We start from the raw sequence: 144179 nt of genomic DNA, 5'->3' as shown, positions 1-144179 counted from the left end.
GGTGACACCTGTGCCAGTGTTCTGATTAGCCTGGGAACTGCTCTGAGAACTACTTAACGAGCGCAGCTGGCTCTATTATGACATCACAGCCCCCATTCAAGTCTATGGGGGAAAAATACACTTTTAATTACAAATATCTCAAAAAGTATAAACTTCTCAAAAATGAAAAACGGATAGGACGGTAAAGCCTTGGAAGATCTACGGAACGGTGTTTGAACCAAATTTGTACGTTAAGCGGTTTGGGCTGAATAGCGCGCACAAAAAGGTAAAAAGAAAAATAATAATAAGAAGAAGTTTTCGGATTTCAATAGAGGGGATGCATCCCCTCTAATAAAGATATTACGAAATACTGTACATCTCATGATGATTAGTTATTCACCATCATTTGCAAATTGGTAATGACGGTTAAAAGTGATTAGGGGAGAGGCGAGAGACACGTATGGAGCACAGCTGAAGACGCACTGTCACGAGATATAAGCAACTCCTCTGCAGGATAAATGTTGTTTTATTCAGTCATTTGAGCAACATTAGGGTAAGTGTTGCTTTTTCCAGCCTATGTTTTCGATGGTAACCCATTGTCAGTCAATAGTGAAAGTAACTGCATATAACTGTCTTGTCGTTGACTAACTCCTTGGTGAAGTTAGTTTCACTTTGCCAATGAGTTCAAATAATAGACGAGTGCATATGCGTGAGGGCTATGCTAGGTTTTAGTAAAGCATGGTTTAAGAATGACTATTCCATACGGTCTCGCAAGCAGCCTCCTTTAAATGCGCCGTTGAATGCCAAAATACCGATGGATTTATTTGACATATCTCGCGTTGCGCTGTTAAAGGGAATGACAGATGTCATTCTCATTGGTTTAAAATGATGTTACGCCCCAAACACACCCATATGACTGATTAAAAGACCTAGGAACACCTTGTTACGCCATGCGCTCCACTTTTGATAACGAAACCCCTCCCAATGTGAACTGGACATCCTACTAAATTTGAATAGACTTTTGACGAGTGACGATGCACTTTAGAATGTCATGATAGGGCCCTATAGCACTTTTCCTCTGTTGCACGCATGCTATTTGTTTTTTTAGCACTGACTTTGCAAATAACGATGTCTACAGACACAGTAGAGTATGTTGCATGATTTAATGAAAGTATGATGTATTGCGACATCAGAAGCAAGTCAAATTTGTAGTTTCTTATGTTTCATTCCATCAAACTACAGATCCGCTACCCGATCTGGCAAACTTACATGGTGCGGTTATAGCCGATAGAGGGCCGCGAAGCGAATACAAAAGTTCTGTTCACCTTGTTACGAGTTGATGAAACGATTTTGGAAACATTAAGGTACAAAAACTCTTTGGTGTTGCTTTAACCAGGCTATCCTCTGATCATTTGCAAAATTGGAATGAAATTAGCCACTAGTGCAGTACCCGTTCAAACATGACATTCCTGAAGAAAACCCGTAGCCAAATTACATGCCCACAGGTATGCCTGCTTTAAAAAATATGATGATAGGGAAACATCATTCCAGCAAAGCTTTCAATAATGAATACTGAATATTATAATATATTAGCTTATAATTAATGTGGCCTCTAATAAATGTGTAAAAAATTAGGCATGGCTGCATGGGACATTTCTACAGATCAGAATGACATAAGCCTAACAACTGTTTTGAGCTAAGGCTAAATGTGTATTAAGCTTACTGAATAACTTCCTAATACTGAAGACAAACCATTTTGTGGAATGATGCATCATTGTTTGAAATGTGACACAAAAACAGTCTTTAGCATAAGTGACGTCGCTCAGTCTGCCACTTGTTGTCTAGCTATGTGGCATTACCTAGCGTTCATGGGCTTCATTCCGCGTCATTCACGTCACGTAATGTGTGAGTCAGAGGACGGAAACTGGGACTAGATTTTGCAAACAGAGTTGCCCAGTTAGGGGCTCGTCATCACTTTTGTCGTCACGTTGTAGTTCTTTTGTAGTCCATGTGGCCTTTCATGTCCAACAGTTTTAATGTGAACTTGGGAATTTGCCGTTTTTGTCAATTGAAAGCTGCATATCTTTCTTTCACAAGCATCTTACACTATATTTTAAGCAAATACAGTTGTTTGTTTAGGATTAGTGAGTGTATGTTTTAACCTTTGTTGTGGCATCCGTGTTTGTCACACTTTCTGACGGCAAAGCACATGAACACTAGCCTGGAAAATCCAGACCCTCATAATCTAGAAAGATTAAGGGCAAAAAGAGCAATGTAATGGCCCAACTCGAGGGGCGGCAACAAGCATGCATTTAAAAATCTCACTGAACGCAATGGGATAACACTAGACCATGTTTACTCTGAATGATTTCGGACTTTGACGCAATCGGATAACACTACGACCAATGTGTACTGTCCTCCAACGTTGCAGCGCTGTCTTCATCAGTTTAGCTGGTTCCCCGGAATGCAAGGGGAAAAAGTCAAAGTCAAAGTCAAAGTCAAAGTCAGCTTTATTGTCAATTTCTTCACATGTTCCAGACATACAAAGAGATCGAAATTACGTTTCTCACTATCCCACGGTGGAGACAAGACATATTTTACCAATTTTAAGTCCACAGACAAACATAACATTCAAGTAAACAAAAAAGTAAGTAAATAAGTAAATAAGAGGGCACATATGATGAAAAAATAAGAGCAGCAAAATTTGGTTGAAATTGTGCATAGACAGTCAATAAAATAAAATACTAGTGCAAAGTCAGGCCAATAAGAGGCTGAGGTAGTTCTGTTTGACCTAAGTAAGAAATAAAGTGGCATAGTGGTGCAAGTTATGTAAGAGCAGCAGAAGTGTTGTGTTTCCAGGACAACAACAACAAGTTGCAAAGTGTACAAGTGTGCAAGTGGAGTGGTGCAGGCGGCCATTGTGGGTCCAATGTCCAGGATGTTATGTAGCTGAGGGTGGAGGGGGGAGAGGAGGGAGAGAGTTCAGCATCCTAACAGCTTGGTGTATGAAGCTGTTGGTGAGTCTGGTAGTGCGGGAGCGCAGGCTTCTGTACCTCTTCCCAGAGGGCAGTAGATCAAACAGATTGTGAGCGGGGTGACTTGCATCACTCACAATTTTGGTCGCCTTGCGGGTGAGGTGGGTGGTGTAAATGTCCTTCAGGGAGGGGAGTGAAGCACCAATAATCCTTCCAGCTGTGTTCACTATGCGCTGCAGGGCTTTCCTGTTGTATTCAGTGCAGCTTCCGCCCCACACAGTGATACAGCTGGAGAGGATGCTCTCAATGGTGCCTCGGTAGAATGTGGTCATGATGGCTGGTGGAGCACTTGCTCGCCTGAGTTTCCGCAGGAAGTACAGGCGGCGCTGAGCTCTCTTCGCCAGTGATGCTGTGTTGGTGGTCCAGGAGAGGTCTTCACTGATGTGCACCCCCAGGAATTTGGTGCTGCTCGCTCTCTCCACCACAGCACCGTCGATGGTCAGTGGCAGGTGTTGGGTGTGACCTCTCCGGAAGTCAACAACAATCTCTTTGGTCTTGCTGACGTTCAGCAGGAGGTTGTTGTCCCTGCACCACGTGGTCAGATGGTCGACCTCCAACCTGTATTGAGTCTCGTCGCCCTTGGTGATGAGACCCACCAGAGTTGTGTCGTCAGCAAATTTCACTATGTGATTGTTGCTGTAGGTTGCAGTGCAGTCATGCGTCAGCAGGGTGAAGAGCAGCGGACTGAGCACGCAGCCTTGGGGGGCCCCTGTGCTCAGTGTGATGCTGCTTGAGGTATTGTTGCCAACACGTACTACTTGAGGCCTCTGACAGAGGAAGTCCAGTAGCCAGTTGCAGAGGTAGGTACTGAGTCCCAGTTTGTCAAGTTTGCAGATGAGTTGTTGTGGTATTATGGTGTTGAATGCAGAACTGAAGTCTATAAACAGCAATCTCACATATGAGTCTCTTTTTTCCAGGTGGGTGAGGGCTGGGTGGAGGGCAGAGCAGATTGCATCCTCTGTAGACCGTTTGGCTCGGTATGCAAACTGGAAGGGGTCCAGGGTGGGGGGGAGAATGGATTTGATATGTGACATGACAAGCCGCTCAAAGCACTTCATGATGATGGGTGTCAGTGCCACAGGGCGGTAGTCATTGAAGCAGGATGGAGCAGTTTTCTTCGGCACAGGTATGATGGTGGCAGCTTTGAAACAAGATGGGACGATGGCTTGCTTCAGGGAAGTGTTAAAGATGTCTGTGAAGACATCCTTAAGCTCCCCTGCGCAGTCCTTCAGCGCACGACCAGGGATGTTGTCTGGACCTGTTGCCTTACGGGTGTTGATAGCAGCAAGTGTCCTCTTCACGCTGTCGGCAGAGAGGCACAGGGGCTGCTCATGTAGAGGGGGATGGGTCTTCTGTGGGCAGGTGCTGTTTTGTGCTTCAAAGCGAGCAAAGAAGCGGTTCAGGTTGTTGAGCAGAGGGATGTTGCTCTCGCAGCTCTGTGGCGTGGGCTTGTAGTCCGTGAGGGCCTGAATGCCCTGCCATAGGCTTTGTGCGTTCCTGCTGTCTTTGAAGTGGGTGGTTATCTTGTGAGTGTATTCCTTTTTTGCTTCCTTGATGCCACGGGACAGGTTGGCTCTCGCTGTTCTCATGCCAGTTTCATCCCCAGCTCTGTAGGCTTTGTCTCTGGCCCTCAGCAGCCTGAGGACATCCCCTGTCAGCCATGGCTTCCAGTTAGCCCGAGTGATGATGTCTTTTGTGTGGGTCACATCATCGATGCACTTGGTGATGTAAGAGGTTACAGTGTCTGTATACTCCTCTATGTCTGTCTGGTTGTTGTAAGTGGCTGCCTGCTTAAACATTTCCCAGTCTGTTGTGTCAAAGCAGTCTTGAAGAGCATCGGAGGCTCCCTCAGGCCACACTTTTACCTGCTTGCGAACCGGTTTGTTCACTTTTACCCTTTGTCTGTATGCGGGCATTAGCATAACAGTGATATGGTCTGAAAGTCCAATGTGGGGGAGGGGGGTGGCTTTGTATGCTCCTTTGTGTGTAGTGTAGACCTGGTCCAGGATGTTATCTCCTCTTGTTGGAAAATCAACATGCTGGTGTAGCTTTGGAAGTACAGTTTTAAGGTTAGCATGGTTAAAATCTCCAGTGAAGATGGTGAAACCGTCTGGGTGTGCCGTCTGTTGTTCACTGACAGCCTGGTACAGTTCACTAAGAGCCGCGTTCTTATCGTTGTTGTTGTTGGTAGGCGGGATGTATACTGCGACTAGCAGAATCGCAGTAATTTCCCTTGGCAGGTAAAAAGGACGGCACTTTATGATCATAAACTCTGCCAGTGGTGAGCAGTGTTTGCATACTACTACAGTGTCCCGGCACCATTCTTCACGGATGTAAACACAGATTCCTCCTCCTCGTGATTTACCTCCCTTTACAATGGCCCGGTCTGCTCGATAGCATGCTAGCTGCTCCAGTTGTACAGCAGAGTCCGGAATGTTGTCATTTAACCAAGTCTCAGTGAAGACGAGCACACAGCAGTTACTTACTGTCCGGTTCGTTGATCTCAGCAGTCGTATGTGATCCATTTTGTTGTCCAGTGATCGTACATTTGCCAGGAGAATGGATGGTATGGCTGGGCGAGTTGGGCTGGCCGCTAGCCTGGCCCGGACGCCTCCGCATTCATCATAACGTGCATCATTGCTCTTTGTCAGAGTGTCTCGCAGAGACAATTCCATTGTGCTCCCGCAAGAACTCTGGATTTCCAGGGTACATGAACACTTGCTGTCGGAAAAACAAAGTAGCCTTGGTGGCGGTCCTTGTCATTCCGAAGTGCCCTGAATGCACCATTAGCCTATCGCTCGTTTCAATTTGGGACCTTGCAGTCGGAATTGTCATTTGTTTAGTCAAAGTCTCAAGTCCAAAGTAGCCTGGGCTATTCAAAGCGTCAGTTTATTGCACATACTTTTATTTTGAGTGGTCACTACATACCCGTGTTAATTTTATGCAATCAAACTGCATACAGGGAGTCTTTATTGTTGAGGTCAGACATGATAATCATTCAAACACTGCGACTGACTATCATCAAAGTGAGACCTAGCCACACAATAGACATGGGGTGGAGCTCCCCTGAAACTGGTCCCCTTGGAAACCCCTGCAGCGGTAAACGTCCTACGTAAGTAAGCATATTGTAACAAACTGCAAGGTTGTCTTAAAATGGTTTTTATTGGTTTCGCACCAAAACACACAAACATTACATTGGTGTCAGAAGTGGGATGCCGACCCCTACTGGACAGGAGGAGAAAGCTGCGACCGATACCCCGGCGATGATGAGTTTCCTGCCAAGGCGGCTCTTCGACAGCTGCCTGCCTGAACCAGCCTGCAGCGTGACCGTAACGAAGAAACCCGCCCCCGGCCACAGGTGGAGACGAACCGGGCTGATGGCAGCATTCCGCCACTGGAACCCGCTCCACACGGGAGCGATGGAAACCGGCCGGTCCCCGGTGCGACGGCGGCAAAAGGGCGCTCCAACGCCAAATTGCCCCGCTACAATGGTGAGAGGCCGCTGGCGACATACCTGGTGCAAGTCCGGCTGGCAGCCGAGTTGAATGGCTGGTCGGCGGAAAGAACTGGCGTACAGGTGGCGTTGGCTCTGGAGGGGGAAGCGCTACAAGTATTAGAAGACCTGCCACCAGCAGAGCAAGCAAGCTGGACTGGAACGGCGACACAAGGACGAGAGACTGGGCAAGTTCGCGGCTGACCTGCAGCTGTATGCCCAGCGGGGCTACCCAACGTACAGCCAGAGTCTACATGAAGAGATGGCACTGGAAGCGTTCGTGCGAGGCATCCACCCGGAGCGGCTGAGAGAACACCTTCGCCTGAGCGCCCCCAGCTCGCTGGCCGTGGCGCTCGCGGAGGCCGAACGGGTGGAAAACATCTTCCACACAACGGAGTCGAGGCATTGCGTACGCCAGACATCGATGGAAGAACACGGGGAGGAGTTGGAGACGACGTGACAGACCACAGCACAGCCACCACAACGCCGCCCACGCCAGTGGAAGAGGCCGGCCAGCGGATGCTAACGGTGTGGCGAGCCTGGGCACATCGCGAGGTACTGTCCCGCCCCAGCACCCCTCACGCGCGTGCCCCAAACTAGAGGGAGGTGGCACGGCGGGAGGGATGCCACCTTCAAGTTTCACTACCTCCCTGGCTATGGACTGCATACGGCTGGGCCTGCTCAGCCAAACCAGAGGACTCTATGTGGACTGTGCGCTAGACGGGACTTGGTGTCGCGCCTTGATCGATACTGGCTCCACCATCTCACTGGTGCGCCCCGGTCTCTTACCCGGCACACTGGTAGCCAGACCCAGGCTGGAAAGAGACTAACACGCTAACAACTACACAACATGGTAAACGCAAATACAACTACTATAACCGAAATCAACCAACGCTACATAACCCCCTCCTGAGCCAACGACGTCCCTTGCAATGACAGCTCAGCTCACCGCTTGCGGTTGCGTCGGTGTCAGTCCCAATGCTTAGCCCAAGTGACCGGAAAGCTTCTGGCTTCAAATGGAGAGTCCAAGGGGGCCGGAGCTTCTCTGTAGACATAGGATCCCCAGGCTGTCGGTGGCCCGCTCTTGGCCACTCTGACCCCCAGGCAATCAGTCTTTGGAGCCACTCCCGCAGAAAGGCCCGGCACTCTCCAACGATAACCCCTCCCGACTGGAAGGGCTCTCGGCTGCCTCTGTCACGTCAGTTCTCCCCCGAACAAGCACCAGAACCGGCCAGACGTGGGTCGTGGTGACGCTTGGGCCCTCGATCTCCCCGCCGTGCAGCTGCGCTACCTCAAACAGCAGCAAACAGTCACACTGCAAGCCGGACCCCCGGATACGCTGGAACCCCTGGACGTTCGGTAGCCCCTTCTGGCTACTGTGACAGCTCGTGGCCGTTGCCACCTGTCCACAGTGTGCCGATCTCCAGGCGGTCAGCAGTCCACGACGAGGACCCTCCTCGCGCAGCCCTCTCGTAGAACTTTTTTCGGCTGTCTCTCGAGCACAACGATGCTCCACTGTGGCGGGAAATGGAGACCCCGACCCTCATAGCTGGCTCGGGACACACAGGAACTCACACACAAAACATGAAAAACATTGCGCAGACTTGTGTCGAACGTGCACACTTCAAACTCCAAACAGTCCACAAAACGATAGCTCCCACGGCTCTATAAGTCGACGTTGCCCTCTCAGCCACTAGCTGGAGCACCGCAAGCTCCCGAACTAGCAGCTATGACTCCATCACACTCTCGACCGGCAGCTGACGCTCTGGAAGTTCTTCCGTAGCTGGCGGTGGAAACCCGGCCGCTGTGGTCGTGCTCCGAGGCCGTCAGAGAGCTCACGCTCTCTATAGATGAGATCGTCAGATGACGGCAGCATCGACATCAGCGTCGAGCCGGGAACTTCTCGCCAGCCGCGGACACCTCCACGACATCAGCCGGGGCCGCTTCCTCCAGCGCTGGCAGCTCTCGTCGGCTATGCAGGGCTGGTCCCGCTGGTCGCCTGCACAGATCCCGCGCCGGGCCGGAAGGTCCTCCATCCTCCGCAGTGGCGAGCTCAGCGAGCTGGCTAGTCCTTAAAAGGACCATTGGATCATTTGCTGAGAATCGCCGCCATCTTGCTGGTCTGGTCTTCGGCCTTCTTCTCCATCTTGATCTGGCGTGGATCTTCTCGCCCCGGGAAGGGCCCCATCCCACTTCTGACACCAATGTAGCGATCTCACCTTCAGACATGAATCACCTTTGGCCAGGACAGCCATTTATTGGAACAGGCAGACTCAGACACAATCGTATAACTCCATAGGGCAACACAGGGGTAGTCTCAGCCGCACACAGAACACACAATAAGGGTTTACCACACACATCAACACAGGGATAAACACATGAGGTACAACCAAAGAGACTAACACGCTAACAACTACACAACATGGTAAACGCAAATACAACTACTATAACCGACATTACACATTATAGCATTCACTCGCACTGCACTCTGGGAGACACTCATTCAACATCAGACATGTACATCCACCGACGCTACAATATTTTGAAATATGCATTCAAAAATCTTCAAAATTGAGATTGTACACCTATGAAATCTTAGGTCAGTCTGACAAACAGTCAGCGAGATATGTGTGCCACAGACATTAGGACAAACAGTCAGCGAGATATGTGTGCCACAGACATTAGGACACACAGACAGACACACAGACGCTTCTTGCTTTATCTTAGACATTCTTGCTTAGACATTCACCAGCTAGTTCTTTAGCCTACATTATTAAACAATAAATAATCTACTCATAATTGAGCTATCTGGTTTTGTATTCAGCAGTGAAAATGTTTTAGATTTGTGAACAGAGAATGAATAATGATTTAAATTATATTATTGCATCCATTTGAACAGTTGCGAAGTTATGAAAGTTATGAAAATAGGTGAAATGTTTTTGTTGGATGTAAGGAACTAAGTCCTATGACTGACCAAAGGATGTATACCCTGTTAATGATCAAATAAACATTACATTTCAATACATTAAAAAGGAAAAATACTTGTAATTCTGAATACTTAAGTATTTTTAAAAGCAAGTACTTCTGTACTTCAATCTGACTAAGCAACTTTCACTTGTATTGGAATATTTGACATTTGAGAATTCCGGTGTGATATTGACCTAACGTGTGTTGAAACGAGTGTGAACGTATGTCTCATAGCCCATCTCGGCTTGTCCCCTGCACTCCGAAATCTGGCGCTAGTTAGCCGATGCTACCAACAGCTTTTCCAATGTGGGTGCCTCGGGCACTTTAAGTAAAGGAATTGTGTACTTTGTCCACCTCTGGTTTTATCTAAGTATATTATCATCCCTCCTCTACCTGATTGTTGTTGTCAACAAAAGAAAAGACATTGTGTACTGATTTTTTCATCCTACAAAATGCTTTCATTCTGTCTTATGGTGTGATTTTGAACAAAAGAAGGCATTTTACTTATTCGTATGCAGGCTAGTTGAACAACAACCTGTGAGTAAGCAAAGTAAAGTTATTGTAACTATGCTTTGTGTAGATCATGATTAAAACAGTTCTGCACCGGATTCTAACTCACAAAATGGGCATGAGAAGCGGGCATTCAAGGAAGTTAAAACTTATTAGATGTAGGTACTGCTTCTAGCATTATTTAACGTGTCAGGGAGTGAGATATGTGTTGCCGACTGTATAGCCTAGGCCTCATTCAGTGCTTAATTTAGTGCAGGAGATCTATATTAATTACCTGTTAATTTCATCAACCAGTGAGTTGTCTCCTAGCTCATTTAAACAGTGAAAGAGGTTGATGATCCGTTCTGATGAGATGTCTTCCTTCCTGATCTTCTCTTTAATGTATTGGACTATTTTGTTGATGCTCTCTTCTCTGACACACAAATCTGGCAGCAACACATGCAGGGAGGAGCGGATTCCAGGTTTCAACATTGGAGCCAGGCCGAGGAGGAAGCGCACAAAAAGATCAAATTGTCCATTCTCGCTGTGCAGGGCCTTTTCAACAGCAGAGCTGAAAAGGTCAAACGTGGAGTGTCTGAGTCCCCAGCTGATCTTCTCCATCAATGTCTTGACTAGGTGGTTACTTGTCCTTTGAGACTTTTCATGAAGAAAATAAAGAGCTGCCAAGAATTCCTGCACACTTAGGTGCACAAAGCTGAATATTTTCTCTCCAGTTGCAGCACTGTCAACGCTGAATATCTGTGTACAAACTCCAGCCTGTAATGCTCCCGAAATTGCATCAATATCACACTTTTGCAGGTCCTTCTCATAGAATATCAGGGTGCCTTGCTCCAGATGTTCGAATGCCAATTTCCCAAGCAGAACCAAGAACTTCCCTTTTTCTTCAGCATTCATCTGCCCATCAAAGAATTTGTCATTCATTCTCCTAATTTGAGAGACATTATACAGTGTGTACATTTCAGTCAACGTTATGGCAGCTTTTCCTTTGCTCTCATCTCGCAGTATTTCATATTGCACACTCGCTATGATACGGCAGAATACTGGTATGTGACACATGATGTGGAGGCTTCTGTTCTTTTTGATATGATCAGTGAGACACTTGGCCTTTTCTATATCCTTGATGTTCTTCTGAAAGAACTTGATTATCTGGTTATCATTGAATCCTCGCACCTCTGTCATCAAGTTGAAACACTCATCTGGGATCAGACTGGCTGCTGCTGGTCTGGTTGTAACCCAGATGAGTGCAGAGGACAGAAGCTTACCTTTAATCAGACTTGTTATGAGAATTTCCACTGTTGATTCTTTGTCAGGTTCAGAGATCCACTCCTTAAAGTCCAGCTCGAGTGTGCTTTCATCAAAACCGTCAAAGATGAAGAGAATTTTGCATTCAAAAAATTCAGGGAAATTTTTCAAACCTTTGACGTCAGGGTAGAATGACAAAAGAAGACCCAAAAGGTTGAAACATTTTTCTTTCTTCAAGTTCAGCTCTCGAAATAAAAAAACAAAAACAAAGTCTATGTCTTGATTTGACTTGTCCTCAGCCCAGTCCATGACAAACTTCTTCACTGCTACAGTTTTCCCCGCACCAGCAATTCCCAAAGTCAAGACTCTTGTGCCTGAGTTGGCTGTGAACATGTCTGCCAGCTTGACTTGTTCATCTTCAGAGCTTGGTCTAGCCCCAATTTGTCTCATGTCAATTGTTGCCACTTCGTGTTCAGTGTTGACTCCTCCAGTGCGGCCCTCTACAACATGCAGCTCAGTGTACATGTCTTGTAGACTGCAAACTCCAGACTCTTGATGGATTACAGCACAGTTTTTTCTTATATGCTCTTGAAGCTTCAGTTTTAGTGATACTTTTGTAACTCGCTGTGCTGCATTTTTGTGAAGACACAAGAAAAAAAAAAGAATATAGTGATATAAACATCTGACTGTAAACTTTCATCTTAGGATATACAACCCAAATCAGAAAAAGTGCAAAAAAAAAGAATGTAACAATCTGCAAATCTCGTAAACTCATATTTACCTGCGAAAAGGACACAAAGAACATATTAATTATTATGCCGGTCATGTTAATTTATTGAATTTGAATATCAACAACATGTATTTGTATTGGCATGTATAAGTCCCATTTTTTTTCTGATATGGGCTTGCTGTTTTCATCATCATCATCATCATCAATGCTACATGAATTAGAACTTAGTTCATTCTTCTTTGTACATTATTACAATCCAATGTTTCATACACACAAATACACACACACACACACACACACACATTGGGTGACCATTTGACCCAATGGTGAAACAGCTGACAAGGTCATTACCTCCTCCTTGTTGAGGCTCAGGCACTGCTGGGCTCACAGCTGAACTCTGAAGATCTTCCACCAGAGGAGGGTCATGAGACCGGTCTTGGGCCCCGGCTCCTTTCTTCTCCAGCATGTCCATGAGGGTCTGGTTCTGTTCTTGGGCCGTTGATTTGCTCTGTACCTGTTCACTCTCTAGATGAGAGAGGACACTGCAACACTTCGGGACGATCAGTGGCCCAGAAACGCCTCCTCCACCCAAGGCTGCGGTTTGCTCCATCCCCCTAGAGTAAGCTGGGGCATCCACATTGATCCCTCCACCTCCTTCAGCCAGACCTGGGGAATATTGCTCACCTCTCACTAAGAGAAGGGTGATGGAGGGATAGAGAAAGAAATACAGAGGAGAGAAAGAGCAGACAAAGACATGTGAGAGATGATGGAAGGGGGTAAGAGAGGGAGAGGCAGAGAGATGAACGAAAGGGCTGAATGGAAAAAAGTGACAAAAAGAAAAATGTACAAGGAAAGATACTTAGTGAAAGAGAAATCAGAAACAGACAGAAAGAGGGAATGATTTAGAGAGAAGAGATGTGAGAAATAAAATGAAACAGAAATAGTCAATGACAAAGTAAACAGAGAGAAGTGAAGGAAAAGAACACGAGAGAAATAAACAATAAACAAACAATAAATATATTTTTTTTCCCATATGCACAAAATGGAGCTTCATCATAGACTGTAAGCTACACACTTACATTTTGTTAGATCCCTCTCCAAGTCCATGGCCAGCTGGTTGTGCTTTATCTTCTGCAAGATGGTCACCATGATGCCCCCAGCTTCCATGCTGTACACCTGCACCATCAAGTCCACAACATCGTATCTGTCGGCATTTTCCAGCTGATTCCATGTGATTTGCCTCTTATCCAGCAGATAGTGCTTAAACCCCTTAAAATCGGCCACTTTGAGGTTGCTGAGGGTGTTCCTCAGCGTTTCCTTCAAGTCTGCGGCCATTGTGGTGTCCGGTTTATATTTGAAATCACCAGCCATTTATACTATTATTTATAAAGAGAGAAAAAAAATGTTTAAATGACATGTAACTTTGATCTGATTTTGGAAGAACCACACTGCTCAAAAGCAATAAAATAACAGTCAAGTACATAGACTGACAGCATGAGCTTTGCATTGAGGAACTACATGAAAGAAAGGTGACGTTTGGCAACGTTTAGTTTGTGGAGAGTTTCTGAGGTTTCATTTGCCCTTACAGTTTTTCTGATTGATTAAACACATTTTTTGTATGCAAAATCTAACACACCTTGCTTAACTCTTCACACCATCGTAAAAACTGTGTTTTCGTATCAAAGAGTAAACACAAGCCATCACAATAAGCACACAATGTGCCAACTACACACTGATGGTATAGAAAACACATCTGGCTTTTGCTTTCTCTGTGCACAAGGTAGGCCATGTCAGATTGAGGTCATACTTTTGTCATAGTTCTGTAAACATACAGGGATCCAAACTTAAATTATTGGTGTTTATTTACACCCATCAAAACAAACACAAGTGTGTTTTTCCAAGTGAAAACACAACATATTATAATATGTCTCTATAGTCCAAGGTACCAGGGAAAATATATTCTGGAATGCCGTATCCAGGCCTGACATGATGCCTGGTCAATATCCCCATATGTACTGATTTTTTGCCTGTAAAAGGGCTATTTCTTACTCTTCTTACCCTTCCTCTTCCCCCTCCTCGTCCTCCTCTTGCTTCTCCTTGTCCTCTTCCTGTATGTTCACCTCCTTGTCATCCTCTCCCTCTCACTTTTTCACCTCCACATCCTCTTCCTCCTCCTCTTCCTCCTACTTCTTCACCTCCATATCCTATTCTTTGGCCTCCTCTAATTCTTACTCTTCTCACTCTTCCTGCTCCCTCCATTGTGCCCATTGTACATTACCTGTGGCTTATAGTGCTTAGACTGATTACAAAGTGAACTCTAATTATCTAAAACAGTTATTTGCTAACTACGAACTTACAATTACAAACTTACAGGCAGACAGTACTTTGACTAGACTAAACAGAGAGATAATCTGACAAAGGACAGAGAAACAGGGGGGTAGAAATACACAGACCAATTAACAGAAAGACAGAGGACTGGACGAGACCAACGAGACAATAAGGTGTGTAAGCAGAAACGGAGGGGAAACTAACAAGACAGGAAGCACAGACCAAATAAGGAGATGGGGTGGAGACAAAGACAGGTGACAGGCAGGTAAACATAAAGCACATGGGGAACCAGGTAAACACAGCACACACAGGTGTTACGGGCTTGCCCGTTGCTGCCTCCTGCTGGGCAGTTCTTTCTCGTTTGTGTCGCAGGTTGGGAGTTGTGCAGGTGTCCCGGTCAAAACTTGATTGACCTGCACCTATATAGGGCTACCCCGCAGGGGCAGGGGTCCCTCTCTCCACACGCCACTGTTGTTGTGATTATTATGACCGCCGCTAGCGAAGCGGTCATATAGGGATTGTCAAAGTTTCAGTAGGATTAAAGGAAAACCAAATATTCATCATAATAATAATTTGGCTGCATTTCCAGTATTGGCGTCACATAGTCGTTTGTCCACTAGATGGCGCATCGTTGCAGTGAGACGTAATTTTGTTGGAAGTTAATCTAAAGTGGGTTGGAAAGACACTAGCTTCCTACAAGGACAAGACTGTACAGTAGCCTAGTTTGCCGCAGAGAACGTCTAAGGGTAGGATGATTTCTGCATGACATGTAATTCCCATTTCCTCTTGAAGCCGAAATAAATCTGAGAATGTTTATCGGACATGCTTGTTTTTTTTACTGCAGGTAGGCTATGTTAATCCTATCAATAGCAGAACGTAGGTAAAATAATGTTACCGTTAGCATGGTTGAGTGATGGAGGCCAATTTGATTATTGATGTATTTGTAGAAAACCATAAATGCGTTTATAGGCTACCAAGCAAATTGATAACAGCACTAATTGTATATTTCGACTGTCATCTCATTTGCTTATGACCATAACCTAGGCTACTAACAGGAGCTAAGTGAGTTAGCCACAACGCGTTCGCAACGTGATGGTTTTTTAATTGAAAATATATAGGCTAGCTGCTACCTGAAAGATAACCTGTCTATGATGCATCCTAAACACTCAAAAGTCTCAAAAAGCATCTGAGTCAACGTTCATTCCCAAACACCCATATAGGCTACTTCAATCCTCTATTTTCAAAGGTGATTCAAGTAAGGAAGAGCATGGCTCAAAGTAACTGAAACTACATAAATTCGTCAAAGTTGTGTCAACTCGCCGCAATGTGGATTTATTAACGCACCCGTGATGATCTACATCTCCATTTAAACCAGATGTTTTAGAGCGTACGTTGAGATGTATTCAGGGCAGGGCTGTACCTACACATATTTGTTGCACGTGCTACAAAAATCATTCTTTGCGATGGATGATTTAGTACCAACGTTACACCGGTCAGATACAGTTTTGCCTATGGCTATTCCGTGAGACTGAGGCGCTTTTTGTTTGTTCGAAGTGCGTGTTTGTAGTCGTGGTAGTTGTAGTCTATGCGATTAAAAAACACGTGTGTGTGAAGTATCCAAACAATGACCACAGACCTTGAGCTACTGTACAGTGGGTTGGGTTCCATTTAGAAGTGTCCACTTCATTCGCCCTTTCCGTGATACAGCTACGTGAAATGTATTGGGCAATTCCATGCAAAGGTCATCCTTACCATGGAAAAAAAAAGTTGTGCATACGCAAATAGAACTGTTGTTAAAATCTTCATTTAGGTCTATATTTTATTGTTTGTAACTGATCTGATTGAATTTGATGGAGAATGACACTCTTTTTACATCATAAATATGGTGTGCAACCATACAGAAACAACATATTTCACATGCTAATATTATACATATTTCAAAAGTGGATAAATGGACCCAATGTTCAAACAAATTGTGTCATTTGACAAATTCCAGATTGACAAGGGAATGGTAGAGTAATGTCTATGCTCAGCTTGCCTTTAAGACCACAACTCCTTACATTTGTAAGGCTTTTGTTTTTAAGTCAGCAAGTTCCATGGCCATGTCACATCCATAACGTTTTATAGGAAAAGTTTATGCTACACATACAGTGTTGATGCGACAATGTCCATAGTGTCTGTGCAAAGCTGATTTATATCAATGTAAAGTGTGATGACCAAATTGTGCCCTTTTCTTACGTTTAAAACCTTTAATGGTGCGTTATGGATGTGACGTTATGGATGTTACATAATGTGAATTTACAAGACTGGGGACTTTATTATACCTCAAAGCCGATAAAACGTCTGTTCTGGTGGCATGTCAGTTTCAACGCATTTCTACTTAGTGTTTACAATTGACATTTCAAAGATTATTAGGTTGATCAAAACCACAGGGAGGCCTTGCCTAACCATTAGCAAAACAAACATAATAATATAACCGCAAGCGGTGATTTACGGGGTCCAAGCAAAACGAACATGATAGCATAGCTTTTTAGTTTTACATATGCTTTGATTGTTTGGGCACAATTGTTCAAAAGAAACGTGATCGGATTTCGGTTATCGGATTTCAGTTACCGGATTTCAGCTATCGGATTGGATCAAATCTTGATTCTGTGTCGGAGTAAATAAGATAAACAGCGTATAATTATACAGTTATACTTGCCTTGCACTACAAGTCCATATTGACAAGTAGCTGTAATGCTGTAATGTTATAGTGTGCTAACCTCCACAACCCAACAGCATTCTATTCTAGTATGCTAACCTCCACAACCCAACAGTATTTTAACACTAATGCTTCAGGTGGGATTTGAACTCTCAACATAAGGATGACCAGTACAAGGCATTATCCCACTAAGCCACTGTCAATCCTACATCTTTGCCAGTCACATTCACATGGTGAAAATGTGTATTGGTAAACACACAAGAAAAACTCCAAGTATACATTTGACAATAAAATGAAGGGCTTTCCTGAAAGAGAACACCTGAAAATGATTGGAAATTCTGGGACAATTAGACATTTGTAGAGAAGAACAGTAATGGATGAAATATAAATATGATAGACTTAATGATGAAGGAAAAATAGTAAACAAAGAAGTTCCCCTATATGTCTTCGAGTGTGTCGGCATTCTGATTCTTGGCAACTAATGAGTGTGAATGTTGATTGCCTGATGTCATTCAGGTGCTGTTCAATGGTGTGACTTCAATAACCAATAGCATGTGCATCTTGAGCCTAAAGCTCTAGCAGGATTCGAACTCTCAACCTAACAAACACCAGCACTAGGCATTATCCCTCTGAGCCACTAACAATCCGACATAATAGGCAGTCACATTCACATGGTGAAAATGTGTGTTGGTAAACACACAAGAAAAACTCCAAGTATACATTTGACAATAAAATGAAGGGCTTTCCTGAAAGAGTACACCTGAAAACTTTTGGATATTCTGGGGCAATTAGACATTTATAGAGAAGAACAGTAATGGATGAAATATAAATATGATAGACTTAATGATGAAGGAAAAATAGTAAACAAAGAAGTTCCCCTATATGTCATAGAGTGTGTCGGCATTCTGATTCTTGGCAACTAATGAGTATGAATGTTAATTGCCTGATGTCATTCAGGTGCTGTTCAATGGTGTCAATCTTCAATAACCAATAGCATGTGCATCTTGAGCTTCAAGCTCTAGTAGGATTCGAACTCTCAACCTAACAAACACCAGCAGTGTGTAATGAGTGTGAATGTTAATTGCCTGATGTCATTCAGGTGCTGTTCAATGGTGTGACTCAGAAGGCTCAATGGTATGGAGTGATGACACGGAGATGGCAGGTTTCGGTGCAACACAAGTTAACTTTATTTGAGTTTCAATTCATCTGTTCTTTTGTTCTTTACTTGTATGTGTGCTGCATCAAAGAGGAAACAAACAGAAAATGGAGTAATCAGTGAAATGGGGTAAATCAGTACAGATCCCAACTCACAAACAAACCAATTGACATTTGAACAATAAACTGAAATCATATGGCTATATAAGGTACAACTAAACAATACTTGACATCCCAAGTCAACCAACATCACCTAATCATCTCTCACATGGGACTCCAACACACCAAACCAACAAACAAAGACCTTAACTTTACACATGATGGCAGAGCTACTCTACAAACTGATAAACATCACAAAAGTCATAGTGAGGGTGATTAAAGTGATGACTTACGTTAACTCAAAGACGCACACAGAGCAGGACACACTGGAGTGCTGGGTTGAGATGAACAAAAGAGCGAACTGAGGGCGAGCAAACAATTTATCCTGGTCTGAGCCCCTGCTCCGGAGCTACAGGGTTTCCCAGCAGGTAAACTTTGGAAAGATTTGCAAAGATTTGGAAAAGATTTTTGAAAGACTACAGTCTCAGACCCTCTCACATCTAAAGACAAGTAGTAGAGTTTTAAGTCACAGACTATGATTTTGCAATGACTAGGGATCTTGCAGGGTCACTATTTACAAGACTGCAACACGATTCCTTTAAATTATTACCCATTGTGCAATAGATAAACAGGAACTGAAAATTATAGCCTACTAAACTCAGTCATATTTTCGTGTTTCTGCAGCATTGTTTCATGCGTGACATCCTTAACCGATATAGAGTTGTTCTGTCAAGTGGAAGAGCCGACTAAATATGTATAAGAAATGACAAATATTATAAGAATAACAAATAATTATAGGCTACAGCTTATGATTATACAGTAATACTTGCCTTGCACTACAAGTCCATATTGACAAGTAGCTGTAATGTTATAGTGTGTTAACCTCCACAACCCAACAGCATTCTATTGTAGTATGCTAACATCCACAACCCACTAATGCTTCAAGTGGGATTTGAACTCTCAACCTAGGGATCACCAGTACAAGGCATTTTCCCACTGAGCCACTGTAAATCCTACAGTTTGGCCAGTCACATTCACATGGTGAAAATGTGTATTGGTAAACACACAAGAAAAACTCCAAGCATGGAGGGGCGATTAGACATTTGTAGAGATGAACACTAATAGATTAAATATAAATATGATAGACTTAATGATGAAGGAAAAATAGTAAACAAAGAAGTTCCCCTGAATGTCATAGAGTGTCTCGGCATTCTGATTCTTGGCAACTGATGAGTGTGAATGTTGATTGCCTGATGTCATTCAGGTGCTGTTCAATGGTGTGAATCTTCAATAACCAATAGTATTCGAGCTAGAGCCTAAAGCACTACCGGGGATTCAAACCCTCAACCTAACAAACACCAGCAATAGGCATTATCCCACTGAGCCACTGACAATCCTACATATTGGGTAGTCACATTCACATGGTGAAAATGTGTGTTGGTAAACACACAAGAAAAACTCCAAGTATATATTTGACAATAAAATGAAGGGCTTTCCTGAAAAAGTACACCTGAAAACTTTTAGATATTCTGGGGCAATTAGACATTTATAGAGAAGAACAGTAATGGATGAAATATAAATATGATAGACTTAATGATGAAGGAAAAATAGTAAACAAAGAAGTTCCCCTATATGTCATAGAGTGTGTCGGCATTCTGATTCTTGGCAACTAATGAGTGTGAATGTTAATTGTCTGATGTCATTCAGGTGCTGTTCAATAGTGTGAATCTTCAATAACCAATAGCATGTGCATCTTGAGCCTAAAGCTCTAGCAGGATTCGAACTCTCAACCTAACAAACACCAGCACAAGGCATTATCCCACTCTGCCACTGACAATCATACACATTCAGCAGTCACATTCAAATGGTGAAAATGTGTGTTGGTAAACACACAAGAAAAACTCCAAGTATACATTTGACAATAAAATGAAGGGCTTTCCTGAAAGAGTACACCTGAAAACTTTTGGATATTCTGGGGCAATTAGACATTTATAGAGAAGAACAGTAATGGATGAAATATAAATATGATAGACTTAATGATGAAGGAAAAATAGTAAAGAAAGAAGTTCCCCTATATGTCATAGAGTGTGTCGGCATTCTGATTCTTGGCAACTAATGAGTGTGAATGTTAATTGTCTGATGTCATTCAGGTGCTGTTCAATAGTGTCAATCTTCAATAACCAATAGCATGTGCATCTTGAGCCTAAAGCTCTAGCAGGATTCGAACTCTCAACCTAACAAACACCAGCACTAGGCATTATCCCACTCAGCCACTGACAATAATACACATTGAGCAGTCACATTCAATTGGTGAAAATGTGTGTTGGTAAACACACAACATCAAGAAAATTTCTAGCATTCTAGTTGTATGGTTGTTATCCAAGAAAAAAAAATTACTCATATAGGAATATAGGTGATATAGGAGAAATGGGCTGAGTGGTCGAACTTTATTGGCCTATATCTCTGAAATGGAACAACGTATCCAAATTATTTTGATAACTTTTGTGAGGCTTTGTCTAAACATTGTCTGTGAGAATTTTGGTGAAGATTTGATAATTTTTGAAGCCTGTGAAACTTTTTATGATGTTTGGCTTTTCTCTGAAATTGTGGCAAAAGTAAACATTTTTAGAGCATAAGACCAGGGTGAAAAATATGCATCTGAATGTAGAGATTAATATGATGAAATAATTTTGAGTCTAGGTGAATCTGGTAAGGAGAAATAAGCGTTTTTGACAAGAGCGCCACCTTTGGGTGCAGTACCCCAAATGTGGGTTATGGGTAGTGGGGGGTACTGGTAACAATACTTGAAAATGTCAAGTTTCTAGGACTTACGGTTTATAGGAATATAGGTGATCTAGGAAAAAAGGCCTAAGTGGTCTAACTTTATTGGCCTATATCTCTGAAATGGAACAAAATATCAAAATTCTGAGCGATAACTTTTGTGAGGCTTGGTCTAAACATTGTCTGTGAGAATTTTGGTGAAGATTCGATTATTTTTGAAGAGTGTGAAACTTTTTATAATGTTTGGCTTTTCCATGAAATTGTGGAAAAAGTAAACATTTGTATACCATAAGACCAGGGCCAAAAAGATGCATCTGAGTTTAGAGATTAATATTCTGAAAGAATTTTGAGTCTAGGTGAATCTGGTAAGGAGAAATAAGCATAATTAACTTTTTTTTTCAATAGCGCCACCTTTGGGTGCAGTACCCCAAATTTTGGGTTATGGGTAGAGGGGGGTACTGGTAACCATACCTGAAAATTTCAAGAGTTTTGGAGTTACGGTTTAGGCTGCAGTATGACTTTTACAGAATTTTGGCCAAAAAATGAACGGTACAGAAACAATAGGGTTCCTGCAGCTACGCTGCTCGGACCCCTAAGGGGTCAAGCATTGTTACCAGTACCCCCCACTACCCATAACCCAAATTTGGGGTACTGCACCCAAAGGTGGCGCTCTTGTCAAAAACGCTTATTTCTCCTTACCAGATTCACCTAGACTCAAAATTCTTTCATCATATTAATCTCTACATTCAGATGCATCTTTTTCACCCTGGTCTTATGCTCTAAAAATGTTTACTTTTGCCACAATTTCAGAGAAAAGCCAAACATCATAAAAAGTTTCACAGGCTTCAGAAATTATCAAATCTTCACCAAAATTCTCACAGACAATGTTTAGACAAAGCCTCACAAAAGTTATCAAAAGAATTTGGATACGTTGTTCCATTTCAGAGATATAGGCCAATAAAGTTCGACCACTCAGCCCATTTCTCCTATATCACCTATATTCCTATATGAGTAATTTTTTTTTCTTGGATAACAACCATACAACCATCATTAGGTGGATACCATTAACAGTGCACATTTTCAGATATGTACTCTTTTTTATAAAGCCCTTAATTCTATTGTCAAATGTATGCTAGGAATTTTCTTGATGTTGTGTGTTTGCCAACACACATTTTCACCATTTGAATGTGACTGCTCAGTGTGTATGATTGTCAGTGGCTGAGTGGGATAATGCCTAGTGCTGGTGTTTGTTAGGTTGAGAGTTCGAATCCTGCTAGAGCTTTAGGCTCAAGATGCACATGCTATTGGTTATTGAAGATTCACACTATTGAACAGCACCTGAATGACATCAGACAATTAACATTCACACTCATTAGTTGCCAAGAATCAGAATGCCGACACACTCTATGACATATAGGGGAACTTCTTTGTTTACTATTTTTCCTTCATCATTAAGTCTATCATATTTATATTTCATCCATTACTGTTCTTCTCTATAAATGTCTAATTGCCCCAGAATATCCAAAAGTTTTCAGGTGTACTCTTTCAGGAAAGCCCTTCATTTTATTGTCAAATGTATACTTGGAGTTTTTCTTGTGTGTTTACCAACACACATTTTCACCATTTGAATGTGACTGCTGAATGTGTATGATTGTCAGTGGCAGAGTGGGATAATGCCTAGTGCTGGTGTTTGTTAGGTTGAGAGTTCGAATCCTGCTAGAGCTTTAGGCTCAAGATGCACATGCTATTGGTTATTGAAGATTTACACCATTGAACAGCACCTGAATGACATCAGGCAATTAACATTCACACTCATTAGTTGCCAAGAATCAGAATGCCGACACACTCTATGACATATAGGGGAACTTCTTTGTTTACTATTTTTCCTTCATCATTAAGTCTATCATATTTATATTTCATCCATTACTGTTCTTCTCTACAAATGTCTAATTGTCCCAGAATTTCCAAACGTTTTCAGGTGTTCTCTTTCAGGAAAGCCCTTCATTTTATTGTCAAATGTATACTTGGAGTTTTTCTTGTGTCTAGAATAGAATGCTGTTGGGTTGTGGAGGTTAGCACACTATAACATTACAGCATTACAGCTACTTGTCAATATGGACTTGTAGTGCAAGGCAAGTATAACTGTATAATTATACGCTGTTTATCTTATTGACTCCGACACAGAACCCACCACCACAAATACAATTCAATTCTGTGGGAAACACTGCCTTCCATTATCAAACCCTTCATCTTATCCACAACAAATAAATAGTCCTGTAGAATCAAGTATTGTTAGAATACTGTTGGGTTGTGGAGGTTAGCACACTATAATGTTACAGCACAGGGTAATCCTAATTTTATGCATCAAATTTATTCCAATCCAACTCAAAGTTTTGAACGACACAAAGTGAAGGTTTTATCCAGATCAAAACCAAGAATAGATTATGTGATCTAATCCAATTTCAGGATCCTTGTTTCCCTTTGAACAACCCATTTTCAAGATTTGATCCAATCCGATAACCGAAATCCGATCACGTTTCTTTTGAACAATTGTGCCCAAACAATCAAAGCATATGTAAAACTAAAAAGCTATGCCATCATGTTCGTTTTGCTCGGACCCCGTAAATCACCGCTTGCGGTTATATTTGTTCTTCTTAAGTTTTCTTATTAGGGGTCCGAGCAGCGTAGCTGCAGGAACCCTATTGTTTCTGTACCGTTCATTTTTTGGCCAAAATTCTGTAAAAGTCATACTGCAGCCTAAACCGTAACTCCAAAACTCTTGAAATTTTCAGGTATGGTTACCAGTACCCCCCTCTACCCATAACCCAAAATTTGGGGTACTGCACCCAAAGGTGGCGCTATTGAAAAAAAAAGTTAATTATGCTTATTTCTCCTTACCAGATTTACCTAGACTCAAAATTCTTTCAGAATATTAATCTCTAAACTCAGATGCATCTTTTTGGCCCTGGTCTTATGGTCTACAAATGTTTACTTTTTCCACAATTTCATGGAAAAGCCAAACATTATAAAAAGTTTCACACTCTTCAAAAAGAATCGAATCTTCACCAAAATTCTCACAGACAATGTTTAGACCAAGCCTCACAAAAGTTATCGCTCAGAATTTTGATACTTTGTTCCATTTCAGAGATATAGGCCAATAAAGTTAGACCACTTAGGCCTTTTTTCCTAGATCACCTATATTCCTATAAACCGTAAGTCCTAGAAACTTGACATTTTCAAGTATTGTTACCAGTACCCCCCACTACCCATAACCCAAATTTGGGGTACTGCACCCAAAGGTGGCGCTCTTGTCAAAAACGCTTATTTCTCCTTACCAGATTCACCTAGACTCAAAATTCTTTCATCATATTAATCTCTACATTCAGATGCATCTTTTTCACCCTGGTCTTATGCTCTAAAAATGTTTACTTTTGCCACAATTTCAGAGAAAAGCCAAACATCATAAAAAGTTTCACAGGCTTCAAAAATTATCAAATCTTCACCAAAATTCTCACAGACAATGTTTAGACAAAGCCTCACAAAAGTTATCAAAAGAATTTGGATACGTTGTTCCATTTCAGAGATATAGGCCAATAAAGTTCGACCACTCAGCCCATTTCTCCTATATCACCTATATTCCTATATGAGTAATTTTTTTTTTTTGGATAACAACCATACAACCATCATTGGGTGGATACCATTAACAGTGCACATTTTCAGATATGTACTCTTTTTTATAAAGCCCTTAATTCTATTGTCAAATGTATGCTAGGAATTTTCTTGATGTTGTGTGTTTGCCAACACACATTTTCACCATTTGAATGTGACTGCTCAATGTGTATGATTGTCAGTGGCTGAGTGGGATAATGCCTAGTGCTGGTGTTTGTTAGGTTGAGAGTTCGAATCCTGCTAGAGCTTTAGGCTCAAGATGCACATGCTATTGGTTATTGAAGATTCACACTATTGAACAGCACCTGAATGACATCAGACAATTAACATTTACACTCATTAGTTGCCAAGAATCAGAATGCCGACACACTCTATGACATATAGGGGAACTTCTTTGTTTACTATTTTTCCTTCATCATTAAGTCTATCATATTTATATTTCATCCATTACTGTTCTTCTCTATAAATGTCTAATTGCCCCAGAATATCCAAAAGTTTTCAGGTGTATTTTTTCAGGAAAGCCCTTCATTTTATTGTCAAATGTATACTTGGAGTTTTTCTTGTGTGTTTACCAACACACATTTTCACCATGTGAATGTGACTACCCAAAATGTAGGATTGTCAGTGGCTCAGTGGGATAATGCCTAGTGCTGGTGTTTGTTAGGTTGAGGGTTCAAATCCCCGGTAGTGCTTTAGGCTCTAGCTCGAATACTATTGGTTATTGAAGATTCACACCATTGAACAGCACCTGAATGACATCAGGCAATCAACATTCACACTCATCAGTTGCCAAGAATCAGAATGCCGAGACACTCTATGACATTCAGGGGAACTTCTTTGTTTACTATTTTTCCTTCATCATTAAGTCTATCATATTTATATTTAATCTATTAGTGTTCATCTCTACAAATGTCTAATCGCCCCTCCATGCTTGGAGTTTTTCTTGTGTGTTTACCAATACACATTTTCACCATGTGAATGTGACTGGGCAACATGTAGGATTGACAGTGGCTCAGTGGGATAATGCCTTGTACTGGTGATCCTTAGGTTGAGAGTTCAAATCCCACTTGAAGCATTAGTGAGTTGTGGATGTTAGCATACTACAATAGAATGCTGTTGGGTTGTGGAGGATAACACACTATAACATTACAGCTACTTGTCAATATGGACTTGTAGTGCAAGGCAAGTATTACTGTATAATTATAAGCTGTAGCCTATAATTATTTGTTATTCTTATAATATTTGTCATTTCTTATACATATTTAGTCGGCTCTTCCACTTGACAGAACAACTCTATATCGGTTAAGGATGTCACGCATGAAACAATGCTGCAGAAACATGAAAATACGACTTTGAGTTTAGTAGGCTATAATTTTCAGTTCCTGTTTATCTATTGCACAATGGGTAATAATTTAAAGGAATCATGTTGCAGTCTTGTAAATAGTGACCCTGCAAGATCCCTAGTCATTGCAAAATCATAGTCTGTGACTTAAAACTCTACTACTTGTCTTTAGATGTGAAAGGTCTGAGACTGTAGTCTTTCAAAAATCTTTTCCAAATCTTTGCAAATCTTTCCAAAGTTTACCCGCTGGGAAACCCTGTAGCTCCGGAGCAGGGGCTCAGACCAGGATAAATTGTTTGCTCGCCCTCAGTTCGCTCTTTTGTTCATCTCAACCCAGCACTCCAGTGTGTCCTGCTCTGTGTGCGTCTTTGAGTTAACGTAAGTCATCACTTTAATCACCCTCACTATGACTTTTGTGATGTTTATCAGTTTGTAGAGTAGCTCTGCAATCATGTGTAAAGTTAAGGTCTTTGTTTGTTGGTTTGGTGTGTTTGAGTCCCATGTGAGAGATGATTAGGTGATGTTGGTTGACTTGCGATGTCAAGTATTGTTTAGTTGTACCTTATATAGCCATATGATTTCAGTTTATTGTTCAAATGTCAATTGGTTTGTTTGTGAGTTGGGATCTGTACTGATTTACCCCATTTCACTGATTACTCCATTTTCTGTTTGTTTCCTCTTTGATGCAGCACACATACAAGTAAAGAACAAAAGAACAGATAAATTGAAACTCAAATAAAGTTAACTTGTGTTGCACCGAAACCTGCCATCTCCGTGTCATCACTCCATACCATTGAGCCTTCTGAGTCACACCATTGAACAGCACCTGAATGACATCAGGCAATTAACATTCACACTCATTACACACTGCTGGTGTTTGTTAGGTTGAGAGTTTGAATCCTGCTAGAGCTTGAAGCTCAAGATGCACATGCTATTGGTTATTGAAGATTGACACCATTGAACAGCACCTGAATGACATCAGGCAATTAACATTCACACTCATTAGTTGCCAAGAATCAGAATGCCGACACACTCTATGACATATAGGGGAACTTCTTTGTTTACTATTTTTCCTTCATCATTAAGTCTATCATATTTATATTTCATCCATTACTGTTCTTCTCTATAAATGTCTAATTGCCCCAGAATATCCAAAAGTTTTCAGGTGTACTCTTTCAGGAAAGCCCTTCATTTTATTGTCAAATGTATACTTGGAGTTTTTCTTGTGTGTTTACCAACACACATTTTCACCATGTGAATGTGACTGCCTAATATGACGGATTGTTAGTGGCTCAGAGGGATAATGCCTAGTGCTGGTGTTTGTTAGGTTGAGAGTTCGAATCCTGCTAGAGCTTTAGGCTCAAGATGCACATGCTATTGGTTATTGAAGAGTCACACCATTGAACAGCACCTGAATGACATCAGGCAATCAACATTCACACTCATTAGTTGCCAAGAATCAGAATGCCGACACACTCAAAGACATATAGGGGAACTTCTTTGTTTACTATTTTTCCTTCATCATTAAGTCTATCATATTTATATTTCATCCATTACTGTTCTTCTCTACAAATGTCTAATTGTCCCAGAATTTCCAAACGTTTTCAGGTGTTCTCTTTCAGGAAAGCCCTTCATTTTATTGTCAAATGTATACTTGGAGTTTTTCTTGTGTGTTTACCAATACACATTTTCACCATGTGAATGTCACTGGCAAAGATGTAGGATTGACAGTGGCTTATTGAGATAATGCCTTGTACTGGTCATCCTTATGTTGAGTGTTCAAATCCCACCTGAAGCATTAGTGTTAAAATACTGTTGGGTTGTGGAGGTTAGCATACTAGAATAGAATGCTGTTGGGTTGTGGAGGTTAGCACACTATAACATTACAGCATTACAGCTACTTGTCAATATGGACTTGTAGTGCAAGGCAAGTATAACTGTATAATTATACGCTGTTTATCTTATTGACTCCGACACAGAACCCACCACCACAAATACAATTCAATTCTGTGGGAAACACTGCCTTCCATTATCAAACCCTTCATCTTATCCACAACAAATAAATAGTCCTGTAGAATCAAGTATTGTTAGAATACTGTTGGGTTGTGGAGGTTAGCACACTATAATGTTACAGCACAGGGTAATCCTAATTTTATGCATCAAATTTATTCCAATCCAACTCAAAAGTTTTGAACGACACAAAGTGAAGGTTTTATCCAGATCAAAACCAAGAATAGATTAAGTGATCTAATCCAATTTCAGGATCCTTGTTTCCCTTTGAACAACCCATTTTCAAGATTTGATCCAAACCGATAGCTGAAATCCGGTAACTGAAATCCGATAACCGAAATCCGATCACGTTTCTTTTGAACAATTGTGCCCAAACAATCAAAGCATATGTAAAACTAAAAAGCTATGCCATCATGTTCGTTTTGCTCGGACCCCGTAAATCACCGCTTGCGGTTATATTTATTATTATTAGGGGTCCGAGCAGCGTAGCTGCAGGAACCCTATTGTTTCTGTACCGTTCATTTTTTGGCCAACATTCTGTAAAAGTCATACTGCAGCCTAAACCGTAACTCCAAAACTCTTGAAATGTTCAGGTATGGTTACCAGTACCCCCCTCTACCCATAACCCAAAATTTGGGGTACTGCACCCAAAGGTGGCGCTATTGAAAAAAAAAGTTAATTATGCTTATTTCTCCTTACCAGATTCACCTAGACTCAAAATTCTTTCAGAATATTAATCTCTAAACTCAGATGCATCTTTTTGGCCCTGGTCTTATGGTCTACAAATGTTTACTTTTTCCACAATTTCATGGAAAAGCCAAACATTATAAAAAGTTTCACACTCTTCAAAAATAATCGAATCTTCACCAAAATTCTCACAGACAATGTTTAGACCAAGCCTCACAAAAGTTATCGCTCAGAATTTTGATATTTTGTTCCATTTCAGAGATATAGGCCAATAAAGTTAGACCACTTAGGCCTTTTTTCCTAGATCACCTATATTCCTATAAACCGTAAGTCCTAGAAACTTGACATTTTCAAGTATTGTTACCAGTACCCCCCACTACCCATAACCCAAATTTGGGGTACTGCACCCAAAGGTGGCGCTCTTGTCAAAAAACGCTTATTTCTCCTTACCAGATTCACCTAGACTCAAAATTCTTTCATCATATTAATCTCTACATTCAGATGCATCTTTTTCACCCTGGTCTTATACTCTAAAAATGTTTACTTTTGCCACAATTTCAGAGAAAAGCCAAACATCATAAAAAGTTTCATAGGCTTCAAAAATTATCAAATCTTCACCAAAATTCTCACAGACAATGTTTAGACAAAGCCTCACAAAAGTTATCAAAAGATTTTGGATACGTTGTTCCATTTCAGAGATATAGGCCAATAAAGTTCGACCACTCAGCCCATTTCTCCTATATCACCTATATTCCTATATGAGTAATTTTTTTTTCTTGGATAACAACCATACAACCATCATTAGGTGGATACCATTAACAGTGCACATTTTCAGATATGTACTCTTTTTTATAAAGCCCTTAATTCTATTGTCAAATGTATGCTAGGAATTTTCTTGATGTTGTGTGTTTGCCAACACACATTTTCACCATTTGAATGTGACTGCTCAATGTGTATGATTGTCAGTGGCTGAGTGGGATAATGCCTAGTGCTGGTGTTTGTTAGGTTGAGAGTTCGAATCCTGCTAGAGCTTTAGGCTCAAGATGCACATGCTATTGGTTATTGAAGATTCACACTATTGAACAGCACCTGAATGACATCAGACAATTAACATTCACACTCATTAGTTGCCAAGAATCAGAATGCCGACACACTCTATGACATATAGGGGAACTTCTTTGTTTACTATTTTTCCTTCATCATTAAGTCTATCATATTTATATTTCATCCATTACTGTTCTTCTCTATAAATGTCTAATTGCCCCAGAATATCCAAAAGTTTTCAGGTGTACTCTTTCAGGAAAGCCCTTCATTTTATTGTCAAATGTATACTTGGAGTTTTTCTTGTGTGTTTACCAACACACATTTTCACCATTTGAATGTGACTACTGAATCTGTATGATTGTCAGTGGCAGAGTGGGATAATGCCTAGTGCTGGTGTTTGTTAGGTTGAGAGTTCGAATCCTGCTAGAGCTTTAGGCTCAAGATTCACATGCTATTGGTTATTGAAGATTCACACTATTGAACAGCACCTGAATGACATCAGACAATTAACATTCACACTCATTAGTTGCCAAGAATCAGAATGCCGACACACTCTATGACATATAGGAGAACTTCTTTGTTTACTATTTTTCCTTCATCATTAAGTCTATCATATTTATATTTCATCCATTACTGTTCTTCTCTATAAATGTCTAATTGCCCCAGAATATCCAAAAGTTTTCAGGTGTATTTTTTCAGGAAAGCCCTTCATTTTATTGTCAAATATATACTTGGAGTTTTTCTTGTGTGTTTACCAACACACATTTTCACCATGTGAATGTGACTACCCAATACGTAGGATTGTCAGTGGCTCAGTGGGATAATGCCTAGTGCTGGTGTTTGTTAGGTTGAGGGTTCGAATCCCCGGTAGTGCTTTAGGCTCTAGCTCGAATACTATTGGTTATTGAAGATTCACACCATTGAACAGCACCTGAATGACATCAGGCAATCAACATTCACACTCATCAGTTGCCGAGACACTCTATGACATTCAGGGGAACTTCTTTGTTTACTATTTTTCCTTCATCATTAAGTCTATCATATTTATATTTAATCTATTAGTGTTCATCTCTACAAATGTCTAATCGCCCCTCCATGCTTGGAGTTTTTCTTGTGTGTTTACCAATACACATTTTCACCATGTGAATGTGACTGGCCCACATGTAGGATTGACAGTGGCTCAGTGGGATAATGCCTTGTACTGGTGATCCTTAGGTTGAGAGTTCAAATCCCACTTGAAGCATTAGTGAGTTGTGGATGTTAGCATACTACAAAAGAATGCTGTTGGGTTGTGGAGGATAACACACTATAACATTACAGCTACTTGTCAATATGGACTTGTAGTGCAAGGCAAGTATTACTGTATAATTATAAGCTGTAGCCCATACTTATTTGTTATTCTTATAATATTTGTCATTTCTTATACATATTTAGTCGGCTCTTCCACTTGACAGAACAACTCTATATCGGTTAAGGATGTCACGCATGAAACAATGCTGCAGAAACATGAAAATACGACTTTGAGTTTAGTAGGCTATAATTTTCAGTTCCTGTTTATCTATTGCACAATGGGTAATAATTTAAAGGAATCATGTTGCAGTCTTGTAAATAGTGACCCTGCAAGATCCCTAGTCATTGCAAAATCATAGTCTGTGACTTAAAACTCTACTACTTGTCTTTAGATGTGAGAGGGTCTGAGACTGTAGTCTTTCAAAAATCTTTTCCAAATCTTTGCAAATCTTTCCAAAGTTTACCCGCTGGGAAACCCTGTAGCTCCGGAGCAGGGGCTCAGACCAGGATAAATTGTTTGCTCGCCCTCAGTTCGCTCTTTTGTTCATCTCAACCCAGCACTCCAGTGTGTCCTGCTCTGTGTGCGTCTTTGAGTTAACGTAAGTCATCACTTTAATCACCCTCACTATGACTTTTTTGATGTTTATCAGTTTGTAGAGTAGCTCTGCCATCATGTGTAAAGTTAAGGTCTTTGTTTGTTGGTTTGGTGTGTTGGAGTCCCATGTGAGAGATGATTAGGTGATGTTGGTTGACTTGGGATGTCAAGTATTGTTTAGTTGTACCTTATATAGCCTTATGATTTCAGTTTATTGTTCAAATGTCAATTGGTTTGTTTGTGAGTTGGGATCTGTACTGATTTACCCCATTTCACTGATTACTCCATTTTCTGTTTGTTTCCTCTTTGATGCAGCACACATACAAGTAAAGAACAAAAGAACAGATGAATTGAAACTCAAATAAAGTTAACTTGTGTTGCACCGAAACCTGCCATCTTCGTGTCATCACTCCATACCATTGAGCCTTCTGAGTCACACCATTGAACAGCACCTGAATGACATCAGGCAATTAACATTCACACTCATTACACACTGCTGGTGTTTGTTAGGTTGAGAGTTCGAATCCTGCTAGAGCTTGAAGCTCAAGATGCACATGCTATTGGTTATTGAAGATTGACACCATTGAACAGCACCTGAATGACATCAGGCAATTAACATTCACACTCATTAGTTGCCAATAATCAGAATGCCGACACACTCTATGACATATAGGGGAACTTCTTTGTTTACTATTTTTCCTTCATCATTAAGTCTATCATATTTATATTTAATCTATTAGTGTTCATCTCTACAAATGTCTAATCGCCCCTCCATACTTGGAGTTTTTCTTGTGTGTTTACCAATACACATTTTCACCATGTGAATGTGACTGGCAAAGATGTAGGATTGACAGTGGCTTAGTGGGATAATGCCTTGTACTGGTCATCCTTATGTTGAGAGTTCAAATCCCACCTGAAGCATTAGTGTTAAAATACTGTTGGGTTGTGGAGGTTAGCATACTAGAATAGAATGCTGTTGGGTTGTGGAGGTTAGCACTATAACATTACAGCATTACAGCTACTTGTCAATATGGACTTGTAGTGCAAGGCAAGTATAACTGTATAATTATACGCTGTTTATCTTATTGACTCCGACACAGAACCCACCACCACAAATACAATTCAATTCTGTGGGAAACACTGCCTTCCATTATCAAACCCTTCATCTTATCCACAACAAATAAATAGTCCTGTAGAATCAAGTATTGTTAGAATACTGTTGGGTTGTGGAGGTTAGCACACTATAATGTTACAGCACAGGGTAATCCTAATTTTATGCATCAAATTTATTCCAATCCAACTCAAAAGTTTTGAACGACACAAAGTGAAGGTTTTATCCAGATCAAAACCAAGAATAGATTATGTGATCTAATCCAATTTCAGGATCCTTGTTTCCCTTTGAACAACCCATTTTCAAGATTTGATCCAATCCGATAGCTGAAATCCGGTAACTGAAATCCGATAACCGAAATCCGATCACGTTTCTTTTGAACAATTGTGCCCAAACAATCAAAGCATATGTAAAACTAAAAAGCTATGCCATCATGTTCGTTTTGCTCGGACCCCGTAAATCACCGCTTGCGGTTATATTTAAAATACCTCCAGTGATTAGCCTAGCCATAGCCTATTTTCAAGTGGCCTAATCACGAAAATCTGAGCGATTATCTTCCTGTAACTGTCATACTAATGTTGTACAGTAACTGGATTATCGTGTTAGCTGGTGAAGATGGCTGACTTTGCAGCTGGAGTTAACATAGCAACCTCCTTCTGTTGCAGATCTGTTCAGCTTGCCGTTCACGTCTGCTTAACACAGTTTAATTTTAAATGTGACGCGATATGACAGCATTTGAAGTGTCAGGTCCTTTGTAGCTACAGCTACCCACAGAGTAACATGAGTAAGGGCAGCAATAAACTAGATGTACCGCATAGCGGTACAAAATATGACCGCCTCTCAGTCCTGCATATTCTCTTCGCAAAAATAAATCACGCTAGTCAATTTGTCTCCATCTCCTACTCCTGCAACTCATGTGCATGTAAATGTGTGCATATGTGAGTTTGCTTTTGTTTATAAGAGTGTGTGTGTGTGTCTGTGTGTGTGCATGTGCGTATGCGTGCCTGTGTTTGTGTGTTTATGTGTGTGTGTGTGTGTGTGCGTGTGTGTTTGCATGCCCACATGCGTATGCGTGCCTGTGTGTGTGTGTTTATGTATCTGCATTCATGTGGGTGGGTATTTGTGCATGTGTGTGTGTGTGTGTGCTTGCCTGTCTGTATGTGTTTATGTGTGTGTGTGTGCTTGCCTGTCTGTATGTGTGCGACTGTACGTGGGTGTGTGTGTGTGTGTGTGTGCACATGTGCGTGTGTGTGCATGTGTGCACGTGCGCGTGCATGTACTTTATGTGTGCAAATCACAAATGAGTGGGTATGGGTTAGGTTAATGTGGGCTCTTGAGACTAACATACCATAAATATTTTGTCATCTTGGGTGCAACGGTTCAGGTAGGGCTAGTTATTTAGGGGAGTGGCCACCAAGTTTCATGTTCCCTGGTGTTTCAGTAACCCGGGAATCATTGACCAAAATTGATGACAGTAAAAAGAAAAAAATAATTTTTTTTTTTATATTTTAAATGACTTGTTGTCCGGATTTTTCCTGTGGATCTTAGTGGGCACTGAGGAAGCAATCATTTCATCGCTAGTTTTTCATGATTACTATTTCAATTGTTTCATATCAAAATTCACTACTTAATTATGTGTTTTGTGTAGTTTGACGAGGACTGGTTCAGACATGTCACATCCATAACGTAAAACCGTCACATCCATAACGCCAGTTTTTCCTACATAATGCATTACGAAAATGACGCATAGTTTCAAAAACACACTTTTTGTGTTCATTCAAGTCTCCTTCATGGTACATATATCATAGTTTCAGCAGTTTCCTTCAAAATTCACAGAGTTTGTAGAAAACCTGTAATCTCTCACAAAAGTGTGTCCATTTCATGTCACATCCATAACGCTGATAAAATGCCTTGTATTCTTAGGATGAAATTGATTATATGAAATTTGAGGATTTCTCAGTATTCAGAGGACAGAGGTTACATTAAAAGTTATGCAAATTAATTCACTGATACTAATTTTGCCCCCACTCTAAGGCATTTTGTTTACCAATATGAGTCCAATTGTCACATCCATAACGCTGGAACTGCCCTATTACTGATATGCAAAATTAACTTTTCGCCAAGAGGTGGCAGCTTGATACTGTAACGTGTAAGCCATTGGTTCCATTTTATTTGGGTCGCCAGCATAGCCTAGTGAAAAGTGTTGTGTAATAGGCCTAGCATAGGGCCTACCTTATATAGCTTATAGTTTGTTAACAGTCATGGTTTTGTCATAACTCCTTTATGCATTTTTGCATTTAGAATAGCTCTGAAACCAGGGGGCGAACACGTCGCAGGGGGGGCGCCAGTGCGTGGATATCTCAATCGCAAAATTAAACAATATTTCTATCAGGCGCCTACCATGGACTAGGCTGGGTGAAAATCAAAAGATTGCGTCAAAAGATTGAGCTTAACCATGGACCTCATAGTTGCAAAATGCAAGGGAACATGAATCAGCATATTATTTGCACAAACAATAATGGACAGTAGCTCTTCAACTTTGCCCGTTAAAATGTGTATGAACACTCTCGCAACGCATTTCATGAAGGCCCTTTTGGACATGTCAGTTATTTGCACCACTGGGTAAAACGGCATTTTGTTTTAGACTACTGGTATTTAATTTGTGCATTGAAAATAAAGCTGAATATCATTTGAACTAGATGAGTAAACTTATGCATATGTAGAAGAAGAAACATTTACAAAAATCCATGACATGACCTCTCTTCTTGATAGCTGTTGAAAACTGCATGGAACTGACAGGGATTGATTTGTTTAATAATAAATAAATACATTATGCTGCTACCTTCTGCTTTTCCCAAATACAATGTAGCTACAGGTGTACCTTTCATCAGTCCAGTTTCAATGAATGGACTGTGATGAACTGCCCTACTTGTGATTGTGTAGAGATTTTAAAGGTTTTATAACAATGCTACAAATTTTGGCCCAGAAACAAATCTATTCACCTTTACAGTGCCAGTAGGCTACTCTGTGTGCGGAATGTGTGCAAACACACATTCCAAACAAGCATACACAAAAGTTTCAAGAGTGGGGGATGGAGTAGAAGATGGAGACAAATTCATTAATATGATTTATTTTCGCTGAATGGATGTACAGGACTGAGCGGCGGTCATATTTTGTACCGCTATGCGGTACATCTAGTTAATTATATTTGACTGATTTACACCACATTCTTATCTTCTCACCACTGCATTTATACTGGCTAGCTTTTTTCTATTATTTACTTATTTACGTTAATAAATTACTTTTGTAATTACTTTATCCTCGTTTGGTCTCCCACACTACACAAAATGGCCACCAGGGTGGCACAAAGTCACTCCATCCAGGCAGGATCCTGAAAAAAAATAGTGTAAATAATAGCCATACATGTGTATCGATTTGATAGGAGTATGTTGATCATTTGGAAATTGAGTGTAAATCAGTGAGTTGTGCTTTTACTTTTGCGAACTCAGTGAGTGGTTTTGCTATACGTATTAATAGTTTTAGAAATTGTGCTATAAGAATCTAAGTTTTGTTTAAGCATTCAGAAAAAACTGTAAATGGCAAAACCTGTAATGGATTGATGAACTGCTTAAATTGTATGTCAATTTGAAAGGTGTGTGTATGTGTGTGCATGTGCATGTGATGTGTGTGTGTGTGTGTGTGTGTGTGTGCTTGTGTGTGTGTGTGTGTGTGTGTGGTACTCCACAAAAACAGACAAACCGCCTACATTCACATTGCTACAGCAACCAATACGTGTTTATTCATGCCGTGAAACGTACACCTACCTCGGCCATAAATTCAATATAGAAGGTAACTGGGAAGAGCAAATCAAAGAGCTCACCAGCGACTAATCCAACAGACTAGACCTCATCGACTCCTGCCCTTTACCCATCATTATGAAAATCCATGCTATAAGAGAAATAGCCCTGGCTAAAATTCAGCATTTATTTGTAAATATCCATATTCAACAAAACATACTGACAGAAGTAAACAATAAAACGGTGGTAAGGAAGTGACTTGGGCTGAACACACACTCAACCCGGGACTACAGTGTACATTTTAGGACATCCTCAGCTGTCAGAGTCAGGTGTCAGACATCAGATGAAAAGGCATCAGGTCAAAGGAAAACCGCTGTCAAGTTTACGGAGTTACACAGTCATGTCTCAGACATCAGATGAAAAGGATTCAGGTCTCAGGAAAACCGCTGTCGGAAGAAGCGGAGTCAGACAAAAAGTTCTCAAGTGAAAAGTTATCAGTCAGGTTTCAGACATCAGATAAAAAGGAGTCAGGTTTCAGGAAAACAGCTATTTCTGTTAAATGGTACAACAAGCAAACTTATTTGTGATATAATAGGCTATGAAATAGTTATTTTCTGCAAGCTAGTTGCCTGTATTTGTTAATGTGCATAGTCTGTCTTTTATTTGGTTGTGCCCCATGTGTTTATTCCCTTGCTGATGTGTGTGACTACCCTTATTGTGTGTGTGTGTGCAGGTTGGACTATCTTGTGTTGCCCACCACTGACATGTTCAGGTGTAAGCTTGATTACTGTCATCACAACGTAACTGTAGGATCACAGGAATGGTCCAGAACGATGTCACCACCATATCCAGATTCACAAATATACGTAGTAGCCACCATGTTATCCAACTTCATTGTGATGACCACAATGTTGCCACAATGTAATTGTGTTAGGTGGGGTCTGACAATCCCCTGTCTAGGCTTCACCGGTTTCCATCCCTTCAGTGACTCTCAAGTCCCACCATAAAAGTCTTTTCCCAGACTGATAAAAAGCCAGGACAATTTAAACACTCACATGATTCTCAGTCCAAACATTTATTTATTCTTGAATTTCTCCTTGGGGATCAATAAAGTACGTATCTATCTATTTATTTATTGTGCCTTTTATTGTGCCCATGTTTGCTTAAATATTAGAGATGCACCGATAGATCGGCTGGTGACCGGAATCGGCCGATTTTCACGTGATCGGCCATGACCGGCGACCGGCCGGTCAGTCTGAGACATGCCGATTTTATGCTGGTCAAATACACTCGTGCGCCGCAATTGTAACAACACCCAGCTGAGTTTGCAAAGTTTGAAGAAGCTAACAACCAGGCCAACACTCAGGGCTGGATGTAGGGCTATAAAGAAAGCGCTAATAGGCTACTGAGTTTTTTTCTATGCAGCAAACGCTGTGCTTTGCCATTGGCCTACTGCGTGGAATTTACTAAGCTGTCACTTCATTAGGCTACGTAAACATCGCTCATCACCGCCCTTCACTGCCGCGAATTGCGTGCCCACAGCTGAACCACAAGCGCTGCTGAACGGAGATAACTGATTGCGACATTAAAAATAATCAAAGTTTAGCGATCATAGGCTACATAATAAGATGTCAACAAGCAGCGACATACAGTAGCCCTAGTAGCCTAGTTCTACTCCACTTAAAAAAAAATACTCGAACTATTTACTGCACGTAGACTAGGGCTAGCCTATGCCTTAAAATACCCTAGTATAGCAGATTGAGAAGTGGATGTCGTGAAAGTGAACAAACGATAGCCTATTAGAAAGGCAAACAAACGTTAAAGTTGCCTTTGACATAGTAGCCCACAATGAAGAAAACTGATGCTCTGAATACTGAATCAGCCGTCTCTGAAAGTTTCTATAGCCTAATTGATGCATTTAACCGGAATTTGGATTTCATTTTTTCACTGCAAAACAGACGTGCACTGTTTTCATATGGTGGAGCACCTAATCGCTATTAGCACTTCTCCCCTGTGTTTGCGTGATAGCCTAGGCTACTACCACTTTTCCCTCGCCCTCCCATAAATTCATCAACGTATATGAAAATATGTTAGCCTACATGGTAGCATGTTCAAATGTATCATGAAAATTGTTCTTATATCTTTAGTTGGATATTGGATGTGAGAAGAATAAAATGGGTGTTCCATAACTTAATCCATAATTTGAAACTGCAGCTGAAGTTAGACTTGAAGAAAAATCTGTCTGCTCACCAGTTCCATTTTTTTTAACAGCCATTTCATTATTGATAAGTTGATTACATGTCTATATTAACATGTTCTATCAAAGAAAATATAGAAAATAACTATTTGTGTGTGTGCTGTAAAATGGTTAGAAGAAATTAAATTGGAATCGGCTAAAATCGGTATCGGCAGGTCAAACTCTATGAAAAATCGGAAATCGTTATCGGCCCAGAAAATTGCAATCGGTTCATCTCTATTAAATATTTATTCTTGTCTTTTTTCTACTTACGCAGATACAGGCAGCCGTGGCCTACTGGTTAGCGCTTCGGACTTGTAACCGGAGGTTTGCCGGTTCGAACCCCGACCAGTAGGACACGGCTGAAGTGTCGTTGAGCAAGGCACCTAACCCCTCACTGCTGTTGTTGCAGGCAGCTCCCTGCGCTGGGATTAGTGTGTGCTTCACCTCACTGTGTGCTGAGTGTGTTTCACTAATTCACAGATTGGGATAAATGCAGAGACCAAATTTCCCTCACAGGATCAAAAGAGTATATATACTTATACTTATTTGCTATGCACTTAATCTCAGAGTGTTTCCACACGAGTAGGAAGGCTGTGTTTCTATGCTTCATTTGGATTTGTGCATGTTGTCACATAGTCTGTGCATATAGTCACGAATAGCTTTACTTTTAGGTTACACACACAAACTCATACACAAAAAAGAAGGATGTGGTTTTATGCTTGCTTTCATTTTGTTCATACTGTCACATAGTCTGTGCATGTAGTCACGTAGCTCTGACAGTTAATTTCATGTCCCCTTGTCAAGGGTTTTCAGCTTTGGGTGTATTTTAAGAATACATTTCAGTCAAGATTAATATCTGATCTTTTTAATAATACGTTGACTGGGTCTGTGGCGTTCAGCGCAACATCGTACCAAAGTCCTTTCTTTAACAGTGTGTCCTGTGATTCTGTGGAATTTACATTCATTCTGCCCATCAGCCAGTGGCGTCTGGTGGCCCCTTCACAATGTCAAGCACTTTTCACAGACACACAGAAACACACACACGCACACACACACACACACACACACACACACACTGCAGTATGAAGCCCCCAAAGTGTCATGGTGCATTTGTTTTAGCAACTTTTTCATTTCCTTGGTAAACGTATTCCCTGGCAATAGTTTTGAATTTGTAAGGGAATGCAAAGCATACTGTGAGGGAATGCTTGATGCTTTTCTAAAATGATTAATACATACACCTCATCATACATACATCATCAAATAAAGACACAGCAACAAGAAATGTATTAAGTCAAAAATAATATGTTTTCTGTTGCAAAATATATTTCTTCTAGCAGAATCTGGCACAATAAAATAATGTAGATCGTAATGCGGAAAATGTGTAAATTTGAAAGTTTTACAATGCCTTGAATGTGATTTCGCACATCAAATCAGGGACCAGAAAACCCCATTTTATAAGTATATCTATAATCAGCTAAATGCCATGGTCTATAAACTTCTTCAAAAACAGATTAAACAAGTGACTCCTTTCTAGATCATTTCCCCAGGCAAACATTCCTGCAGCACAGATTTTAAACGGTGTGTAAATATTGGACAACATGTCGGTCTGAGCCGAAAGTGCATCTCAATATGGGCACAAGCAGTTGTCGACAAAAATAAAGAAAAAATCATCTTGAAGTACACAGACAATCTGGAAACACAGAAAAGCACACTGTACTGTTTGACTTGACATTTTTAAATCAGCCAACACATCTCAATGAGTCCACACTCAACACTCAATACCATTTAGACAACATGTCTGAATAAATGTCCACCACCAAGTACACAGACAATCTGGAGTTTGTAAAGCAGCCAACACAGCATTTCAATGAGTCCACAATCATCAACACTCATCACCATTTAGGCCGTGGTCCACCTTACCTCAGTGTCCAGACAGAATGCCCCTTAGTCCCTCACCAGCTCTCCCTGAGAACGCAGCAAACGACTTTAAGAGCAGCTTCTTAAAATGGCATTAAGGCACTGTGATGCAAGTCTCTTTTACAGGAAGTACAATACGTGCAAAACAACAGGAAGGCTCAGGCTGTGGTTTTGACTCGGCCTGGTTTTGTGTGAATGTTTTTTAACAGTATTCTGTGCAGTCACATGTTAAACCAGTATAGACTCTTCAATTCAGAAAAATCTGAACTTTTGAGAAGGTGTTGTTATTGTTATGTATATTGTATGTTTTTACTGCCGTTCATATATCAGGGGACTCTCTCCTAACCTCCTAATCAGACAGCCGAGAGGCTGATTCTGGGCCTGAGCTGGCCCTGATGAGGCCCAGATCTGGCAGCTTCCCCTCACACTCAGGACTGCTGTGACAGGGAACTGGGTAGGAATGTCATTTTAGGTTTTATGTGTTCTACAGACCCTTGTTATTATCACATGTGACTTGATGGCCAGTTTTCTGCTGAGCATAACTGGACACTTTCACTTCCCCTACCGGTCAAACACTGCTGTAGCCTCAGTCTCATTTTGTACGTGACAGCAGATTCAGATCCTCTCCTATAAGTTAATATGAATAAATATGTTATGAATATGACATCAGTTGGTTTATCTGAAGGTAAACAGGAGACTACAACTAATGGGAAGTCATTCTCGTATGACATGCACAAATGTGACCTATAGTCCTTTCTTAGGTGGTAGATACCAGGGGCATCAATTATAAAACTGCCCACGATTCACTGAAAATGTTGCAAATAACAAAGTGTGTACACACACAAAAGTTGTATCCATTTCTACAAATAAACTCTTCATATGTTATATAGGATGTAATGTGGGTATTATTCACTTTAATTTAGTCATTATTATTCCATTAATTTAGTCACTTTCAGACCATTCTCCGCATATCCTACTGAGGTAAAGCACAGAGCCTTTCTGTGTTTTTTTGTGTAGGCAATTTCAAGTGAAACGTGGGTTTTAAGAGTGAGGATCCCAGGCCCTGACCATGTTCATGTGATACAAGCAATGTAGCTCGACTACGCCACCCAATTGGAGAGCTGGGACTCTATTAAATAAAATAATCTTATATTTTATTCACAAGTTCGTTTAGTTTGGTGGGAGCAACACATCAGATTTACCCAGACAACAATTTTTTGTATAAAAATATATTTATTACAATCTCTGATTACAATAATAAAAAGGGGTACACCAAGCACACGCACGCACTCAAGCTTAAAAGCTAGACATCAGATTCAAAAGTCCACTTGGAGTTCATAACTAGGAGCCCACAGTCCATAAGAGGTTCCTCTAACACAAGTCCGTCTCACACCAGGCAGTGACGTCTACACAGCAGGCCACCTGTCAATCACTCACACGCACCGGCACAACACTCACACAAACAAAGAGAAGGCCGCCAGTATCTCCGTAGATAACAAACACAGCACCACACTAGAAGAGCAACAATCGTGCAATACCAAATTAATCACTGAATATGCATAGGCTATATATATATATATGGGAATATGACTACGGCAGACAGTCTGGAGCACTCCGATTTAGTGAGACGTAGATCTTAACCTCAGACGAGGGAAGACAGCATAGCCTGACACAGGACGTCACTCACCAATAAACTGGGAGCAGACGAATCTGACTCCCAGTCCTGTTGAACAGCGCTCCACAAAACCACAGATCCAGGACGGACAAGGCAGGCTCCGGACAGCACAGCAGAGGACGGCAGCAATCTTAGCGCAGCAGAGGGGAAGACGAGGACACACAGCAGCCAACGGATTGAAGGCAGGACCGGCACATCAGCAACTTCAGGCTTTGACACAAGCAGACAATAATCCATGCAACGATCGTAGCAAACACATAAGACAATCGCGACTACCCAACAATAAACGTGGGGAACAGGGCTACAACAAGCAGAGTTCACGGGATATCAGACACGCACTGTTCCAGTTCATTTGCTTTTTTTAAACAGTCTGTGATTTGGCGTGGCAATTACCAACAGCTGTTCATCTCCTAATCACCTGTGGTTGGGCACTTAAGAGAAACGGGGGCGTTGCCCCACATTCTAAATCACGGTCAAACAATCACTAAGATAATGCATGCATAGTAAAATAAATCAAAAAAGAACACCAAATCAAATTAAGAAAAAGGGAAAAACAGTGCCAAATACACACATGAAAACACAACATGAAATAAAATAGACCATAATCTCACCATATGACATCCACACCAGAGACAGCACTGCGTTTGACCAGGAGCCTCATCAGAACACGGGGTAGGTAAGGACATGTTTACACATTTAAATTAATACACAGGATTAGATGTTAAAATCCTTTGTGCCAAAATCCAACCCAAATTAACTTAAAAAAAGAAAGCACACTAACCACCAATCTGCCAACCAATGATCACAAACACAAGACCAGTGTTGGGCCAGTTACTGAAAATTAGTAATTAGTTACAGTTACTAGTTACTTCTTTCAAAAGTAATTCAATTACGTTACCAATTACTGTATATCAAAAGTAATTAGTTACTAGAGAAAGTAACTTTTGAGTTACTTTTAAGTCTGCTTTTAAAATGTCAATATGAACAGTACTGAACAGTCACACACACAATAAACCTAATTTTTGTAGTTTCAACGGGCCTTCAAATCAATAGCCTTGTGCATGAGTTCTCAAACTTTTTCCGACCACAAAACATTCTACAATGCATGAAGGCCTCCCTGACCTTGTTTTGCGCCACCCTCACCATCTAGGTGGTTTGATAGATATGTACAGTACACTGCCTACTGCTTGCCTACTACTTGCCTTCTGCAATATAGTAATAAGTTATTATTATCATTATTATTGCAATCCTTCTGTAGGCTACATGGAATTCGTTCAATGGGATGTAATGTGAAACAATGTTAAATGGCCTATTTTCAAAGCAGTTATTGTCTGCTCACACACACATAACCTTAGGTTATCCTCATCCTGCTTTGAACACAGTTGTATTATATAGCATTTTAAGCACCACCAGTTTGGGAAAAGCCTGCGCTGCACAAGTGCTGACCTACCGAAATAAGTTCTAATGCATCCGAGAGTTTGGGATTGTCGCGCACTATGCAAAAGGTTACGGTACCGATCCACTTGCACGACACTTCTTTTTGTCGTGTCGCATTCCACTCTAGTCCTATGGGTGACGTCAAGCGACTTTAACGCGCCCGCAAAGCATTCCGGGAAGGCAGCGCTGCATTTGAAATAATGTCGCGCGTCAAAAAGCTGGCCGATGCCCAGCTTTATGCAAATTAATCCGTTGAACGCGAGGCGACTCTCCAATGAAAGGACGAGTTTGTAGGTCCTTTGTTCTACCACAACGGTGCCTGTGAAACTTTGGTTCCGCTTACAAGACAAATAATGTTTTAACGATCTCTTCCACGACCACCTAGTAGTCCATAAAACAAACGAAACTAGGATTTGGATGAATATATTGACTGTTGGTGTTTCTGGTGAGGATTTGAGATTGCTTTGAGTAGTTTAAATAAAACAAGATTTCGAAATGGCTTGCATAGTTTGTTTAGGCTATTCATGTGTTGTATACTGTTAAGTACATGCCTAAAATTGTGGTCCATTTGTGGAAAAACACTTAAGATACGACGTTAAAACGAACTGAGTATGAGCTGGTAACTGACATTTTAAACGAAATGCCCACACACGACTGAACGAGGGGAGGCAGCGCGACACCATGCGTATGTCGGGTCGTGCAAGTGGATCGGTACCGTTACTCTTCAGCTGATAAGGTGTTCCAGAGAGAAGTTGCATGTTCCGTCGCAGACAAATGAATCCATAACACCATGGACGTCAATTCCGATGTAAACATAGCCTACTGTGCAAATAACTCAAGTCGCTGTTACGTACGGTAGGCTATTTGGAGGTTTCTTTATGCGTGCGGTCCATATGGGCAGGTGGGGCAGCGAACTACCTGAAGCATCCTCCACAAAAAATAGTTCCTCAGTAAATCATTGCTCCAAGTCTACTTTTAATAATGTGATTGTCACATGAATTATCTATAGTTTCTGTAGGCTTTCCAACTATTTTTGGTCTATTGACATCAACTTTTGGATGATGGTGGCGATTCTCGTTGAGTTTAATGTGTCATGCAATGTTGGGGCGGGCACCTCGACGATCGCATTCCTCAATATATTTATCACATAACCCTGGCGGCTTCAATAAGGATTGCAATCCGCGCTAAAAGACGCCTGTATGGTCGTAAAGTAGTCTGCCCCATGGTCATATTCTAAAACTGCTCAAATGATTCTGCCAGTAGGCCTATATCGTTTCATTTCAAGATGCAGAAATGGCGAGTAGTGTTGCACCTGTTAACACGAAGCTGAAGTTGGCCGCACATTCAGAATGCGGTGTAGTTAAGTTTCGATTCCACCTTAAATATTACAATTTTCTACCGACAGGGGGCAGCGCTGACTGCAAATACGCGATGACACTGGCATTTGCCTAGTAGCAGACGAACATGTAGGCTACTCCTCACAGACGAATAAAAGCCTTTTTTCTGGTGACTCCATTGTCGACCAATCTTTAAGTAAATGATACAACATGCTTTCTGTCAAATAAATCGGTTCATATTGCACTTGTTTTGGGGGGGCTTTTCTGTTTCTTCTTTACATGAGCTATATTTCATATTTTACAATTTATGCACTAGATTTGATACCCATTGCTCACACATGATTTGCCGTGAGATATTACACCACATCCCGATACTACCGTCTCACAGCGTTCATATGACACCCAGCATGCCCAGCAGCATTTTTCTTACATTTAAATTACTATATTTCATATTCCACAGTATATGCACTAGATTTGATACCTATGGTCCATACATCATTTGCCGTGAAATATTACACCACATCCCGAAACTACAGTCTCTGTGCTTTCATTTGACACCATGCATGGCCAATTTCGTCGTGGAAAATGGGCATATTTCATAGATTTAATTTACATGAGCTATATTTCATATTCCACAATTTATGCACTAGATTTGATACCTATAGCCCATAAATAATTTGCCGTGAAATATTACACCACATCCCGATACTGCAGTCTCTGAGCTTTCATATGACACCCTGCATGCCAAATTTCGTCGTGGAAAATGGCCATATTTTATAGATTTACTTTACATGAGCTATATTTAATATATTACCATTTGTGCACTTGATTTGATGCCTATTGCCCACACATCATTTGCCGTGAAATATTACACCACATCCCGAAACTACAGTCTCTGAGCTTTCATTTGACACCATGCATGGCCAATTTCGTGGTGGAAATTCACCCTTTTATTACAATTGAAATTACATGAGCTGTTTTTCATATTCCACAATGTATGCACTGGACTTGATACCTATTGCCCACACAACATTTGCCGTAAAATATTACACCACATCCCGATACTACCGTCTCACAGCGTTCATATGACACCCAGCATGCCAAACTTAATCGTGGAAAATGGCCATTTTTCTTACATTTAAATTACATGAACTATATTTCATATTCCACAGTATATGCACTAGATTTGATACCTATGGTCCATACATCATTTGCCGTGAAATATTACACCACATCCCGAAACTACAGTCTCTGAGCTTTCATATGACACCTTGCATGCCAAATTCCATCGTGGAAAATGACCATATTTTATAGATTTACTTTACATGAGCTATATTTCATATATTACCATTTGTGCACTTGATTTGATGCCTATTGCCCACACATCATTTGCCGTGAAATATTACACCACATCCCGAAACTACAGTCTCTGAGCTTTCATTTGACACCATGCATGGCCAATTTCGTGGTGGAAATTCACCCTTTTATTACAATTGAAATTACATGAGCTGTTTTTCATATTCCACAATGTATGCACTGGACTTGATACCTATTGCCCACACAACATTTGCCGTAAAATATTACACCACATCCCGATACTACCGTCTCACAGCGTTCATATGACACCCAGCATGCCAAACTTAATCGTGGAAAATGGCCATTTTTCTTACATTTAAATTACATGAACTATATTTCATATTCCACAGTATATGCACTAGATTTGATACCTATGGTCCATACATCATTTGCCGTGAAATATTACACCACATCCCGATACTACAGTCTCTGAGCTTTCATATGACACCTTGCATGCCAAATTCCATCGTGGAAAATGACCATATTTTATAGATTTACTTTACATGAGCTATATTTCATATTTTACAATGTATGCACTAGATTTGATACCCATTGCTCACACATGATTTGCCGTGAGATATCACACCACATCCCGATACTACAGTCTCTGAGCTTTCATTTGACACCATGTATGGCCAATTTCGTCGTGAAAATTCACCCTTTTATTACAATTGAAATTCCATGAGCTGTTTTTCATATTCCACAATGTATGCACTAGACTTGATACCTATTGCCCACACAACATTTGCCGTGAAATATTACACCACATCCCGATACTACCGTCTCACAGCGTTCATATGACACCCAGCATGCCAAACTTCGTCGTGGAAAATGGTCATTTTTCTTACATTTAAATTACATGAACTATATTTCATATTTTACAATTTATGCACTAGATTTGATACCTATTGCCCACACATCATTTGCCGTGAAATTTTACACCACATCCCGAAACTACAGTCTCTGAGCTTTCATTTGACACCATGCATGGCCAATTTCGTCGTGGAAATTCACCCTTTTATTACAATTGAAATTACATGAGCTGTTTTTCATATTCCACAAATGTATGCACTAGATTTGATGCCTATTGCCCACACATCATTTGCCGTGAAATATTACACCCTATCCCGATACTACCGTCTCACAGCGTTCCTATGACACCCTGCATGCCAAATTCCATCGTGGAAAATGGCCCTTTTTCATAGATTTAATTTACATGAGCTATATTTCATATTCCACAATTTATGCACTAGATTTGATACCTATGGCCCATACATCATTTGCCGTGAAATATTACACCACATCCCGAAACTACAGTCTCTGTGCTTTCATATGACACCTTGCATGCCAAATTCCATCGTGGAAAATGGCCATTTTCCTTACATTTAAGTTAAATGAGCTATATTTCATATTTTACAATTTATGCACTAGATTTGATACCTATTGCCCACACATCATTTGCCGTGAAATATTACACCACATCCCGAAACTACAGTCTCTGAGCTTTCATTTGACACCATGCGTGGCCAATTTCGTCGTGGAAATTCACCCTTTTATTACAATTGAAATTACATGAGCTGTTTTTCATATTCCACAAATGTATGCACTAGATTTGATGCCTATTGCCCAAACATCATTTGCCGTAAAATATTACACCACATCCCGATACTACCATCTCACATCGTTCCTATGACACCCTGCATGCCAAATTTCGTCGTGGAAAATGGCCATTTTCCTTACATTTAAGTTACATGAGCTATATTTCATATTTGACAAATTATGCACTAGATTTGATGCCTATTGCCCACACATCATTTGCCGTGAAATATTACACCCTATCCCGATACTACCGTCTCACAGCGTTCCTATGACACCCTGCATGCCAAATTCCATCGTGGAAAATGACCCTTTTTCATAGATTTAATTTACATGAGCTATATTTCATATTTGACAAATTATGCACTAGATTTGATGCCTATTGCCCACACATCATTTGCCGTGAAATATTACACCCTATCCCGAAACTACAGTCTCTGAGCTTTCATATGACACCTTGCATGCCAAATTCCATCGTGGAAAATGGCCATTTTCCTTACATTTAAGTTAAATGAGCTATATTTCATATTTTACAATTTATGCACTAGATTTGATACCTATTGCCCACACATCATTTGCCGTGAAATATTACACCACATCCCGAAACTACAGTCTCTGAGCTTTCATTTGACACCATGCATGGCCAATTTCGTCGTGGAAATTCACCCTTTTATTACAATTGAAATTACATGAGCTGTTTTTCATATTCCACAAATGTATGCACTAGATATGATGCCTATTGCCCAAACATCATTTGCCGTAAAATATTACACCACATCCCGATACTACTATCTCACAGCGTTCCTATGACACCCTGCATGCCAAATTTCGTCGTGGAAAATGGCCATTTTCCTTACATTTAAGTTACATGAGCTATATTTCATATTTGACAAATGATTTGATGCCTATTGCCCACACATCATTTGCCGTGAAACATTACACCCTATCCCGATACTAATGTCTCACAGCGTTCCTACACCCTGCATGCCAAATTCCATCGTGGAAAATGGCCCTTTTTCATAGATTTAATTTACATGAGCTATATTTCATATTCCACAATTTATGCACTAGATTTGATACCTATGGCCCAAACATAATTTGCCGTGAAATATTACACCACATCCCGATACTGCAGTCTCTGAGCTTTTATATGACACCATGCATGGCCAATTTCGTTGTGGAAAATGGACATATTTCATAGATTTAATTTACATGAGCTATATTTCATATTTTACCATACTTAATACCTATTGCCCACACATCATTTGCCCTGAAATATTACACCTCATCCCGATACAGTCTTTGAGCTTTCATATGACACCCTGCATGCCAAATTCTATTGTGGAAAATGGCCATTTTTCATACATGTAATTTATATGAGCTATATTTCATATTTTACAATTTATTCACTAGATTTGATACCTATTGCCCATACATCAATTACACCATATCCCGATACTACAGTCTCTCAGCTTTCATTTGCCACCATGCATGGCCAATTTTGTCATGGAAAATCCCCATTTCATTACAATTGAAATTCTATGAGCTATATTTCATGTTTTACGATTTATGCAGATTTGATCCCTATTTGGCGTGACATACAGCACATCCAGATTTAACAGACTTTGCACTACTTAAAAAATCTCACAAATTCTATGTGTGCTCATGTATAGCATAAATGAGAATTGCTCTCTTATTTCACACTTCTACTGTCAGTCATAACTGTTGAAATCTGACAATGATCACGAGGAGCGTGTAATTACATCCATTGTGCAGTTATTCTTTTTTTCTGAAATATAGCTCATGTAACTTAAATGTAAGGAAAATGGCCATTTTCCACGATGGAATTTGGCATGCAAGGTGTCATATGAAAGCTCAGAGACTGTAGTCTCGGGATGTGGTGTAATATTTCACGGCAAATGATGTATGGACCATAGGTATCAAATCTAGTGCATATACTGTGGAATATGAAATATAGTTCATGTAATTTAAATGTAAGAAAAATGGCCATTTTCCACGACGAAGTTTGGCATGCTTGGTGTCATATGAACGCTGTGAGACGGTAGTATCGGGATGTGGTGTAATATTTTACGGCAAATGATATTTGGGCAATAGGCATCAAATCTAGTGCATATATTTGTGGAATATGAAAAACAGCTCATGTAGTTTCAATTGTAATAAAAGGGTAAATTTCCACGACAAAATTGGCCATGCATGGTGTCAAATGAAAGCTCAGAGACTGTAGTATCGGGATGTGGTGTAATATTTCACGGCAAATGATGTGTGGGCAATAGGTATCAAATCTAGTGCATAAATTGTGGAATATGAAATATAGCTCATGTAACTTAAATGTAAGGAAAATGGCCATTTTCCACGATGGAATTTGGCTTGCAAGGTGTCATATGAAAGCTCAGAGACTGTAGTTTCGGGATGTGGTGTAATATTTCACGGCAAATGATGTATGGGCCATAGGTATCAAATCTAGTGCATATACTGTGGAATATGAAATATAGTTCATGTAATTAAAATGTAAGAAAAATGGCAATTTTCCACGACGAAGTTTGGCATGCAGGGTGTCATATGAACGCTGTGAGACGGTAGTATCGGGATGTGGTGTAATATTTTACGGCAAATGTTGTGTGGGCAATAGGTATCAAGTCCAGTGCATACATTGTGGAATATGAAAAACAGCTCATGTAATTTCAATTGTAATAAAAGGGTAAATTTCCACGACAAAATTGGCCATGCATGGTGTCAAATGAAAGCTCAGAGACTGTAGTATCGGGATGTGGTGTAATATCTCACGGCAAATGATGTGTGAGCAATAGGTATCAAATCTAGTGCATAAATTGTGGAATATGAAATATAGCTCATGTAAATTAAATCTATGAAATAGGCCCATTTTCCACTACGAAATTGGCCATGCATGGTGTCAAATGAAAGCTCAGAGACTGTAGTATCGGGATGTGGTGTAATTTTTCACGGCAAATGATGTGTGGGCAATGGGTATCAAATCTAGTGCATAAATTGTAAAATATGAAATATAGCTCATGTAACTTAAATGTAAGGAAAATGGCCATTTTCCACGATGGAATTTGGCATGCAAGGTGTCATATGAAAGCTCAGAGACTGTAGTTTCGGGATGTGGTGTAATATTTTACGGCAAATGTTGTGTGGGCAATAGGTATCAAGTCCAGTGCATACATTGTGGAATATGAAAAACAGCTCATGTAATTTCAATTGTAATAAAAGGGTAAATTTCCACGACAAAATTGGCCATGCATGGTGTCAAATGAAAGCTCAGAGACTGTAGTATCGGGATGTGGTGTAATATCTCACGGCAAATGATGTGTGAGCAATAGGTATCAAATCTAGTGCATAAATTGTGGAATATGAAATATAGCTCATGTAAATTAAATCTATGAAATAGGCCCATTTTCCACTACGAAATTGGCCATGCATGGTGTCAAATGAAAGCTCAGAGACTGTAGTATCGGGATGTGGTGTAATTTTTCACGGCAAATGATGTGTGGGCAATGGGTATCAAATCTAGTGCATAAATTGTAAAATATGAAATATAGCTCATGTAACTTAAATGTAAGGAAAATGGCCATTTTCCACGATGGAATTTGGCATGCAAGGTGTCATATGAAAGCTCAGAGACTGTAGTCTCGGGATGTGGTGTAATATTTCACGGCAAATGATGTATGGACCATAGGTATCAAATCTAGTGCATATACTGTGGAATATGAAATATAGTTCATGTAATTTAAATGTAACAAAAATGGCAATTTTCCACGACGAAGTTTGGCATGCTGGGTGTCATATGAACGCTGTGAGACGGTAGTATCGGGATGTGGTGTAATATTTCACGGCAAATGTTGTGTGGGCAATAGGTATCAAGTCTAGTGCATACATTGTGGAATATGAAAAACAGCTCATGGAATTTCAATTGTAATAAAAGGGTGAATTTTCACGACGAAATTGGCCATACATGGTGTCAAATGAAAGCTCAGAGACTGTTGTATCGGGATGTGGTGTAATATCTCACGGCAAATCATGTGTGAGCAATGGGTATCAAATCTAGTGCATAAATTGTAAAATATGAAATATAGCTCATGTAAAGAAGAAACAGAAAAGCCCCCCCAAAACAAGTGCAATATGAACCGATTTATTTGACAGAAAGCATGTATCATTTACTTAAAGATTGGTCGACAATGGAGTCACCAGAAAAAAAGGCTTTTATTCGTCTGTGAGGAGTAGCCTATGTTCGTCTGCTACTAGGCAAATGCCAGTGTCATCGCGTATTTGCAGTCAGCACTGCCCCCTGTCGGTAGAAAATTGCAATATTTAAGGTGGAACGGAAACTTGACTACACCGCATTCTGAATGTGCGGCCAACTTCAGCTTCGTCCTGTTAACCGTGTTGAGTTTCTGTAAAAAAACAAAAAACAATTTGAGAGGTTGAAATTAGAAGATAAGTTAGCTAACCCTGGTGTCTTCCTTGGTTTAGTAGCTAGTGGATTTAATAGCATCTTTTGACAGCGCATAAACGAGAAGGCAACGGTGTTCAAAGGTATGGCATATGCTACTGCATTCAGAATGAGCTAGAAGCTATATCCTATAATAGTTCTACAGCGAGTGGTCAGACAATTATCCATAACACCCAACTGTGTTGAGTTGCAGTTATACTAACCTACTTAAAATATTAGATAGTTAGCAGGCCAGACAGAACACGAAAAAAATAGTTTTGTTTACCCATAGCAACAACGTTGCTATGCTTCGCTGGTTTAACGTGATAAGAACGGTGCAACTTAACTGATGGGTTACTGATCTACAATTTTAATCCACTTACATTTCTGACTGTGACATGATTTAAGCATACAGCAAAGTCCTGTAAAATATGTAATTTTAATGTAGCCCAAAATGATAGGCTATTAAAAAAAAGTCAGACTTTCTGCCCTACTAAAATGTATGGTCACCGCACGCTACTGCAAGTAGTGGAATTAAAGTAACGCATTACTCCCAACACTGCACAAGACAAATGGCATGTAATAGCAGTATGCAGAATGTCATTGGGGTTATCAAGTGGGCACCCTCATTCATCAATGTTTCACTAAGGTAGACCCACAACACCTCGGGAAGGCTTAACAGTGAAACCTACATACTGTACAGTGTTACACACAGATTCAAAATCACAGAGAAACATGCCTCTTGCACATGAACAAACATACAATATATGTGCAAATGTATGCATACACACACACATGCACAGACACACATAAACAATAATGGTGTTTGAGATAATATCCTGTCTATATAGTCATCAAACAAACTATTTATCTTTCTGCCTCTTTGAATATGTGTTTGTGTGTGTGTGTGTGTGTGTGTATGTGTGGCCAAATCATTGTGGTCAACAGTGTAATGGGCCAAGATGTGTGTGCATTTGTGTTAGGGTTGCACTAATCTGAGTACCCAGAAGTTCGCTTCATGCTGAACGAACTTCTGGGCCAAAACCTTCACAACCGGAAAACAGCTACTTTCAGAGATGCCCACTGATCTCATTTCCTTTGTGTTCATGCCATGGGCAAAAGTTCCTACTGAAACCAGTGCGAAATGGCTGCCGATACAAACATAATTGAAGCATGTTTAGAGTCGATTTTTGAAGAAATTTAAGTTTGTAACAACAGTTGCTTTAAACCTCTGCAGAAGTTATGTCTCATTTGCCTAAGCAAAGACTAACCAGAGACGGCTACAAAGGCTAACTAAACGCCATCATTTTGGTTGTTAGTTCGCTGTCGGCGGTATTTTCATGAAACCCCCAGTACATGTGCATGCTCACAAGGTCTGCCACCTCTCCGCGATTGGCTATTGTTTTGTTCGAAATCAGAGACATTCCCTCCGCCCTATTTTCCCCTGAATCCAGGCGTATTCTTCTAGTGTGTGTGTGGCCTAATCATTGTGGGCAACACTGTAATGGGCCAAGATGTGCGGGCGTTTGTGTTAGGGTTTCACCAATTAATCATTTAACTTCTTAATAAAATCCCCAACTATTTTACTATTCTATGAATGCCTCATCATGTGTGGATGACAGCTTCTTAAACATTGTCTGCTTTAATCTTTGCCACTCTGACGGTACACTGAATATGTACATACATCTCTATACTGTATGCATGCATCTAACCTTGTACCGTTGTGTGTGTATGCGTGTCTGTGTGTATGTGTATGTGTATGTGTCACCACCCCAGGTGTGGTGTTCATCAGGACAAATGTGTACGCTGCCTCTAAATTTGCCATGGAGGGCTTCTGTGCATGTCTGACGGTGCAACATCTCAAGTTTAGTGTGATGTGAGTCCACCTTACACACACATTTCACCTCGCTAACATAACAGCTGTGCTTAATTTGTAAAGTGAGACTACCCAGAGCGCGTGGGGGGCGGGGGTGGTCTGACGGAGGGCCCGGCGACTCAAAATAGGGGTTGGAGGTAACGGAACAACAACAAAAAAATTACACTGCTTACGTAGCTTCTCTGACTAAAACAAAACTTAAACAATGCTGTGTGTACACCAGCGCAATGTTTTCTTTAAGATACAGAACATGTAATACTGCGCTGGGTGTGAAATAATAAAAAAATACACTGCAACAATCGTTTTCACAAGCAGCAATTATCAATCAGACTCTTAAATTAACCAAAAAACCCACTGGATGTGACAAACACACCATCATGTGACCATGACCATGTAAACAGCAACAGGCTGCTTGTGGGACTTAAATATACACATAGAAATTAAACCATATACAGTACCCTCCAGAATTATTGGCACCTCTGCTAAAGTTGACTAAAAAGAGGAATATAAAATCATCTTTTGGAAATTGGTCTTAATGCCTTTAAGGACACCAATTTTCTTTGTGAATGAATAATGTATCATAAATACATAAATGTTCTTCTTTAAAATACAGGGGTCATAATTATTGGCACCCCTATGTTAAATTTCCATAGAGGCAGGCAGATTTTTATTTTTGAAGGCCAATTATTTCATGAATCCAGGATACTATGCATCCTGATAAAGTGCCCTTGGTCTTTGGAATTAAAATAGCTTCACATCATCACATACCCTGGCATGGTTTTATATGCTCATGGAGCTCAATACAAATCAAACCAGCTAATAACTGGTTTAACTGAAATAAAACCATGCCAATCTCTAGGTATGGTGAAGGGTATGTGATGATGTGGGGCTATTTTAATTCCAAAGTCCAAGGGTACTCTTACACTAACGGTCTTAATGGCTGAGCCATTACTCCATTTGTTATCGGAATAAACATGCCCATGTACTGTAAACAGGGCTATTGACTACAGTACAGGCAGGTGTGTGTGTGTCTGTGTGTGTGTTTGTGTGTATGAATGTGTGCGCACAAAAATGCAGAGAACACATTTTCTCACAGGACAACCCCCTTCTCCTTTAAAGAGCAACCCCCCCCCCCCCCACACACACACACACACACACACACACACACACTTTCTCACAGTAGAGATACTGCAGCTGTATATAAAAGAGCTCACAGCTGCACCATCTGACATTCCTGTCAGAACACAAGCCTATTTCCAAATCACCACTGCACAGTCGATTTCTTGCAGTCAGTTAAGCACCTTCAGTGAGACTTTAACAACAACACGTCATCAGCATTGGCAGCATCTGCCTTCTTGACAATTATACTTCAAATATTAAAAAATGTTAGCAGCTATGACAGAGAGTTTGTTTATATTTCAATTATATACTTATTAGTTTGATTATCCAGCTGATCCTGCTTTACTTCATTGGAAACATTTATCAACAAGAGCTGTTAATTAATTAACTAATAATTCTGCTTACATTTTATATTTTCTACATCACTTGACAGTGTTTCTAAGCATCTGTCGCCTTACCGGTTCAGTGCTTTGTCCTTTCCCCTTTCCAAACTCTGACCTGTTTCAGAGGGCTGTGGCTCTTTCTAAAATGGTCTGAGACTCTGAAACTCCACAAGCAGGACGTCTTGACGATGTTAATGACCAAGCTGCCGTGCAGGAAAGTAGACTGCAGAGGCCCAAGGTCTCCTCCTCACTTGTTTTATAACTCAGCATACCTGCAGAATCTAGTCACCCCGCCTCTAACATACAGTATGTGGATGGCTTTCATAACACCAATATTTCTGACATCAGGTTGCATATTAACAGTGACCCTTGCTGAGCTGTACTTCTACTTCTAACATACACATTGTTGCCTTTTGACAAGGCAGTTTTGTCTATCTAGTGTTTTTTAATGCACATAGGCAGAAAAATGAGACTTTAAATGAATAATAATAAAAAACTGATACAAATCTAAGATCTAAAATAACAGACATCTCTTTTGTTTACTCACCTCGTAGTCAGTAGTGATATTGTGGTCTATTTTATTCTGCTCTTGCAAAAAAGCAGTAAATATCTTTCCACCTTTCCATTGTCATCAAGTGATCTGTATGTGACTTATTTAGTTCTGTGACACACCACAGGTGTCTCTCCCTGCTAGGAGAAACTAGATGAAGAGATACGATAAAACAGCTCTGAATTGCCTGAACTGAAATGTTTGTTATGATGCAAAGTTCAACAAATGTCTTATCTATTGTTCTGTACTTTGAATGCTGATTAGACAAATGTCTCATCATATCAGGCCCTAGGAGGTCAGCTACATTAACTACATAATGCAACACAGACATCACCTCACACACACACACACACACACACACAATCTCCCATCATCTTCCCTCTTGTACGTCATTAAAAAAGTCAAGCATATAGGTCACTGAGTAGAGTGGCCCAGACAACATCCTGACAGGCAAACATCTTCACTCTCTCCCTCACACTGTCAACAGTCCCATCCTTTTTTAAAACCCACCCACCACCACAATACCTGTTCCGAAGAAAGCAGCTGCACCTGTGGAAAGCAACTACAGGCTGGTGGCCCTTAGAGAACATACATACAGACATGCAGTCACCCCCCCCCCCCCCCTCACTACCCCCATCCCTCGCCTTCATCGCTTTGTACCCCCAGTCTGTCAAGCGGGTCTGTGACCAGTGCTGCAAATGGCTGCAGGACTGGATGGCTGCTTGCCTGCACTGGTATCCCTCCAACCCCCCCCCTATTGCAAGCCGTGTGTCTTTCATGTTGTAAAGTGTATGTGCTAATGTTGCTGAGTTGTTTTTTTTTGTACTCCCCACAGTACTCCCCACAGGAGCATAGTCTGGGGGTTGCTTTTTTCTCCTCTCCTCCCCTCATGTTACGCTGTATTCTTCCTCAATGCCCTGTCTTCCTGTCCTGTCTACCCCCTTGTCATAGTATGTTTGTGTAATGTATGGACAGGTTGATGGATAATTTCGCTGGTACTTGTGACTATGTGACAATAAAGGCCTACTACTATTTTGTTCTGTGACACAACACAGGTGTCTCTCCCTGCTAGGAGAAACTCGATGAAGAGATAAGATAAAACAGCTCTGATTTGCCACGTCTTTTCTAGTGTTCTGTACTTTGAATGCTGATTAGACAAATGTCTCATCATCTCAGGCCCTAGGAGGTCAGCTGATAACTTTAACTACATACACAATGCAACACAGAAAGCACCTTATACACCCACACACACAATCTCCCATCATCTTCCCTCGTGTACGTCATTAAATGAGTCAAGTGTATAGGTCACTGAGCAGAGTGAACATACACAAGGCGGCAGGCCCAGACAACATCCTGACAGACAGACATCTTCACTCTCTCCCTCACACTGTCAACAGTCCCATCCTTTTTTAAAACCCACCCACCACCACAATACCTGTACCGAAGAAAGCAGCTGCACCTGTGGAAAGCAACTACAGGCTGGTGCCCCTTACACTGGTCCTGATGAAGTGCTTTGAGGGGCCTAATCAAGACACACTTCCACAACATCAATCCAGTAACCTTGGATCCACTCCAGTTTGCACAGACTGAAGAATTTGTAGATGGGATGGGTGGCTCATGTATGACATCGTTGGCCCATTTTAAGGACCCTGATGTCCTGAAGTGATGTCAGATCCGCCCCTGTGACCTGCTCAGCCAGCCTCAGCACCCTCTGTAGTCCCCTCCTGTCCTGCACTGTACTGTTACAAAACCACACATCTATGGAGCAGGTCAGCACACTCTCCACAGTGCATCAGTAGCAGTTGGTGAGGAACTGGGATGGCACGCCAAACTTTCTTAATCGCCTCATTGTTTTGGTAGGCACTCTTTGTTAGCTGTGAAGTGTTCCTGGTCCACTTGAGGTCTTGACATAATGTGGACACCAAGGACCTTGTATAGCTGTCCACTCTCTCCACGTCTGAGTCGCTAATGATGTTGTTGCTCCCGCCTCCTCCTTACTCTTGCTGATGTTTAGTGTGAGGCTGTTGGCTTCACACCATGTGACCAGGTCCACCACCTCCCTCTTGTACACTGACTCATCATTGCCCTTGATGAGACTAATGACTGTGTTGTCATCTGCAAACGTTATGATGATGTTGGGCTGGGCAGCAACACAGTCATAAAGAGGGTGTACAGCAGGGCTCTTCAATTGGCGGCCCGCGGGCCGGACCCGGCCCGCGAGGTCATTTGTACTGGCCCTTTTAAAAAAAATGTAATCTCTAGCAAGCGCATGAGCTGTTGTCCACTCTTGCATCTCTCACTCACTTTAGTCCTGCAGCCACTGCACCTCAGCCCATTGAACAAGTTAGGCTACATTACAATTTGTACATTTATAAGCTGAATGTAAGTGCCATAGTTTAGTTTCAACCTAAATTGGCACGTTGGAGTTTATCTACTAATATTTAACAGGTTGCACCACACAAATAGTTTCTGTCAACAATATCGCAAAAAAACACTGGCACAATTTCTGCAAAACTTGGTGGAAAGGTGGAGCAGATCCGACTCAAAGGGAATTTCAAAGTATTTCTATATAGCCTGGCTATTGCCGATGTCCTTCATTTCTTCACGTCTTACAACATAAACAAATGCAATTATAGACTAGCGAAGTCTGAAATGAGCCTGTCTAAAAGCCTCTTGGAAATCATGTGGCATGCTCCATTAAATGCGCACTCAATTGCGATTCGAAGCAAAAAGTATGATAGCCTAACGAAGGTAAATTGCATATTTGTAAATGGCGACGGCAAAACGTTAAAGTGAATCGTAGACTTTATAATAAAGAAAGTAAAGGAGATGATTTGCACCTCCGTTCACCAAATAATGGCCGTGGTTGTGTTTCTACAATATGTTGGCACAAAACGTAATTTCTGTCAGAAATCAAGTAGGCTAAACGTTTTCATTGTCATCGTGAACTATGACGATGCCCATGTCCAGTAGGCTATGTGTTTCATTTATTCAAGCAGTGACATTTGGTTTAATGCATGGGGTAACGTGAGGTGCGTCAGAATGGATGGGCCTGTCCCTCTCAAAGAAAAAGATGGGCCTGTCCCTCTTAAAACATGTTAAAATAGCGTGATTAGCAACCAGAAAATAAAAAAAATCCCGGGGGAGACACCCCCGGACCCCCGTGTTATTATTATTAGGCTATTATGACTGGCCTGCCCCCACTGCTAAAAAAAATCTAGGGGTCACGGTCATCTCAAAAATGGTGGGAACGTCAAATGTAACAAGTAGGCCTATTCATGGGTTTCATCAGGTCCCTTTCCACAGGTGTATAAAATCAAGCACCTTGATTATCAATGCAGGCTGCATGGTGCTTTAATACACCTGTGGAAAGGGACCTGATGAAACCCATGAATAAGTCAGAAGAGCTACATATGCGACTGATTACACATTTAATTCACCTGAACAGTGTTTGAATCCTGTTTGTACTCACTGGAAATCTTGGACCTAGCAGTTACTGTGCAAAGCCCAGATTCCATTTGTGTTATCTGTTATCACAGATTTCATTCCATATTAGCCACCATCAACCAGCCAATGATGTTGTTATGCATGTACAAAATACAACATTTGAACACCCATATTGCTGCTGTTGTAATACATTGTATATACAGCTGTTAATGTGATTACTCATATTTCAAGCCGCATTTCTCCGGCCCCTCAGTTGTGATGCTTTTCATGAACTGGCCCCCATTACAAACTAATTGAATAGCCCTGGTGTACAGCATATGGCTGAGTACACAGCCTTCCGGAGTGCCAGTGTCCATGATGAGGGTGCTGGAGGAGGAGTTTCCCAGGTGGACATACATGCTGCAGCCTGCCAGTGAGGAAGTTCAGTATCCAGTTGCACAGTGCAGAGGAAAGACTCAGGTTGTGTAGTTGGTTAATGAGTGCAGTGGGGATGATAGTATTAAAAGTTGAGCTATAGTCAATCAAAAACAGTCTGGCATAACCGTTCTTATTCTCCAGGTGAGTCAATACTGAATGTAAGGCAAGTGAGATGGCATCCTGTGTGGATCTGTTTGACCTATATGAAGTCTGGCAAGCGGTACCGGAGTGTGACTGCCAAGACCTACAGGCTAAGGGACAGCTTATTCTCACAGATAGTGAGAATAGTCAATGGACAACAGCCACTACTACTCCCACCAGTGCCATATAGAGCAAAGGCAATCCTCATGCTTGTGATTTACAAAAGACTTTATCTCCATACAATATAGATATATATGTATTATATTTTAGCATTTATGTTTTCTACCCCCTAACCCCATGTTCACCAAGTGGAGTGCATAAAGTAAGAATTTCATTGTGCTGTAATGCATAGATGACAATAAAATATCTTATCTTATCTCTATACTTCTCCATCTAACCCAATGGATCCCTAGACAGAAAATAAATGTTCCCCAGACCTCGTGGCCCTTGAGCCAAATGCACACCTCTGCTTCCTGACCCTGTGGGATGATCTGAACACAGTGTTAGCAGGAAGGACAGTGAGCGGTTCCTCTGCCCGGTGCCAGGGGTCAGAGGTCATCACCCACGGCAGTCTCCATTCCTGGGTCATGGGCAGGGGTGTAGTCGTAAAAAAAGAGGTGAGTAAACTATAAATTCTGGCGGACCACAACGCGGTCACCGGTAAGGCAGACCACGGTATACCGGTGTATCCTGAACACATTGCTATAGGCTACCATTTGATGGTATCAGGCCTATTACTGGGTGTTCTCTCATAGGCCACACAATCACTATTCATTTCCTACATTAATTGAAGTTCATTATTAAACTCTAGAACGAATAAATATAGTTGAAGTCTATGAAGTTTATTGTCACAATAAAGAGAGAACTGAAATGTCAGAATGTAGTCAGTAGACTATATCAGAATGGCCTAAAAACCATATAAAGTAAGAAATATGAAATCTTACAGACAAACAACCTAAAATGAAATGTAACAATGTATGCATGCATTAAGTGTGTAGGAGTCCAGTCTGAATGCTAGCCTACACCTTTATATTAAGTCTCTGTGTCAGTAGCATTTCGAAAAGGGGAAGGGGGACTTCACCTCTATGGTAGCCTATCAGAGTAAACTTTCTCTGTTATTTCTCTAAGGACTTTATTATGTCTGAGATGTGAAGCCATGTAGCAACATAAACACTAAGGGTGATGACTGTACCCTAGATTGTATTTTATTGGTGGGCCAATTATGATAAATTAAACTTTATTTCAGTTTACATCGCAAACGCGGTTTCCCGTGATTGGTTAGTATTTTTATAGCCTAACATTAACTAGCTGACAAGATTGTCACTAGCTTTCAGTGGCTTAGATGCCAAAGAATGCATGAGATAACAACCAGTTATCTTATCTATCAGACTTTATATCCTGAACTGTATTCATTCTAGCTAATGGGGAAAAGGTAGAGGTGACTTGCAAATTTGTGTCTGAAGTAACCTAATCATTTTAACACTGTACCTCAGTGACATGAATCTACTGTGCACTAAATTAACCTCAATTGCATTGTTTCTGGGGCTCATTAACGTTGGGCTAGTAGCCGAGGCCATTTTCTGGCATATTCAGTAGGGGGGATGTTGTTGATGCTTTAGAAATCGGTCATATCCATTAAAAAAAAACATTCATTATCTAGACTCATTTACTTGTGTGACTAATCTTTGATGCCTCCTGCTGACTGCCGCAAGACGATTGGTCACTGACACCATAATGCAGTGTGATGCAGTATGGATAAACTGTATTGCGCAGGCCACGTCCAACAATATGGAATTGCAGACAATTGTAAAATGCCAAAAGCTATTTAGCATTTAGAATTCAATTACATTTAATAACAGTATGGTATTTAAAGGTGGATAAACAGAAGCGGATAAACACAATTTATGGGTGGATAAACGCAATTTAGAGGTGCGTAAACACTATTTCTGCATAAACACTATTTCCTCTACTACATCCCTGGTCATGGCTGTGGGAGATGAGAGGGCAGATTCCTCCTTCCTGCTGGTCCAGAGGGGGGGCTTCTCCACAAGTGGACAGATCCTTTTCATTGGTCAAGTGGTGGGTACCCTGACAGCGTTCACATCCATGACTGCTCTGCACGCGACCAGGAGACCCTGTGTGCAGCTGTGGTGGTTCACTCCGTGGGGTCCGCTCAGTCAGAGATTCTCAGGTCCAGTGTGACTCAATGTCTCCCTCCAGTGGAGGGAAATCGTTACAACCTTTTCCAGGATTGTGTTGCCCCCATCCCAATTGTTGTTTTTACTGTAAATGTGTTGCTGGTATCAAATTCAAAATGAACATATATTTTATAATAAAAATAATAATAATAATAATAATAATAATAATAATGAATTGGTTTTATATAGCGCCTTTCAAGAAACTCAAGGTCGCTTTACAAGAAGGGTTGGTAGTAAGTGTGTGTGCATGTGTTTGTGTGTGTGCGCAAGTGCACTGGGTGGGAGGGTGAGGGGAATTAGAGGCCAAAGGCCTCAGTGAAGAGATGTGCTATGAGGAGTTTTTTGAACAGGCCCTCTGACAGCTAGTTTCAGATAGGTGTATTTTAAATGTACATTTCAGTCATGTTTCAGTTTCAGTCATCTTTTTAATAATGTGGACTGGGTCTGTGGCATTTGTGAGGGGAATACAAAACTATTGCGAGGAAATACTAAACTTATTGCGAGGGAATGCAAAAACAAAAGTACAAAAAAAATAATTTAATAAAACCCACCTCTGCCACAACGTTACAAGGCTTGATGCTTTTCTAAAATGCACCTCATCATACATACATCATAAAATAAAGACACAGAAATGTAATGAGCAAGTCATAATTAATCATTCTTCTGTCGCAAAATATAGGCTATTTCTTTTAGCAGAATGTGTGACAAGCAATACAGAGTCACTGCTGCTAACTTTTGTATTTGGCACAATAATATAGATTATAATGCGGTAAATGTAAAAGTTGCAGAATGTTTCACAATTGCCTCAAATGTGATTCCACACATCAAATCATTGACCAGAGCTACCCATTTTATAGTGTAAAGGTTATATTGTATATCTATAACCAGGTAAAGCTATGGTCTATAATCTTCTTCAAAAACAGGTTTAAACAAGTGACTCCTTTCAATATAATTTTCACAGGCATACACTCCTGCAACACAGATTCTAAACGATGTGTAAATATTAGACAGCATGTTGGTCTGAGCCGAAAGTGCATCTTAATATAGGTACAAGCAATGATCGACAAAAATAAAGAAATTCATCCTCAAGTACACAGAAAATCTGGAAACACAGATAAGACAAGCCCACTGTACTGTATAGACTTGAAAGCAGCCAACACAACATATCTCTGAGTCACCATTTAGACCATGGTCCACCTTTCCTCAGCTTTCCTCAGTGTCCAGAGGACAGACGGGGGGGGGGGGGGGTAAATGTGTCTGAACTATGTGGCTGAGCACTGATATTGAGGGACAAGAACTTTGCACTGATTACATGGACTAACCCATACAAAAACATCAAGGGAAAAATATATTCACATATATGCAGATCCAGCTTATATTTGAATAGATGGCTAAGATATATTCAATACAGTACAAGAATGTATATATATGCAAAATGTTCAAGCTGCATATATGTGGATTAGTTGGGAGCCTTAAGCACATTATCGGACAAATTCATCTAAAAGTGCCAAATTTGGCACAGATGTATCAGGTCATACTAAAATAATTTAGCTAGGGCACCGGAGTCAGCGACCCTTGGGACCAAGATGGCGGCCAAATCCAATACGGCCACTGCCCAAAAATGGTTACGGCTCTAACTTTTCAACCACATGAGTTACAAATAATTCATCATGGGAAACACATAGGAAACACATAGGGATGTCAATATTTATGACCCGGTGCATCTGGACCCCTTATTCCTCCAATTCCAATATGGCTGCTTAAGTCATCGCACATATAAGGAAAGTTATTGTTTTTACAGCACTGCCCGTTCCACAGGTGATTGACATTTTTGTTTTGATGTCAGAGCATCTATTTAATTGACTGTGATCAGGGTGGGAAGAAGAATTAAATCTCTTGTTCTCTAGCAAACCTGCCAGATCCATTTTTAAACCTGATTATGTCTCCAGCTCTAGTGACCCTGGGTCAGGCTCGTTTTACAACCAGAAAGAAGATTCTTTAAAAAGCTCATTGGGGTTGCTGTGGCGAAACTGCTACAGTGTCACATCCAGCTCAGAAACGGGTTACTTCCTGATCCCACCCCATCTCTCTCCCACTTGCTTCCTGTCAGTCTTTTTACTGTCCACAATAAAGGCATGAAAACCCCCAAAATATACTTACAAAGGCACAGTACATAAAAATAAATAGAGTAAGTAAAATTGTCTCCTCACTGTCTGTACTGTAATACTGTCCAACTGTAAAGGGATGTGTGTTTGATCCTTTGACAAATAGGACAAACCTTTTTTATTCAGTCACAAAACTCGCTTGACCGCATTGCATCACTACTCTGTCACGGTAGCATCAGATACAAGTTGAAGCGGTCTAGCGAGTACTGACTGTCACGAGAGTCGTAGGCCGAAGGTAGACATGTCCTTCTCGTAGGCTATAATACAGGTGTGGCACTAGACCAGGGTGTCAAACATAAGGCCCGGGGGCCAGATCAGGCCTGCCAGAAGGTTTCATATGGCCCCCCAGATGTTTTAGGTAGGAAGGGAAAATTAGAAAAAAAGATCAGTTTTCTTTAACAATGTATAATAAGCAATATCTCTATGATATAATAAATTGATAATAAGCACTACATCCTCCTACCATCCTCAGCAAGGAATAAGCTGAAAAACTAACATGGAAGTAGGGCATTTCAAGAGAGAAAGAGCAGTATATGCAGAGATGGCAAAAGTACTCATTTTCCATACTCAAGTAGAAGTACAAATACTTGTGTTAAAAAATACTCTGGTAAAAGTAGAAGTACTGATTTAACTTCTCTACTCAAGTAAAAGTAACAAAGTACTGGCTTGGAAATTTACTTAAAGTATAAAAGTAAAAGTAGTCTTGTGAATGACAACCATTTTTTTATGCAACAGTATGCCTACCTGGACCACACAAATGTTACCAGAGTGCAAGAGTGCCAGTCTCTCTTTTTAAAATGTTCCCATAACCTGTTTGGCCATTTCTAGGCTTTCTCCCCCTCCATTGCACTGCCTACAGAGGGCAGTGTGTTCTTTTGGCCTACCATCAAATGCTGGATATCTTTAGAAAGCTAAGGTCCTGTAGTTTCTTAGGAAGCACTGGCACAGAGTTACAGAGCCTAGAATATTGTTTTTTTTCTTTCTGTGAGATAACAAGCATCTCTGAACTGACTACATTTCACTACATTACACTCCTCATAGGACTTTTGGTTACCCAAAATGCATACGGACAATAAAAAAGTCTGCATTTCTGAGGTTTCTTGTAGACTATTTGGATTGTGTGTCAGGTTCTGATATAGAATGACTACACAAAATGGAAAAATTACACAAAAGGCTCTATTTTTGCATTTTCTTTGTTGGCTTCATGCGTGTGTATAAGATGGACTATACATCTGCACAACTAATATTGGATAAAACAACATGAATATTTATTTACTATGGATTCCTGTGAATATTTCAAGACCAGGAATGTAGTGGTAAAATAAGAGGTGGGTAAACTATGAATTCTGTGATCACAGTAAGGTATCAGATTTTTAGAAAAGGCAATCAGAACATATTTGATAATGGTGCGGTTATTGTCAAATGTTTATAACAATACAAGTGGCATTAAGTGGTTCATAGAGTGTTGATGAGTGTACATATTGTTATTGTAGATAATACAGTGTGATTTTTGAACAGTTGTAATTGGTGAATAAACTCTTTTGAGAGGTGGATAAACTCTAATAAGAGGTGGAGAAACAATTTCTGAAATTTCAGTGGGGGGTAAACTGCGTTTAGTCTGCTTGCGTTTAGCGGCCTCCACTAAGCCTACATCCCTGTTCAAGACTCAAGGCTACATCTAGCCTACTAATTGCTAAGGATATAGGCTACACTGCAGCTAGAAGTTAGGGAAGCACCAAAGGCGAGGAGAGGAGGAGGGCATTAGGCTATTGACTAAATTTAATTGAGACATACTACTATGTGCTAACGTTAATGTTACTGCAATCAAGCTGCAATGATTTGCCGCGAATGAATGCCGCCCAAATCGAGTCATCTTGTAGTGGTGCGTCAAGTGCAACGTAGCCTATATTCCGATCCGCTATTTATGACGCGAAAAATAATAACGGTAGGCTGAAATTATTTGAAACTAAAGTAACGAGCCAGTTTTGTGAAATGTAAGGAGTAGAAAGTACCAATATTCGTGTTAAAATGTAAGGAGTAAAAGTAAAAAGTCGCCTCAAAAATAAATAGTAAAGTAAAGTAAAAATATCTGAAAAATCTACTTGAGTACAGTAACAAAGTATTTGTACTTTGTTACTTCCCATCTCTGAGTATATGACAGCAGTACATTATTTGTACTTGTACATCAAATAACACTCTTGACACCCATGCAGAAAATGATAATGACCTTGACGGCCCACCAGGTTTCATTCCAACAAATCCGGCCCACTACCAAATCTGAGTTTGACACCCCTGCACTAGACATTGTCATGTTTGAGCATTTGGCATCAAACTATACGTTTATTGTTCTTTGTTAAAATAAAACCATAGTCTAACATTACAGTCTAACAAAGAGGGGGAAACACACAGTCTAAGAGAGAGAGGGAGACACACTCATAGTAGGCCAGCTCCTAATACAATATGATGGAATTTCACCTTACTTCTCAGTGATATTGGCTAATGTTGATATGTGCTATAGGTTACAACTTAGGCCTACAAACTGTAAGTTTAGCCTAACTAAAACAGAACATAACCTGGCTACAAACTGGACATTTTCAAGTAGCCTAACTTAAAAAAAAATAAAAAAAATACGCACACATTTTGTTCAGGCCAACATAAATAGCAGGCCAATAAAAAGCAATAACCTAACAACAGAACATAACCTGTGTACAAAACGTTGAATACGGGGGGGGGGGAATTACTTACAGCAGTTCAGTTTTTCAATGTAGCTTGGTCTTTCCACCAGGATGGACTACAGGCTAGAGTTGATATGCTGATTTCCAGCTGTGCGCAGGTGGCACAAATTGTTCATAACGTGAATTCCGTAGGTTATCACCGCCCTCAAGATGTCAGCTAAACCAGAAAATACAGTTTTGTTACTCTGTTGATGTTGCTGCCTATTGTGCAGTAGGCTACATACATTTTGGTTTGTAGGCAGTAACTTGGCACAGACTGCTAGACGTAAGCTACTCCATGACAATCAGATATGATTTTACTTCACTCTTTTCCTTCTTGCTAAAGAGAGGTCAGGCTCAGATTGAAACACCATTTGCCATATTTATGCCACGGCCATGTGAAAAGCAAAAGGAGGCTATGGGGTTCACTGACTATATCATTGATGCATTCTTGCCAGCCACACATCAATGGCAAATGTCCTTGTACTATGAAACAAACAATAAAACTCACTCAATCAAGCGCTAAAATGATTTTTGAGTTAAAAAAAATCTTTCCTCAAATAATCCATTTTTGGAAATACACTTTTTAGTCTCTGGAAGTGGGAAAAGGCAACTCTGTTATGGACAGGAAGCTAGTGAGGGAAACAAAGGGACCACTTCTACACACACACACTGTTAATGAGGTTAAGGACTGTATTTGCTGGTTGTATTGCTCGGGCGTGTCTGTTAGAACACGAAGAATCCACAAAGCAGTCTTCTTTATCTCTTTAATGTGCCTTCATTGGTTCCATACAATCTTCCAGAAATGTAATGGAGGCTATCTAAGTCTGGGTGGATGCCTTTACGTACAGTATGTGTGTGTGGACTTTAATGTGTGTGGTCTGTAAATAAAGAAGAAGGACTAAATCAGTATGCTGCATTAAATGACATTAACCTTCACACGATTGGCTAATAACTACATTACATGCAAGCATCGCATATCAAAATGACCGTGGGTATCAAGCTAAGCAACATAAAACCAACACATAGCAACATAAAACTCAGCTTAGCATGCTAACCTTCCGCTTAGCATTCTAATCATGAATAACTCAATGTACACATTTATGGTGACCGCTACAACCTGACTTATCATGTCTGCAACTCTACAAACACTTACTTTTGTATGGACGCACACAATCCAGCACATACATGTATTTTGGGCACGTAAACTGCAAATTACTTAAACTATTGTTTGACCACGAACTCGTGTCACTCTGAAACTAAATTGAAACTTAACGTGGCTGCACGAGCCAAGGTTGCTAGGCAACGTCAAACAAACAAAATAAGAGTCTTTCGTACACACACACACACACACACACAGGTGCAGTACGCTCCGAAGTACGTGAGGACTACTTAATCCACATTATAACTCATTTTCTTCCTCTAGTGGTTATTGTCATTATGATGATTCATTTGCAGTAAGTCTAGTGCTGACAATCAGTTTAAACCATTTAATTGTCAAGCTCTGTATTTAGTTAAAGTGTAACAAACTGAGATTAAAGCAACAGTAGGCTACTTCCTTCAGTCTGTCCTTCGTCTCGTATGTGGTGTCCATCTTTCTATCTTTCCAACTCTCTGTTCTTCTCAAATACATTCCTGAACTTCTCTCTCTCTTTCTGCTCTCACTCTTTCCCTAAATCGTTCCCTTCATCTCTCCCTCTATCTGTCCCACCCTCCCTCTCCTCCCCCCTCCTTTCCTCCCTCCATTTCTCTTCCTGGGGGTGGTGGCGGCATTGTCGATGATGCTGACAGAAATCAGATCAATTTTGTCTTGAATCTTGTGACACTATTTAACAGTGTGGCTCTAAGTGCCAAAACGTAGTATAGGATTGGATAGAAATCAAATTAGATTCATTTAATTAATTTTTAGTTGACTATATTTTGAACATTTGATGTGCTAGTGTTTGTGAACATACTCCTACAAAGTGAAATTCCAGCCAGTTCCCTGAGTGTGAAGGAAATCTGCCAGATCTGGGCAGTAGACAACAACCCATAAGTAGGTAGGAAAGTAGCTCAACACACCAAACCATGTGTATCACTTGCACCAAATGCATGCATGTGTTGATCCACCTGGAAACCTCACATTTTTAGTGACAAAAAGTTGATAGAAATCAAATTAAATAATTTTTTAGGAAGACATATGTTGTACAATTAATGTTTTAGCACTGGTGGACATACTCTTAGACCATCAAATTTAAACCCAGTTCCCTGTCTCAGCAGTCCTGAGTGTGAGGGGAAGCTGTCAGATCTGGGCCTCATCAGGGCCAGCTCAGGCCCAGAATCAGCCTCTCTCTGGGCCACGGCTGTCTGATGAGGAGGTTAGGAGAGAGTCCACTTATTATAAAAGTCAGTAAAAAAGTATGATCCCAATGAACTGAAAGTGAATATACAATAACATATCAACACAATAACATAACAATTAGGCTTACATAACAATTACAACGTGTTGTGTATTGGTGAACATTGAAAAAGACACTGAGAGGGTTTAACATGTGGCTGTATGCACAGAATACTGTTGAAAACACTCACACAAAACTAGGTAGAGTCAAAACCACAGCTTTCCTGTTTTTCTACAGACGTTGCTGTCACTTCCTGTAAAAGAGACTTGCATCACAGTGATTTAATGCCATTTTAAGAAGCTGCTCTTACAGTCATTTTCTGCGTTCTCATGGAGAGCTGGTGAGGGACTAAGGGACATTTCCATTGACACTGAGGTAAGGTGGACCATGGCTTAAATGGTGATGAGTGTTGATGTGGGTTTATAAAGATCTACTGTTGTGTTGGATGATTTACAAATTACAAGCAAGTCTATGAAATACTGTATGCTCCTCTATTTTATATGGAGACTGCGAACAGCAGAGCTAATATGACATAATGGAAATTGTTATATTTTGCTCATTTGAATGTGTTTTTAGCACCTCTCCATTTGAGACAAATACAATTGTTGATGTAACCTGCCTATTGTCATCTCAATAATGTGAAATATGTTCCCTCAGTAAGCTCATATAATTAGACTTGACAAACTTGTCAGAAAAGTGAATAGGACACTCATGCTAATACTTGCAGTGGGAATGTTCAGAAAAGGCGAAAGTGAATGGATGTTATTTCGATCTAAAAAAAATTGTCCATCCCCAAAGTGCAAAGATACGTGCAGATGTCTTTTGGACGTCTTTGCCACACGTTTAAAAAGAATGACTGAAAGTTTTTATTATGTGTTCTTTAGACCTCTTCTGAATGTCCTGTTTATTTCACTGATCACTTTCTCTATTTTCTTTCATTAATCACATTAATGCAACTCATTAATGCAACTTTGTGTGTGTGTGGGTTTGGGTGTGTGGGTGTGTGGGTGTGTGTGTGTGTGTGAGAGAGAGAGAGAGACAGTGTGTGTGAGTGTGAGTGTGTGTGTGTGTGTGTGTGTGCTGTTCTCTGATGCCTGCTTCCCCTATTACAACAGAGGAAATCCAAGAATTTCTACATCTAACGCTTATCATATGCTAACATTGAGCAGGATTATTCTGCTTTGTTACCAGAACAGTGTGCCTACTTCACAGTATAATAATATAGTTTTTAGTAGGCATCTCGGCAGTTATTTTTTCATTTAATGTTCGAAACGTCATCACATACTTTCAAAACCCAAGCTAATAATATAATCAGAGACTTTCTAATGAGGAGACACAGGCCTCAAAGAATTATCAATAGAAATGCATGGGGTGAGTTCGTAATGCCAATATGACAGTAGTCTCTACACATATCCCGCCCCTTCCTGTATGCCTGTATCCCCATTCACTTTAATAGGAAAAAAGCTGCCCAATAACTGCCCAAAGTGCATTGCAAGGTGGCCGCTGGCCGTGGGAGATTTGAGGGCTCAAGCCATGAGAAGTATTTACAATGGCAAGGTAAAATATAAATATTCCATGACTCTAGAGGGAGCTCTAGAGTCACCAAAATACCCAAAACGACACTGGACAAATGTATTATTGGGAAGAAAAATGTAGCCTGGTTAAAACCAGACTCATTCACCTCGTGAAAAGACTCTGGGGACTCACAATTGGAATCCAACACTATGGACACTATAACTTTGAAATCCAGCCTAACCAATCACACTGATCAGGAATTCCTGAAAACATTACTTCCTACTTTGCCTTAAAGAAGCCCTATGCAGGTCTGGTTATTCCTTCGCTGTTTCTGGGTTTTCGCCGGATTTGGGCTCGCATTTTTCATGACATAGCTCCCCCTGCAGCTTCGGTAGCAAGTGACTGCTACGCTAAACTCCCACTAGCTAGCGAGCTAGCCATCAAGAAACCAAGCTAAACACAATAAAACGGTCGAGCAAACACATTGTTCAAGAGACTATCAAACCACATTACAAAAACGAAGTTCACCCAAGTATAGGCTACTTACAATTTAAACAGCAACAAAGCCAAGTCGGCATCCATTTTGCAGTCTTCTTAGAAACTACAATCTGACTAAATTTTCGAGGCGCGATTGGATACTTCCACTGAGTCACATCCGGATTTACCCGGTCCGGGTTCAGAAAGTTGCATATTCGTTTTTTCCACGGAGAAGCGATAGAGGGAGACGAAGCACCCACCAAACAACCCAGAAAGTGTTGTAGAACCATCAAAACGACTCTCAACCTGCATAAATAGTCATTTTTGCTAAAATTGTTGCATAGGGCTTCTTTAACTTGACAGACTGACAATAAGCACCATCAGATGTCAGGAAACAATGTAGGCCTTCCTTTGCTGTAAATAAATGTACACATTCTTCTGACTGCAATTTTGTGATGTTTGCACGTGTTCCTGCTACCGTTTACCACAGCCACTTTTGATTTCGAAACTATAGTGTCATTCTCTCTTACTGATTGGCTGGTCTTGGCCGGTCTTCTGAGGACCAATGGACATGTTAGTGAGTTATGGGGCCCTATCATGACATTCTAAAGTGCATCGTCACTCGTCAAAAGTCTATTCAAATTTAGTAGGATGTCCAGCTCACATTGGGAGGGGTTTCGTTCTCAAAAGTGGAGCGCATGGCGTAACAAGGTGTTCCTAGGTCTTTTAATCAGTCATATGGGTGTGTTTGGGGCGTAACATCATTTTAAACCAATGAGAATGACATCTGTCATTCCCTTTAACGGCGCAACGCGCGATATGACAAATAAATGCATCGGTATTTTGGCATTCAACGGCGCATTTGAAGGAGGCTGCTTGCGAGACCGTATGGAATAGTCATTCTTAAACCATGCTTTACTAAAACCTAGCATAGCCTTCACGCATTTGCACTCGTCTATTATTTGAACTCATTGGCAAAGTGAAACTAACTTCACCAAGGAGTCAGTCAACGACAAGACAGTTATATGCAGTTACTTTCACTATTGACTGACAATGGGTTACCATCGAAAACATAGGCTGGAAAAAGCAACACTTACCCTAATGTTGCTCAAATGACTGAATAAAACAACATTTATCCTGCAGAGGAGTTGCCTATATCTCGTGACAGTGCGTCTTCAGCTGTGCTCCATACGTGTCTCTCTCCTCTCCCCTAATCACTTTTAACCGTCATTACCAATTTGCAAACGATGGTGAATAACTACTCATCATGAGATGTACAGTATTTCGTAATATCTTTATTCTAATTATGTTTACCATTGTAATCGTGCAATTTGTAATGCTTTGCATGGACGTGCGCTGGTGTGCGTTCATGAATGATAGAAGGATGGTGCGTGCACCTGCCAATATGACTGTTGACATGCGCTCTTAAAATAGCATATGAACAACTCGCCATTGACTTCTGACCAGATTTAGGTGGTGTATGATAGCGATTTTTAGACAACGCGCCAGGTCCCTCCCTAGGTTGTTAATTGCCACACCCCTGGGCGCAATGCTTAAAAAATAAAGGTGCAAAATAACGAATTCAACTTCGCGCCGGTGAATAACGAACTTTACGCCATGCGCTGGTGACCCAAAATACAGCCCATGGTGTTCCAGACTAGTAACGCCCTGAAAGGAGATCTAGGAGGGCATGGACAGGCTATAGAAACCAACAGAAATAAAGTGAAATCTCCTGCCGGATATTTGAGGCACTGCAACATATTCCTCAGAGGGAATGAAGCATACACTGCTGAGTAATATGACACACACACAGCCCTCAACAGTTTGGAAACACTCTAACTTCTCTGTTTTGCTATGTGTTTCTGACATGATGTTTTCACAGCCTTAAGTATCACAGCTATGGCCAGTTTTGCACTGGAAAGGCAGGGTATGTATTCATTCATTCCAATGTCTATGATCATTTACAGAGTAGCTACCAGTCCTTTCAGACTGTAGTCATACATGGAGAGGACACTATCAAACAAATCACATAACTTTTTTCTTATAATATTATTGTTTTTTAAATCAGGCCAAGAGTTCTTCAGGAAACACAAGGGGGAGCTAGAGATGCGTCTTGGTGTCCTTGCACCTCTTCTGATTGACCTGGAGCGTTGCAGTGTCCTCTCTCGTCTAGAGAGGGAACAGGTGCAGAGCAAATCAACCCCCCAAGAGCAGAACCATGTTCTTATAACCATGCTGGAGAAGAAAGGAGCTGTGGCCCAAGATAAGTTTTATAAGGCTCTTAAGTTTCATGACCCTCTTCTGGTGGAGGATCTTCAGCATTCAGCTACAAGTCCAGCAGTGCAACACGGACAAGGTAATGACCTTACATCAGCTGTTTGACAACTGTGTCCATCAGCATATCAACTATCAGTTTGTTTATACCAATCCATGTTACATATTTTGGATAATTCTGTTATCTCAGCTAAAGTTTCTCAAGGTCACCGAGTACTCAAGTCAAGTCAAGTCACATTTATTGTCCCACTAGGGGGGAATTAGGTTACACACAAGTATTAAAAGACACACAACACAAACAGACCATGAAATAAATAACAATGGAGACAAATACAACACAGAACACAGACAACGGCCAGGACACAGTACAGTGCAAGTTCACATGACGAGGCCAAGATGAGCAGTAGTCCAGAAGACCAGTGTGCAAATAGAGCAGTAAAGTGCAGTAGTGACATCATCTGTGCAAATTCAGCATGTTAATGGCAGCACATACAAAGGGAAATTTGTATATTTTAGCCCTGTGACTGGGAACTTTGTATCTTCTACCTGAAGGAAGAAGCACACACTCCTTATAGAGGGGGTGGTCAGCAAAGTCCAGTATTGCCCGAGCCTTCTTAAGGACATGATGGCCATACAGGTCATTGAGCGGAGTTTGATTCACCCCTATAACCTTGCCAGCTACACTGACAAGCCGACCCAGCTTGTTTCTATCAGCAAGGTTATGGTTGCCAAACCATAGTACTATAGAAAAGGACAGGACTGATTCAGTGAAAGCATACCACTATAGAAAAGGACAGGACTGATTCAATGAAAGGTCTATAAAACAATATCATCATTTTGGTGCACACATTTAAAGAGTTATTTTTTTCTAAAAACAAATAGAGACGCTGTTGAACCTTCTTCTGAATAGCTTCTGCATTAGTCTGGAAGCATTTAGCACTTATTGTCCTGCACAGTGCCCAGGTATTTATAATTCTCCACCAGTTCCACCTCCATTCCCTCTATCTTTGTAGGCTTGGGAGTAGGTGCAGACTTCCTAAAATCAATTACCATGTCCTTGGATTTGGACACATTCAGTTCAAGAAAAGACTCCTTGCACCATGTCACAAAGTTATTAAGAACTGGCCCATTATCTAGACCCCCCCCCCCTTTTAGCAGACTAATTATGAGTCATCAGCAAATGATGGATGAGTGTAGCTTATCACAAAAGGACACCACTGACTCTTACACACTATGATCTGTCTGTCACAAAATCTAAAATCCATCCATTAAGTTTAAATTCAGAGTTTCTCAGCAAGCAGATGTGGCTGTATACTATAGTATTAAAAGTGGAGGAAAAATCTCTTGTGGGACATGGGGCTCTCAAGGTGGTGATACAGACTGTTCATCAGGGTCAGAGTGGCATCCTCCACACCTCTACCTCCTCTATATGCAAACTGCAGGGGGTCTAGGGACCCCTGCATCTGTACCTGAATCACCTGCTTTATCACCTTCTCAAGTCTCAGTAAACGCCATGACACAGGCATCTCTGAATTCGAGTAAATGTCAAACGTTGTCTTGCAGCTAGTCCATTTTATTCCTTAAAGACTGCATAGAGTAGTTGTAGTAGTGAGCATATCCCCACCGGTGAGGTGCAGGGCAAATGGAACTAGAACTCAAAAGGAATTAAATGCCCGCACTCTGCTAAAACTCCCATGGATCATTCCACGTCAATTCAACCAGGGCACGCACTTAGGTAAAAAAAATTACCAGGTGTACCTATGTTACCCAGGAAACACACTCTAAAATGTATTTTATGTGAGATCAATACTTTCCAAGATACAGCCAGTTTTACGGGGGGAGGGGGTGTTGATTTTGTTCGGCCTCTTTTTTTTTGTCAAAGTTCACAAGCCCATAGAGCAAGAACTAAACCATGTAGGAGGCTCAAATTTTGCATGCTGGTACATAAATAGAAATAGTATGTAGCAAAGTCCCTCAAATTTGATCACAATGTTATTGGAGTTTTTGGCTGGGCTCTTCTGGCCTTCAGAAGATATATTTGTAATCAACATATGCTCTTGATTTATTTTCCTTATTGAGATAAGTAGAAACACTCTCACAAAAAGCAATGAACAAAAAAGAAATCCCTTCAGGGTCTGAACAGCAGACCTCACAAGTCTGAAAAATCATTTTGGTTCTCATTTTCAGAGCACCCAAACACCTTGTGGGAATATTCAAATATATTTTTAACATGTCTTTCTTTATTCTCCAATTTGACTTGTGAGGTCTGCTGTTCAGACCCTGAAGGGATTTCTTTTTTGTTCATTGCTTTTTGTGAGAGTGTTTCTACTTATCTCAGTAAGGAAAATAAATCAAGAGCCTATGTTGAGTACCAATATGTCTTCTGAAGGCCTAAACAGAGCCCAGCCAAAAACTCCAATAACATTTTGATCAACTTTGAGGGACAGCAATGACCATGCAGGATCATCCAGACCAAACGTGACGATTTTGCTACATACTATGTACCAGCATGCAAAATGTGAGCCTCCTACATGGTTTAGTTCTTGCGCTGTGGGCTTGTGAATTTTGACAAAAAAAAAGAAAAAAACTGGTCCTGTAAAACTGGCTGTATCTTGGAAAGTATTGATCTTAAATAAAAGTAATTTTACAGTGTGTCTCCTTGGTAAGATAGGTACACCTGGTAATTTTTTAGAATCTTTTGAGACATAAGTGCGAGGGCCCTGGTTGAATTGACGTGGAATGACCCCCATACATTTATTAAGTGCTGCAACGTTTCGACCCGGCTGGGTCTTCCTCAGGCAAATGTCATTCAGCAGTGGCTCAAGCATATAAATAGAGCATACACCTGCTCAGCTGATCATTCATAAATATCACTCTAAATATCACCTTATCCATCACACGTGTGTCACCACATAAGATAATTAGTGATAAAATTACCGCCACAGGGATAGACTTGCCGGAGAGTAGATACTCCATAGAGAAATCAGGGGCTTGCTGCATTCATTGAAGGCCCAAGAGAAATTCCCGGGTGTACTGGATTTTGGCTGAATGGGACTAGACGCCCAGGATATCCAGGATCAAAAGTATTGCCAGCAGATAGAGGATCTCCATTCGTTGGTGATCCCGTCACAGTCACACACAACACAGACACTCACAAGACAGCGCGCAAACACCCGCTGCAGGTTGCCACATTAGCAGCGCCCTCTCCCGAGTACTGTCCTGAAAAATAATTGGTGCTACCTACTATAGCTCTAGTTGCTGCAGCCAACACCTAGAGTAGCCAGGTAGCTACAGTGCTTTTTTACTTGTACCGACAGTACTCGGTGACCTCTATGTCTATGTGAAACATTGTTGTAAATTCTCCTTTAAGATGAAGGTTTCATATGCAGTATATAAATAGCAATTATTTCCTCATCTTACCAATGTTTTTCATTTTTATTATTTGTCTTCATAAGATGCGGCACCGACAGTTACAAAATCATCACTAAAACAGAAGCTTCAGATCCATCTAAAAAACAGGTTTTCTACTGTACATCAAGATTCTAAAAAGTGCACTGTGCAAGACATGTACACTGATCTTTACATCGTAAAGGGCCGCACTGGAGGAGTCAGCAGTGAACACGAAGTGGCAGCAATTGACATGAGACAAATCGGGGCTAGACCAAGCTCTGTAGATGAACAAATCAAGCTGGCAAACATATTCCCAGCCAACTCTGCCATAAAAGTTTTGACTTTGGGAATTGCTGGTGTGGGGAAAACTGTTGCAGTGCAGAAGTTTGTCATGGACTGGGCTGAGGACAAGTCAAATCAAGACATAGACTTTGTTTTTGTTCTTTTATTTCGAGAGCTGAACTTGAAGAAAGAAGAACAATACAGCCTTTTGGGTCTTCTTGCGTTACTCTACCCTGGTCTCAAAGATTTGAAACATTTCCCTGAGTTCTGCGGATGCAAAATTCTCTTTGTCTTTGACGGTTTGGATGAGAGCAGATTCCAGTTGGACTTTAATGAGTGGATCTCTGAGCCTGACATAGAAATATCACTCGACATTCTCATAACAAGTCTCATTAAAGGCATGCTTCTGCCCTCGGCACTCATCTGGGTTACAACCAGACCAGCAGCAGCCAGTCTGATCCCAGATGAGTGCTTCAATTTGGTGACAGAGGTGCGAGGATTCAATGATGACCAGATAATCAAGTTCTTTCAGAAGAACATCAGGAATCCAGAAAAGGCCAAGAGTCTCACTGATCATATCAAGAAGAACAGAAGCCTCCACATCATGTGTCACATACCAGTATTCTGCCATATCATAGCAAGTGTGCAAGATGAAATACTGAGTGATGAGAGCAAAAGAGGAGGGGCCAAAACCTTAACAGAAATGTACACACTGTATAGTGTCTCTCAGATCAAAAGAATGAATGGCAAATACTATGATGAGAAGATGAGTGCAGAAGAAAAAGGGCAGTTCCTCATTAAGCTTGGGAAACTGGCATTCAAACATCTGGAGAAAGGCACCCTGATCTTCTATGAGAAGGATTTGAAAAAGTGTAGAATTGATGTTACTTCTGGAGCATTGAGGGCTGGAGTTTGTACACAGATCTTCAACGTGGCAAGTGCTACAACTGGAGAGAAGATATTCAGCTTTGTGCACTTAAGCGTACAGGAATTCTTGGCAGCTCTTTATGTTGTTAACAAAAATGCAACTCACTGGACCAGCCCCCTAGTCAAGACATTGAAGGAGAAGATCAGATGGATATTCAAGAACTCAATGTTTGACCTTTACAGATTTGCTGTGCACAAGGCCCTGCAGAGCCCTAATGGACATTTGGATCTTTTTCTGCGCTTCCTACTTGGACTGGCTCCAATGTTGGAGCCTGATGTCCATTCCCCACTGGATGTTATACTGCCACATCTACATGTCAGAGAAGACAGCATCAACAAAACAGTCAGATACATCAAAGAGAAGATCAAGGAAGACATCTCATCAGAACGGACCATCAACCTCTTCCACTGTTTAAACGAGCTTGGGAACAACACACTGGTTGATGAAATCAACAGGTAACTAATATAAATAATAACATTAGACATAGACATAATGATATTCTGTTTACTAACTCCTGTCATATGTTGGTCTAAATGAGGAGTAGAGTCTGGTCATGGAGTTTGACCGGGTTACACATCACTCATTCAGTCATCAACAGGGTGTTTTCTGTTGTCCATTATCTTCTCCATTATGGTGACTTGCATGCTAATCTTCTTTTTGAGGGTGATCAATGTCATAGTCACACTGCAAAAAATTTAATCTAACCAAGTGTTATTAATCTTATATTAATATCAACAATCTATTTGGTATTGTTTTTAGAATGAAGAGACTTACCTAGTGCTCTCTCGAAAGATCATTTTGACTTAATTGGCTCTATTTTGCCAATCTGAAATGCGGCGCAAAGCACAACGCAAAGATTATCTTACACCGAGTCAGTGACGGATTTTTCGCCATGCGCTACACTTTTATTAAACAATGTGCCCAGGGGTGTGGCAATTAACAACAAGGTGTGGTCTGGTGCATGATCCAAAAGTCACTATCTTACACCATCTAAAAAGCAATACGCCACTGACCAAGAAAAACCCGGTCAATAGCGAAAGGTGCATATGAAGCTGAAGACGCACTGTCACGAGATGAAAGCAGCAACTCCTCTGCAGAATAAATATCCTTAGGTTTTTTATTCAGTCATTCGAACATTATTGGGGTTAGTGTTGCTTTTTTCAGGCTATGTTTTCAATGGTAACCCCTTCACACCACGGTGAAGTCTGACTATCAAAATACCAATACACTGTTTGAAGTCACGCTGCTTGCTGTAAAAGGGAATGACAGATGTCATTCTCTTTGTTTAAAGGATATTATATAAGTATATATACTCTTTTGATCCCGTGAAGGAAATTTGGTCTCTGCATTTATCCCAATCCGTGAATTAGTGAAACACACTCAGCACACAGTGAACACACAGTGAGGTGAAGCACACACTAATCTCAGCGCAGTGAGCTGCCTGCTACAACAGCGGCGCTCGGGGAGCAGTGAGGGCTTAGGTGCCTTGCTCAAGGGCACTTCAGCCGTGCCTACTGGTCGGGGTTCGAACCGGCAACCCTCCAGTTACAAGTCCGAAGCGCTAACCAGTAGGCCACAGCTGCCCCAAAAACACACCCGGGACTTCCGGTTACACCGAAAACACACCCATGACTAATTAAGAAACATAAGAACAACCTTTTTGCGCCAAGCGCCCAACGTTTGATAACCAAACAACCCCAAATGTGGACTGGACACACCCATAAATGTATTTAAGCTTTTTGTCACTGACCATGCGTTTCTGATCAGCAAGATAGGCCCCTTTGACCTTTTTTAAGGAGTCTTATTAAGACAAATTTACTCAACGCACTGGCAGACAAATTTGCATGTTTTTAGGATGAATTTGCTTAACGCACTGGCAGACAAATTTGCTTGTTTTCAAGATGAGACGTCCTGTTCTGAAATTAATTCAAATGATTTTACGAGAAAGCGCTAGGTAAGCTTTTGATTTAACAAAGTAACAGCCTGGGGCCCATTTCCCAAAAGCATATTTGCTAACTATGACGCATCTTCCATGGTAACGTCACTGCCAAATGTGAGTCAACCATATTTGAGTCACACATAAACGATATAGAAATAGGGTGTTGATATTCGGTCGCATTTCGGCACATTACAGTAAGAGCTACCCAATATGCCCTTATTTTTTAATTTTCCAAAATTAAAAATGTGATATGTAACAATAAGTGCATGCGCAACTCAAATCTACGGACTCACATTTGGCAGTGACACTACCAAGGTACTTACTATCATAGGGGCTAATTCTCCCATGTGCGTAAGGGTGCGTAAGTCAATAAAAGCGCGTAACTAAGCGCTTTTCAGCCTGCACAAATTCTCCCCTTCACTTAAATCTGTCATATACGAGCGGTGGAGGGAGTTAAGTGTTTTGGGAGGAGCAACCCCAAAATCTGGGCGTTTCATATGTATACAACTCTTGCGCGCATTCTGCCACTGACTTAAGCACCTTTCCAGCTACACGCTCCCAAAGTCTGTATTAAGGTCGAGCGCCACTACAAGGTGAAACAGCATATTGCTCGATGTCAGCAGTAGGCCTAATTCTAAATACATGTAGGTTACACAGAATGTTACAAATGAACATTATAGTATCAAATTTGATGCTTAATATGCTGATACGGCTTCATGTTTTTCATCATTTTCATGTCATACGGTGGCATATTTCCCAACATTACCATATCCATGAGGTTACATTGTTAAATAGTGAAAACCCTTATAATCACCCACTTTGGATATTGGAGCTTACCGACTGTGCATCTTCAGTTTTAACTTGATGTGACGTCATAACATACTTTGAACATACTTTGTTCGAATCTGTCCATTTCTTTCCAACTTGACCGAAGTCATCCATATATTGGCACAGACGTCTGCACTATTGCCGAGCAGCATAGTTTAGCATTCTCCTGTCTCTTGATTCGTTTGTAATGGAGGCTGGTATTATTATGCCAGTTTCTCTACTGTATTCAAAACTGCAGGTCTACAGCTTCGTTAGCATATGTAAATGTAAAAATGTAAATCAGGTTTCTAAGCCAAGTTTACTTGCGTATACAAGGAATTTGGCATTTATCCCATCCGTGATTAGTGAACACACAGAGCACAAAGTGAACACACAGTGAGGTGAAGCACACACTAACCTGGAGCAGTGAGCTGCCTTGCTACAGTGGTCCTCGGGGAGCAGTGAGGGGCTAGGTGCCTTGCTCAAGGGCACTTCAGCCATGGATGTGGGCATGGGAGAGCACTGCTCAACCACTTCCACCGCCACCATTTTTTCGTACTGGTTGGGGATCGAACTGGCAGCCCTTCGGTTCCAAGCCTGAAGCCCTAACCAGTAGGCCACGGCTGCCCCCATAGATATAGATAAATTGATATTATGAGAAGCAGCTGCCATTGAAACTTTCTTTCTTAACAGCAAGTTTTTAAATTATGAATCTACACACCTCAAAGCAAAAGTGAAATTCTGTTAAGTCAATTCTTTGTTAGGCTATGTGATGACACCATTTTACTGTAGGCCGTTCGCTATTCAGTTCACCATGCTTACGTTTTCAAAATCAAAGACTGGTTTGTGTTCTTTCTGGATTTAAATGGCATTCAGAAGGTCAATGAGAAACATTCCACGATTTAATATCAACTTAAACTGTGTGTAACTGAAAAGTGTGTAACTGAAAAGTGCATAACTGAAATGCGTAAAAAAGGACTTACGCACAATTTAGGCGCAAATGGGAGAAATCGCTCCTTATTAACCTAGACTTAATTCTGCCCACTTTGTGCGTTTGAGTTGCTCTGGCCACAGTGTGCATATGTAGAGCATTGATTTGTAACTGTAGAATACATTTGTAATGGAAAAATATTTTTAACTGTATAGTAGGATGATTTGAAGCTGCAAATCTGATACATACCATAGAATAGATTTCTAAGTGCATATTTGTAATATTGACAATTACTTGTACAAATAATTTTCACTGTATATTTGTTATACAGTTTCAAATTGTGCTACACACATACAAAACTTGACTGATTTGATCCCTATACATTTCAGGAGATATCGTTGCCAAATTCGCACCCTTAGAGTTACATTTAAGCTGACAAGGGCAATTTTTCACCAAACTGATTGTGGTACCCGTCAAGCGGTATACCTTCTTCACAGTCTGACTACGCCACCCCCTGATGATGGGCAGGAGGACCCACAAATCTTTCCCTGAATGTAGTGTGGCTAGTTCTGCATGTTCCCCGCAAAGGGACAGTTGACAAGAGGCAGATATGCAAATGTATCTCAAATTTATTACAAATTAGTACAAAAGGTGTAGAAAAGTTATCAGGATCGATCTTAAAATACTGCTATAATCAACTGGTGGATTTTTCCTCAGTCTAAGAAGGTCGGATCAGCCAATGCAAAACCCCTGCTCAGGAGGACCCTGGTGAGACAGAAAAAAACAGGAGACAGCACCCCAACACCAGACAAAGCATGCAACACAGCAAGCACTACACACTCAAGATGTTCAGATACCACTACAAAATATTACATGTGTTCTGTTGCAGCAAACACTACACACTTAAGGTCTTTAGATACCACTACAAAATATCACACCGTGTTGTAGTTATAGTACACACCAAGACAGTGTCTCCCAATGTGGTCCCTTGGCAAGAAGGGGCAAAGCATCAGTGTGGATCCGGCCTTGTACAGGGATAGCCTAAGCAGAAGACATAGTTAGGGAGGAGGACCACCAGCATCAATAGCACCACTAGTTAATGTACAATGCTACTATGAATGGGGCACATGGGTGGTAGGCCCAGAGGCAGAGTCACAGATAACCAAACAAACAAACAAACACAATAAAGAAATGCATACTAATTACAGGAAAACAGTGGCTGGCCTGGTCCCTTTTCAGGAGAGAACAAGCATGTTAGTTGCCAGCCTCATTAAACAACATAGCATAGTCCACTCAAACATAGCTAGAAAATATAGGCCTACTTTTCAATATGCTCAACTGTCCACAGCTCATTGACACATGAGGGCAAAAAAAGGTGAATGTTCTGTTGCTACGGACAGAGAAAGTAGTTTAAGACATGTTCAAAAGTAGGTATAAAACATTCAATGGATATTAAGAAATGTGCATATTAAGAAATTTACCAATGCAGCCCAGCAGCTCAGGTCACAATGAGGTGATCACAAATGTTAAAACTCCATGCAGAAGCCCGTGTCCTCCGTGAAGAGCAGACACAACCTTCTAGAAATTACCCTGATAAAATGAAATAAATAAGTATTAAAATTCAAATGGCAGTGATTAAACATGCTCTACCATGACCAACAGTACCTGCATGAAAAGGGAGCCCAACTCGCACAATAGTGTCCAGCACCAGCACAAAGAGAATCTGACTTGCAGCCAGCAAACACTTATCACTTCCTAATTAGTCATGTGACTTCAAGACATCATGTGATCCTAGGTGTTGTGTGGATGTGATGCAGCTATGTGTGCCTGTTTGTGTAGATCCCCACACTCACTCCTCCCAAAAGGTGTCGTCGCCCCCGACGATCAAACCTCAGCCCCAAGGAATGCAGCAGCCCTTACCACCCCCACATTGGCACTTGATACTGTGGACCTTGGCAGATTGTGAGGATTCTTGTGTCTTCCAGCTGTTGCCCGCCTGGTGCGTCTCAGACCTGGTGACCTGTCTTGAAGTTGGGGGTTCCCCTCACTGCCATCATCATAGTCATCATCATCATCATCATCATCATCGCCCCTGCCCCTATCCTCCCCCACAGGTTCTTCTTCAACTTCATTGGGGGCTGTTGGTGGTGGACCTGGAGTGACAGCAGCTATTGGAGTAGGTCTTGCTTCTTCTATCCAGGTAAGGATCTCTTCTTCACTGCAAGTTGAGTTACTTTCTGGGTAAGTAGTCTTTGTGGATGGCTGAGGGACCTTTGGTACTGATGGTATAGTATCCAGTTGCGATGCTCTAATCTCTGTTCTGTGGACTTGTCGGACATTACCAGTTCCATCTGCCAATGTTACAGTGTAGGGCCCACCCGGGTCAGTCGGTGTCCTGACAACTTTGTACAGTGTTGGTGACCATACATCCTGGATTTTACGACGACCTTGGCCGCGGTGATCTTTTAAGTAGACCAATTGGCCCTCTGTAAAACCCTTATCACACACCTGTTGGTTGTGGTTTCGCTGCCGGTAATCTGCTGCCTCCTCCATGTTCTTGCGGGCCAGTTCACGAGTTACCTGGAGCCGTTCCTGATGCTGTATGACCCATTCATCCCAAGAGCTTGTTTCCTCGGTGTCATTAGCCCCTAAAAGGAAGTCAATGGGGAGTCGAGGTGGCACGCCAAACATCAACGAGTAAGGGGAATGACCAGTGGAGCGGTGGGTGGAGGTGTTGTATGCCCACACCAACTGGGAGATGTACTTTGGCCACGCCCTTTTCTTTTCCGTAGTGAGTGATCGGAGAAGGTCATGGAGGGTCCTGTTAAATCTCTCGCATTGGCCATTCCCTTGGGGATGGTATGCTGTTGTTCTAGACTTTTCAATCCCATATAGCTGACACAACTGTGCGATAAGTGCACTCTCAAAGTTTCTGCCTTGGTCGGAATGTATCCGTTTAGGCACTCCGAAGCGGTTGAACCAACAGTCAACTAGGATCTTCGCCACTGTACTGGCGCTTTGATCTTTGGTGGGGATTGCCTGTGTGTACTTTGAGAAAACGTCTGTCATGACCAATACATTTTCCTTACCATCTATTGCAGACTCAAGCAGGGTAAAGTCTATAGCAAGTACTTCTAATGGCTGACCAGCCATCAGAACCCCCTGGTAAGTCTTGACTTTGGGCTGGACAGCTTTAGACAGCACACAGCGTTGGCAGTTCTGACAGTACTTCTCAATTTCCGCTCCCATCCCTGGCCAATAACACCGTTGCCTCACTAGGTCAGTAGTTCGCCGTACTCCTTGATGTCCGTGTTGGTCATGGAGACCCCGGAGAAGCTCTTGGTGAAGACACTGGGGCAGGAGCAGTTGGGTGTATAGCTCTCCATGAGGGGCAGTTGTCTTCCGGTACAGCAGGCCATCCTTCTCCAGGATACGATCCCACTGCCGGAGGAGACGTTGTACCTCCTTGGTGAGTTCGGCCCGCTGTTCCTTGCTGGGAGGCCTTCCTAGTCTCCAAAACAACAGAAAGTCTTTCAAAACAGGATCTGCCTCCTGCAACATCGCCAGTTCAGCATTGGATCGACTTGGAAGGACTCCAATTTGGTGAGATATGGCTCCCTCAGCTCTGTCGGGGATGAGTGGCTGGTAAGGTTGAACTCTCAGCTGGTCAGTCTCCAGATCTGTGGTCTCTGCCTGGGTGCTGTACTGGCGGGAGAGAGAGTCAGCGTTAGCATTATTTTTTCCTGGTCGATAGTGTACAGTGAAGTCGAACGCTGCCAACTGGGCAACCCATCTTTGTTCAGTAGCCCCCAGCTTCAGGGTCTGAAAATGGCTTAAAGGGTTATTATCAGTGTAAACCGTACATTTGCTGCCAAGCAAATACTCTCGGAATTTTTCTGAAACTGCCCATTTTAATGCTAAGAACTCCAGCTTCATGGAGCTATAATTCTCCATGTTACGCTCTGAACCACGCAATGAGCGACTAGCATATGACACTGGTCTCAATTTTCCCTCCTTCTCCTGGGACAGGACTGCCCCTAGCCCTTGGTGGCTAGCGTCTATCTCCAAGACAAAGGGCTTGGTGAAATCAGCGAATGCTAAAATGGGAGCACTTGTAAACATCCTCTTCAACTCAGTGAAACTTCTCTCACATTTTTCAGTCCACATACTGGGTAGGACTGCAGCTGGCCTGGTCCTACTCATCTTTGCAGTTTTAATTACATCTGCCACTAGTTGGTGAAGTGGAGCTGCTAACTGGGCAAACCCCTTAACAAAGCGACGGTAATAGCTGCAAAATCCAAGAAATGATCGGACTTCGGTCACATCACAAGGCCTCCTCCAGTTACTCACAGCAGATACCTTTTCTGGATCAGTGGCCACACCTTCTTTGGACACTCGATGTCCCAAGTACTGCACTTCCCTCTTGAAAAAGTGGCACTTACTCAGCTTTGCCTTAAGCCCTTTCTGTTGGAGTCGGCTGAGGACCATCTCCAGTCTCTGCAAGTGCTGGGCCACAGAAGAAGAAAAGATTATGACATCATCCAAAAATAAAAGAACTGAGTGAAAGCTCTGATCACCAAATATTCGCTCCATGAGCCTCTGAAAAGTTCCGGGAGCGTTACATAACCCAAATGGCATCCTTTCAAATTCAAAAAGGCCGAAAGGGGTACAGAATGCAGTTTTTGGCTTATCTCTCTCAGCAACAGCAACTTGATTATAGCCACTAGCCAAGTCCAGAGTTGAGAACCACTGGGCACCTGACAAGGCGTCCAACGACTCCTCAATACGAGGTAATGGGTAAGCATCCTTTCTTGTCTTGGCGTTAAGTTGACGGTAATCAACACACATCCGTAGCTCTCCAGTTTTCTTTTGCACCAGGACAATGGGTGATGCGTAAGGGCTGCTACTCTCCCTGATCACTTTGCTATCCAGAAGCTGTTTGATGTGGTCCTTTACAGCCTGCCATTGTGTAGGGGGTATTCTCCTATATCTTTGTCGGACTGGGGCGTCATCTAAAAGAGGTATCTCATGTACAATCTCATTAGTGCAACCCAGATCTCCATCATATTTAGCAAAGACATCGCTATACTTCTCTAACAGCCGTTTTGCTTGGCCGTTCTCTTCAGGTGAAAGTTCTGACCAGTGTAAAGCTGCAAGGACTTCTGAGATGGAGGCAGGCGCCCCCCCAGCAGCATGTATATTAACTAGGGCAACATCACCATTCTCTCCTTCAAACTTCACCTGCTCTGCCTGAATGTCAACTACGGAGTGTAACATCCCCAACACCTGCTTTGAGTGGACTACAGCACCAGTGGCTCCTACATTAACTACAGGAACATATGTCACACCATTGGTAACACTGAGTAACGACGGGGACAACAGCAAACCTGGGGCGAGATCTGAGCCTCCAGGTTCCAACAGCATTGTGGCAGGTGGCGTATGTGGGACCTTTGGGCAGGTGACCTTAATAAACTTAAGTGACCCAGCTGGTATGAATTCCCCACCCCTTTCTAGGACCCGCACCCGACCCTCATGAGTTAAATGGCACACATCTTGGCGGCGACAGTAGCGGAGAGCAGACTCCCAACAGGCCTCTGCCTTAACAGCAGATAGAGAAGCAAATAAATCCTCACCCTGTTGTGCAAATAACTCCCTATAACACTGAGAAATCACATTCATTCCTAACAACCCAGGAACGGAATGTTGTTGTAATGTGCCAGGGGCATCCTTCACCACCAAAACCCCCCGTCCTGAAAAGGTTCTACCCAATACCTGGATATCCAACTCTAGATATCCAACATAGGGGATATCTAAACCATTGGCAGCTTTTAAAGCCAACCACCCACATGACTTGAGCCTAGGTGCTCCCCAATGTTGAAAGACTTCCTTAAAAAGAGACTCTGTGATTGTTGTCACCATAGAACCAGTGTCCAGTAAACACTTTACTTTAACACCCCCCATCTTTACCTCCACTACAGGGCATTTACCTACAAGTGAGATTGACTCCTTTGAAGGGGGCAAGACCTGATTAGAGGGACTAGGATTGTTTGTCACAGTGCTAGGATCAATGCGATGCATACCTGACTGTCCTGTAACTGCAGGATTTTCCTCAGGCTGGACATTAGGTAGACTGGCTGTTCGCTGCCTCGGCCCCTGTCGACACTGACGGAGGACGTGTCCAGGCTTACGACACCGGAGACAAATGGGTTGACCTTCTGGGGTAAACTGGTAATTGGGGTTATGAGGACGAGAAGTAGGCTGATTTAACACAGATTCTATTTTAGACAGACTCTGTAGGATTTTATTAATCTGTGACTGCTGTTGGTTAAGTTGTTCCTGCAGGACAGAAACTTCCAACCCTTTTTCCACCCCCACTGCATGACAAGCCCCTTCAACATTTAGATCCACCCCACAGTGGTGAAGCCCGGCTCGAGTTTGTCCGGAGGGGCGCTCACCCTCCTCCATCCATCTAATTGCTTCATGCCGTAGTGCTATAAAAGCAACAGCCGGATTTTGTCGCACAATGCTCTTTAGCTCTCGTCTTAAGGAAACATCACGTACATGCTCCATGAACTGATCTCTGACTAATATATCTGGGTCTGCCAACCTATTAGGGTAAGCACGCTTGATTTCTTCAATTAGAGCCCACAAAGAGTGAGAAAATTCTTTTAAAGACTCCCCATCTTTCTGTTTTCTGTCAAAGAATTGTCTTTGCAGGCTGACAAAGGAGGAGGAGGAACCATAAACTTCTTTTAAAATGTTTAAGATGGTGTCCGGATTCTCCCGCTCAGCTAACGAGCGGAATCTGATTTCAGCTTTTGCTTCTCCTTCCAAATGATCATAAAGGAAGAGGGCCTTCTCCCTAGCGCTCATATTCCTATCCCTCACGCATGACTCAATATTTTCTATCCAATCATAAATCAATATATCAGATTTAGATTTTGAGCCGGAGAAGTGGGGACACTTTCTCTCTCTTTGAATATAAACAAACCGTTCTGGTCTAAGTTGTGGACCAGGAAAATTTGGTGAGTTCAAATCGCCACTGGGGGCTGTCCCACCAGTAGTAATGCCATTACCAGAGGTACCTGCGCTGGCACCTCTTCCTCTCTGAAGTTGTTCATTAGCCACTCGTAATCTCTGCACTTCCTCCCGAAGAGTCAGAAGTTCCTCAGGCACATGTTCCTCCACCTCACTCATTTTACCAGTTTAACAGCCTCACTACCACAGAAGAGAATATGGAACGATGCACAAGACATACAGTAACAAAAACACTTCAGTTGAGAAGTAGTAGTTACTGGCCGTTGGTTCCCATCGTGTTTAGTCTTGGCCGTCCACTTGTAGTCTTCTGTTGTCCAGAGCCAGCCACTGTTTCTATTTTAAAAATCAAGAATATACAAACAAAACAATACAATACAAACAAAACAAAATATCAATGCCTCGGTTACAATCCTGCCGGCTACGCCAAAATGTGGTACCCGTCAAGCGGTATACCTTCTTCACAGTCTGACTACGCCACCCCCTGATGATGGGCAGGAGGACCCACAAATCTTTCCCTGAATGTAGTGTGGCTAGTTCTGCATGTTCCCCGCAAAGGGACAGTTGACAAGAGGCAGATATGCAAATGTATCTCAAATTTATTACAAATTAGTACAAAAGGTGTAGAAAAGTTATCAGGATCGATCTTAAAATACTGCTATAATCAACTGGTGGATTTTTCCTCAGTCTAAGAAGGTCGGATCAGCCAATGCAAAACCCCTGCTCAGGAGGACCCTGGTGAGACAGAAAAAAACAGGAGACAGCACCCCAACACCAGACAAAGCATGCAACACAGCAAGCACTACACACTCAAGATGTTCAGATACCACTACAAAATATTACATGTGTTCTGTTGCAGCAAACACTACACACTTAAGGTCTTTAGATACCACTACAAAATATCACACCGTGTTGTAGTTATAGTACACACCAAGACAGTGTCTCCCAATGTGGTCCCTTGGCAAGAAGGGGCAAAGCATCAGTGTGGATCCGGCCTTGTACAGGGATAGCCTAAGCAGAAGACATAGTTAGGGAGGAGGACCACCAGCATCAATAGCACCACTAGTTAATGTACAATGCTACTATGAATGGGGCACATGGGTGGTAGGCCCAGAGGCAGAGTCACAGATAACCAAACAAACAAACAAACACAATAAAGAAATGCATACTAATTACAGGAAAACAGTGGCTGGCCTGGTCCCTTTTCAGGAGAGAACAAGCATGTTAGTTGCCAGCCTCATTAAACAACATAGCATAGTCCACTCAAACATAGCTAGAAAATATAGGCCTACTTTTCAATATGCTCAACTGTCCACAGCTCATTGACACATGAGGGCAAAAAAAGGTGAATGTTCTGTTGCTACGGACAGAGAAAGTAGTTTAAGACATGTTCAAAAGTAGGTATAAAACATTCAATGGATATTAAGAAATGTGCATATTAAGAAATTTACCAATGCAGCCCAGCAGCTCAGGTCACAATGAGGTGATCACAAATGTTAAAACTCCATGCAGAAGCCCGTGTCCTCCGTGAAGAGCAGACACAACCTTCTAGAAATTACCCTGATAAAATGAAATAAATAAGTATTAAAATTCAAATGGCAGTGATTAAACATGCTCTACCATGACCAACAGTACCTGCATGAAAAGGGAGCCCAACTCGCACAATAGTGTCCAGCACCAGCACAAAGAGAATCTGACTTGCAGCCAGCAAACACTTATCACTTCCTAATTAGTCATGTGACTTCAAGACATCATGTGATCCTAGGTGTTGTGTGGATGTGATGCAGCTATGTGTGCCTGTTTGTGTAGATCCCCACATGATTATGCAATTTTTTAGGAAAAGAAAATTGTGGAGAATTTAGTAAACCACTGTAGTAGGACAACCTAATCTATATCAAGGGATTGAAAATAACAAGAACAACTTTCATTTTATGTAATGCTTTATCAAGGCACTCAAATTGTTTTACATTGAAGAGGGAACATTGCTAAGGACCTCCATTTGCATTGTATTCATCTGTGTTTAAGCCAACTCTGAGAGATACAGTGTACCATATCTGCATATCTGCAATAATGAAATGTCAGCAACAAGGGTAATGTACCTGACTAGATATTGTAAAAATGAAAGACAGATGTTAATTACAAACTGACTCTGACAAACAGATAGAGACAATTAGATAAAGATTGGTACAAGATTGGTACATACCATTAGATAAAGATTGGTACATACCCTTAAGATTGGTACATACCCTTAACACCTACTATTGCATTATGTAGCGTTGTTTTTTCATTATTTTTGTTTAAGATGAATTGGCACTAAATAGGTACCCAATATGTATGATGAAATCCACAAGAAGGGTAATTCCTACATCATGTTCAATGTGCATTACATTATTTTCCTTTTGGTACTGTTCACTACAAAATAACAAGTTGTGGAACGAATAACAGTCAGCAGTCATTCTATTCAGTCAGCACAATTGCTTCTTTTGTATGTGTGGTTGTTCTGAAATATGATTTTAAGTATAGAGATACAATGCAGATACTGTTAACTTTGACATGTCTTAACTTGTCTTGTTGAATTCTCAGGAATAGTAGGAAGATTGTGTTGTGTTGTGATTGTGTCTAATTTGTTACCCAGGTACATAAACTCAGCAGATGAGGAGAAGAACCTGACTCCAGCTCAGTGTTCAGCTCTGGCTTATGTGCTGCTGATGTCAACTGAGGACTTGGAGGAGTTTGATCTAAAGAGATATCAGAGATCAGAGGAAGGGCTCTGCAGAATGATTCCGGTAGTGAAAGTCTCAAGGAGAGTTTGGTGGGTAAAGCCTTGGTATTTCAAATTACCATGATAATTAAAAAAAAGAAAAACCTTCTGATGTACTGGCTGAGATGGCAATATTTCAACTGTTTGTTTCAGTGTGTATGAGACTGAATAAACATGTTTGAATTGTGTGTACAACTGAGACATAATGATAACATAATCTTGATTTCAAACAGGCTAAATTTGTGTCACCTCTCCAAAATGAGTGGTCAGTTGTTGGCATCAGTGGTGCAAAGGACACCTTCCCAACTGAGAGAACTGGACATGAGTGGCAATGACCTGCAGGATGAGGGAGTGGAGCTGCTCTGTGTGGGATTAAGAGATCCACAATGCAAGCTGGAGACACTGAGGTCAGTTGTAATTCTCCTTGTTGTTTCATCCCCAAACTTAAATAATTTGTTATGTCTTCGAATATAGAATAGTCAACAACTAATCGATTAATCATTGCAGCCCTATAGAGAGATAATCTTTTTCACACATCACTCCATGTTCCATAGGAAAAGAAGGGGACACAGTAGCATACATTAACATATAGTAAACAAAATCAGAACATGCGACATGTAGCATATACTCCCTCTACTATATACACGAGGGTACGAATAGCATCCACTTCTAACTATACATTGATGCAAACAACATACCTTATTCAGAGTGTCTATTACACAATCACTGGAGGCCAATGAAGGAACATGTGACTATGACTGGAAATCAGACAGGGGTCTCTGATTGTGTTGCCCATAGACAGTAAAGGTGTTGCCCCCAGCAATATGGCGGCCGCGTTTACGATGCTACCTAATAGAATTCGATGGACAATGCGCTATCTAGCTTTCTAATATCTATGGGATACACCGAACTTGCAAATGGTATATTCTTCCTACAGGCAGTAGGGGCGGGGGAGAGAGTCTTCATTCGCCATGTAATGAGCCATTTAACCATGTACCGAACTAAAAAAAGGGAATTTGACCCAACACAGCCAGGCATGATGCCACAACTATCCCATAAAAATCATATGCTGTTCTTCTCCTAACCTGAATTGCATCATTTCTATTTTCTATTGTCTCCTCATCTATGCTTTTTTAAACAACATTACTGTAAAGTTCATGGTGTTATGTGATTGTCTCAGCATCATGCAGCTAGTTGTCTTTTCACCTTCAGGTTGCCAGATTCAACCAAGATGGCGCACAGAGTTCAGTAGATGGTCCGAGACGGCCATATTTGCAGAGCAACATTATTTGTCTGGCTTTTTAATGTTTGGATTTTGTGAAAGTTAGCGAGAAATAGGCACTGTACATTTTAAAATACCTGTTTTTGTAACACAAAAAAACATCTGAAATGTTGTGTGAGCCAACTATCCTATCTAATGTTAGCAAGTTAGCAAGCTAATTACCCTCCACCGCCACTGTTCCACATTGACTTGTCAAACTCCCTTCAATACACGCTCAAACTTTGGGAAAACCCACTGGCAAAATTTGACTAACGGAAGCTTCGGAACCAGAGCCGTATACAGTATATACTATATACAGTGGGTTGCATAAGTTTACACCCCCATGCTAAAGTTGACTAAAAAGAGAAATAAAAATCCAACCTTTAAGGACACCAATTTTCTTTGAAAATGAATAATGTATCATAAATAAATAAATGTTCATCATTAAAATACAGACCCCCTCCCCCATGTTAAATTCCCATAGAGGCAGGCAGATTTTTATTTTTAAAGGCCAGTTAGTTCATGGATCCAGGATACTATGCATCCTGATAAAGTTTTCTTTGCCAAATCAAACCAGCTAATAGGCTAACTGAAATAAAAAAATGCCAATCTCTAGGTATGGTGAAGGGTATGTGATGATGTGCGGCTATTTTAATTCCAAAGGCCAAGGGAACTAACACACTGACAAGAGATGTAAAGAAAAGTCAATGTGTGCTGTTTGCCAGCATTAAAACATTGCTAACTGAGCAGTGGGCTTTTGTTTTTGGGGTGACAGTTAACTTGGGCTATCTATATACACTCGGCTAACATTGAGAGAGTTATAAACAATCACCCAAGCTGGTTTGCAAACAATAAAACTTTGCTAACATATAGCCTACTTTAGACAATCAACTTACATTGTAAGACTGTTGCTTGCATGGTCACACAAGTGTTGACACAACTCAAACTCGAGCGATGCTGGTGCAAACTATATCAGAAATATATTCGGCTTCGGAAAATGTGAGTGCTGAGTTTTTAGGATACAGTATGTCATCCGGTTATATTCTGATCTAGCCAAGTGCTATAGCAGGGCAGGCTAAACAGAGGCTGTGTTGTGGACTAAATGTTATCGTTAGAGATTGCCTTTGGGTTTGCTTGGTAAACTTTGAAACATTATTGTTACCTTTTTATTTAATTTTTTTAATTCATGTATTTTTTTCTAAAAAGGGTAAATCACTGCAACCTCATCAAGCCAAGCTGTACAAGCATGGCATCAGTGCTGCAAAAGACACCTTCATATTTGAGAGAACTGGACATGAGTGACAATGACCTACAAGATGAAGGAGTGGAACAGCTCTGTGTGGGACTAAGAGATCCTCAATGCAAACTGGAGACACTGAGGTCAGTTATAAGGTGGATTACCTGTACAATACTATAAAAAAAACACTATTACTCTATCCATCATATTGCAATAAATGACCAAGTAGTTTGGCAGAACACAGGTGTAGAAGGTGGAGTCTGCTTTCTGACTGTTTCAGGGGAAGGTTTTGAAAGCTGAAATCCTCTATCTGTTATGTCTTTGAATATTCAAAAACAGGGCAAGCTGACTACGCCACCCTTTGAAAGGTATAATTTATCTGAGCAAGGGGAACTCAAATAATGTTGTCGTCACAGTTGGTGAAAGTATAAAAATATAATCTTTATTAATAAATAGGCTCACAAGGCAGTTGGTTAGTCACCAGATAAAAGAAAAAGAAATGAAAGAAAAGAAAGGGAACCACATGGACAAGGGTAGGGATTGGGGAACCTCAGCGTGGGCCAATAGGAAGACTAAGATTAGGCCAGGTCTTTCTAACACACGTGGTCTGGCGCACACTGAATAACACACGTTTAGGTGCTGGGAAAATACACAGGTGATACGTGGAAAGGAAATTAAGAGTTCATCCTACACACACACACAAAAATGACACAGCAATTAAGAGTTCATCCTACACACACTGCCGTTGCTATTGGGCTACTGGAGTGGGAACACTAGAGACCGGCTACCCAAAGCTAAGTCGTTAATGGGCCTGCTAAACACTGAGGCTTTTAGCTATGAGGGAGGGGAGACACTGGACTTAAAGTAAAGAGAGAAAAAAAAACACTAATAATAATAATAAAAAAAGAATAAACAAAATAAATCAACTCTAGCCTACGGCTCACCCTTTTATACAAACACTACGGCCGGTAGGCCAGAGGAATATAGACAAGCCAAACAAACAAATAAACTATGGACGGCACCAAACATATAAGTAAAAAAAGAGAACAGCAACTAGCAACGTTGTGTAGTTGCAGGGATCTTTGACACTGCAAGCATAAAAACTAACACGGTAAGAATGGTTGCACTTACCGTGAGCAAAAGTAGCAATTACAGACAGCCAACATGAAAAAGGCAATAGAGCATCAACAATTAAATACATGGTAAAATATTAGCCAGTCAGCATTGCAGTGTTCTACATTATTACAGCCAACATGAATGGCAACAGTTAAACAAATGCCCACTTAGCAAACTAGTTATCATGACAAAAGAACGTTAAAGAAACTCCGACATACCTGTGGGCTCGCGGTGCGGTAACACCAACCTGGAACCAGCTGTGACTGGTCCACTACGAGCTACCGGCTTAAAGGAATTATCCGGAGTAAAATGCACTTTAGATCGATTTCCGGATGATTGGGGGTACATACGTTGAGTTGACATCAAAATTATGTCATTCGGATGTGTTTTGAGAAAGTTCGATTGTACCGTTTTCAGTCACAACTCGTAGCCTGGAAGTGAGCGGGGCATTTCAATTGCGCCGTTACAAAACGCTATTTTTATACATCTTCTACAGTTCCAAACAACATAACACTTACGTGGTAGTGAGTAGAGGGTCCCTAAAGCCAAACCGAAGTATCCCGAGGTCTTTATGTGGTCGAATAGAGAGTCCAGAATGAATTTCATCAAGCCAGTACCTTTCCGGAAAGGTTGCCATCTTTGCCGCCACCTTGAGGGGAAAGTCCGTAGGAGTCTTATTGCTGTGTAACACGCTCTGGAAATTCACAATTTCGTCGCCGTTTAAAAAAAAAAAAACATAGTCCAGTCCATACAACTTCATTTCAATTTCGAAAGAAATACTGGACTATGTTTTTTTTTTTTTTTTAAACGGCGACGAAATTGTGAATTTCCAGAGCGTGTTACAACACACTCAGCAATAAGACTCCTACGGACTTTCCCCTCAAGGTGGCGGCAAAGATGGCAACCTTTCCGGAAAGGTACTGGCTTGATGAAATTCATTCTGGACTCTCTATTCGACCACATAAAGACCTCGGGATACTTCGGTTTGGCTTTAGGGACCCTCTACTCACTACCACGTAAGTGTTATGTTGTTTGGAACTGTAGAAGAGGTACAAAAATAGCGTTTTGTAGTGGCGCAATTGAAATGCCCCGCTCACTTCCAGGCTACGAGTTGTGACTGAAAACGGTACAATCGAACTTTCTCAAAACAAATCCGAATGACATAATTTTGATGTCAACTCAACGTATGTACCCCCAATCATCCAGAAATCGATCTAAAGTGCATTTTACTCCGGATAATTCCTTTAAGGACCCCAGGTGCCTATAAATAAGCCTGTCGGTAACGCGGCAGGTAGCTTAATCAATCACCTCATTCCCCACTTAACTCATTCAGTGCCTGAGTTGAGTGCCAAAAACGTAATATTATTATTAATACGTATTTTTTATGACGATTGAAAACTCATGAAAACGCACAATCTGGAAATTTTATCTGGACATTTTATCATAACTCGGTTGCCGCTTTGGGTTGAATCAGTGACGCATGCACGTCAGGTCAAAACCAGGCCATTTTCGTGGGTCTATCACTAGGTGGCAGTCTCGCCAGGTCTCGCTGATCACTTCCCGGAAAGTTTACACAAGTAAGTAACAGGCAACACTTCATATTTCATGAAAGACGTTATATCTCCATTTCTAGAAAAAAACAGCGATTTTGATGAAAACTAGCCACTGTTTAGCTTGGGATTTCTCAGGAACAGAGGCGTGTAGAAATACACGGGTTGCACCCACCGAGAGTTTAAAGTCTCACCTTTTAAACGAGCCATTGTATGTGTTCATAGCTATAACACAGAATATGCTGTGGCTGTACAAAAATCATCAACAATGGTCTAGATTGCTGGCACTCTAGGACAAAGCTCCCGAAAACAGCTTGGCATTCAATGAGTTAATGACGTAGAGCATATGTTGAGAGAGAGAGAGAGAGAGAGAGAGAGATCATGAGACTAGCTGTGCAGAACGGGAGAGATAGAGAAAACAGCAAACTATTACTGGCCCACAGGCTACATTAGGCTACTGCATTTGTTTGTGTCTATATAATGTTTGAAGTACTTGATATTTGATTAACTTTGAACCACTAATAATGAGGGAAAATCTTGTTTTATAGGCTCTCTGGTTGTCTGATCACCCAGAAGGGCTGTTTTTTCTTGTCCTCGGTCCTCATATCAAACCCATCCTACCTAAAAGAGTTGGATCTGAGCTACAATCACCCAGGAGACTCAGGTGCCAGAGAGCTCACAGACAGACTGAATGATCCCAGCTGCAAACTAGAGACATTCAGGTGAGTACTTGGTGTTAAAGGAACACGCCACCCAAAATCAGTAGTGATATATGTTCTTACCGTAACTTTCACGAGTTGAGTCGTACCTCTCCCGCGTCGGTAGGTGCACTCAAACGCTCTGTCGCGCGGCGCGAATGTGTTAGCATGTTGCTATGCTAGCGGGCTCTGCCGTGGCCGTAGAGAGAGGCACATAGCAGTATTCGAACACCTCCACGTTTTACCTACTTAAATACAGTTGCACGAGTAGTTGATGAAAAATGTTAGGGCACACAACATGAAACGTGACGATTTTCCAAGCGAATAAACATGAGAACTACAATGTGTGGCGCAATAGCACTTGGGAGTACTTTGACCTAGCGTGGTAATATTATTAACACCTAATTGTAGATCCTATCCACCACAGAGTTTAGAATCCATGCTGGATCGACCCTCAGCCTCTCCCTCCCCTCTGAGCGAGAGAGGCACACACACTAGAGATGCGCTGATGGGCTATTATTTTAACCATAACTGCATAGCAAAACTTATCATCCATCAGCCATCCATCAGCACCAAAGTTTGTTGACCAATTTTCAAAACTACACCTGCCCACCATCCGCTGGTTGTTTTAATGTAGGCTATATGGGTGATGCAGCGCTGCTGACGTGAGGCTAGAAAGCCCTTGCCTGTTCTCGAAAGACTGATCTAATGCAGCAAATATATTAAAAGGCAAAAGTCGTACATTGGCTAGGCCTATCCCCAGAATATCAGCAGCAAACTCAGTCTCTGTCGCGCAAAACAGTCTCCAAATAAAACGCACATCGGCCTGTTGCCTATATTCTGCCAGCTTGTGACAATATATCGTCCAAAATGCTTGATTGCATTGCATTCTCCACATTTTTAGCTACATTTTCATGTACCACATCAGCATTTTTGTTCAGTGAATCTTTTGTAAATTGCTTTACAATTACCGTCGGGCCTATAGGCCTATTGCCTGGCTTGCCTCAGCTTCGGTCACGTCCTTTTACAATTTTATCATTGTAATAAAAAACGCAATTTGCCACATAATTTCAGCATGCTCCTGGCCTACTAATTAATGCCTATTGTACTTTATTTTTTGCAAAAAGAAAGAAATCCTTGATAAAATAACAAGTCATTCACATTATAGGCTACTTTACACACTGTTATGTCAGGTTGACTGACAAGCCTGTTCTGAAGACTCCCATTCATTTTGACTGCACGAGCGCGTCTTTTTCAGACAGACATCGCATTTTATAGCAGGCCATCAGACAAATATGACGCCTCGATATTAAAGAAACTCCGACTCCATTCATTCTGAAAGTCCACCGCACAACAATGCAACGTGCATGTTCACATTTTTAGTAACAACCGCCAAACTTGCTTGCTTGCCTTACACATCTAAATTTTCCGACTATTTTTCTTACCTTCTTTTTCCGCTGTGGATGTTAGTGAGTTTGTAGAAGTTTTAGCTCTTACGTTCTGAACATCTCGCACTGCCATCGCCCGATGTCATTTCTTAGTCATATCACTCTCTGTCTCTCTTTTAAATGCCTATTCCCTGAATGGTAGGCTACAATTATGTGTTTTATATATAGGCTAATATCTAAACAAAATAACCCAGGCAGTCTCATCTAGGATATAACACAGGTTGAAGTTGGTTCTATTTAGGGAGGTGAACATCTGTAGATGACTCAGAAATGACATCGGAAGACAAGGAGTGATATGGCAAGAGGCAAGCCGAAGTCTGCTGACAAGGGCCCGACGGTAATTGTAAAGCAATTTACAAAAGATTCACTGAACAAAAATGCTGATGTGGTACATGAAAATGTAGCTAAAAATGTGGAGAATGCAATGCAATCAAGCATTTTGGACGATATATTGTCACAAGCTGGCAGAATATAGGCAACAGGCCGATGTGCGTTTTATTTGGAGACTGTTTTGCGCGACAGAGACTGAGTTTGCTGCTGATATTCTGGGGATAGGCCTAGCCAATGTACGACTTTTGCCTTTTAATATATTTGCTGCATTAGATCAGTCTTTCGAGAACAGGCAAGGGCTTTCTAGCCTCACGTCAGCAGCGCTGCATCACCCATATAGCCTACATTAAAACAACCAGCGGATGGTGGGCAGGTGTAGTTTTGAAAATTGGTCAACAAACTTTGGTGCTGATGGATGGCTGATGGATGATAAGTTTTGCTATGCAGTTATGGTTAAAATAATAGCCCATCAGCGCATCTCTAGTGTGTGTGCCTCTCTCGCTCAGAGGGGAGGGAGAGGCTGAGGGTCGATCCAGCATGGATTCTAAACTCTGTGGTGGATAGGATCTACAATTAGGTGTTAATAATATTACCACGCTAGGTCAAAGTACTCCCAAGTGCTATTGCGCCACACATTGTAGTTCTCATGTTTATTCGCTTGGAAAATCGTCACGTTTCATGTTGTGTGCCCTAACATTTTTCATCAACTACTCCTGCAACTGTATTTAAGTAGGTAAAACGTGGAGGTGTTTGAATACTGCTATGTGCCTCTCTCTACGGCCACGGCAGAGCCCGCTAGCATAGCAACATGCTAACACATTCGCGCCGCGCGACAGAGCGTTTGAGTGCACCTACCGACGTGGGAGAGGTACGACTCAACTCGTGAAAGTTACGGTAAGAACATATATCACTACTGATTTTGGGTGGCGTGTTCCTTTAAACATTTTAATCTTAGATGACATACAGTAGGCCCTGAGTTTGGCCATGTCAAAAAGCCTTTTCTACCGCTCAGGCAAATTAAATGTTTCTGGTGATATGGGAAGTTCGAGAAAAGCTATGTCATGGCGGGAACTCTGAAATGCACGAGACCTCTCTGGTGAAGTGAATTTGAATAAACCAATTGCATGCAAACAGCCAATCTACATATCAACAAATACATGTCAACATCCCTTTATGGTAAGAATGGGACATTCAGCTGTCATATGTGAAATAATAAGCTGGACAGTAGGAGTAGGCTATAGCCAAAATATCTACGCAATATTGGCTGCAAATAGCCTACCATTAATAACACGTCATGGTTGGGTGTTTGAAACAGTAGGTAGCCTAGATAGGCTATGTCATTTTATCATATTGTAATGTATTGTATGTATCACATATGTCATTAAAGTAATTTGTTGAATTTAGATTTGGAGTTCAGAGAGGGTTCACTTCATTATTCAAACTATGCTATCTTAATGTGATGAACGTTAGTTAAACAGGCCTAACAAACTGACACCAATATACTGTCTCCTAAATAAACTTTCAGCACACATACAATGTTGCCAATGCCTAGTTTTAAATGTTAAGAACCTAATTACACTGTTGACAAAGTGTGGAGCTCTTGTTAGCCTTGTAGATGGGTTAAAAGAAGCAATGTATGTGCAGCATGAGAGACGCTCTGTTGCTAGCGCTAATAGCACTATGGAAGAATTGGTAAAAACTGGCTAAGTTCGGAATGCTTTGGGTCTGGATAGGGTCACCCCTTGTCCATGACTCCAGCTTATGGTCATACTTAACATATCCAAAATCCATTTAACACCGGATTTCCCTTTTAAGTCCAGAAATGTTATGGTATGTGGCACTGTGCATTTTGCAAGGCAGGTTCATCTGGTCAGTTTTTGAAACAGACACCACAATGTATTGAAAACACTTTTTGCCACTTTTTGTTTTCCTCTTCTGTGAGGCCTATACATACATTGTGATATATCGTAGATCAAATTGTCTTGCAATGAATAGAGTATTTCAGAAACATTGTATCATGATACCATGTACAAAATTGTATTGTAGTTGGGAGTACACCATTTTTTCATTTGATTTGATTTATTTTGGATTTGACAGACAACATAATCCAAAGGATAACATGTTAAAGTGTAAACACTTATTTCCAACATGGTCCTTGGTGTTAGGACATTTAACACATGACATAAGACCTATTGCTGGACAAAGACAATAACATTTAACACAAATAATCCAAGGTTCAGGAGTATTCTAAAATCAGAAAATCACCAATCACATAAAATAATCCATCTACTCTAATTAAAAAGATCTGTTACTGTATTCCATAAAAATGTCTTTACCTGATGTCTAAAAACCCCTCTGGTATTTAAAAATTTGAGGGAAAGCGGCAGATTAGGTATAGAAAAAAGCACTTCTGGCTGCATTGTTGACTCTGGGCATTTTACAACAATGGACACTGGCCCTAGTATTGTGATTATGCTGTGTATGAACCATCTCTATATGAGTGTGTAAATATTTGGGAGCAGAACCATTTATGACATTATACATATGATTAAATTTTAACTGCTCAACTCTAACATGAAGAGCTGCAGAGTGTCCTCCTTTTCGGTGTTATAGAAATGGCCACCCTACTTTGAAGTGTAGTTTGAAAAGCTCTGTGCTACACTGCACACTTGTATCCCGTCGATCTAAAAAAGCAAACAGAATTTACGGAAATTAAAATGATGCAGTAATATCAACATGTTTTAGATGCTAAAGTATTTAGCCTCAACTGTATTCCTTGCATCCTTGTAAAGGTATGAACATGGAGGAAGGTACAGGATTAAACCAGGACCAGGAAAATGTGAGTGTTTTTATTATTTTGGTTGAAAAAAGAAATACACACGATTGGCTATGAATATACAATATATGTGTGTGTGTGTGGGGGGGGGGGTGTTTGTATGTGTATGTGAGTGGGTGGGCATGTATGTGTGTGTGTGTGTCAGAGAGAGAGTCTATGTTTGTTCATAGGTTCATAGCAGTGGTGGATGCTGCTCTTTGAAATAGGGGAAACTGTAATAAATTTGTCAATTATTAACTAATATTATTAAGGAACTATATTCATTGAGGGCTAAACCAGTTTAGATCAAACAGGGAGTTTTGAGACATGGCAGCTGGCTCAGCTAGTTCACTTTGGGGGGAGTTGAAATAGGCTATTTGGCAGCCTACTTGAATTATTTCTCTGTGACTGTAGTTAAATTAATTTTGACGTTTATCTGCCTTGCTGTTTTATTCTGAATCTCTCCTCATAAGGAAGACTTTCAAATGGCTTTAACAATTCAGGAAAACAATATTAGCATCATCTAGCTACACAGCTATAGTCAGCTAGCTGGCCACAAACTAGCTTTATAAATAAAAGCTATACAATACACAAATATATACACAACTGAAACAAAAGCAAGTCACAAACTCAATAACTATATTTACAGTTTTATTTGCAGTAGGCTATGTACAAAGACAAATACTGACATTTGAGACAAAAATTTGAGCTGCCTCTTGTCTTCACCTGCCAACACTCCGCAAAGCATTGACTGAACTTAAAAACTCTCCCTCCGATCGCAACATACTCTAGCCGAAATGCTGTCAATCAAAAAGAGTCAGGCCACTGTGACGGTTCCTCCAATCATCACACAGAGGGTCGGCGTCCAGGCCATCCCACTGCCCTATAGACCTCTGAAGTTTGCCTACAAAAAAAGAACCAAAGCTGCCATCATTGCCCATATAAGGAGATCCAGGTGTTAATTGAAGCTAACTATCTATGGCAAGTTGCATTGCAAGTTAGCTCTGGGGTAGCAAAAATCTAAGTTTGCCATCTTAACAGGTGCGGTAATTAAAAAAAAAAAAAAACATGTTATTTTCCCATAGGAAAAAATCACAAGATACCTGATCTCAAAGATGGCAGCTTTTATGTTATGCTTTTATTTATTTAACTTAAGAGGTCTATTCACTCCCCGAGGCCCGTGCGACGCTGCAGCTCTGCGATTTAAAAATGGCTCAAAACCACTTTGTATTAAGTTTTAATGGCTCAAAAATGACATTTTTATATCTAACATGTCAGATTCATTAAAAAGTATTTTCTATGTGTCAGGAAAGGCTTCAGAGGGTGGGTTACAGTTAACACTATAGTACCCAAATTTCAATAGCCACAGAATGGACTTTGTTTGGTATGTTTTAGGAATCATTAGCCTACAGGCTTTAGGCCACTTCAGCAGATTTCATTAGTTTTTTTTGGAGCTCCTTAAAATAGGCAAATTGTTTTTCATAAGGGTTATAAGTTTTCAGAACAGACAAGTCACATACAAACCACTGGGGCAGGTAAGAGCTAGCATAACCCAAATATATAATCAGATACGGTGGAATTTGTATAGGCCCCAACGGATAAAAATAAGAAAGTGTATCGGAGAGATCATGTAATGTGTAGTAGCCTATAAGGATAAATCGCGCTGATTTGAAGTGACCTATAATAACTACCAGTGAGCCGCAGTCTCCCTGCAGCTGGCGCAGCACTTCACTTTTTGACACTGCAATATGTATACATGAAGTGCGTCCAAATTCACCCATTTTTCTCTGTTGAACTCCTCGTGAAGTACTCATCACACATGTGTCACATGAAAGAGCCTTTTCTCATCTTTTAAATGGTGCTAGCCACTTGCTGTGATAAACGGTTCGAGAGGAAAATAACTTTTCAAGAGATTTAATAATTATTCTCTGCGCCCATCTCCACATCCATTTCTCTCAGTGGAATATGTCACACACTCGCAACACATGACAAACCATATATCAGAGTAAACAGCAGACCTACCGAACACAAAGCTGTAATGCATTCCTGTGTATAGTTAGCCATTCCAGAGTAATCCGGTTTTGAAATAAATTGTAGCAAAATTCAACATGGTTTTTAGGCTTAAAAGCATTTCTTAAAACGGAGCTGTGCTTACATCGCCTAGATATCTGTAAATAAGTATAAGTATATATACTTTTTTGATCCCGTGAGGGAAATTTGGTCTCTGCATTTAACCCAATCGGTGAATTAGTGAAACACACACAGTGAGGTGAAGCACACACTAACTGCCTGCTACAATGGCGGCGCTCGGGGAGCAGTGAGGGGTTAGGTGCCTTGCTCAAGGGCACTTCAGCCGCGGTCCACTGGTCGGGGCTCGAACCGGCAACCCTCCGGTTACAAGTCCAGAGTGCTAACCTGTGGGCCACGGCTGCCTTATATAAATATTAGAATCAGAGAATATACAGCTCATGTTTAAGAGTTTGTCAATGTAGCCTTAATGATTTATTTTACAAAATGCTAAGCATGCATGTATTTAAGTTTCTTAAAACTGAGCTGTGCTTAAATTAGTCAATGCATTATTTCATAACAGACCAAATAGAAAATAAATGTTAAATGTTAAATATAGCCTATATATCAATCAGATTATGTAGGCTACACAGTATAGTTATCAGATCAAGATCAAGTTAGACAGCTCCAGAACTCATGCCAATGATTGTCTTAAAGAAGCCACACCACTTTTATGACACTATGGCATATGAATGCTGTTCTGTTGACTAACCATGATATCACATTTTATACTGTATCTATAGTGGCTGGTGAAAGAGTTGAGTGGCTTTTTTTTCGGGGACCGAAAAGCAGTGACAGTTCATTAGAGTAAATGCTTTGTTTGTGCAGTTATCTTGAGTCTGTGCGTTTGTGTGTGGTGCGTTTGGCACACTGTGATAAATGTGATAACACCATGCCATTTTGGGTAGGCCTAGGAGTTTTTGGGGGGAGAAACCCCTGAATCCCCTCTTACATAGGACATTTCATGTCTGGGCTTAAAGGGAAACTTGGCAGGATTTCCCCCTCTGCTGGAGAAATTGCGCATTATGCTATTTCAAACTGTGGGAAAAGGTAACGATTAAGCACATGGATTTGTTTACAAGCTAGCGAACCGTTAGCATAAGTTTGGCAGAACTATGTGGATGTTACAAGGTAAGAAACACGATTTAAAACGAGTTTCTTGTTTCTCACTTCTCTTTCCGAGAAGGTAGTCTCAATGTTGCAAGGTTGGTTTTCCGCCTGGGGACGCCACACCCCTGGGCGCATTGTTTAAAAAACGAGTTTTACGCCATGCGCCAGGGTGCAAAATAGGGCCCTTAATATTAATTTCTATACAAACCAAGATGGCGGATTCATAAAGTAACGCAAGCACCCACACCATAAGTCTATCTAAATTTAGCTATGTACCAACAATGACATTTTACAGTGACTCGAAGAGCTGTGAAGAACAGTGTTGTAAGGCTGCATGTATGCATGGGCGGATTATGAACTTTCGGGCCCCTGGGCCCAGATGTATTAAGGGCCCCCCACTAATTGTCGTATATGTGGGAAGGGGGGTTGGTTTTTATTTGTTTGATGTGATTTCCTGTATTCTGGTGCATTTTGGGGATGGCCAATACTAAATTCAATCAGATTCATAGCCTACATAGGCCCTACATCCTGATTTGTTGATATTGAGGCAATGATTCCATGGGCTTCATGGCCCCCTGACCCCTTGGGCCCCTGGGCCTGGGCCCAGTAGGCCCGTGCAGTAATCCATCCCTGCATGTATGAATCCGCTTGGAGCTCCAGTGGAATTTTGGTTTTGTGACGACAATTCTTGGTCTAACCGTTGATGTGCCATGTGAAAGGGCAGAAATAGGGCACCCACCAGCCTAGCACTAAACACACAATCAGATATTTCAGGCAGTAAAAGCCCCGGTAAGAACCAAACCAGATTTTGTTAAAATCTACACACCTACAGTATGGCTACTGAAAAGTAAGGTTCATTTATCAAATGTTATTTTGAAGTATTAAAAAATATTGTTGTTTTAGAATTTCAGAACGAAAAGGCCGGCAATTGGTCCTTTTACGATATATCTGTCAAATCTGGTGGAAGCCTAAATTATTATAAATAAATGTATACTCATCATAGGGTATGAGAAAAGGCTAGGGAAATTTTTGTTTTAATAATGTAAGACATTTTTTTAATCTGGACCAGTATCATTAAGTTCTATGATAGTTGTGTTGCGTTCAGTCCAAGATGGCAGAGGCGCAGCTCAGTCATGGGCACATTTGTTGCTATGGAACATTCTATTGAGTTTCGCTTCTTGTTACTTCTATACTCTTTGACTGTAATGAACTAAATAATGAACACTGGATCATGCATGTTGGTTGAAGCAGGAAGAGGTGTGTACACAAATATTTAACATTTGTGTAATTTGGAATCTGAGTGTGACGGGGTCAAGTGTGTGTGTGTGTGTGTTTGATTAAAATTGTCCTTTCCTACCCCATGTTCTGATAAAGATGTTCTCTCCTCTCCTGTTACTGTGCAGATGCCTGTGAGCTCACAATGGACCCAACCACAGCACACAGACGTCTCTGTCTCTCTGAGGGGAACAGAAAGGTGATATATTTCAGTGAGTGGCAACCGTATCCTGACCACCCAGAGAGATTTAATTACTGGGAACAGGTGCTGTGTAGAGAGGGTCTGTCTGGGCGCTGCTACTGGGAGGCTGAGTGGAGTGGTGATGGGGCTGGTATAGCAGTGGCATATAAAAACATCCAGAGGGAAGGGGGGGGTGCTGCCAGTGGGTTTGGATGGAATGAGAAGTCCTGGAGTCTGAGTTGCTTTACTAACAGTTACTCTGCCTGTCACAATAATAAGCAGACTGCCATTCCTGCCCCCTCCCGCTCCAGGAGAGTAGGAGTGCACCTGGACTGGCCTGCAGGCACTCTGTCCTTCTACAGCGTCTCCTCTGACACACTCACCCACCTGCACACGTTCTACTCCATATTCACCGAGCCCCTCTATCCTGGGTTTGGGATTTGGTCTAACTCCTCAGTGTCCCTGTGCCAGATCACATGACCTGCTAACCCTGTAGGAACAGGAACAGTCTGCAGAATCAAAGTCACACTCCTGTTTTTAAAAACACAACTGTGTTTTGATGGAAAATATTCATAATCTACACACAAAACAACTTTGTAATGTTTTCATGAAACAAAATATCTCAAAATATGTCTGAAAAAGTGGGTCATTTTATATTCCCGGCCTACAAAAAAAAGGAAAAACCTGTAGATGGTGTTGTATCAATATTTTGTAATGAGTGTTTTGAATTAAAGGGATATTCCACCATTTGGGGAATTACGCTAATTTTCCACCTCCCCTCGAGTTGGAAGTTACAGCCTACGGGACTATTTTCAGGTGCTGCGTGATATCATTGTGCTGCTGTGCCCATGGCATGTTCGCAATTTTCCTTGATTATTACGCCGGAATGAGAGTATAGTTCCATGTTAAATCAGCCAAGAAAATCGCCTCGTTTCATTTTCCGTTAGTCTTATTCGTTTTTTTGTTTTTGTTTTTGCATTTGAATTGCTGAATTTGAGTAGTTGTATTGACAAAACCCAATTTCAATAGAATATTTGGAAATTGAATTTAAAAGTTTGGAACAGAATCCCAGTAAACTTCAAAATGAATGTAATATTAGACTTTTTTGTAATAAATCATACAATGACCATAATATGCCATCAGAGATTAAGGAAACATGTTATTTTCAAATGTGTACTTCACTGACAACGATGGTACAGCTCCGGATATTCACAATTTAAACTTTCATTTTTCACTTTTTACAGTCCGCAAATACTCTTTATAGTTTTGAGTTTGTGTTTTGACCTGCTATGCCATCTTCCACCAGTTTACCAATCACGCTGCTATTAGTATTCCGTCCTTCAGGTTGCCAGATAAATTAAGATGGCGCACAGAGTTCAGTAGATGGTCCTAGACATATTTGCAGATGTACATCATTTGTTTGGCTTTTTAAAGGACAAGTTCAGTATTTTACACTTAAAGCCATGTTTTCAGATAGTTTATGATTAAATAGAACGTTTAAGATTGAAATTTGGACACATGCTGCTGTCCTGAGAATTTTCGGTTTCTGTGGTAGCCCCCCCCCCCCTCCACAACGCTGCATAGGTGCACTGGAACAATCCTTCCTAAAACGTATTAAACTTTCGTTTACAAAGACGTGAAACTCACCTAGTGGTCAGGGGTGTTCGCTGACCACTCTGTGACACGCTGGCCACTCCTCCTCTCACACAGCATAGTGCAGGACCAGAGTCAGAGAGGATTGAAACGGAGCTTTGGTAGTACTGAATCAGTGCACAGAATGGATAGTCAAGATGCAAAATGTTTGGATGGTTATCATGTCAGCAATTATTTTATCAGTTTTAACACTGAAACTATGCGTCAGATTTCATCTTTAAATCCAATTTTGAATCCTTATCCAACCAGGGTCCATTTAGGGACAAGCATTTCCTGGCTGGGAGATGACAACGGAGCCGCTACTGTACGCAGTTAATGGGATTTGGGTCGAGGATCTGTCTTGACTGTCTTGATTTTTTATTTGCTTGCACATACCTTGAAAGTCTAGCCGGGTGCTTCCGTTCAATGTGCTGTTTCAGGTTTGCTGTGGATGTGGCTGAAGTGTGGATTTTCTTTTTGAAAACCGGCGGGCAAAGTTTGCACAGAAATGTACGATTTTTCCCATCCTCACCCACCTTGTCATAAAACTCATTTAAATGATCATACGACGCCTCCTTGCTACTTTGTCACTTACATGCTGCTTTTTGTTTTGATGATGCATGTGGCGGTGCGACACTGGTGGCTGGTGTTGCCAGATTGGGTGTTTTTTCTGCTACATATTAAGGGCTGTTTACGGTGTTTTTTTAGCCGGGGTTTCGCCTGGAACATAGAATATAGAAATCTGCAGTGGTGGACGAAGTACACAAATCCTGTACTTGAGTGAAAGTAGAGATACACATGTCAAATGTTACTCCAGTAAAAGTAAAAGTCCTCCTTTTACATTTCCACTTGAGTGGAAGTACAAAAGTACTTGCCTTCAAATGTACTTAAGTATCAAAAGTAAAAGTCCTGAAATGTATTATGACTAATACAGTTGCATTTACTATTGTTGAAATGATTCGGCACAGACACAGGCATTCATTGAGCCTTTCTCCTCCATTCAAGGACAAAATCAGCTAATAATTGTTGTATGTAGAAAGAACTAAAAACAAACAAAACAAAATGTGATATCTTAGATACTTCAAAGTAACCACATTTTTCTTTGTTGAATGCTTTACACTTTTGGACCAAATCAAGATGTTCCCTTTTGTGTGTCATAGTGTCAGATTATCTATCATTGTCTATCACTTGCTCGATGGCGTCAAGAGGCTATTATGGTAACATCAATATTGTGAAAAGGGGTCAACAAGGTACAGTAAATAGCGGATATGACAATAACATAGGTTAGGCAACACCATTATTTAAGGCCTAGCTCGCTTAATAGAAAATAACATGTAAGTACACATGTATTTGGACAGTCTTTTTATCAAAAGGAACTTCAGCTGTACTTCAAAAATGTAGTGGAGTAAAAAGTAAGATATTGGCCTTGAAATGTACTGGAGTAAAAGTAAAAAGTTTAACAAAATTGATCAAGTAAAGTACAGATACATGAAAAAGCTTAAGTACACTAACTGTCGTTCAATGAACGTGTTCAGACACAACACTGCCATTATCTGTCTTGCTTTTGGAAAATTGGCCCAATTGGCACATGTCTAGTATTAGGTTTGAAGCAAAAAACAAGTTTGTGAAATTGTAAAAATTCTCTTGATTATATTGTTTTATTTCTTGTTTATGAAATGTTTACTCAGTGTTTTGCAGAGCATACATATGTGGTTGGATTGGATATGGATTGTGAGGAACATTGTTTTATTGTTACAGTCAATGGTTTGTACCTTTGCTCAACAAAATGCCTATGGACCAAACTTTGATAAATATATTGTACCTGTGCACATATTTATTTGAGCCATAACATAGCAAATGTCAATAAAAAAAATAAAAGTAATTAATCTGCTGTGGTTTGTTTAATATGTTCATTATTTGGAATGATGAATGGAAAGTCCTCACTTAACTTAATTCATTCCATTCAAATTCTCACTAGTATTTTGCAAGCACACACCTTTTTTCTGGCTCTAGAAACAAATTAATTAATTGCTCCAATAGAGTTAATTTTGAAACTCTGATAGAGTTATGAAACACTGATGGAGTTAATGATACAACTCCAATAGAGATCATTTTGAAACTCTGATAGAGTTAATTATGAAACACTAGGCTAGTGTTAATACGCCAACACTGTGGCAAATGTTATGAGTGTAAAATGAGTGTAACACTGATCGATTTGCTGTGGGCAGATTCCTGTAGGCCCTAGATGGGTGAAGCCTAGGTTACCCATGTGGGCCCTATATGGTGCCCATAAAGGGCACATCATCAGCTCACCTGGGCTAACCCAAGTAAGGCCACCATGGAAACCCAGGACAAAATAGCTGGGTCCCAGCTGGGTAGCTCAGATAGGCCCTACTTGTTAGCCCACAACCAGCCCACATGGGCCCAGATGGGTGTGTTACCTGGGGACTGTTTCCCATCTTCACCAATACACAACATGTTGTTATGGTTATGTTATCACCCAGACAGAAGGGAAATACTCTTTTCTGATTAGCTGGTAGGGTGGTCATTATTTCTGTATAATGTGACACCTATGAAATAGATCTGGTAAAAAAAGTTTAATCATTGTTCCATACCAATGCTCATTTGAATGGTAACTATAACAACCATAGTAAATGACGGTTGAGCGTGGAAGCAGGCTTCGTAACAATGTAATCAACTGCAAACAAGTTAACTGCCCACCTTAATCACTGTCAGGACCAAAGAAAGTAGTACAACAAACTAAAGTCGGCCACCACATCCCAGTCATCCATGCACAGTATAGTCACAGTATAGTCACTCTCCATAGTGAATCCTCTCACCTTAATGCATATAGCCTTGTGTATACCTTACCAGTCTATGGCTTCTCACCCTTTTGGGAAAGTGAATGATTGTTCATACTGTAATAGTCTGAGAAAATAAAGAAGCAGGAGCGTCAAAGCGGCTGGTCCTTTGGTGTGTGGTTTTGATGTCCTGTGGTATTTTTCTTCCCTTCTCTCCAAAAATATTTTTTCATTGTTTTTTAAAAAAAACAGTACACTTGCCAGTTATGGGACAGTGTGTATCTGAGTAAGGGAACTATCACAGACATGCATCTTATAAATGTGTCACTGTCACCTGCCCATGACGGGATCTAGCATTTCCAAAGTGTCATATTAAAGGAAAACTCGGACAATTTTCCACAAAGATCTTTGTTTTTCAAGGTCACTTAGTGCTGTTGGTACAGATTTTTTTTAAGTGCTACCTAGCTCAAGTTGCTGCAGCCAACAGCTAGAGCTGTTAGTGCTACACTCTGTGGGCATGATTTTAAAAATGTCACACCCATACAAATGTTTATCACATTCAGCAATCATCTCCTCACAACCTGCTAGCTTCCCATTCCGTGAGAACACTGTAAAAAAAAACTCTGTAGGCAGCCCAGGTTCCAAAAACTGGAAATAAAGTGGGGGCAGCATATCCCCCAAACCAAAACAAAACCCTGCATGGAGTTTCTCTGGGAATACTGAAAGGAGGGACAAGGATACAAGGATACAAGGACAAGCTAATGTGGAAAAAAACAAGCAAACAGTTATATCTGGAAATGTTCAGCTTTATTACACCTGAAAAATAAAACCTATAAGCGTACAAACCAAGGTGCATAAACTGACATTAACAGAGCCAATTGGCCCTTTTCATACACACACAGATCAGAAAGAGAGAGAGAGAGGTATAGGGAGAAAGAAAACCACATATGTTTCCCTTAACATATATTTACTGTAACAGTTATGAATAAAATGATAAACAATTTTTACATGTTAAACTGTTCCATGATAATCACATATATTTTCATCGAAATACCAGAGTGTGTATTCATTATCATTGTTTTCCATCAAGGTACAGTTGTGTATGAACAGTAATTTGTCTCTGCAGACTTTGGTGTTCCTGTACAGTATGTTTAGGACATCATGTGATCTGGCACAGGGACACTGATGAGCTAGAATAAACTCTAAACCCAGGATAGAGGGGCTCTGTGAATGTGGAGTGGAACGTGTGCAGGTGGGTGAGAGTCTGAAAGGAGACGCTGTAGAAGGACAGAGTGCCTGCTGGCCAGTCCAAGTACACTCCAACTCTGCTGGAGTGGGAGGAGGGGGCAGGTATGTGAGTCACCTTCTTATTGTGCCAGGCAGTGTAACTGTAACCAGAGCACTTCAGACTCCAGGACTTGTCATTACCTCCAAACCCACAGGCAGCACTCTCCCCTTTCCTCTGGATGCTTTTATAGGCCACCGCTATATTAACCTCATCACCACTCCACTCAGCCTCCCAGTAGCAGCGTCCAGACAGACCCTCTCTACACAGCAACTGAGAGTAGGAGTCAAATCTCTCTGGGTGGTCAGGATATGGCTGACACTGACTCACACATGTCACCTTTCTGTTCTCCTCAGGGAGAGATAGAAGTTTGTGTGCTGTGTTTGGGTCCAGCGTGAGCTCACAGGCATCTGCACACAAGAAGAGAGGAGAGAACACCCTCATCAGAACAGGGGGAAGGAAAGCGCTTTTTCAAACACAAACATGCACATGCACACTCACACTTGACCACATACACTGTCACACGCATATTGAAAATCTCATAATTTGTTGAAAATTCTTGTACAGAAAAATACACACATCTTGTTGTGCACACACACACACACACACACACACACACACACACACACACACACACATACACACTCTGCTCTGTATGTGTGTGAGTGTGTGTGTGTGTGTTATGTAGTCAGACTTCCTGTGCATCATCCTGAAATCCTGGAAACATAAGAGGTTGTGTGTGTGTGTGTGTGCGTGTGTGTGTAAGGGCAGCTGTATGAATAAATGTTATGTTATTCCCATCTAAATCAGAAAATCAGAATCAGCTTTATTGGCCAGGTTTGCGTAAACAAACAAGTAATTTGACTTAGGTTAATCTTTGCTCTCAAAGCAAACACTCACTTAACATAAAAGAATAAACAAATAGAATAAGAATAAAATAATAAAAAACAGAACAGTAAGAATAGAATGAAGGGCAGTAGAATATGGCTATGTATAAGAATAAATACAGTGTGTACATTTGCAAATTAATAGACACTGTGGGTGGAATAGGGTAATGCAATTGTCTGGGGGGGGGGGGGGGGCAAGATGCAATATACAATTGAAAAGAGGGTGGGAATAGTGCAATATCAGTATAGACTGAGGATTAAGATTAAAAATAAATACAGGCAGAAGATTGAAGTACACATGAGGTAGATGAGCAGAACAGTGTTGATTGACTTTGTTCAGTGTAAGGGTGGGGGCTGTTTCTGAGTGTTCAACAAAATGACGGCTGGTTTTAGCGAACACTGCCCTGTATCGTCTACCAGAGGGAAGGAGGTTGAACAGTTTGTGACCAGGATGTGAGGGGTCTGTAGAGATTTTTGCTGCCCTTTTCCTGACCCTTGATTGGTACAGGTCCTGGATGGAGGGAAGGTCAGCTCCAATGATCCTCTCTGCAGCCCTAATTGTCTGTTGCTGTCTGGCCCTGTCCCGTGACAGTGATGGAGGTGCAGATGACAGACTGAATGATGGCTGAGTAGAAAGTGGTCAGCAGCTCCTTAGGAAGATTAAACTTCCTTAGCTGTCTCAGGAAGTATATCCTCTGCTGGGCCTTTTTCTGAATGATGTCAATGTGGAGGGACCATTTTAGGTCCTGTGAAATGGTTGATCCCAGGAACCTAAATGAGTCCACATTGGACACTGTGTTGTTCTGAATGGCGGGGGGGGGGGGGGACCTCCTAAAGTCCACTGTCATCTCCACAGTCTTCTTGGGGTTAAGCTCCAGGTGGTTCTGACTGCACCACTGGACCAGCTGTTCTACCTCCTGCCTGTAAGCAGACTCATCACCATCCTAGATCAAACCAATGAGGGTGGTTTCATCTACAAACTTCAGGAGTTTTACAGATGGGCCCTTTGAGGTGCAGTCATTAGCCGTGAGGGGCAGCTGTGGCCCACTGGTTAGCACTCTGGACTTGTAACCGGAGGGTTGCCGGTTCGAGCCCCGACCAGTGGGCCGCGGCTGAAGTGCCCTTGAGCAAGGCACCTAACCCCTCACTGCTCCCCGAACGCCGCTGTTGAAGCAGGCAACTCACTGCGCCGGGATTAGTGTGTGCTTCACCTCACTGTGTGTTCACTGTGTGTTGTTTGTGTTTCACTAATTCACCGATTGGGTTAAATGCAGAGACCAAATTTCCCTCACGGGATCAAAAAAGTATATATACTTATATACTTATATATTAGTGTAGAGGGAGAAGAGTAGTGGGGAAAGGACACACCCCTGTGGGGCGCCTGTGCTGATGGACCGGGTTTTGGATGAGATGCTCCCCAGTCTGACATGCTGCTGAACGTCAGTCAGAAAGCTGATGATCCACTGACATGTAGAGGCAGGCACTGAGAACTATGTGAGCTTCTGATGTAGGAGTTCAGGCATGATGGTATTGATCGCCGTGCTGAAGTCCACAAACTGTGAGAACTGGGTGAGCTGCTGATGTAGGAGTTCAGGCATGATGGTGTTGAACGCCGAGCTGAAGTCCACAAACACGATCCTGGCATACGTCATTGGGGAGTCAAGGTGGTGCAGGACGAATTGCAGTCCCATATTGACGGCATCATCCGCCGACCTGTATGTCCTGTGGGCAAACTGCAGGGGGTCCAGCAGGGGACCTATTATGTCCTTCAGATGGCTCAACACCAGTCTTTCAAAGGATTTCATGACCACAGACGTCAGGGCAACGGGCCCGTAGTCAATTATTCCTGTGATGGTGGATTTTTTGGGGACTGGGATGATGATGGAGCATTTGCAGGCGCGGTCTTAACATAGAGGCATAGGTTGCATAGGCTGCTTGGGGCCCCTTACCAGTAGTCTCAGTAGGGGGGCCCCCAACCAACCTCAAAAAAAGAAAGAAAAAAGAAAAAGGCCCTTATCGTAAATTGTATTAATAGAAATATGTTGAAACATTGAAGTACTAGTTAAAATGTCCAGTTCATGGTTATCTGTCCCTACACACACCCCCGACTTTCACAATGAAATGCTTTTTACGAAAGATAAACAGCACACAGACACAGTGACGAGAGGTGAAGTTATGCAACTTTACTTTGTCACTAGATTTATTTTTGGCCAGCGACCTTTGGCCATACCTACCGACAGAAAATGGCATCTAGCAACTAGCGACACATTTCGCGACTTCTCGCAACGATGATAAAACTCTGTTTCGCTGAAACGTCAGAACATCTCCACTCTCATGCCTGTTTCGTTGATGAATTAAGCTACATCGCAAATTCACCTAAAGCGTTGCCCCATGAATATAAAAGTAACGACTGGCCTATGTAGTAGGCCTAGGCCTATCAGCCCATTTTATTACTATCTATAAGAACAGCTCATACAACGTCATTGGAAGGTGCAGCAACTTCGGGTGAAATTACAATCAGAGAATGTCTAATAACGTAGACGGGCTCTGTTACAATCAGTCAACAAGACGGGAGCAATAACATGATGACAGGGAAACGGAGACACTTGACAGCATCGTTCAACAAGCACATTGAACAAGGAAAGTGGGCTACAACTTCATTCACAAGCAAAGATAGTTCAAAATCGAGCATACAAGTAAGAAAAATCTACAGCATTAATTTAGGCTATGTAGCATGGACAGATGGACGGAAGAGTAAAAAAAAATTAGTCTGTCTGTCCGAGTGACATTGAAGCCTAGCTTAAATAGATCCATATAGGCCTAGCCATTTGCCTGGCGAGCCAGACCCACATTAAAATGTAGGGTCTGGGCACTCACCGTTCGCAGTGCTCAGTCCGAGGGGCAGGATAATCAGTTGTCTTTCAAATTCCCTCTGCACGCAATAGGATATTTGTTTTCAAGTAGCAGGGAATTCAAGCCAAACTGTTGCAACTCTGCCATCAATCATTATGTTAAGCCCACCAAACGACTCTATACACGATTTCAATGGCCTGATTAAGTTTCGATTTCTGGAGCTCACAAGCCAACGGAGAGTTGCTAGATTAGCCCTGGCAGCAAATGTAATTTGCTGCCGCTAGGGGTGCGTCTAGATTTCTAGGCTACCTAGCCATTGCTGTAAGGTTAAATTGTGTGTATGCTACTCTATGGTGAAGTTATAATCAGACTTCAAGCAGTGCAAAGCAGCAGGGAATAGGTTGGAAATGACTGCTTTTCAGCCACCTGATGCTCATTCTGGTGTAGGCTATGACAAGATAATGTAGTATACAGAAGTGTAAAGTGTATAAATTAATATGCAAGTAGCCGATATTAAATGAAATATATTTAAATTAGACTCTTAAAGTTGCCTATATGAGTCGGAGAAAAGGAAACAGGTGTAAAGGGGAATTAAAGGGCCATCACCGGGTTTTTTTTATGAGGGGGGGGGGTGCTCTGTTGGTTTCTATCATGACAATTAGTCTGTAGTGCTACACTTTCTGTGTTCTCTGCTTTCCATCTTCATTTTGGAGTAAATATATTGTATGCAGGGTTTAAAGGGGAAGGTTTTTTTTTCTCTTCTCCAACCTTTACTTCCCCGTAGATTAGCTTTGCCTGCCTATCCACCATTCAGTTGGTAAACTACATTTTTTACCGTTCTCTTTTAAAGATCGGATGGGGAGGCCCCATACATACCTTCGCTTTGGGCCACCAATTTGCTAACTGAGCACTCCGCCACTGAGCATTTGAAGCAGAAATAACTCATCTAGCTTTGCTTCCTCCATCCTTTCTGTTTTTGTCATTTACCCTGTCAAACACTGCTTTTGTCTCTGAACTCGACAAAACGCACCAGCCCAGTTTAGGAGCATTTAATTCAACTATTTAGTTATTCACATTAGCCTTTGCTATACTGATAAAGTATGCCAATTTGCTTCACCTTTTGTCGATGTAGATGGCTCAAACTGCACGTTTCTTCATCAAATGAACTTGTGTCTTTATTTCTGTCCAATATCGCTAACTTTAACACCCTATGCTACGTTGCTACACCAATCTCAACGTTTTTTTCTGACAGAAGTTGAAAGTTTCAACTAGCCCACCTGTGACATCAATAAGCATTTCTCCTCACTGGGTTCACATTCCAGCTGACATTTCAGACGCATATATCTGTAGTCACACAAACAGGGAGGCTATTCCAGCGCAAGCGTTCTGTTCGCGTTGCATCCGCGGCAAAAAAAATAGCTTCCACTGTTTAATAGGCTAAATGCATAGGGGCTGCATTCACATAATCGTTGCTGGATCAGACAAGTTTTTAATTGGGCTCTTGTCTCACAACGCATCAAGATGCGTTCGCGTCTGAGCGTGATTTGTAAACTCAGTTGTAACCCCATACCCCCCCCCCCCCACACACACACACACACACACACACACACACACACAATATTTTCTCATCAGATCTGCGCGAACCACATAAGTCCCCTATTTTGGATTCAAAACGGCGAATTTCGCCGAAAGGTGAGGAGTTTTCATGCCTGTTTTCCGCCATGTTTTTTGTGCACGTGAGCAACGTCTTTTTGTTGTTATGTCACAGGGTATGAATAGCTCAGCTGTGTGACCAAGGCTATTCGTACCAGGTGTAAATAGACACTCCAAAATATAAACAGCCTACAGTCATGCAGTTAATGGGCTACAGTACAGTGAAGAGTTGGGAAGTATGATAAGTCAATTTGGAGTGAATATAGCCTATTCATTACGATAGATAGATAGATAGATAGATAGATAGATACTTTATTGATCCCCAAGGGGAAATTCAAGGTCTCAGTAGCATACAGACATCACACACAACATGCACTTACAGCAGAAAGGGTAAATATAAGTATATAAATATAACAAAACTCCACTGTACAATAGTGACAGTAGAAGATAAGAAAAACTAACAAAACTAAATACTAAATATACTATATAAATTAAATTAAAAAAATCCACAGTGTGCTTGAGGATGATCAAGCATGAGGCACTTGCAGTGACAGGGCCGGGACTGGCCTGTAGTTCTGTGTGCATGGTAAGGTGCTCAACAGAGTGAGTGTCATGGTGAAGGTGCAAAAAGCAGTCCAACAGTAGTCCAACAGTGCAACAGTGCAAGAATAATGTCTAGAGACCAGCATAAATAATATGGACAAATAAGAGAGTAATGTATAATGTAGACAAGGTAATATAAAAACTATGTCAGTGCAAGAATAGGTTGAGGTAATAGGGTTACAGCGATCCAGTGTTGTAGCAGAAGCCATTGGTCATGTGTGCTAATTTAGCATGAAAAACAGTGTAGCAGTAAAACAGTAGTAAGACATTAGGCTGTGGACAGTAGTAAAACAGTAGTAAAACAGTAGTGGGCAGTCAGTACTCAAACATGGGGAGGGTGGAGAGGCAGACAGACTATGCAGAGAAGTCTATCTCTCCTTTTCCCTTAAGTGAAGCATTGAACAGTTCAATGGCTCTGGGGACAAATGACTTCCTCAGCCTTTCAGTTGTGCATGGCAGTGAGCGAAGTCTCCAGCAGATCAAGCTATTTTGCTTTATAATAGTGCTGTGGAGTGGATGACATTCATTCATCATCCAAGATGTTGATCAGTTTGCTCAGGGTCCTTTTATCTGATATTGAAGTGATGCACTCCAGTTCGGCTCCCACGACAGAGCCAGCTTTCCTTACTAGCCTGTCTGAGTGAATATAGCCTATAGTACAGTATTGAGAATGGTCTCTCTCCTCATAGCCGCGTAGCCCTGATGGTTACGCACAGTGCATACGGCAGTCCACCTGCAGGCACCACTGGGTGTGTTTGTGTGTGTGTGTGTGTGGCCTTAGGTATTTCATTCATCATCCCCGAATCATGGAAATAGTCTATATTTGGTGTGTATGTGTCCAAAGTGACCATGATACAATTCTTTAACCAATCCCTGCCATGTGATGTCATCAATGTGAACCTTCTACTCCACCCACCCACTGCTATTTTCAAATTTCCCTCAAGAAACAACCAACGGGTCACCATATCTTATCTTAATACAGATAAGTCATTGCATAGTTCCATCTAAAATAGCTAAAGAAAATAATAACTAGAATGACTAGATTACATCACATGGCAATGATTGGTTAAAAAGTTGTTGCTTCCATCCCAGGGCCACAGCCAGCTACCAAGCCAAAGGTGCTTACTGCCAGGACTTAAATCATGCATTCCAATGGATGAACTAGACTACATGTTTTCTTTTTTGGGTGGAATTCATAGGGATGACTAAATCTAGCATTCCTATGGGTGCACTAGTGAAAGGGCCAGACACTGCTCAAGGATCATACTGTATGTAAAGCTAAACCTATGAACAAACACAGACTCTTTCTATTTGTCACACATACACTTCCACACCCACACATATTGTACAGACAAACCCACACACACACACTTATTGTTTCTACATATTCAGAATCAAACATACAGTAATTGTTTTTTTAACAAAAAGAAAAAAAGAATCACTCACATTTTCTCAGTCCTGGTTTAATCCTGTACTTTCCTCCGTCTTCATACCTTAACAAGGATCCAAGAAATACAGTTGAGGCTAAATACTTGATAAAATATTCCTGTATCATTGTAAGCTAAATTGTGTCATTTTTTACAATGTAGCACAGAAGTGCTTTTCAAACTCCAAGAGTTGGTTTGAAGCAGAAAGGACCACTAAATATGAATATATCTATCTTAAAGACAAAAAAAAACCTTGAATTTCCCCTAGGGGATCAATAAAGTATATATCTATATATCTATCTATCTATGTGAGATTGCCTTTCAAACACTGACTGAGAAACTAATGTAGGCATACAGAAAAAACACCCAGACTCCCTCACCAATACTCCCTAAATACAGGCAATATATCAAGTGTCCTACCAGGGACAAAAACACACTAGTTCACTGCTACACAGATTTAAAAGAAGTCTATAGCACTGTCTCCTGTGCAGCTCTAGAACTTTCCGACCACTGTCTGTGTCATCTCATCCCAACCTACTGGCAGAAATTAATAATTTAATAATAAACCTGTGGCAAGGACTGTGAAGTGGACAAGGGCGTGAAAGCTGGAGTTACAGGCCTGCTTTGACTGCACTGACTGGGGCATTTTTGAACCTGCTGAACTCACTGACACTGATATCAGTTTTTGTGAAGACATTTGTAAAAGTACTTTTGCACATAGAATAACAGCAAACCATGGTTAATTCCTAATGTCAGGAAGCTGCGCCAAGCCAAGGAGGAGGCCTACAGTAGTGGGGAACAGGCCCTGTATATAAGTAGGCTAGGAACAAGCTGACAAAGGAGATCAGGGTAGCCAAAAGGAACTACCGTGAGAAACTGAAAAATAGCCTCTCAGTCAATGACCCTGCATCAGTTTGGAGAGGCCTGCAGCACATCACTGACTAAAGGACACGACCCTCCCTCCCTGTAGAAAACCCCAGTCTAGTTGATGACCTGAATAACTTTGAAAAACACCATTCACACACCATTCACACACAAGGATCTGTGTGTCGCTCTTTCAAAAGCAGAAGATCAAGAAAGCTCCAGGACCTGCTGGTGCCCCACCCCCCTTGCCTGTGAGTCTGTGCAGAACAGCTGGCACCCATCTTCACCCAGATCTTTAACTGGTCTCTGGAGCTATGTGAAGTACCCTCCTGCTTCAGATGCTCCACCATCATTCCAGTCCCCAAGAAATCCTCCATCACAGGATTAAATAACTTCAGGCCCGTCGCCCTGACGTCTGTGGTCATGAAATCCTTTGAGAGACTGGTGTTCCCTAACAGGACCCACCCAAACAGGTCAGTGGATGATGCAGTCAATATGGGACTGCACTAAATCCTGCACAACCTCAACTCCCCAGGGACTTATGCCAGTTCGTGGTCATGTTTGTGGACTTTAGCTCGGTGTTTAAAACAATCATCCCAGAACTCCTCTATCAGAAGCTCACCCAGCTCACAGTGCCTGCCTCCATCTGTCAGTGGATCACCAGCTTCCTGACAGACAAACAGGAGCAGGTTAGACTGGAGAGCATCATATCCAAAACCCGGTCCATTAGCACCAAAGATTCTAGAACAGAGCTCTGTTCTAGAATCTTTGATTAGCACTGGCGCTCCACAGGTGTGTGTCCTCTCCCCGCTGCTCTTCTCCTTCTACCCTAACGACTGCACCTCGGGGGACCCTTCTCTGAAACTCCTGAAGCTTGCAGACAATACCACTGTCATAGGTTTGATCCAAGACGGTGACGAGTCTGCCAAAGCCTTTATGGCATTGAGATATAAACCCCAAGTTTGGCGGCGATGTCATCTAAGATTAAAATGTTAAACACAAAGTACTCACCTGAAAGTCTCTAGTTTACAGCAGGGATCATTCAGTATGTCTGTGAGCTCTTTGACACCTGAGTCTCCTGGGTGATTGTAGTTCATCTCCAGCTCTTTCAGGTAGGAAGGGTTTGATTTGAGGACAGAGGACAAGAAAGAACAGCCCTTCTGGGTGATCAGACATCCAGACAGCCTACAAAACAAGATTTCTCCTAAATATTAGAGATGGAAAGTGTATCAAAGTTCATATTCAGATTTAGTACTTCATACATACAGTACAGACAAACAGACAAATTCAGTCATTTTAATTTTTAAAATACATGACATATAGAGGGTTTCAACTTGCAGATGGGCAATCTATGGGCATTTTTTGCTGAAATAAATGGTAGTAAAATAATATATTGCATTACATTCCTTATCACTGACCTCAGTGTCTCCAGCTTACATTGTTGATCTCTTAGTCCCACACAGAGCAGCTCCACTCCTTCATTGTGCAGGGCATTGTCACTCATGTCCAGTTCTCTCAGATAGGAAGGTATTCTTTGTAGCACTGATGCCATGATTTTACAGCTTGTCTTGGAGAGGTTGCAGTGATTTAGCCTGTATAGAAAATACTTGTTGAACTTCCATGAATACATGTACGCATCTTTTTGCAAAGCTCTGATATTGCCTCTCATTTAGCCATATGATAAATGTTGTGATTGTGTCTAAAGTATGAAAGCACATTACAAAAATATTCAGGATCCAACACCTTGTCAATTCTAAAGGGTTCAATTTTTTAAATGGAGATTAAAGTTGTATTCCTTCCCTTCTTTAAAAGAGGACACAACTGTATATATTCACAGCTGATGAGCCAAAGAGAGTAAAAGAGAAAAACAGACTGACATATCATTTCTGAAGAGTTGCTTTTGAATTTCACTTGTTAAGCCTTTCTTGCTCATGCTGTGTGCAATTGCAATGTACTGTGGGTACAGTGTGTGCTGAACAGTGGTATGGCAGCAGGTACGTGTACCTTGACCAGACCTAACTGAGAGGTGATGTTCAGTGTGGAGAGGAAAGGGCACTGGGGGGAGATTGTTATGGTGTGAGACGCTGGACTGGTTTTGCTGCCACTATGAATCTGTGTTGGTTGTAACTTCTGCCACCGATAACAATAGTCAGCTAAGGCAGGGACTGAATATGTGAGTGCAGCGTGTGATCGGAAAAGGAACACCATATGCACAGCTTCTTCACTACTGTTCTCCATCACCAACCCGGCTCCCTTTAAACCAGCTCTTCCCTCCCTGCTACCTGCCACCCAGTGCAGGCCATGCCCCCCCCCCCCCGGTATCCACTCCCCGGTTTCCAGGATGCTTCGCTGTTGATGCACCTGCGCCTTATGATTAAAGGCACACTATGCAAGATTTTCACCTTTACAAAGCCAATTTGATGGTAAACAAACGTGTAATAGGCAAATCGTTCACCTAGCATAGCTATACAGCATAGACGTAGCGAGTCCCTACCGAGAAAACCAGCCATGCAACTTCCAAGAGCGGCACCCCGCCAAAACTTGCGAGAATCGTCTGGGGGATTACATTGTCAGTAAATATAGCTCTTTAAAGATAGTTTTTGCCTGTTGTTAATCCAAAAGCATTTGCATTGTGTACAGGGGGGATATGTTGCAAGAAGTTTGCTATTTACAATAGCAGAGTAACATATAAATACATCACAACTCTAGAGGGAGCTCTAAACTTGCCAAAAATACCTAAACCTGCATAGTATACCTTTAAATTAGCCACAGTATTCCACCTCAGTTCTGTGTTTTTTATGTCACATGTGGAGATGGAATGTAGGCTATGCATGCGTTGCTGATTCAGCTGTGTGTTGTTGTGTCCCCTTCTTTTGCTATGGAACAGGGAGTGATGAGTGGGACATTATTATTCCTTTGGGACATCTATCTATCTATCTATCTATCTATCTATCTATCTATTCAAACACATATTATTTATGTTTGTGAAGGAAAGAAAGGAGAATCACACAGTCATCAGCCAATGCCATGGGTATTTCTTGCTAAAATCAAATTGTTGGGTAAAATAATATATTGAAGCATTATATTCAATAACTTACCTCAGTGTCTCCAGTTTGCATTGTTGATCTTTTAGTCCCACAGAGAGCAGATACACTCCTTCATCCTGCAGGTCATTGTCACTCATGTCCAGTTCCCTCAGATGGGAAGGGGTCATTTGCAGCACTGATGCCAACAGCTGACAGCTCACCTTGGAGAGGTGACACCAATTTAGCCTGTTTTAAAATCAAGAATAAACGTGTCAGTTGTACACACAATCCAAACATACATAACATGTTTATTCAGTTTTATACACACTCAAACAACTGTTGAAATACTGCCATGTCCCTCAGCCAGTATATCAGTTTTTTTTTTTTTAATCATAGTAATTTGAAATACCAAGGCTATACACACCAAAGTCTTCTTGAGACTTTGACAACAGGAAGCATTCTGAGTAGCCCTTTGTCTGATTTCAGATATTTCCTCAGATCAAACTCCTCCAAGTCCTCAGCTGACATCAGCAGCAGATAAGCCAGAGCTGAACACTGGGCTGGAGTCAGGTTCTTCTCCTCATCTGCTGAGTTTATGTACCTAAAGTCCAGAAAAATAGAACAATACAAATGTTGAGAAATACAGAATCCCTCTGGCTGTGTCTGCTGACAAATAGTATGTTTCTTTTCACAACATGTTAAATACATTTCAAAGTAGCCTATGTTTTTTTAACAAGCAAGTAGGATTGGTATCATTAGATTAATTTTGAGGTGTATATGGTATGAATAAATACGTGTTCCCACCAGCCCTCCACTCTGCAGTTAGTTATCGTCCCAATATTGCTCTGGCTGGCCTTTTAGGTAGCCAGCATACCAGTTTTAGACAGATGCGGGCAGAGAATTGTCTTTCAAACTGCCTAGGCCAGCGCTACGACCATATCCGTATCCGGTCGGCAAAACGGCAAATACATCCTTCTTCGAAAGGAATGACTTAAGTGCATTGTGTTGCTCAACTTTCAAAGAAAAGCACAAGTCCAACTCCTCCAAAGTTGACACCAACACCGATTCAAACAACCGCTCTTCGTTCGCCATAGCCACCTTCCTTGTTGTTCACTGTCGCAGGACTGTCGTTATCCTGTTAAGCCCGCCTTAAGACTCTCTTACTAAAATAGAGCGCTGTGATTGGATGACGTCCACGGTGTCAGCCAATAGAAATTCCTATGGTTTGATACTAGACGTACAGAGGAGCCTCTCGCTGCAGCCTGCGGGAAGGCGGAGCTTGACATCAAGCCCAGCCCACATCCAAGTCAGCCATGTTTTTTTGTATTACGTCACGCAGTTTAAAATTGCTGGCGGCGAGAGGGAGGCAGTCAGAGCCAGGACTCGCAACGAGACTGAGCGAGCTGCTAGTGCTACATTCTACAAACCTGCAACTTACTGCAAAACACGTTTTATTGTGTAATTCAACACATAAACTGTGGATTCAAACCAGTGCAGCAACTCGCAACAGCACCAACGTTTCCATAAGAACGCTGTTGTCACACTACTCGTTCGTCAGATAGGAACTAGCTAGCTGGCTAGCTAGCCAGCAAAGTGCACCCAGATGGCAAGAGGCTGGCGGCGGCCCACCGGTTTCGCAGTCGCCGGCGGACCGCTGAGTTTTTGCACATCGGTTCTACCGCGGTCCGCTGGGCTAACGAGCCTCAGATTTGACAACCTTTTCTTTATTCATTTATACGGCGGACTGCCGGTGGCCTAACGTTACCATCGTGGGTTGCTGACAAGTAGCTTATCTACCGGTGGTCCGATAGCTGCTTGCTATCTGGGCAGTAGCCTATATTTGAGATGAGGATGTTGAGCTTGATCTAACCGGTTAACGTTACACAATGCATGTTTCTGGTTCACCTGTTGTTAATAAAGCAAAATCGAGCTGAGTTGGATGTGGGCGGGGCTTGATGTCAAGCCTCGCCTTCCCGCAGGCTGCAGCGAGCTGTACTACGAGGAGGTACAGGCTGAGCAAATTAATTTGCCGCCGCTAGGGTGCGTCTAGATTTCTAGGCTAATGGCAAGACATTATATGCAGGCAAATCATGGATCTCCAGCTTCATTGAAATTTTGGGGGATAGAAAAAATACAGTAAATACACCCTCCAGAGGCGGAGACATGATCAAAAAACTCTTATGTAGGGAGGCGTTTTGGATATTTACCCTTAACACACCTGAACCTCATGGCTTAAAAGAGGAAATAAATTACAGGATTTTAATCTGCCTGTTTAAAAATCAAGAATAAACTTTTCATTATTATGCTGTCTGTGTGTCTCAGTTGTACACACAATCAAAACATGCATATCCATTATTGTTAGTTTTTGCAGAATACAAATGTTAAAAATTAGCCTGGCTAGCGCCACCACTTCTCAATAAGACGTGGTCTGGGAACCAAACGTTGATTTTTCTCGTATTTGAAAAAAAATGCCCAGATCCGTTTATTGGGTGCCACGGATTTCTATCAAATGCGTCTGTGCATAGCTCATCATCGTCTTGCTTTCCCCCCTGTTCTGTGATTGGTTCCCTATCTGAGGCAAAAATTAGGGCGGTAGTTTCCAGGCTGCCTCAAATTGCGCGCAAGGCAGCATGGGAACACCCAGGCTAGTTAAAAATGCCATTCTAACAAAGAATGTAATTAAGTACACAATTGATGTGTACTATAACACTGGTGTTATACTAATTCATTTGGCAGTTCCTTCAAATGGAGCCACAGGTCACCATGGCCACCCACTTGGAACCAGCACCCATCCAATTTTTTGTGTTAGAATATGAAAACGTCATGTTAGAATTATTAAACAGTTACTATAATATATCCATAAATAATAATAAGTATAACTATTTTGTTTTATCACCCATCCTCTACCTGATTGTTATTGTCGACAAGTCATTGTTTTCTGATTTTTTCATTCTACATCAAGTCATTCTGTCTTTTGGTGTGATCCTAACATGTCAGGGAGTGAGGTACTGTACGTCTTGACAACTGTACATCCTAGCCTACATTCAGGGCTTAATTGCCAGAGATCTGTATGAATTACCTGTTCATTTCATCAACCAGTGACTTGTCTCCAAGCTCATTCAAACAGTGAAAGAGGTTGATGATCCGTTCTGATGAGATGTCTTCCTCCCTGATCTTCTCTTTGATGTATTCAGCTGTTTTGTTGATGCTCTCTTCTCTAACACACAAATGTGGCAGCAACACATGCAGGGAGGAGCGGATTCCAGGTTTCAACATTGGAGCCAGGCCGAGGAGGAAGCGCACAAAAAGATCAAATTGTCCATTATCGCTGTGCAGGGCCTTTTCAACAGCAGAGCTGATAAGGTCAAACGTGGAGGGTTTGGACAGCCAGCTGATGATCTTCATCATTGTTTTGACTAGAGGGCTGCTAGTCCATTGTGTTGGCTTTTCATGAAGAAAATAAAGTGCAGCCAAGAATTCCTGCACACTTAGGTGAACAAAGCTGAATATCTTCTCTCCAGTTGCAGCACTGTCAACGGTGAAGATCTGTGTACAAACTCCAGCCTGCAATGCTCCAGAATGTACATGAATACCACACTCTTGCAGGTCCTTCTCATAGAATATCAGGGTGCCTTGCTCCAGATGTTTGAATGCCAATTTCCCAAGCATAACAAGGAACTGCCCTTTTTCTTCTGCACTCATCTTCTCGTCAAAGTATTTGTCATTCATTCTTCTAATCTGAGAGACACTATACAGTGTGTACATTTCTGTTAAAGTTTTGGCCGCTTCTCCTTTGCTCTCATCTCGTAGTATTTCATCCTGCACACTCGCTATGATACGGCAGAATACTGGCATGTGACACATGATGTGGAGGCTTTTGTTCCTCTTGATATGATCAATGATTCTCTTGGCATTTTCTGGATTGTTGATGTTCTTCTGAAAGAACTCAATTTTCTGGTCATCATTGAATCCTTGCACCTCTGTCACCAAGTTGAAGCACTCATCTGGGATCAGACTGGCTGCTGCAGGTCTGGTTGTAACCCAGATCAGTGCAGAAGACAGAAGCATGCCTTTAATGAGACTTGTTATGAGAATGTCCAGTGATATTTTTTCGTCAGGCTCAGAGATCCACTCTTTAAAGTCCAGCTGGAGTCTGCTTTCATCCAAACCGTCAAAGACAAAGAGAATTTTGCATCCACAGAATTCAGGGAAATGTTTCAAATCTTTCATATCAGGGTAGAAAAACAAAATAAGACCCAAAAGGCTGTAGTGTTCTTCTTTCTTCAAGTTCAGTTCTCGAAATAAAAGAACAAAAACAAAGTCTATGTCTTGATTTGACTTGTCCTCAACCCAGTCCATGACAAATTTCTGTACTGCAACAGTTTTTCCCCCACCAGCGATTCCCAAAGTCAAAACACTTCTGGCAGAGTTGGCTGTGAATATGTCTTCCAGCTTGATTTGTTCATCTACAGACTTTGGCTAGCCCCGATTTGTCTCATGTCAATTGCTGCCATTTCGTGTTCACTGCTGACTCCTCCAGTGCGGCCCTTTATGATGTGAAGATCAGTGTACATATCTTGTACAGTGTACTTTTTAGAATCTTGATGTACAGTAGAGAACCTGTTTTTTAGATGGACTTGAAGCTTCTGTTTTAGTGATGATTTTGTAACTGTCAATGCATCGTCTTTGTGAAGACAACAAAAAATAAAACAAAGAATATTATTGATTTTTTTTAGGGAACTGTGAAATGTAAGTGAACTACTGTCCCTTGTGTAATGAGTTAAATAGTGAATGTAATATAATAGTCTGAGATAACAGAACTGGTCAAAATGTGCATGGTATTTACAAATTGATAGTTGATCATAGCTGTAAATGACGTTAAACATTGGAATGGATAAAATCAGACCTTGCTTTTCAGATGCTAGACTGGCCATGGCTGTGGTAATTTGGGGCTGTGAAAACATGTGAGAAACACAAAGAGATTAGTCTGAAGCATGGAGCTGGATATGAGTTTAGTACAGTACTCCCATAAAAATATCATCATGTAAATGTTATAAAACAGCTTTTTTTTACATCATAAAGTAATTCTGCTTAGGGCACCCAAATGGCCAGCAACAGCAGTGCACCAAACAACCTGCTATTTTACTACAACAGTTAGGTCCACTCAAAGTACTAGTTAAATAGCAAATATGAAGCACAGCTGAAGACTGTCACAAGATATAAGCAGCATCTCCTCTACAGGATAAATGTTTTTTATTCAGTAATTCGAACATTATTGGGGTAAGTGTTGCTTTTTTCAGGCTATGTTTTCAATGGTAACCCATTGTCAGTCAATAGTAAAAATAATTAACTGTTCGCCAATTAGGAATAAAGGAAGGCACAACCGAGAGAGTGTGGCAATTTAGCATCAACTTTAATCAGCACAACTTCAGACAAACAGCCCAGGAGACAGGCAGGATACGTTTAACAATACCGAGAGCCCCACGGCGCATGCACCGGTGAAACGTAAATAATTACCACCACCACTGTGACCGCCTTTCTTCCCTACACCCACCCTTTATCTGCGGGAAAAAGCATGTCAACAGGTCACAGTTGTGTAAACCAAACAGTTAGGGCTGTTAAGTTTGATGATGTAAACAGTTGTAAAAAACTCAATTGATTTCTGATTGGATGAGAGGCATTTGACAGTTACTGAGAGAGAAAATGGTACAAATGGAGTAGGGTGAGAGAGTTCAAATGAGCATGTGATGTAATACTGTACGTAATCAAGTAAGCAAATTATTTTAGGCTCTATAAACTATTGTTTGCACAAGCACATCCCCATGTACTGCTTTTATAAATGGAGTCTTGGTCAATTTAATTTGGCCTTTTTTATATTAAAAAAAAAATCTCCTTAACAGACCGTTGCTAAGTATAACAGACCGCTGTCAAGGAAAATGGGTTCTGTGCTTCTATTTCACGTCTTTCATATCACTACGCAAGAATTAGAACTTCATTCAAAAGTGAAAGCCCCTGGAATTCAGTGAAATCTGTATGGAATATGGCAAATGTGTAAATCTGCCTTGAACAGGACATCACCACAAACTGAGGCACCATCCACTCGAAAGTGACAGGTATATTTTTTCTTATCGTTTTCAAAACCTTTCCCATCCACACGACACAGGTTTAAAAAAAAATCTTTCCTCCACATGAGGCACAAAACAAGTGAAAATGCTGTAGTACTTGACCAGTAGACAGTGCCGTGGCAGTGCAGAGGCTTCACACAAATTCATGAAGAAGAGACAACAATCTTACAAACATTCCCACGGAAAATTCAGTTTTCAATGGGTTTGAGAAATGAAAGTTGCATTATGTTGAGTTACAAGCAAGTTACACTGGGGCATTAACATTAGCTTGTCATGCTAGTTAAACCTGCATTGTAGTCATAGGTTGTAGTGCTTCTATGTTCGCACAAAATTTCATAAAACTTGACATGCGCTTTGGGAGAAAATGGAATTGAACACTACGGTATGTCCAATACTTTAATATGTTGGTTTAATGTGCAGCATTGGGCCCAATATTCAGAATGTGGTTTAATGTTCTGCATTTCTCACTAGTGGGTCACTTTGACACTAAAAGTATGATTCTACGTCTGCATCATGACCCTGTGTGATATCTGTACTGTTCTTTTAAACATGATAATGTAAGGCGCCAGAGTGGATATCACTTGTTGTTGTCTATTCTGCATCAACAGTCATTTTCGTCATTGATTAAGGTAGACTGAATGTCTCCTGGCGTTGCCACAGTCACTGTATGATTATCTATTTCTTACTGTTGGGTACTTAAACCCTGGATGATTCTGTGTCAAGTCAGAGACGCATATTCTGGAGTACGCTGTGCTACGGGTGTGCCTCTCTCCTGTATACAGCCTAATTAAAACCTTGCATCTTGATTTGTAGTTCTTCGTGACTGGATCTCATATTTCACTTTGGTACATAATATTTTTACCAACAGCTTAGAGGCTGTCAGGGTTATCATACACATCAAATTTGGTGCAATTCAGAACATCTTAGCCAGTGGGCTAGCGTAGTGACTTAAGAAGCATGTATTAGCATTTTAATTTTTTTACTGGGGGGGGTGGTATGGTTGTGGATGATGTGGTGCAACGTTTCGGGTAGTTATTCGGCAAAAAACTGAATTTTTTGGCTTTTTGTAGGCCTAGCAAGGGGGGAGGGGGGGTTGAAGTGGTCTCCATTGACCAACCGCTATGATCACAATAGTCTTGCTTTGCCTTGCCTTTCAGTGTTTATAAATGAATGCGACCTTACCATTCCAGTATCACTAAAGGTTGCGTTGTGCTCCATCCCCCCAGAGTAAGTTGCAGCGTCCACATTGATCTCTCCACCTTCTCCAGCCAGACCTGTGGAATATTGCTCACCTCCCACTAAGAGAAGGGAACGAAAGATGAAGGAGAGAGAGCAGACAAAGACATGCAAAGTGACAGACGATGGTAGGATGGGGTGAGAGAGGGAGAGGCAGAGAGATGAACGACAGGGCAGGAGGAAAGGATAAAGAAAGAAGGTAAAGTAAAGATACACAGTGAAAGAAAAATCAGACAGAAAGAGGGAATGATGCAGTGAGAAGAGATGTTGACAAGGAAATGGAAGAGAAAGAGATCAAATGAAACAGAAATAGTCAATGAGAAAGTAAGCAGAGTGAAGAGGAATAAGGAACCGGAGGGAAAAAAACAGAATCAATAAATACATAGGTTTCTTACAGGTATATGCACAAAAGACTGTAAGCTACACACTTTTTGCCAGATCCTTCTCCAAGTCCATGGCCAGCTGGTTGTGGTTCATCTTCTGCAAGATGGTCACCATGATGCCCCCAGCTTCCGTGCTGTACATCTGCACCATCAAGTCCACGGTATCATCCGTGTCGGCCTTCTCCAGCTTTCCCCATGGGATTTGACTCTCATCCTGGAGATAGTGCTTAAACCTCTTAAAATCCACCCCTGAGAGGTTGTCCAGGGTGTACCTCAGCAATTCTTTCAAAGCTGCTGTCATTGGGGTCCAGATTATATTTGTTCACCAGGCATTTTTACTATTATTTAGAAAGAGAGACAAAAGGTTTAAATGATATTTGACTATGATCTGACTTAGGAAGAATTATATTGTTCAAAAGCAATAAAATAACAGTCAAGTACATAGATGGACAGCATTATGGTCTCTGCATTGAGGAACCACAGAAAAGAAAGGTGACATTTAGCATTGTTTATTTTGTGGAGAGTTTCTGAGGTTTCCTTTGCCCCTAAAGGCCCCATAAACATTTTTTTTTACCTTAAAATAACATTTCCAAAATCATTTCAATGGCACATAAACTCTTAGTAGGGCGAATGGCACATCTGTCGTACTCTGTGCAGGTATTATCGCTTGTTTGGTTTGGTGTTCGGGTAGGAGATGTGCTGTAATATCTCTCTCAGAGGGACGTGCTTCACTGTGCAAGCACTCGGGGTCATGTAGGCCAGTGTAATACTGCCCTCTAGTGTTTAAAGGAACCATAAGCAATCAGGAAATAAAGTACTTGGGGCGCAGCACATAATGACAACAATCTGCTCTGGGCTGTTCATTGGTCATCTCAGGTCAACTCATGTACTCGGGTTTGTCAGTTTTCCAACAGATGATAGTGTAAGTCATTTATAAATTCATGAAGAATGTTGGTTTTAATGCTACAAAGAGCTCATTCATCCATTCAGCCTTGTTATTTTAGAAGTTGAAGAGAACTAACAGTTTAAATTCTACACTGTAGAACAATCCCTTAACATTTAAAAGATCTAGTATCAATCGTTCAAAAGTAATTACTTATGGAACTTTGCTATTTTTAACAACACACATTTTTTAGAGACATGACCCCGTATCTCAGAAACTATGGTACAAGCATAAACTTTTTGCATGGTTGCTGTTCAGTGTAATGACATTATTGACATAAATTATAAAACAATCCCAAGATGGTCAGACAGGAGGCATCTGTTGATTTCACATGGAATGACCCTATTGTATACACACTGAAAATATGTTTGGTCGATATGTCTACTAATATGGCTTCATAATATTTCTTGTTAACTTGGTATATGGGAATTAACATGTAAACAGCTCTCCTATAGGGACAAAACCACTAGAGGCACAGGACAGGTTTACACTTTCCATCCTTATGGCTTTGAACGTGATTCAACCAATTATAATCAAGGACTGGAATAACCCATTTTAGAATCAGCTATGAAACCTTGGCCTTAAAACTCTTAACGTGACTAAAACCGGGCCGAAAAAAGGCCTTCAATCACGCCAGCTTAATTGTGTGTGTGCGTGTGAATGTATGTGCGTGTGTGCGTGTATGCAAAAAAAAGAGACGAAAGTTCGGCAATTTCTCAACAGTTCATAATCAGTGTATTGAGCAAGTAAAGCAAAAAAGGTTCTGTTGGTAATTTAAAGTTTTCTTCAAACAAAAAGCTTCAAACAAAAGAATAAAGGGCGCAGCCAGAGCCCACAGCGCACAACTCCACAAACGGTGAATGCAACAGACAACAGAATACGTTTCAGTCCAAAAATCAACGAAACAAGGAAAAGAAAATTTCACTGCGTTCACGTGTCAACTAGCAAGCGCGCAGCAGCACATAAACTTTTACGCTTTCAAAGTCAGTCCCAAAAGAGGAAGAAACGGTATAGAAAAGTTGTGTGTGTGTGTGTGTGTGTGTGTGTGTGTGTGTGTGTGTGACAGGGAGAAGGAGATGACTGCGGTTTTCTCAGGTGAAACAGGGAGACCGGGTTTTCAATGAACAATCACAGCACGCATTTTTGGTCATGACAAGGGGAACTTTCAAACCCGACAGTTCCTGCGCTGTCGGTTCCTCTCTGGAAGCGATAGATTCCATACAGCTCCGTATAAACAACGTTGGACTCCTCTTTGGCGAAGTGTCAGGCAACGCGGTCCGGGTAAATCCGTTAGGGGAGGACGGGCTATTCTTAAAGGAACACGCCACCCAATGTCAGTAGTAATATATGTTCTTACCTTAACTTTCACGAGTTGAGTCATACCTCTCCCGTGTCCGTACGTGCACTCAAACGCTCTGGTGCGCGGCTGGACTCTGTTAGCATGTTGCTATGCTAGCGGGCTTTGACGGCAACTAAGCGTAGAAGTAATCAAAAACATCCACGTTTTACCGACTTAAATACAGTTGCACGAGTAGTTGATAGAAATGCTACGGCCACGCAACGTGAAACATGGCGATTTTCCAAGCGAATAAACCGGAGAACTACAATGTGTGGCGCAATAGCACTTGGGAGTACTTCGACCTAGCGTAGTAGTATTGTTAACACCTAATTGTAGATCCTATCCACCACAGAGTTTAGAATCCATGCTGGATCGACCCTCAGCCTCTCCCTCCCCTCTGAGCGAGAGAGAGGCACACACACTAGAGATGCGCTGATGGGCTATTATTTCAACCATAACTGCATAGCAAAACTTATCATCCATCAGCCATCCATCAACACCAAAGTTTTTTGACCAATTTTCGAAACGGCACCCGCCCACCATCCGCTGGTTGTTTTAATGTAGGGGAGAACTGCAATTGTAACAGCGGTACAAATGTAACAGTGTTTTATTCTCAAGATATGGTGTAGCTACGGAAACGTTTGCAAAAAGTTGCAAAATTCAAGCATCGCGATTTTTTATTTATTTTTAACCGCAACTGTTTGTTTAAGTTTGCTTTGTGAAATTTGAGCGTGTGGACTTCAATCACATGTCATTCATATCTTCAGTCCCTCTGTTTCAAGTTAACATGAGTCCTATTTGATTTATGTAGTCACAGCACATGCAATTAAATGGAAATAAAAACATGACCTGTGCGGGTCAGTTGTAACACCAGTCTCTATGGCAAGATGAACTGATTTTATCGCGAATGCACGAACATTCTCATTGCGAGTTATGGATTATGATTTTTGTGCCGCCATCACCCAATTAAAGTTAACACAGCAACTTGAAATATCACTGTTGGACCAAATGCTTCAGACATGTAAGAAATAAGCAGTTTATCAACTATATTTACTGGTTTTATCAAGTGGATATGGCCAAAATAAGCCTATTTAAAGGTTATTGTGAGCTATCATAACACCGTAATATGGTCTGCAATGGCTAATCAATAATGCAATAAATTAGCTTTAACAGTCATACATTTGGACTTTTTTCCTTGATTTTATATGAAAACAGATGCTCTTTGTTTAACACAGCACTGTTTTGTGTTAAAATATGTTATAGGATTCACGATTTTAGTGTTACATTCATGACGCTACTGTTACAACTGTACCGCACTTTTTTATGGCTGTTAAGTTAAATTATTGACAAACTATAACATCTTTTTTCAATTCTGTTTCAACTTTCATGGAGTAGACATGTACGACTCTGTTCTGGTCAAATTTCACAACTCTCAAGTCTATCGTCTTTGTGTAAATCAAGTTTGAATTGGAAAAATAAAAAAGTGTTACAATTGTGCCGGTTCTCCCCTAGGCTATATGGGTGATGCAGCGCTGCTGACGTGAGGCTAGAAAGCCCTTGCCTGTTCTAGGAAGACTGATCCAATGCAGCAAATATATTAAAAGGCTAAAGTCGTACATTGGCTATGTTGTAGCCTATCCCCAGAATATCAGCAGCAAACTCAGTCTCTGTCTCGCAAAACAGTCTCCAAATAAAACGCACATCGGCCTGTTGCCTTTTCTGCCAGCTTGTGAAAATATATCGTCCAAAATGCTTGATTGCATTGCATTCTCCACATTTTTAGCTACATTTTCATGTACCACATCAGCATTTTTGTTCAGTGAATCTTTTGTAAATTGCTTTACAATTACCGTCGGGCCTATAGGCCTATTGCCTGGCTTGCCTCAGCTTCGGTCACGTCCTTTTACAATTTTATCATTGTAATAAAAAACGCAATTTGCCACATAATTTCAACATGCTCCTGGCCTACTAATTAATGCCTATTGTACTTTATTTTTTGCAAAAAGAAAGAAATCCTTGATAAAATATCAAGTCATTCACATTATAGGCTACTTTACACACTGTTATGTCAGGGTGACTGAAAGCCTGTTCTGAAGACTCCCATTCATTTTGACTGCACGAGCGCGTCTTTTTCAGACAGACAGCGCAATTCATTTTAAAGCAATTTACAAAAGATTCACTGAACAAAAATGCTGATGTGGTACATGAAAATGTAGCTAAAAATGTGGCGAATGCAATGGAATCAAGCATTTTGGACGATATATTGTCACAAGCTGGCAGTATAGGCAACAGGCCGATGTGCGTTTTATTTGGAGACTGTTTTGCGAGACAGAGACTGAGTTTGCTGCTGATATTCTGGGGATAGGCTACAACATAGCCAATGTACGACTTTAGCCTTTTAATATATTTGCTGCATTGGATCAGTCTTCCTAGAACAGGCAAGGGCTTTCTAGCCTCACGTCAGCAGCGCTGCATCACCCCCTACATTAAAACAACCAGCGGATGGTGGGCGGGTGCCGTTTCGAAGATTGGTAAAAAAAACTTTGGTGTTGATGGATGGCTGATGGATGATAAGTTTTGCTATGCAGTTATGGTTGAAATAATAGCCCATCAGCGCATCTCTAGTGTGTGTGCCTCTCTCTCGCTCAGAGGGGAGGGAGAGGCTGAGGGTCGATCCAGCATGGATTCTAAACTCTGTGGTGGATAGGATCTACAATTAGGTGTTAACAATACTACTACGCTAGGTCGAAGTACTCCCAAGTGCTATTGCGCCACACATTGTAGTTCTCCGGTTTATTCGCTTGGAAAATCGCAACGTTTCATGTTGCGTGGCCGTAGCATTTCTATCAACTACTCGTGCAACTGTATTTAAGTCGGTAAAACGTGGATGTTTTTGATTACTTCTACGCTTAGTTGCCGTCAAAGCCCGCTAGCATAGCAACATGCTAACACAGTCCAGCCGCGCACCAGAGCGTTTGAGTGCACGTACGGACACGGGAGAGGTATGACTCAACTCGTGAAAGTTAAGGTAAGAACATATATTACTACTGACATTGGGTGGCGTGTTCCTTTAAGACGTGTAATCACTCCAAAACTTTTAAATAAACGAAAACATCTCCAGTGGATAATCCACCGCCATGGACTTCGCTCTCCCCACTACCGCTTGGCCATTCATAAAAGTACTTCCCTGTGCGCGTCACTGCACAGGTAACCAGAGAGAGGCGGGCGCCAGAAGCGCGCAGTTCTGGGAGATGTATGCATAAGTGACGGCAGGCACGGAGAACAAGGGGAAGTGGTTTTAATGCTTATTGGTTTTAATGGGTTTTTAAATGGTTTTAATTGTTAATTTATAAAATACTGTTTTAATAAAAAAAAGTGCAGAGAAAAAGTAGCTCTGCTACACTCTTCCCCCCATGGCAAGACAACCCATGGTTGGACCTAATCCACAAAGCCCGGAAAATCTTCATCGTCGGATTCTCCTAGAAGGATGTCATACACAGCTTGCTTTTCTTGTGCATCAAGTTCAGCAGCAGTGGGAAAACAGGGTTTTATATTATTGACGTGGACCGTGCACTTGCCCTCACCAGTGTCCTCACGGACAACCTGGAAATCCACTGGGCCCATCTGCTGGAGTACTCTATAGGGGCCTTTCCATTTTGGCGCGAGCTTTGCCGAAAAATGACGTGCAGCAGATGACTGAGGGTAGTTTCGGACCCACACACGATCTTTTGGTTGGTAAGCCACGTCTCTTTTATTTTTGTTGTAGTTTCGTAGCTGCCTTTTTTTAGCTTTCTCGCTGCTAATTTGAGCTTTGTTTTGCAGATCCTTAATATGGCACACTACTTCATAGTGGGGAGAATCCGGAGAGAGATTTCTTCCAAGAAGGAGTTTGTCCATTGGACTCCGCAACTTGCGTCCAATTTGCAGCTGTGCTGGTGTTAAGCCAGTTGTCTCATGCACTGAGGAATTCAGAGCGAAACGGAACTCAGGTAAGAGCTGATCCCACTTACGATGATTGTCTTCAACATATGTAGATATCATGCATTTGAGATTCCGGTTTACTCTTTCCGTCATGTTAGTCTGTGGATGGTATGCGGTTGTCAGTTTGTGCTTCACTGACCAGTTCTTGCAGAGCTCTTGGAACAGACTAGCAACAAACTGTGAACCTCTGTCGGACAAGAGAAAGTCTGGGACACCCCAGCGAGTAATGATTTCCTTGCGGAACAACTTGGCAGCAATGAGGGCAGTGGCTGACCGTATGGGAAACATCTCCACCCAACGGGTGTAATAGTCTACAAAGACTAAGAGGTACTCATTTTGGTATGAGCTGAGTGGAAAAGGTCCCATAAAATCAACGCCAAGCATTTCGTTTGGACCATTGACCTCTGTCTGTTGTAGCTTGCCACATGGTCTTTTGTTATCTCCTTTGTAGAGCTGACATTTGACACAGGAACGAACAAAATTTTTGACGTCGTCCCACATCTTTGGCCAGAACACAACATCATGGAGGCGTTTATATGTCTTGTACATGCCCTGGTGGCCACACAGGGGAAAATGATGGTACGCCTCTAACATGGTGGAGATAAGGGACCTTGGCACATAAAGGCGGAAGTGATATTTGTTCCCAGAGAGGTGAGTCTTCTTGTACAGCAGGTCCTGAATGATTTCATATTTAGACATAGGGTCATCATGTCCTTGCTGTAAGTTTTTGACAATGCTTTGTATTTCCATGTCCTTCTGTTGGGCTTCCCAGAATGTTGACAGAGTCACAGGAAAATCATCTGGTTCCTTCTGTGTGGCAACCATCACACAGGCAGAGGCCGAGCCAGTGAAACCCACCGGACTCCTCGACAGTGCATCAGGTGCCACATGGAGTTTCCCCTTCCGGTATTCAATGACAAAATTGAATTTTTTGAGGCGACTGGTGGTGTTGGACGTGTTCATCACCCACTGTAATGAGGCATGATCGGTCACCACAGTGAACAGCCTAGGCTCCAGGTAGTGCTGCCATTTCTCCAAAGCCCATATGACTGCCAGACACTCCCTCTCTGTGGTGGTATAATTGCGCTCAGCCCTGTTCAATGTACGGCTGGCATAGGCAATGATTTCCTCTTGGGCCATGCCCTTCTTTTGTGCGAGGATAGCACCAAGACCGACGTCACTCGCGTCTGGGTAAACCACAAAGGGAAAGCTTAAGTCTGGGTGACCAAGGATTCGGGGTGAAGTAAGAGACTTTTTTAAAGTGTCAAAAGCCTTTTGACAGTCGCCACTCCAATCAAAAACTTTGCCTTTTCTTTTTAAGGCTGTGATGGGCTCTGCCACCTGAGAGAAACCAGGGACGAAACGGTGATACCACCCAGCTAGGCCCATGAACCGTTGGACGTCTTTCAGGTTTTTGGGTACCGGGTAAGCATTTATAGCCTCCACCTTGGCCGGATCTGCTGCAATGCCCTGAGCGGAGATGACATGCCCCAGGTACTTAATTTGCTTAAGACAGAATTTGCATTTTTTCAAGTTCAGTGTCAGACCTGCAGCACAAAGCTTTGCAAACACTGCTTGGATGTCCAGTAGATGTTGTTCAATGGTGGATGAATATATCACAATGTCATCCAAATACACTAAGCACATTTTTCCTCGCAGTTCCGCCAACATGCACTCCATGAGGCGTTGGAAACTGGCGGGGGCGTTCTTGAGTCCAAAAGGCATAACGCGGAATTGGAAAAGCCCGGAAGGGGTGATGAATGCGGTCTTAGCCTTGCTTCCTTCATCCATCGCCACCTGCCAATAGCCGCTATTCAAGTCAAGCGTTGTAAAAACTTTTGAACCAGCAAGAGACTCAACCAGCTCAGAGATGTTCGGCAAAGGGTAAGCATCAAATTCAGTAACGGCATTGAGTTTCCTGTAATCGACACAGAATCTAAATGTAACATCTTTTTTAGGCACCAGAACAACAGGTGAAGCCCAGCCTGAGAAGGAACGTTCCACGATGCTGTTATCCCGCATGTCTTTCAATTGCTGTTCAATGATGTCCTGTTTAACAGTGGATAAACGGTAAGGCTTTTGCTTTATAGGCACCTCTGTATTAGTGTAGATGTGATGTTGAAGGATGTTTGTCTTTCCTGGCTTCAAGGTGCAGAGGTCAGGGTGGCTCTCCAAAAGCTGTCTGAGCTTATGCTTCTCCCGTCTTTCCAGGTCACTCTGTTCCACAGCAAGATTGATGTAGTCCTGAGAAGTCAGCGCAGCAGGAGGCACAATTACCTGAGGCGGAGGAATGGATGACAGGAGGTGTAATTTCCCTTTCTTTGACCCTTTGGCTGGAGTCTGACGAACCCTTGAGGTTGGCTCATCGTTCCGTAAGAAAAGGTAAATTTCAGGCCTGTTTCTAAAACTGTATTGATAATCAGACAAATTGAGCTGCATACCACTGTGACACATGTAGTCCAGGCCAAGCACCACTCGATATGCTAGGGCTTCAGGAGTGAGTACTGCCACTGACAAGGTAGTGACGTTGCAGTTCAACTCAACTGTGACCTCAGCCCAGCCTAAAGGCGTCTCTGTGTTCCCATTGGCTAGATACAGAGGCCCGTTCAGCCAAGGCTTCAAGTCTTCCGGCGGTCTTTTCAGATCTCTCCACACACCCTCATTTATCAGTGTGAAGCTAGCGCCAGTGTCGACCACTGCTTTGCCACTCCAGGGACCAAGTCTGATGGGAACCACCAGCTGCTGAGGGAAGTTCTCACTACCAGGACCTTGCTTGGCTGCAAAGGAAACAGAAACAGGCTGTGCCTCCACTTCACTGGCCGCGGACCGGACCAACAGGTTCCTTCCATTCTGGTGTCCAGATTTTTGAGGTCTCTGTTGTCCTTTAGGTGGAGCTGTTGATGACGTTTGGCCCACGTCTGTGGAGGACTGGAACTGGGGACAGGAGCCAGGAGGATGTTGTCCTTTACACCGCCAACAGGTCACTGGAGGTTTTTCAACAGGCTTGTTTGGAGACATTTTTTGTTGTTGCATGTTCCTTCTGTAAGCTCTTTGTTGTTCATATTGGGCTTGCTGTTCCAAGTCTTTCTCCAGTTGATGGCCAAGACGCACCAGTTCATCAACGGTGTTGACCCGTCCACGAAGTTGGCTTGTGAGCTGTGGCTTGGTGTTCTTCAAGATCATCTTTACGATGTCAAGTTCAGCCATATTGGGGTTCCAACGCTTACAGAGTGCTCTGTAAGAGAAAGCAAAGTCTCTTATGGGTTCGCTGTCTCCCTGTCTGCGGCTTCTTACTCGATCAGCCAGCTCTTCTTCATAGTCCTCAGACAAAAAAGCTGAAAGAAAGTCACGCTGGAATTCAGCCCAAGTGCCAACCTGTACCCTAGCAATCTCCCACCAATCACGTGCGGTGCCATGAAGAACTGTTCTAAAGGTGGCAAGAATGTCAACATCAGAGAGAGGCTGTACGGCCAAGAAGTCTCGACATTTAGCCAGATACAGAACAGGATCAGGATCATCCTGAGGCCTGCCATAAGTGGGGAATGCAAGTTTGAGATGATCAGTTTTAACAGTATTAGGCACAGATGTTGGTAACAATGATACAGGAGGACTGTACACAGGTCTTTAAGAAGAGAAAAGCTGCTTAGTGTTAGTAAAACTGTTCTCCATACTCTGTTCCAAGTCATGAATATTTGTGTTTAACTCTGTGTTCTTTTGGAGAACGAGTGTCTGTAAATTCTTCACAGAGATGGCCAGCTGGTCTAACTCACTAATGCAATGATCCATCTTCTCTGATAGGTCAACCTGAATGGCTGTGAAGACCTGTTGATTCCCCTGGATCTCCTGTTGGACTTCAAGCTGGAGCTGTCTGATCATGAAGCTGACTTCAGTAGTTCGAGCAACATCTTGGTATTTCAGCTCCTCTGCGAACATAGTTTTCATTCCTTTAAACATATTACTCAATTCAGTGTCCATTTTGTCTGTTTTATTTTTAGTTTCTGAGACAACTGTGTTTATGTTTGTGAATTCCTGTTGAGTTTGCTCTGCAAAAGATTGAAGTTTTGCCTCCAGATGAAACCGACTCCGCCCCATTTGTCTTTCAAAGTTGACAAGCCTGCCGGTGTGATCATCCATCTTTTCAAACGTCAATGTCCAGTTGTCTGTGTGTCCTAGTGATTGTAAAGCCATCCTCCCTAGCGTTCTGCCAGGCGTGGGAAGTGCGGATGGCAGGTCCTGCTGTCCAGAGGTATCTGAGGCAGAAGCTGACGAAGGGGTGGCCATCACCATAGGCTCCAACTGGCCTACGTTTTGGGTCAACCCTGGAAGAATCTGGGTTAGCCTTTTCACAGCTGAAGGTGTAAAATTAAGAGAGGTATCCATAGGGTCAATATTAGCATTTTGTCGAGATGCAGGTTGAGTTGGTGCAGGAGTGGAGATACCAGGCCGCTGAGTCACGGGTAGAGATAGAGCAGGGGTACTAAGCTGCAGAGTCACAGGTTGAGATAGAGCAGGGGTACCAAGCTGCAGAGTCAGAGGTTGAGTTGGAAGAGGAGTGGCAATATCAGGAGGGGGAGGAGGAGACAGATGAGAGAGGGTAGGCCTAATTCCAGAGTCAGACATTTTAGTGAAAAGAGTGTAAGAATCAATGGAGGGAAATAAAGGGAAAGAGAAATCAAATCAAATAGGAAATATGTCACAAATTCCACAATATTTCTCTCAAAAGATCAAAAACATCACAATAATTAAGAGTTCAAGTTCAACACATTTACAATTTTTTTCTTTTTTTTCACATTTCAAGTTTCACCCTTTTTCACATTTCACTTTCACAAAAAAGGCAGTATATCAGTTCGATTTCAGCAAATCATTTCAATCAATGTTCATTTCGATCAATGTTCATTTCAATCAGTGTCCATTCAACTCAAAACCCCTTTATCAGGCAAAAAAAATTCTGTCCTTTGTGACACAAGTTCGTTTAAATCAGAAGATTGCTTGAGGGGTAAAGCAAAGTAATTAACGTTATCCCTTCGTGGTCGCCATTCTGTAATGTGACTAAAACCGGGCCGAAAAAAGGCCTTCAATCACGCCAGCTTAATTGTGTGTGTGCGTGTGAATGTATGTGCGTGTGTGCGTGTATGCAAAAAAAAGAGACGAAAGTTCGGCAATTTCTCAACAGTTCATAATCAGTGTATTGAGCAAGTAAAGCAAAAAAGGTTCTGTTGGTAATTTAAAGTTTTCTTCAAACAAAAAGCTTCAAACAAAAGAATAAAGGGCGCAGCCAGAGCCCACAGCGCACAACTCCACAAACGGTGAATGCAACAGACAACAGAATACGTTTCAGTCCAAAAATCAACGAAACAAGGAAAAGAAAATTTCACTGCGTTCACGTGTCAACTAGCAAGCGCGCAGCAGCGCATAAACTTTTACGCTTTCAAAGTCAGTCCCAAAAGAGGAAGAAACGGTATAGAAAAGTTGTGTGTGTGTGTGTGTGTGTGTGTGTGTGACAGGGAGAAGGAGATGACTGCGGTTTTCTCAGGTGAAACAGGGAGACCGGGTTTTCAATGAACAATCACAGCACGCATTTTTGGTCATGACAAGGGGAACTTTCAAACCCGACAGTTCCTGCGCTGTCGGTTCCTCTCTGGAAGCGATAGATTCCATACAGCTCCGTATAAACAACGTTGGACTCCTCTTTGGCGAAGTGTCAGGCAACGCGGTCCGGGTAAATCCGTTAGG

At 41.5% G+C, this 144179-nt stretch overlaps 3 protein-coding genes, 1 long non-coding RNA gene and 1 pseudogene across 7 annotated transcripts in view; 1 reads left to right on the top strand and 4 right to left on the bottom strand.

Moving 5' to 3' along the window:
* The window catches only part of LOC143125409 (NACHT, LRR and PYD domains-containing protein 3-like), a 68162-nt gene extending 27348 nt beyond the window's left edge, over positions 1 to 40814 (bottom strand). The window contains exons 1-4 of one of the 2 annotated variants that reach the window (XM_076286855.1): positions 40725 to 40814; positions 13036 to 13332; positions 12308 to 12646; positions 10259 to 11855 (exon numbers count right to left, since the gene is read on the bottom strand). In XM_076286855.1, the coding sequence (XP_076142970.1) occupies positions 10259 to 11855; positions 12308 to 12646; positions 13036 to 13327 (2228 nt within the window). In that variant the 5' untranslated portion in view covers positions 13328 to 13332; positions 40725 to 40814. Of the gene's footprint in view, positions 1 to 10258; positions 11856 to 12307; positions 12647 to 13035; positions 13333 to 36082; positions 36277 to 40724 lie in introns of those variants that run through there. The other variant, XM_076286864.1, reaches the window with a different exon arrangement.
* Positions 40815 to 70271: 29457 nt separating this feature from the next.
* Positions 70272 to 110922, top strand: LOC143125457 (NACHT, LRR and PYD domains-containing protein 12-like). Of its 2 annotated transcripts, XM_076286964.1 has the most exons (11): positions 70272 to 70356; positions 73856 to 73900; positions 74042 to 74329; positions 77703 to 79302; positions 92195 to 92371; positions 92554 to 92727; positions 94788 to 94961; positions 98033 to 98206; positions 102753 to 102799; positions 107356 to 107439; positions 107720 to 107800. In XM_076286964.1, exons 2-11 carry the CDS (start codon positions 73873 to 73875, stop codon positions 107725 to 107727), a joined length of 2754 nt encoding a protein of 917 aa, XP_076143079.1. In that variant the 5' UTR covers positions 70272 to 70356; positions 73856 to 73872; the 3' UTR covers positions 107728 to 107800. The 2 variants fall into 2 exon arrangements, with proteins under 2 accessions (XP_076143079.1, XP_076143070.1); XM_076286955.1 differs by having other exon boundaries at positions 107356 to 110922.
* On the bottom strand, positions 83034 to 91345 carry LOC143125766 (uncharacterized). Of its 2 annotated transcripts, XR_012987315.1 has the most exons (6): positions 91195 to 91345; positions 91011 to 91119; positions 90852 to 90919; positions 88605 to 90570; positions 84006 to 84114; positions 83034 to 83914 (listed from the first exon to the last, which is right to left on the bottom strand). It is a non-coding gene; the product is annotated as an uncharacterized LOC143125766 (long non-coding RNA). The 2 variants fall into 2 exon arrangements; XR_012987314.1 differs by having other exon boundaries at positions 88605 to 90919.
* A 1725-nt stretch (positions 110923 to 112647) lies between the features above and the next one.
* On the bottom strand, positions 112648 to 132355 carry LOC143125473 (NACHT, LRR and PYD domains-containing protein 3-like; annotated as a pseudogene).
* A 5548-nt stretch (positions 132356 to 137903) lies between these two features.
* LOC143118491 (uncharacterized) lies at positions 137904 to 142379 on the bottom strand. The gene is made up of 4 exons (XM_076279571.1): positions 142150 to 142379; positions 141512 to 142068; positions 139030 to 139357; positions 137904 to 138264 (listed from the first exon to the last, which is right to left on the bottom strand). The coding sequence occupies exons 1-4, from the start codon at positions 142377 to 142379 to the stop codon at positions 137904 to 137906; spliced, it is 1476 nt and encodes a 491-aa protein (XP_076135686.1).
* Positions 142380 to 144179: the final 1800 nt, after the last annotated feature.

The sequence above is a fragment of the Alosa pseudoharengus genome, unplaced genomic scaffold, assembly GCF_046254945.1.
Source record: "Alosa pseudoharengus isolate Yale_2024_CS ecotype anadromous, Long Island Sound unplaced genomic scaffold, YU_APseudo_1.1 YU_APseudo_1.1_scf_1, whole genome shotgun sequence".
Classification (NCBI taxonomy): domain Eukaryota; kingdom Metazoa; phylum Chordata; class Actinopteri; order Clupeiformes; family Clupeidae; genus Alosa; species Alosa pseudoharengus.
The sequence above is the reverse complement of the archived record's forward strand: the minus strand, read 5'-3'. Positions and strand labels throughout refer to the sequence as shown.

Bases quoted from the DNA above. Each gene is read 5' to 3' on its own strand.
- LOC143125457 (XM_076286955.1), top strand. From the start codon at position 73,873: ATGGCCAGTTTTGCACTGGAAAGGCAGG. The intron at 92,372-92,553 runs GTGGGTAAAGCC...GATTTCAAACAG, and splicing joins AAAGTCTCAAGGAGAGTTTG to GCTAAATTTGTGTCACCTCT. The intron at 94,962-98,032 runs GTCAGTTATAAG...CTTGTTTTATAG, and splicing joins TGCAAACTGGAGACACTGAG to GCTCTCTGGTTGTCTGATCA.
- LOC143118491 (XM_076279571.1), bottom strand. From the start codon at position 142,379: ATGTTCGCAGAGGAGCTGAAATACCAAGATGTTGCTCGAACTACTGAA. The intron at 142,069-142,149 runs GTTAAACACAAA...CTCTTCTTAAAG, and splicing joins GTTCTCCAAAAGAACACAGA to ACCTGTGTACAGTCCTCCTG. The intron at 139,358-141,511 runs AATATGAACAAC...ATTTTGTCATTG, and splicing joins AGACTTGGAACAGCAAGCCC to AATACCGGAAGGGGAAACTC.